This window comes from Danio rerio, chromosome 7 (assembly GCF_049306965.1).
Source record: "Danio rerio strain Tuebingen ecotype United States chromosome 7, GRCz12tu, whole genome shotgun sequence".
Classification (NCBI taxonomy): Eukaryota; Metazoa; Chordata; class Actinopteri; order Cypriniformes; family Danionidae; genus Danio; species Danio rerio.
In genome coordinates this window covers 53595196-53709081 of record NC_133182.1, presented here as the reverse complement: position 1 = coordinate 53709081, position 113886 = coordinate 53595196, and the positions used below count along the sequence as shown (strand labels likewise).

The 113886-nt window shown below is 36.7% G+C and overlaps 5 protein-coding genes and 3 long non-coding RNA genes across 12 annotated transcripts; 4 read left to right on the top strand and 4 right to left on the bottom strand.

Annotated features, from left to right (window-relative positions):
* Positions 1-508: 508 nt before the first annotated feature.
* On the bottom strand, positions 509-34999 carry LOC141375134 (uncharacterized). The gene is made up of 4 exons (XR_012382684.1): positions 34902-34999; positions 11924-12052; positions 4933-7821; positions 509-2683 (listed from the first exon to the last, which is right to left on the bottom strand). It is a non-coding gene; the product is annotated as an uncharacterized lncRNA (long non-coding RNA).
* Positions 25496-32482, top strand: LOC141375133 (uncharacterized). The gene is made up of 2 exons (XR_012382683.1): positions 25496-25585; positions 29973-32482. It is a non-coding gene; the product is annotated as an uncharacterized lncRNA (long non-coding RNA).
* Positions 35000-38929: 3930 nt separating the features above from the next.
* On the bottom strand, positions 38930-47679 carry si:ch211-122f10.4. The gene is made up of 11 exons (NM_001386652.1): positions 47411-47679; positions 46621-46732; positions 46315-46452; positions 46019-46180; positions 45756-45847; positions 44805-44889; positions 44585-44725; positions 41748-41884; positions 41506-41668; positions 41327-41416; positions 38930-39824 (listed from the first exon to the last, which is right to left on the bottom strand). The coding sequence occupies exons 1-11, from the start codon at positions 47578-47580 to the stop codon at positions 39741-39743; spliced, it is 1374 nt and encodes a 457-aa protein (NP_001373581.1). The 5' UTR covers positions 47581-47679; the 3' UTR covers positions 38930-39740.
* A 1549-nt stretch (positions 47680-49228) lies between these two features.
* On the bottom strand, positions 49229-68232 carry slc38a7 (solute carrier family 38 member 7). Of its 4 annotated transcripts, none has more exons than XM_005166513.6 (12): positions 68041-68232; positions 58040-58475; positions 57412-57465; positions 55549-55693; positions 55326-55470; positions 55132-55230; positions 54989-55046; positions 53245-53359; positions 52985-53132; positions 52699-52898; positions 52553-52604; positions 49229-50446 (listed from the first exon to the last, which is right to left on the bottom strand). In XM_005166513.6, exons 2-12 carry the CDS (start codon positions 58301-58303, stop codon positions 50329-50331), a joined length of 1398 nt encoding a protein of 465 aa, XP_005166570.1. In that variant the 5' UTR covers positions 58304-58475; positions 68041-68232; the 3' UTR covers positions 49229-50328.
* On the top strand, positions 60989-66308 carry LOC137496218 (uncharacterized). 2 transcript variants are annotated; one of them, XR_011016403.2, is made up of 6 exons: positions 60989-62796; positions 63103-63158; positions 63649-63708; positions 64521-64635; positions 64900-65011; positions 66079-66308. It is a non-coding gene; the product is annotated as an uncharacterized lncRNA (long non-coding RNA). The 2 variants fall into 2 exon arrangements; XR_011016404.2 differs by lacking the exons at positions 60989-62796; positions 63103-63158; positions 63649-63708 and adding an exon at positions 63807-63894.
* Positions 68233-70118: 1886 nt separating the features above from the next.
* got2b (glutamic-oxaloacetic transaminase 2b, mitochondrial) lies at positions 70119-89436 on the bottom strand. Its single transcript, NM_199989.1, is given in 10 exon segments — positions 70119-70540; positions 70636-70786; positions 70877-71042; positions 75213-75363; positions 75725-75829; positions 77519-77680; positions 78072-78131; positions 84346-84474; positions 86829-86985; positions 89294-89436. Coding segments are annotated over 10 exon segments (1287 nt in total). The 5' UTR covers positions 89377-89436; the 3' UTR covers positions 70119-70417.
* A 1445-nt stretch (positions 89437-90881) lies between these two features.
* bmp15 (bone morphogenetic protein 15) lies at positions 90882-95316 on the top strand. The gene is given in 2 exon segments (NM_001020484.1): positions 90882-91341; positions 94165-95316. Coding segments are annotated over 2 exon segments (1155 nt in total). The 5' UTR covers positions 90882-90995; the 3' UTR covers positions 94974-95316.
* An 11612-nt stretch (positions 95317-106928) lies between these two features.
* Positions 106929-109062, top strand: leap2 (liver-expressed antimicrobial peptide 2). The gene is made up of 3 exons (NM_001128777.1): positions 106929-107025; positions 108541-108710; positions 108961-109062. The coding sequence occupies exons 1-3, from the start codon at positions 106957-106959 to the stop codon at positions 108998-109000; spliced, it is 279 nt and encodes a 92-aa protein (NP_001122249.1). The 5' UTR covers positions 106929-106956; the 3' UTR covers positions 109001-109062.
* The last annotated feature ends 4824 nt before the right edge of the window (positions 109063-113886 follow it).

The following is a 113886-nucleotide window of genomic DNA, read 5'->3' as shown; positions in this document are numbered from 1 at the left end:
AGAGATTAAAACTATACCATGGTATAATAGTCATACTCGTGCGCTCAAAGCAGCAACCCGCGCCCTGGAACGTAAATGGAAAAAAACTAATTTAGAGGTCTTTAGAATTGCGTACAAAGACAGTATGTCCAGCTATAGGAGGGCTCTAAAATCTGCCAGGACCGAGCACCTGCGCAAACTGATAGAAAATAATCATAATAATCCTAGACTTTTATTTAACACCATCTCTAAATTAGAAAATAATCGGTCATCCTTGGAACAAACTATTCCACCGCAATTTAGTAGTGATGACTTCATGAATTTTTTCAGTGATAAAATAGAAGGCTTTAGACAGAAAATAGGAGATGCCAAACTTTCTGCACCGGCTTATACTCCAAATCCTGTAAATATTTCATTGAATCATAATAATAACCTACACTGCTTCAAAATCATAGAACATGAAGAGTTAGTAAAAATTATAAATAGCTCTAAACCAGCTACGTGTATGCTGGACTCAATTCCAACAAAATTACTGAAAGAGCTGCTACCTGCTATAGGAGAACCTCTTCTTAACATTATCAACTCTTCTTTATCTATAGGCCATGTTCCAAACTCTTACAAGCTAGCTGTTATTAAGCCTATTATTAAGAAACCGCAACTGGACCCCAACAACTTAGCTAACTATAGGCCTATTTCAAATCTTCCATTTATGTCTAAAATACTAGAAAAAGTTGTTTCCACTCAATTATGCTCTTTTCTGCAGACGAACAATATTTTTGAAGTGTTTCAGTCAGGTTTCAGGGCTCATCACAGTACAGAAACCGCTTTAGTGAAAATAACCAATGATTTACTCTTAGCTGCTGACTGAGGGTGCGTCTCGCTATTAGTTTTACTCGATCTTAGTGCGGCATTTGACACCATTGACCACAATATCCTCATAAATCGCTTAAAGTCTACAGGTGTCCAGGGACAGGCTCTACAATGGTTTAAGTCATACTTAACTGACCGTTACCAGTTTGTGAATATTAATGGACAGCCTTCACAAGTCAGCCCAGTAAAGTATGGGGTGCCGCAAGGATCAGTTTTAGGCCCTTTACTGTTTACAATTTACATGCTACCTCTGGGAGACATTATTAGAAGACATGGGATCAGCTTTCACTACTATGCCGATGATACTCAATTATATATTTCAACTAAACCTGACGAGACGTCTGAACTGTCTAAACTAACTGAGTGTATCAAAGACATTAAAGACTGGATGACCAACAATTTTCTTCTCTTAAACTCTGACAAAACAGAATTATTACTTATTGGGCCTAAATCTTGCACACAGCAGATCTCGCAACTCAATCTACAAATAGAGGGATACAAAGTTAGCTTTAGCTCTACTATAAAAGATCTGGGTGTCAGATTAGACAGCAATCTAACTTTTGAAAACCATATATCCCATGTCACAAAAACTGCCTTCTTTCATCTGAGAAATATCGCTAAATTACGAAATATGCTATCCATCTCAGATGCAGAAAAGCTAGTCCATGCTTTTATGACTTCGAGGCTGGATTACTGTAATGCTCTATTTGCTGGCAGCCCAGCATCCTCTATTAACAAACTTCAATTAGTACAAAATGCAGCAGCCAGAGTTCTGACCAGGTCTTGAAAATATGATCATATCACCCCAATTTTATCCTCCTTACACTGGCTGCCTGTTAAGTTTCGTATTGAATTTAAAATATTACTTCTCACCTATAAAGCTCTAAATAATCTAGCTCCTGTTTATCTAATCAACCTTCTGTCTCGCTACAATCCAACTCGCTCTTTAAGATCTCAAAACTCAGGGCTTCTGGTAGTACCTAGAATAGCAAAATCAAGTAAAGGAGGTCGAGCCTTCTCTTTCATGGCTCCTACACTCTGGAATAGCCTTCCTGATAACGTCCGAGGCTCAGACACACTCTCCCAGTTCAAAACTAGATTAAAGACCTATCTGTTTAGTAAAGCATACACTCAATGCATCATCTAGCGGGTTCCACACTGGCTTCTGCATCTTGTTTATATACACTATGAACAGCAGCTACGCTAATTATTCTCCTTATTCTTTATTTTCACCTGGGGATACTCATCCCGAGGTCCTCAGATTATGCGGAGTCACTGATTGGATCCAAGACCAGCGACGAGATGATTCCAAGGATTACATATCCGGGACCAGGCCATATCCTGAGCTGCTGCTGCGCTGGTGGTCATGGGGAGTGTAGAACATGAGTCTGATTCCAGCGACGCTCCAGGGACAGACGAGTCTTCGCTGAGGCCATCTTCCAGCCTCCACCACGGCGACTGAAGCTCTGCACAAGACTTTTGGCCAGCGGAGAAATTAAAATGGTCGTGCCCAACTGAGTCTGGTTCTCTCAAGGTTTTTTTTCTTCACTCCCATCAGGTGAAGTTTTTTTTCCCTCTCCGCTGTCACCACTGCCTCGCATGGTTCAGGATTGGTAGAGCTACGCATCGATGATTTTGCTCTTCAGTGTTTGAACTCTTAGTAATGATTAAATCACACTGAACTGAGCTGAACTGAACTGAACTTAAACACTAAAACCTGAACCACACTGTTCCAGTTACTATGACCATTTATGTGAAGCTGCTTTGACACAATCTACATTGTAAAAGCACTATACAAATAAAGCTGAATTGAATTGAATTAACCACTGAGCTACTGGGAGCTGATAAACCTTACGACAAACAATGCACTCCCTACATATGCACACATGATTCATTTCTATACATATACAAACATGATACTATTTATACATATGCACACATGATACACTCTATACAAATGCACACAATGCATTTCTGTACATATACATACAATACTATTTATACATATACTAACATGATACACTCTATACATATGCACACATGATACACTCTATACATATACACACATATGCACACATGATTCATTCTATACATAAACAAACATGATACATTATATACATATACACTCAATACATATGCAAACACATGATGTCAAGGTCTGTGATGGAACCCGGATCTCTGGGTGAAAGGTGAGTCTTTTAACCACTCAGCTACTGGGAGCCGATGAACCCATAAGACAAACAATGCACTCCATACATACGCACATGATACACTCTATACATATGCACACACACACGATACAATACAATCATATACACATGATACACTTTGTACATACATTATGCATTCTTTACATAAGCACACACGATACACTCTATACATATGCATACATGATACATTCCATACATAGGCACACGACACAATCTATACATATACACACATGAAACAATTCATACACACACGATACACTATTTACACGCACAATAAACTCTATACATGTACACATAATACACTCTTGTCAGGGTCTGGGATAGAACCTGGGTCTCTGGCGTAAGAGGTGAGTCACGTAACTACTGAGCTACTTGATAATTATACACACATGATACATCCTATTAGTGATGTGCGGAGCAGCCGGTATTTGTATCTGTATTTGTTGAGGGGGGAAAAGTATTTGTATTTGAGTAAAATTCAAAATGGCATAAAATATAAATATTTTTTTTATTACACGTCTAATTTACGTTATAGTGTAAGTATTGTTTAATTATATCCATTATAATAATTATGGATATGCAATATTGGTTGATGTTTTTGAACATGTAACAAGAAACGTCATTGAAAAGAAAATAACATAACAGCCATTACCTCATCCATGGTTAAACCAATAACTAATAAAATACGATTGTGAATATTATGAACCCTACCACCACCGTTCTTGTTGAAGGACACTGAATAGACAGAATAAAAATATATAATACTTCAAAGAACTGTTCTTCTGGAAGAACTTCTTTCTAATGAGTTCCACAAACTAAAATTAGCTAAATAAAACTAAATAAACTCCTGACTGGGAGATCTGGCAGAACAAAAATTTTATTCTATATAATACTAAAAGATACAGCCCTGTTATTTTCATCTGCCTGTCACAAAACAGACACAAAATTTGTTTGTTTGTTTTTTTTTTTTACATTTTTTGTTTTTTTATGTTTGAAACTGACTTGCAGGGGCAGAATGTGGCTGTGTTGATGGTTTGGTGCTTTTGGAAGATTTAGCAGAACATAGCTGTGCTGATGAGGGGATTGATGCTTGTGGGGGGTTGGTAGACAGTATCAGGAGAGGATGCTTTAAGTGCATGTGATAATACATTACATAGCGGATTGCACGGTGGCACAGTAAGTAACGCTATCGCCTCACAGTAAGAAGGTTGCTGGTTCGAGCCTCAACTGGGTCAGTTGGCATTTCTTTGTGGAGTTTGCATGCTCTCCCCATGTTGGCGTGGGTTTCCTCCAGGTGCTCTGGTTTCCCCCAGTCCAAACACATGCAATATAGGTGAATTGGGTAAGCTAAATTGTCTCTATTGTATGTGTTTGAAAGAGAATGTATGGATGTTTCCCAGTGCTGGGTAGCAGCTGGAAGGGCATCCACTGCGTAAAACATATGCTGGATAAATTGGTGGTTCATTCCACTGTGGCAACCCCAGATTAATAAAGGGTCTAAAAATTAAAATGAATGAATGATTATGCATAGATGTTGACAGATGTTTGATATCTCTGCCTTTGCTGAATTCACTTTTGCACACATTACATACAGTATCGCTTTGTTTTTATCTGCAGCACCACTGACTATAAAATGCTTCCACACATATCTTGGAAAAGTTTTTTGTTTTTTTGGCTGATGGAGGACCAAGAAAGGGCTCAGCAGCAGCCTAACTCTCTGGAACTCAGTTAATGTACAAAAATCTATTTAACAAAAATAGTGATGCAGTGAAGTATTTTTTTGCTCAGCCGAGCCTTCTCTGTTGCTGTGTGGAGTAGCCTGTGCCAATCACCTTTTACCTCCACCCTGCTCCCCAACTCCTGAGCGTCTCACTCACTCACTCACTCACTTACTCACGCGGACATGCACTGTGGTCTCATGAGGAAACGCTGCTTTTTGATACAATGTTTTTCTTGTTCCCGAATACAATGAATTTTTCAAGCATTTGTTCGAAATAAGTATTCGTAAAAACACGCTATTTGTGCCTTTCCGAATAACATATTTGGGTTCGGCTCCACCCATACTATACATATACAAACACTTTATACATATACACACAGGATACATTCCATGAATATACATGATGCGCTCTATACAGATAAAGTATACTCTTGACACACTCTATACATATGCACACATACACTCTTGTTTGGGATAGAACCTGGGTCTCTGGCGTGAGAGGTGATTCACGTAACCACTGAGCTACTGAAACTTGATGAATATACACACGATACATCCTATACATATACATACACCATATACATATACACACACATGATACACTCTATACATTTACACACAGGATATATACCATGCATATACATGATACACTATACATATACAGTTGATACTCTCTAGTCTGGGACTGGGACAGAACATGGGTCTCTGGCATGTTAGGTGAATCACATAACCACTAAGCTATTTGAACTTGATCACTATATCACATGACACATCCTATACATACATACACACAATACACTATATTCATATACTCGCATAAGACACTCTATACATATACACACACATGACACACTCTATACATATATACTCATGATACACTTTATAGATAAAAATACACATGATACACTCCATACATATACACTCTATACTAGGGGTGTAACGATACACTCAGCTCACGATACAATGTGTATCACGATATAATGTTCATGATTCGATATGTATCTCGATATTTGGAATAAAAATTGAAAATTAAACTGAAATGCAAATTTTATTTTAAAAAAAAATTATTACCAAGTAAATTATTTTTTATGTATTTCTTTTGTTTCAACTTGTTAAACTGAACCTTCTTTAAGAAAATAAATTAAACAGGACTGTCACTGGAAAATAAAACAATTTAAAAACTTCTTATAAAATATTATTGAAATTATTCAATTCCATTGAATTTAACAGTAAGAGCTGAAGGCTTTGCTTGGTCACTTTTTTGTGTGTGCAATCTACATTTCCAGGTAATCAGCAGTTCTATAAAATAATCCTGAACTTATGTGTATCTGTCGGAGTGGTTTTTATGGATGGCTGTCTTCATGTTGGGCATGATGAGTGACAGGGTGGCCGTCTGTTCATTACACAGGACAGTCGTGGCTCTTTTCAGCAATTTAGGCAGGTTTACTATTTCTTCGGCGTCGCTGATGTCAGCGCTATCAAATGTATCATGTTGACGTGCATTTTTGTGTACCTCTGTACTTAAAAGAGTTCATGCTCGTCGTAATCATAACTCTAAAATGCGATATTATTTAAATAATGTGCACGCTTTCGGTTTCATTTCCACTGCTGTTCATACTTCCCACGCGGCTCTGAACGATCACTCTGTTCCACAAACTGAATGTTGTTTACTACTTTATTACCTGTTAGTCACAACCTGCAGGTTCTGTTCACTGAAGCAGATGCGCACCCGCGCGTCTATCATAGTCCGCCCTCTGTAGTAACAGCTCACGGTCAGCTCACGTCATGTGTGATTTTGCAGCCGCCAATACATCATTTTATGAAGACAGACTGATATTTTAGGGTGAATTGTACCTTATAAATACAGTATGTGACTCTTTCAACACCATTAGGAGGTTGGCTTTGGCTATGTTTGAGCCAGTATGCGTGTCAAAAAGCAGACGAGTCTAAAACAATGACTGTACACCCGAAATGTTGCCAGACGTCTGATTTTGATAGGATGGGCCATCCTCTATTTCAACTCCACTCATCTTGGTCTGTTAACATTACTGCTGCTGCAATCTGAACTCATGTGCGACAGCAGGTGGAACGTAGCTCACGTGCAAACAGCTCAACTAATAAGAGAAAACGGACGTCATATCGTTATAAATCGTTACACCCCTACTCTATACATATACTGACATGATACACTCTATACATATACAGGATACTCTTTTTCGGAGAGAAAAAAAAGTCTGGCTTTTGGGTGTGTGTTTAAACAGACATACACACATAATTAATTATAATAACATATAAGGATCTCGATCTTGGTGGGGTTTTTTTTCCAAACACAACTAATTTCGTCTTAAATAAGCATAAAATTTAAGGAAAGCAGTCGAATGCTTTCATTATAACGTTAGATGTGTGCATTTTTAAAGTGACACCTGTTATTTAATGTAATAAAAAAATCTTAATACATAAGAGATTCATTCTTTGCTCTTTAATCAGAATGTATATGTTATACATCGGAGAAACGACTAATGACATTTGATAGCTTGATTGTATGTCATTATAATAACTATTAATTTTAATAAGCTGAACTGTTTGCCAATGCTTCTTTTTTTAATAATAATTTTGAAACATATTACTGACTATTTAACAGTTTATTTACAAGGAAACAGCTCCAATTGAACTTATTTAGTAATTTGGGGATTTTTTAGGGGGGGTTGGGGAAATCCCTTATTATGGTGAGCATATCCCTTATTTTCACATCCCAATGTTGACAGGTATGAAACACACACACAATAAACACTATACATATGCATAGATGATACACTCTATACATATGCACACTAGACATATATACTCAAGATACACTCTACAAATGCACACACATGATACACTCCATTTATACGTACATACACACAATCTATACATATACATACAGGATGCATTCCATACATATACACGCAAAACCGTCTTGTCAGGGTCTGGGATAGAACTTGGGGCTCTGGCGCGATAGGTGAGTCACATAACCATTGAGCTACTGGAACTTGATGAATCCTAACAACGAAATAGGAGACAAAGTTAGGCAAGGCAAAAAAAAAACAAAAAAAAACTATACACTCTCTGCATATACACATAAGCATATACATGATACACTCCACACATATGCAGACACAATATATTCAAGATTTACTGCATCCAAATACACACATGATACATTCTATACATACACACGATACAGTCCATGTATAAGCACACATGATACTGTCCATACATATACACTTCATACATTTACACACAGCATATATTCCATACATATACATGATACACTCTATACATATGCACACATGATACAGTATACTCTTCATACACTCTATACATATACTCACATGATATACTCCATACATATGCACACGATACACTCCATACATATACACACAGGATATATTCCATACATATACAGGCTATTGCCATGGTCTGGGATAGAACCTGGGTCTCTGGCATGATAGGTGAGTCACTGAGCTATTTGAACTTGATGAATTTACACAAACAATATGCTACATTCTGTACAGATACACACACGATACACTTTATAAACCATTCGATACACTCTTTACATATATACTTTTGATACACTCTATACATATAAAAACTCATGATACACTCCATACATATACACTCTATACATATTCTCACATGATTCACTCTACTTATACAGTATACTCTTGATACACTTTATACATATACTCACATGATACACTTTATACATAAACACACGACACACTATACAAATACACACATGATACACTATACATATGCACACACTACATCCTATACATTTACACATAATACTTTCTATATACACACACATGACAAACTATATATGAGCACAGATGATACATTCTATGCATACACACACACGATATAAACCTGTCACGATCACACATAAAAGACGTGGAACGCAAAAGCAAGTAAAACAGTCTTTATTGATGATTTCACAAAAACAGGAAAAAAGGTAAAAGCCTGGGAGTGCAGTTAATCCATAAAGTCTATGAAGAGGAGAAGGATGGATCGGCAGCGCTGATTAAATGTCCATGACAGACGTCAACAGAGAGGATCAAACATCTACTTAGATGTAAACAGGAAGCACCGAATGACTGCACAAGGAGAACAACCAGCCCATTCACCACCAGCAGAACCAACGAGGAGAGCTTGACAGGAACACAGAAGACCGTGAACAAACAACGAACTGACCAGGTGAGACAGGAACGCTGAACATTTATAGGCACACAAAATGCGCTACACCTGCAGCGCGCTGATTATCAGTTGAGCGGAGTTACGCAATAGTTCCGGTAACAATGATCATGTGACCGCTCAGCTGATGACATGAAAACAAACACCCACTGACAGGCACTCGACTCCCACACAAACAGAGAGAAGCACACATACTTAGAAACACATACCATAATAATGAACTGTCACACAACGCAGACACTTCAAATAAAGAGCAGATAGATCCACAACGTGACATTACCCTCTCCCCTAGGGACGCCTCCTGGCGCCCCCAGACGAGCCTACCTGGCGATTGTAATCATCGATAAGAGAGTGGTCCAATATGTCCCCTGAACCAAACTTGGGGGGTGTGGGGGGTTTGGACTGGTCTGTGTGGATTAATTGCCATATGATAAACGGGCTTTACTTTGGATACATGGAACACGGGATGAATTCTCCTGTACACCAGAGGTAATTTAAGCCGGATTGCCACAGGACTAATGATTTTAGTGACAATAAAAGGGCCAATAAATTTAGGAGCTAACTTATTACAAACGGTGCGGAGAGGAATATTTTTGGAAGAAAGCCACACTTTTTGACCGACAACGTAAACGGGAGGCTTAGACCAGTGGCGATCGGCTTTAGCCTAGGCACGCATCCCCGCTTGGAGGAGGCTCTGTCTGGCCCTGTTCCAAGTGCGACGGCACCTCTGGACAAAGGCGTGAATGGAGGGTACCGCGACTTCGGATTCCAGACTGGGAAAAACTGGTGGCTAGTAACCTAGACTACACTGAAACGGAGAAAGGCCCCGTAGCCGACACTGGTAACGAATTATGTGCGTACTCCACCCACGAAAGTTGCTGACTCCAAGAGGAAGGATTCTGTGTGACCAAAAATCGCAATGTGCGCTCAAGATCCTGATTGGCTCTCTCGGTCTGGCCGTTACTCTGGGGATGAAAACCCGAAGAAAGACTAACAGTGGCCCCCAATAAACGTCAGAATTCTCTTCAGAATTTAGAGACAAACTGAGGCCCCCTGTCAGAAACCACATCCGTCGGGAGGCCCTGAATGTGAAAGACATGATCAATGACAGCAACCGCTGTCTCTCTGGCTGATGGTAATTTGGGCAGAGATAAAATGAGCAGCTTTCGAGAATCTGTCCACCACGGTCAAAACTACCGTATTACCGTTAGAGGATGGAAGACCCGTAACAAAATCTAGCGAGTTGTGTGACCAGGGTCTCGAAGGCACTGACAGCGGTTGAAGGAGCCCAGCAGGTGGGCGATTGGAAGACTTGGAAACCGCACAGACAGAGCAAGCAATACAAAATCGCGCACATCACGAGCCATAGCTGGCCACCAGAATCGTTGTTTGATAACGAATAATGTGCGACTCATCCCTGGATGACAAGCTACCTTGTAGGAATGACCCCACCGGACAACGTCGGACCGTAATTCCTCCGGCACGAATAACCGACTTGGTGGGCATCCGATCGGGGGTATTACCCCATCCAGGGCTGTGCGAACCCTCGACTCGATCTCCCAGGAAATGTTCGCTACAACAATCCTCTGGGAAAGCACAGGATCAGGTGATGATGTGCGATCCGACGGGTCGAAAAGATGTGATAATGCGTCAGGTTTGATGTTTTTGGAGCCTGGTCTGTAAGAGATCGTAAAATTAAACAGTCCGAAAAATAATGCGCACTGAGCCTGCATGGAGTTTAATCTTTTAGCGGATTTAATATACTCAAGATTCTTATGATCGGTCCAGACGATATAAGGCACCCCCGAGCCCTCTAACCAGTGACGCCACTCCTCCAATGCAAGCTTGACGGCCAACAACTCTCGATTACCAATGGCGTAATTTCTTTCTGCAGAGGATAATAGATGAGAAAAATACGCACAAGGATGGACCTTGCCATCCGAGGCGGATCGCTGGGACAGGATGGCTCTGACCCCAACCTCCAACGCATCGACCTCCACCACAAACTGCCGGGAAGGATCAGGGGCAATGATGATTGGGGCTAAAACACAACAGGCTTTCAGTTTGGAAAAAGCAGCTTCTGCTGCGCTAGACCACCTGAACGGCGTCTTGGAGGAGGTCAAGGAAGTCAGAGGCGCGGAGAGCTGGCTGAAATTGCGAATAAAACGCCGGTAAAAATTGGCAAAGCCCAGAAATCTTTGCAGGGCCTTCCGAGAATCTGGGGTTGGCCAATTTACCACAGCCTGAATCTTCTCTGGATCCATGCGCATCCCCTCGACTGACACGATATGCCCCAGGAACTGAACCGACTGTGCATGAAAAACGCATTTCTCCGCCTTGACATAAAGCCCATTCTCTAACAGCCTCTGCAACAATCGTCTGACGTGTTGAATGTGTTCCTGGAGAGAGTGAGAAAAAATCAGGATGTCATCCAGGTAGACATAGATAAACTGATCTATCATATCTCTCTCAACACGTCATTGATGAGTGCCTGGAAAACAGCTGGAGCGTTGGAAAGGCCGAAGGGCAGAACGCAGTACTCAAAATGCCCTCTAGGGGTGTTAAACGCTGTTTTCCACTCATCCCAGGGTCTTATGTGAACTAAATGATAAGCATTGCGGAGATCTAATTTTGTGAAAAAGTTCACCCCCTGCAGGCGCTCGAAGGCCGAAGACATCAGCGGCAAAGGATACGTATTCTTAACCGTGATGCTGTTCAGCCCTCGATAGTCTATCCACGGACGAAGGGACCCATCCTTCTTTTTCACAAAAAAAAAATCCCGCCCCCGCCAGTGAAGAAGACGGGCGGATGATCTTGGCTGCTAAAGAATCACAAATATATTTCTCCATGGCCTCCCTCTCTGGGACAGACAGCGAATATAACTTGCCCTTAGGCGGAGACGTACCTGGCAATAGATCTATAGCACAGTCATAGGGACGATGAGGAGAGGTAGAGAAGCAGCCCGGGACTTACTGAACACTCTCTTCAGGTCATGGTACTCACAGGGCACATTTGACAGATCCATCGGATCCTCCTGAAACACAGAACAAGGAACAGTGGAACAAGCAGACAATAAACCAACTTATGACAACTCTCACTCCAAGAAAAAACTGCGTTGTGACCCCAATTAATGTGGGGCTTGTGTAACACCAACCACAGATGTTCCAGAATGACAGGATAATTAGCAGTGTTGGTGAGAAAGAAATGGTTTCAGTATGATTACCAGAAGTGATGAGTCTAATGGGAGCAGTGATGTGCGTGACAGGTTGGAGGGAAACTCTGCTAAGTGCATACACAGCAATGGGTTAAGAGAGAGAAGTAAAAGGAATCTTAAGTTCATTAACTAGTTTAGAGTCAATAAAATTCCCTTCAGCTCCTGAATCAATGAGTGCGTGGCAATCATGAAAGTTAGAATTAACACACAACTTAATTGGTAAGGATGTGTTGGTGGAGGAGTCCTTCTCACCCATAATCTCAGCCCCCAATAAACTTCTATTAGTGGATGACTTACTGCTCTTGACTGGACATACGGCCGCAAAATGACCTGCAACACCACAGTACATACATAACCCCCCTGTAAGCCTGCAACGTCTCTCCCCTGATAAGAGGCAAAATCCTCCCACTTGTATTGGCTCAGGATCCGTAGCAGCGGGCGTTACCTCCGCGAAACAGGTCCGTGAGGGAAGGCGTTGAGAGCGACGCTCCTTATGAACCCCTCTGCGCTGCAGTCGACTGTTCACTCTAATAGCCAGACTGATGAGATCCTCCAGTGTTGTGGGAAGCTCCAAGGCGTAAATCTCATCCTTGATGTGGTCCGCTAGTCCGTGAAGAAACATGTCCCATTGTGCCTCGCTGTTCCAACCGCACTCGATCGCCAGAGTACAGAAATCAATGGAGTACTCAGCCACAGTATGATTCTCCTGACGGAGCTCCGTGAGCCTTCTGGAAGCCTCCTTTACCAATGCCGCTAGATCAAAGGCCACCCTGAGTTCCTCTGAAAAGGCTTTAAAAGTCTCACAACAGGGAAGTTTCCTCTCCCAAACCGAGGTCCCCCATAATGCTGCCTTGCCAGACAGTAAATTAATTAAAAATGCCACCTTGCTCTCCTCGGTGGGAAAAGATGAGGGCTGAAGCGATATATAAAGAGAGCATTTGGCTAAAATGGCTTTACATAAATGGGGTTCACCTGCATAACATTGTGGTGGAGGTAGTCGCGGTTCGGAGGTCCGGGGGCTCTCATTAAAAACAGGATGGACAGGTGGATTGACGGAAGGAATAGACAGTGTGGAACCGGTGCTGAGATCCGAGCTGAGTCGCTGGACTTGATTAGCAAGCTCGGAGACCTGGTGGACGAGTGCATGGATGGCCTGGCTGGTTTTCTCCATCTGCTGGTCCTGCTGCTCCATTCTGGCAACACTGCTGAGCAACACTTCCTGGATCTATGCCTTACTTGCTGGGTCCATGTTGGTCTGTGCGTTCTGTCACGGTCACACATAAAAGACGTGGAACCCAAAAGCAAGTAAAACAGTCTTTATTGACGATTTCACAAAAACAGGAAAAAAGGTAAAAGGCTGGGAGTGCAGTTAATCCATAAAGTCTATGAAGAGGAGAAGGAAGGATCGGCAGCGCCGATTAAATGTCCATGACAGACGTCAACAGAGAGGATCAAACATCTACTTAGATGTAAACAGGAAGCACCGAATGACTGCACAAGGAGAACAACCAGCCCACTCACCACCAGCAAAACCAACGAGGAGAGCTTGACAGGAACACAGAAGACCATGAACAAACAACGAACTGACCAGGTGAGACAGGAACGCTGAACATTTATAGGCAAACAAAATGCGCTACACCTGTAGTGCGCTGATTATCAGTTGAGTGGAGTTACGCAATAGTTCCGGTAACAATGATCATGTGATCGCTCAGCTGATGACATGAAAACAAACACCCACTGACAGGCACTCGACTCCCACACAAACAGAGAGAAGCACACATACTTAGAAACACATACCATAATAATGAACTGTCACACAACGCAGACACTTCAAATAAAGAGCAGATAGATCCACAACCATGACAAAACCAATCATATACACATGATACACTCCATACATATAAACTCTATACATACATATGATACACACTATACATATGCACACATGATACATTCTATACAATCCATACATGGTACATTCCATACATATACATATGTTATACTCCATACACATGCACACATACTCACAGGATACACTCTATACAAATAGACAGTATACATTTACACACAGAATATATTCCATACATACACGATAGACTCTACACATATACAATCGATAAACTCCTGTCAGGAGTCTAAGATACACATGATCCAATCTATACATATACAGGTGATACATTCCTGTCAGGGTCTGGCATAGAACCTGAGTTTCTGGCATGAGAGGTGAGTCACTGAGCTACTGGAACTTGATAAATCCGAACAACGAAAGTTAGCAAGGCAAAAAAAAATACACAATACACTCTATACATACAGTATACACACACATGATACACTCCATACATTTACACACTCTATACATATACACACATGATCCATCCTATACATATACACCCAATACACTTTATACATATATTCACATGATACACTCCATAGATGTGCACACGATACATTCTAAACATTTACACAGATGATACAATCCATACATATACACTCTATACATATACACACAATTACACTCTATACTCATAAAACACGATACATTCCATACACACGAAACATTCTATACATACACACACACACACAACCACACAATGCAACCCATATATGACACATGCCATACATATACACTCTATACTGTACATATGCAAACATGATACATTCTATACATATACACACTTAATACAATCCATAAATATACATGATACATTCCATACATACACACATGATAAACTTTATACTCATGATACACACTATATACATATGCACACATGCTGCATATACACACGATACACTCCATACACATGCATACACGATACATTCCATACATATACAGGATACACTCCAAAGAAATACACACATGATACACTCCATACATATACACTCTATACATACACACACACATGATACATTCCATATATATACACGATATACTTTATGCATATGCTCACATGATACACTTTATACATATACACTCTATACAACCACACACACATGATACACTATATACATTTAAACATAATACACTGTATACATAAACACACGATACACTCCATACATTTACACACTATACAGTTCATACATATGCACATATGATACATTCTAAATATATACACACTTGATACAATCCATACAAATACATGATACATTATATACGTATGCACACGATACATTCTATACATATACTATACACTATACTAAAAAGATGCACACTGTATTTTTAATGTCCCATTGCTGCTGGTATATGACCTTTGGTCACTACTGAAAATACGGGACTCTATGGACAACTTACTTGTGTGTGCTGACAGTGGATATTCGTAGCCGCCGCCACCTTTCCTGGCATCGGTGCCTACCTATCTTCGGCACCCTCTCTATGCACTACCTCGCAACAGACATTCGCGCTGGCATGGAAATAGAGGAGGACATCTGGTCAAACTTAGAGTGTCTGTAAGAGTGTCACTGGCAGGGATGAAATGCCTACAACATACTTTGATATACGTTGATCCATGGAGTTGTTATCGCTGGCTACGGCCGACCATTCTGGACACCGGGTGTCCACATCCATCTCGCGGCCTATGAGGATCCATAGTCGAGGCGGCGTGCCTGGGAATCTCCGCCAGCTCAGTCGATCTGCTAAGCAGTCTGTGAACAGTAAGAGGGTACGTGCAAACCTGTTTGACACCAGATTCCTCTCCAATAAGATCTTCGTCTTGAATGATCTGCTTTCCAAACCTGAAAACTTGATAAACAGGTAAATTCAGTGATCAAGGCTAACTTTTTTCAGCGTCACCTTCTTGCCTATATCAAGCCATTTCTGAGCCAGCTTGACCTAGATCAGTTGTCGTATAGACTATTGCAATGCACTCTGTGTGGAATTAAACAAACTCTACACCATCGGTTGCAGTTAGTGCAAAATGCGACTGCTTGCATGCTGATGAAAAGTCACAAACATAAGCACATTACACCCGTTCTTTACTCTCTTCACTGGTTCCTTGTTAAGTTCAGAATTGATTTTAAACAACTTTTGTTTGTTTTTAATGCAGTTAATGGTTTTAACCTTCATATTTATGTGAGATTTTAAATGTTCATTAACCGAACAGAGCCCTACGGTCAGCAGGTCACTTGTTGCTGGAGGTCCCCAGATTCAGGTACAAACAATGGGGTGATACTTTATTTTCAGTGGCAAGTCCAAGACTATGGAATTTGGATTGATTTTCATTAGTACAAAATGCCATTTTATTGTCTTATTGACACTTGTGTTCTTATCATTTTATGTATTTTAATGTTTCATATGTTTTTAAGACTGTAAAGCATTTTGGGCAGACTCCTGGTTGTAATAAAGTTAGACCCCCAAGTTTTTCGCAATTCTGCAATCTCTAAATCCAATGCAAAATCAAGAAAAACTCTTATATTTTTGTGATCCTGAAAAATTCTTAATTAAACACAAAAAAGCGCAAAAAGTTAAATAATCTCATAAAACATCCATTTCCAAACCATATAATTAAATTTATTTTACTTTGCAATTTAGTGTTTTACATGACTTATAGACATTGCATATGCAGTGCATGTGATGTATTTGAGTGCCTCTTGAAAAATGACGTCTCACCTGCGCCCTCACAATCATTACAAAACATGAGAGTGGGAGGAAATGTTTTGCAGTCTGTGCAGTAAGCAGACCCGGATGAAGCGCTAGTGATTTACATGTGAAGGCAGTGCAAAGAGTAAGTATCTAGTGGCGCGAATTGGGCATTTGACGTGCTTCAGACTGCAAAAGAAAGCTTTAACAAACAAATCAGAGCAGTGGAACAGACAGAACAGCAAGCAGCTTACAATGATGGAAATTTGTTCACGGATGACTTTACATGTATGCCTGATATCATGATCTGCATAAAATCGATAAATGTTTTCATTTAAGTCTAATCCTGCAGTTAACAAGAGAAAACGCTTCCCTGAGACGAGTTTTACAGCAATCTCTATTTTAGGTGTATTACGGTAGGGCAAGCCCTAACACATGCACTGAATGAAGTGCACGATGTCAGATTCTCCGATGAGTGAAATCTGAGAGAGGGAAAAAGTAGGTTTGTGCATAGAAATTAGAGTTATAAGGCCTTCCTTTGGCTTAATCCCTAATGTTTTAGCTCTTGTCTCTATACATATACACACATGATACACTATACAAATGCACACAAAATACACACTCTATACACTTACGCACACATAATACACTCCATACATAAGCACACAATACACTTTATACATATATACTCAGGATAAACTTTATACAAATATACTCTCTATACACTACATACACACACACACACACACAATACATATGCACACTTTATACACTTAATGCATATAAACACATAATACACTCCATACATATAACCATACGATACATATGCACACGATACACCCCATACATATAAACACATGATACATTACATACATATAAACACTATACACTGTATACATATACACACATGATACACTCCATACATATACTGTACATTCATTATACATTCTATACATATCCACACATGATACACACTACTGTACACTCTATTTGATACACCCTATACATATGCACACATAATACACTCTATACACACGACACACTCTATGAATATAAAGCAGAGGTGGGCAAACTATGGCCTGCGGGCCATATGCGGTCGGCTGAACACTTTCATCCGGCCCACGAGAGAGTTTTTAAAGTGCTGCTTCTGAGTAACGATTTGGTTCAGAATTAGCAAATTAATGATTAGAACACACTCTCGGAAATTAAAATGTACACGACCGTTAATGACTGAAAATGAGTCAGGCAAAAAAGAAAAAAAAGAAAAACTGACTCTGAATGTCGTGTGTTTAAGGAAGAATGGACAACAAAATACTTCTTTACCAGTATCAGACAGAAAACGGTAGGTCTAATATGCTAAGAAAGTAGGCTATTATTGTTTTTAAAGACTACAACCTTAGGGGCCGATCATACAGAACGTGCTTTATGCGTTAAAAGGCGCCTCTTTTGAATGGTTTACTAATGGCTGTGAGGGTTTATCGCACGTATAAATCCAGCTTTTTGCGTCCTGCGCGCTTCGCGTTTTAACCGCCTGCTACGCCTCAAGTTTTTGCTGTAGCAAACTCCAGACTGACACCCTTGCAAAGAGAGGGGACCAGGCTCATTGTTCACATTAACACACTCAAAATGACATGACTTAGAATAACAAAGACTAAGATTCTCCTTCACTTTTATCTCATAGTTTTATGATTGATATGAGCATATTAATATAATTTGACCCAAATTATATAATAATTGCGGACTAAATGTGTAAATTCTTGTCATAATTAAGAATTTTGCAGGATCGCAAAAATTTTAGACTTTTTTGTGATTTTGCATTGGATTCAGAGATTGCAGAATTGAGAAAAACTAGACTTTATTACAACCAGGAGTCTGCTCAAAATGCTTTAAAGTCTTAAAAACAAATGCGGGAAATGCAAACAGCTGAAGAATGAAAAGTACACACAGATTTGCAAACCCCACCTAAAGTTACAACAAAACAGTGCCGATGACAGCGATCATGACATGGAGAATGTTGATCCGTCAGCCGAGCAGAGATCACTCGAGTGCTTTCGGAGGAGGTGCCCGAATCTCGAGGCGTTGCATTCACTGCGTGTTCAGCGCAAATGTCCGCAAAATATAAAATCTAACACTGTACACATCATCGTTAACAAACATCAGCTAATAACAAAGAGCGGTATTACACCGGTGGTCATAGCGAGAATCCTCATGCCTGCTCATATATTGGGTCGGCTGACTCGGCTGCTTCCCCCAAACACAGAAAAATGAAAATCAGCGCATAACGAGACTGATCATTTAAAATGACACAAACCCAAATGTTCTGCCACCCAATGCTCCTTGCATATGTTAACAGACAGATAACTCCTCTACCAATCACCACGCTAAAGCGGATGCTCTGCTCACTCCGTTTATTTGGTGACAGGAAGTAGAAGTAAAACAACGGCTTCCTCACAGACAGATCTACAGCAGTGAAGAATTGAGCGTGTCTTTCAGTGTGATTAAGGAACAGAGCCATACGTCTGTGAGACTGGCCTCTACTACATTATGGAAAATTCAGAGATTCCAAATCAAAGCAGTCTTGTGACTTTGTCCAAACAGTCAATGTCCTCCAAATGTTCAAAAAGCTCAGCTGCTAATTCTGCTGTCGCTATTGCCCTTGCAGAAGCTGAAGAAGCTAAAGCCAAAGTTAAATTTGCTGAAAAGGAGATGCAGATAAAGATGCAACGGGCACGTTTGGATGCAGAGAGAGCATGTTTAGAGGCACAATTAGCAGTATTGGACGTTGAAAGGGAAGCTGCTGTGGCAGTAGCAAAAGCTGAAGCAGTTATGACAGCACTAAGCTGTGACAAATTATCAAGTCACAAATCCAGCAATCAACTTACCTCAGGCTCTTATACCACTACTCAAAGAACTAACGAGTATGTGCAAGAACAAGCTAGACTGCAAGCTGATAAACAAACAGAATATATACCACCACCCCCATTAATGGAGCCTCTTCATGCAAGTATAGCACAACTGCCCATATATAAATCAGAGGAGCACTATTTAGCTGATGTCGAACATTGCCAGGATGTTTCAGGGATTGTCCCAGACAAAGAAACACACACTTGGTGCAAAGGACCCGAAAAAGCTTGCAAATTTACTCCTTATATTGACGAGTATGATCATAGGGTGTCACAGTATTTAAAACTCTCTCCATCTGTCAAACACAGACAAGATCCTTACTTCACTCATGTGAGACCACCTGATAATCCCAGCCATTTGACAGCTCATCCATGCTCGCATCATACCAGGCAGTCACAGGATAAGAATAGGAATGCCAACAGCTACCCCCAGAACAAATCATATGCTTCAACCCCACCTCATGTTCAATTTCATACAAGCACACCTCATACAAACGCGGGTGCTAATATGTCTGACCTAGTTAGGTTCATGGCAAGAAGAGAAATAATTTCCACAGGCCTATTACAATTTGATGATCTTCCTGAAAGCTATAGATATTGGAAAGCATCATTTTTCACTGCCACCAGGGATCTTAATCTATCAGCTAAGGAGGAGATGGATCTCTTGGTCAAATGGTTAGAAGCAGATTCTAGGGAGCAAGCTAAACGCATCAGAGCGGTGCATGTGAAAAACCCAGACAGAGGTCTCTCAATGATTTGGGAACGTTTAGATGACTGTTTTGATGCACCAGAGGTTGTAGAAAGCTCACTACTCCGAAGACTGGAGAGTTTTCCAAAGATTTCAAACAAAGAATGGAAGAAACTCCGGGAGTTAGGAGACCTCCTAATGGAGCTTCTGGTAGCGAAATCTGAAGGAATGCTTCAGGGTCTTGCATGCTTAGACACAGCTCGTGGCATAGCCAGCATAGTGCAAAAGCTACCTTTTAACCTACAAGATAAATGGATGACTCTGGGCTATACTTTCAAACAACAACACAGAGTACCTTTCCCTCCATTTTCTGTGCTGGTTAACTTTGTTGTAGAGCAAGCCAAAATGCGGAATGATCCTAGCTTTGCTCTTCCCTTTCAGTCTGATCATTCAAGGCCAGAACACTCCAGGGCCACCAACAAAATGTCCATAACAGCTTACAAAACAGACATCTCCGCTCAAAAGACAACGACTGGTGAAACTGAGGTAGACTTAGCAAAGTTTTGTCCTATGCATAAGAAACCACATCCTTTCGACAAATGTCGTGGTTTTAGAGAGAAATCTATCAAAGATCGCAAGGCCTTTTTGAAGCAGAATGCGATTTGTTTCAGATGTGTCTTATCGACAAAACACATTGCAAGGAATTGTGACAAACTTGTCAAATGTACTGAATGTGGCAGTGAAGCGCACCATTCCCTGCTACATCCAAAACCTGTTTATCCACTTGTGAAAACTCAAACACTCACCAAAGATTATGGCGGGGAAAAGTTAGATCATTCTGAAAATGATGTGTCTACCAAATGTACAGAAGTCTGTGGGAGCGGTTTAAGCAGCAAAACATGCTCCAAAATCTGCCTTGTGTCAGTGTTTCCAACAAATCAAATGGAGAAAGCCATCAGGGTTTATGCCATCATCGATGACCAAAGTAATCGATCTTTGGTGAGATCAAAATTCTTTGATGTTTTCAATGTGGATTGTGACAGCTCTTCCTATAATCTTAAAACTTGTGCTGGGGTCTCTCAAAAGACAGGGAGGAGAGCACATGGGTTTCAAGTTGCATCAATTGATGGTGGTGTTATTCACTCTTTACCTACCTTAGTAGAATGTGATGACATCCCAGATGATCGTTCTGAGATACCCACCCCTCAAGTTACTCTTCATCATCCACATTTGAAGGATATTGCTAGGCATATCCCAGAAATCGAGCCAAATGCTCCAATCATGATGTTACTTGGAAGGGATATCATAAAGGTGCATAAAGTGATAAAATACATTAATGGACCCCGTGATGCCCCTTATGCTCTGAAGTTAGACCTTGGCTGGGTCATAATAGGTGACGTTTGTCTAGGAAACGTGCACAAGCCTGATAGAGTCAATGTTCTCTTCACCAACACACTGGATAGTGGTCGCCAATCACTTTTCAAGCCATGCCCCAACATTTATCACATCAAAGAAAATGTTTATGGTCCAACTTTAAGTGTTCAAACTATGGCTATTTCTACAAAACCTGGTTTGGAAGAGGGGCATCACACTGAAGGGGATGTCTTCAGACAAACAAAGGATGATGAGAAGCTAGCTCTGTCTGTCGAAGACCAGACTTTTCTCCATATCATGAAGGAAGGCTTCTACAAAGATGAGAGGAATAGCTGGGTTGCTCCACTTCCATTTAAACCTGAGAGACGACGCCTACCAAACAACAAGGCACAGCTTTAGTTCGTTTCAGATCTCTGGAGTGGTCTTTTTCCAAAAAACCTCTGATGAAAGAACACTTTTTTGCATTCATGGAAAAGATAATGGCGAAAGGGCATGCAGAGATTGCCCCACCACTTAAGCTTCAGGATGAGTGCTGGTACTTGCCTCTTTTTGTTGTTTATCACCCGAAGAAGCCGGATCAGATCAGGGTGGTCTTCTATTCAAGTTGTCAGTTCAACGGTGTGTCACTGAATGACGTACTTTTAAAGGGCCCAGATCTAAATAATGGGCTTCTTGGGGTGCTTTTGCGCTTTAGAAAGGAAGCTGTAGCAATCACTACAGATATTCAACAAATGTTCCATTGCTTCCTTGTCAGGCCAGAGGATAGGAACTTTCTTAGGTTCCTCTGGTATGAAGATAATGACCCAGAGAAGAATGTCATTGAGTACAGGATAAAGGTTCATATCTTTGGGAACAGTCCTTCTCCTGCTGTGGCGATTTACGGCCTTAGACAAACAGCAAAAGAGGCTCAGCAAGAGTTTGGAGCAGACGTTGGAAGGTTTGTAGAAAGGGATTTCAATGTGGATGATGGTTTAAGATCGGTACCATCTGCAGCAGCTGCAATTGATCTCCTCAAGAACACTCAAGCAGCCTTAGCAAGGTCAAATTTGAAACTACATAAAATGGCTTCCAACAGCAAAGAAGTTATGGACCAATTCCCTATGGAAGATCAAGCTAGTACTCTAATGGACATGGACATGGGTAACGGTGCAATGCCAGTACAGCGTACTCTTTGTGTCTGTATGGAGATTCCAACTTACTCCATCACGTTTCAGCTGTCATGTGATACTAAACCATTCGCACATCGTGGTGTCCTCTCCACTGTGAATGGCGTATATGACTCCTTTGGGTTTGCGGCACCAGTTGTCAACCATAGGAAGGCTCTGATAAAAAAAACTCACCACTGATTCATGTGACTGGGATGCTCCATTGCCTGCAGAAAAAAGGAAAACTTGGCAACAATGGAAAAATTATCTTCAAGAACTTCAACACTTGCAAATACCAAGACATTATACAAAAGATTTCTCTTCTGAAGTTTCACACAGAGAGCTTTGCATCTTTTCAGATGCTTCCGTCTCTGCTATAGCCGCAGTAGCTTATCTTAAAAGTTCAAGTCCTGATGGAAACTGCAAAATAAGCTTCATCTTGGGAAAAGCCAAGCTAGCCCCCTGACCAGTGCTAAATATTTCTCGACTGGAGCTTTGCAGTGCGGTGTTTGCTGTGCAGATGTCTGACATCATACTGTCTGAGATGGACAAAGAGTTTGACAGTGTGAAATTCTTTTCTGACAGCAAGGTTGTACTTGGATATATTCATAACGAGAAGCGCAGGTTCCACATTTTTGTGAATAACCGAGTTCTAAGAATCAGGAAAAGCATGCACCCACAGCAATGGCATTTCGTTCCTAGTGAGCATAATCCAGCAGACCATGCAACAAGATCCGTACCTGCAGCCTGTCTGAAGGACACAACATGGCTTACTGGTCCATCATTCTTGTCTAGCTGGAACCGGACATACTCCTCCTCAGGCCCGTTTGATCTTGTTGATCCTGTGACTGATGTCGAAGTCCGAGCAGAAATATTGGCATTTATCACCTTAATGATGGACAGTCAGTTAAGCTCAAATTGCTTTGAGCGCTTCTCCAATTGGAAGGATCTCATTCGTGCTATTGCATGCCTAATACACATTGTACGGACCTATAAAGGAGAGCTGGTCAAAGAAGGGAAGGACTGCAAAGGGTGGCATCATTGTATGGTCAGCGTAGATGAGTTAAGCCAAGCAAAAAATGTCATCATACGTGCGGTGCAACAGGAAGCTTTCACAGAGTAATTCAAATGCATCAAAGATAACAAAAATATCCCGAAAAGCAGTCCCCTCTTCACGCTTAACCACATAATAGATGAGAATGGTCTTATGAGAGTAGGTGGTCGTATGCCTCGAGTGAATACTGGAATTGATGAAAACAATCCCATCATCATTCCACGACTACACCATGGCAATTTTGATAGTGAGACATTACCATGAACAATCACAACACCAAGGGAGGCACTTCACGGAAGGTGCTGTTCGTATGGCAGGCTTTTGGATCTTGGGTGTTAAAAGATGCATATGTTCCCTTATCTTTGGATGTGTGATTTGTCGAAAACTGCGTGGTAAAAGTGAAACACAGATGACGGCCAATCTGCCAATGGACAGAGTCAACACCGAACCTCCATTTACTTACGTAGGAACTGATGTGTTTGGTCCTTGGACCATTTCAGCCCGCCGCACTAGGGGAGGACTCGTCTACAACAAGAGATGGGCAGTGTTGTTCACCTGTTTAACCATCAGAGCTGTCCAAATCGAACTAATGGAATCTATGGACACATCTTGTTTCATAAACCCCTTGAGACGCTTCATTGCAATTCGTGGTCCAGTTAAGCAAATACGGTCGGATCGAGGAACTAATTTTGTAGGAGCGTGCAGAGAACTGGACATTCCTTCCAACTTGGATGAACTTAAGGTCACAAAGTTTCTTGCAGATCAAGGATGTTCATGGATCTTCAACCCTCCCCATGCTTCTCACATGGGAGGAGTGTGGGAGAGAATGATTGGAGTAACTCGGAGGATTTTGGACTCAATGATGCTGCAGATGGGATCATCAAAAAATCTCACACAAGGTTCTTGTTACATTCATGGTGTAGGTGACGACAATAATAAATTCTAGACCCCTGGTACCGGTTTCTATGGACCCAGAAGACTCACTCATACTTACCCCTTCAACATTACTAACCCACAAGTACAGTCCTTGTCCACCAGGAGAGTTCGATCATGCTGACCTTTACAGAAAACAGTGGAAACAGGTTCAAAGTTTGGCATCAACCTTTTGGGACAGGTGGAGAAAGCAATGCCTCTCCACATTGCAACCTAGAAAGAAATGGCAAACGAAAAAACAAGACATCAAGGAGGGCAGTGTGGTTCTTATGAAAGACCAACTGTTTAAACATAATCAGTGGCCTCTGGGGCGCATCGTACGAGTGTTCCCAAGTGAAGATGGAAGGGTACGAAAAGTGGAGATCAAGGTCATGGACAAAGAAGTGTCAAAAATGTTCATTAGACCCATAACTGAAGTGGTGATGCTAATTCCCCCGACTAATACTAGGACTGGTTTATCCTTCTCATAGCTTAGTTGTGTGTTTGGTATCTTGTGATACCAGACGGGGAGTGTCATGTGTGATACTAGTTTAAGGGTGCTGGCTCCTTTAAGAGTCACTTGTTGGTGATGTCATCAGTATGAGACCAGCATCAGTCTGTTGCATGCAGGAAAGCAGCCTGCTATTGTAGATATCTCATTCTCAGCCATCTGCTACATTTCTTGTTTTATGGGAGCATCGTTGGTATGTAATCTTATGTTAAAGTATAATTCACAGTTATTTGATAGTATTTTGTGTTGAGTACAGACTTTTAGATGAATCTTTATTCAGACATGCGTGTTGTGATATGTCAATTGTGTTATGCTCTGGTGAGTGAAATAGGTTGCTGTTACATACAGTTTAGCATTTATTTGATCCAACATGATGCAGTTTAGTCAATATACAGTTTAAAATAAGAGATATTAGGTGTTACATTATTTTTGTTTGCATAAATGTATACACACTGTTATTCATGTGTGCTTATGTTACAATAGGAATGCATATGTGAAATATTTCCTTTCTTTAGTGTATCTAAATTCAATGTTGCTCTTTTTTAGTTTTACACCTACTTCCTGTCACCAAATAAACGGAGTGAGCAGAGTATCCGCTTCAGCGTGGTGGTTGGTAGAGGAGTTATCTGTCTGTTAACATATGCAAGGAGCATTTGGTGGCAGAACAACAAACAAAACAAAACTTTTAGTGATAGAAGTGAGACTTTTATTACTTTCTTTTGTCCATTCTTTCTTGAGATATATATTATTATTTAGTTACTAACTAAAAAACAGTTTTGTTGGCTGCAGCTTTCAGCTTTGAATTTAATTATTTAATATAATATTTTGTTTGTTTTGTAGCAAAAACATTATTGATTAGATTAACATGCATATAAAACAATAGTGCAAAATAAATATTTCTTACTGCAATGCTTCATTTTAGCTTGATGCAAACCATAATTTCTTTTTCATAAAGTAACAGACTTTTTTAGCAGATAACTCACATTCATTTAAACAAAATCTTCAAAAAAAAAAACCTTCCATTCTGGTGTAGTCCTAAAAAAAAAAGTGGTGTACTGCTACCCACCCAATCTAAATTTCAAATGTAGGCAAAGAAACGATTCTTCGATTCATTAGCAATATATATATATATATATATATATATATATATATATATATATATATATATATATATATATATTACAAGTATATAAACATAAGTTTATATACATAATATATACATAAGTTTATAAGAAACGATTGAATTATCATACAAAAAAGCGACCTTCCATATTTATTGACAGCATCTGAGCATCTTAAAACGCCTGCCTGAACATCTTAAAAAAAACATTCACACCTCTACATTTAGTGGCATGTTAATCCAGTTCCAATGAAATTGTTTTGAACCTGTTTTTGTTGTTTTATCATAGTCACAAAATAACCCAAGATCCCTAATACAACCACATTGCTGCATTTTCTACCTCTGTACCTGCACAATGCCTGCCTGCTGCACCTAATAACTGTGAAAGCAATGTCTGTCTTACCCTAGCAGCACCTGTGCCTCTCCTTTTCTCCTCTTCAGACTGCCTAGTCATGACAATGTCATATTCTGTCTTGTGATTTCTATGTAGATGTTTGATTAGGTTTGTAGTATTACTACAGTACCTCACTGTCTTAAAAAACATGTGCCAGGCCAGCGGACTGAGTGGCTAGCTAGCGTGGTCTGCAGTTGTATAGTGCCATATTACACACATGACTTTGCAGGCAGAAGAACAAGTAGTCTGACTAAGTTGGCATTATTCAGGGAAATTAGGGTAAGTGTGGTTACTTTCTGCTGTATTTCTACTTCCAATCAAATACATATTTGCTCCAAATTTTTGAAATATCGATATTTTGATAAGATAATCGATTCTAGAACATACAAAGCTGGTATCGGAGATATTGATATTTTAGTATCAATCCGCACATAACTAATGGAAGTCAATGGTTATGTTGCAGCTTTCTTCAAAATATATTCTTTTGTTTTCAACAACCAAAAAAGACAAACTGGTTTGGAACAAGTAAAGATTGAGTAAATGATGACAATTTTCTTTTTTTTTTTTTTTGGAAGAGCTATCAATTAAAAAGGAAAAATATTTCAACAAGTTTGTTCATTTTAAAAGCAAGATGCTAACAGTCTAATCCTACTTAATGATTTATTCTTAGCTAATAGTGCCCCAGCAGACCTGGAGATTGACAGAGAATATTAAGCTGTGGTAAAACCCAACTGTTTAACTCTACAGGGCCTTGTAAAATAAACCCATTTAAAAAAATAAATAAATAAAAAAATAAAATAAATAAATAAATAAATAAATAAATAAATATATATATATATATATATATATATATATATATATTTTTTTTTTTTTATACTGTACAAAAACATCACATTTCTAGAAAGCTATATCAAGTGTTGTATGTTGATAACAAACTGTACATTTAAAAGATATGTTTTTTTAAGATCAGGAAAACAAAAGCAAAGCACACTTCTTCAAAATAGGCTACTAGCCTATTCTAAAGTACAGTTTTTCCATCTATCAAATAAATAAACAATAACTAAACAACAATAATAAATGCCACTTTTTACATTGGCATACATATAAACATATTTTAAAAAAATACAGGCTAATTTACATATTTCACTACCATAAATAATACCAGTCATTATAGCTTTTAATATGATACAACACTTGATGTTTAAATCTGATGTCGCTTTGATATGCAGTTAAAATGATATGATACATTCATACATTCAGAGTGATTCTGTCACTGTTTAATCCTGTGTATGAATGTATGCTAATGCGACACGCACTGTAATGTGTTCTATCTTTATAGTTAATTTAAAATAAACATAGCAAAATTCTGTTAAGAGTTACATTTTTGCTGGAGGAAACAGCTGTGCTGATGAGGGGAGCGCAGAGGAAACCCGATTGATCCTCCATGACCCATTGGGGTACATGTGATACAAGTGTTTCTATAGCAAAGAACTGCAAATTTGCAGATATTAAAACAATCTATCGAACACACACCTTCTGCTCTCGCTTTGCACTACTGTGGTTTGCTGATTAAATGAAAAACGAGTTGAAAATGGAGGAGCGGGAGTCTGCCACCGTTTTCATATCAAAACTAAAGGGGACTGAGGCGATCATTTAATAGTGTACGGTTCATGAGCAAATCGCAAAAGATTTAAGAGGTCTGAATAGAAATGTTACGCAATTATTGATCCTCAGAACTCATAATACCCAAACAGCTTATGGAAAAAAGTAGGAGTATATGGAGTATACGTGTGTGTATAGCCACAACCACTCCACTGATCGTTAATGTACAGAAATAAAAATAGACCCTTTAATTTCAAATGATATATTATGACTCAAAGTTATCAATTTGTGAAATTCAGGGCATCAACAGACTCCTCTGGCCAAAGTGATTTTATCACATTAAAAGAGTTGGGCAATAGCATCGCTACTTTATAAACTAAAAAGCTTTTCAGTAGCGAAGCTATTTTAGTAGTCAAGTAGCACAGTAGCTTTCACACAAACTACATTTACAGATCGCGGATCAACAGTGTTGGGGAGTAACTCGCTACATGTAACGTTGTTACGTAATTTAATTACAAAATAAAAATAACAGTAATTCATTACAGTTACTGAGAAAAAAAATAGTAATTAAATTACAGTTACTTATGTAAATGTTAAAGATAACATTTGGGGTTACATCTGAAAAAAAATATTTAAAAAATCTGGGATATGTTGAATAATATTAATTTGTTGCTTTCCTGTTTTTGGTATGCATGATGCCTTCTGTTAAGGCCATTTATTAAAGCGGTGCTATTTTGATGCTTTTGATTGGTTTTCTGGTTTGAATTTGCGGCGCACCACATCAACCAATTACGTTAATCCTCTTTGCTGCTGAAACCATAACCAGTCTGAGAGCTGGCACCATGGCAACTGATAAAAATGCATTTAATTGCTGGAAATTTAAAAATAATTTCACCCTGAAATCCGAGAAGGGCACATACATAACAGTTCCATGCAAAATTTGTTTGCCAGCTGTTAAAATACTTTACACATCAAAAGCTTCAATGTCGAACCTGAGGAAGCATCTGCAGGTATGAAAGCTAGCTTTCCTTTATTTTTATAAAAGCAAATGGTTTTTGTAATTTTTGTACAGAAATAAAAACAGTCCTTTTATTTTAAATGATATATTATGACTTACAAACTTATCGCTTTGTGAAATTCAGGGCACCAACAGCCTGGCCAAAGCAATTTTTTCACATTAACAGTGTTGGACAGTGCTATTAGCTTAACTACATTTCTCAGCAGTGTGGCGGTAGCGTTGCTACTTTCTAAATCAAATAGCTTTTTAATAGCAAAGCTAATTTATTGGTCAAGTAGCACAGTAGCGTCCACACAAGCTACGGTTACTGATCGTGGATTAACAAATGACGGCACCCACAATTTTGACTATTTTTTAAAACATGTTTTTACTACAGTAGTATAATCTAGAATTGTGTTTTCTCCTAAATAGAACTAAAATAATTGTCTGTTGTTGTTTTTCTTTAGAGGAAACATTCAAGAACTGTATTGATGTAAGACACAAGTCAGTCTGATGTGATGGAAGATGCAACAGCAAGCTCCTCTACCCATGTGGTTAAACAACCCCTTTTAAAGCAAGCAAGGACGGATTCAGGGCTTAGTGTGAACATGTGAACAAACCGGTGTTCAACTTTCTGGTTGATCATGTACAGAACTTTTCATTAGTAGAGCAGCCATCCTTCCAAAAATTGATTGAGGGAATCAGTGGCGGGAAGAAAGTGATGTGCCAAAAAACTCGGATGCAGTGCATTGACCGATTATTACATTATTACATTACAGTTTGCTGTAATGAAGGAATCAGTCATCTCCAAGCTTAGTAATGTGGACACTGTCTGCACGACAACAGACATTTGGTCAGCACAATACCGCAGTTTCTTCGGAGTCGCATGTCATAGGATTGACATAGAAACTCTGGAGAGACATTCTGCAGCACTGGCATGTACACATCTTAAAGGTCGACACACTTATGATCCAGTTGCAGCAAAACTAAACTAAATTCATGCAGAATACAGGATTCAAACCAAAGTCAAATCGACTGTGACTGACAATGGAAGTAATTTTGTAAAAGCATTCTGTGAGTTGGGTGTAAGAGAGATTTGTGGATGTCTGTGGTCTTCTTCAGGAAGACGGAGAGGGAGAGCAGTTTTCTTCCACTGCATCAGTATTGTGCTGCTCATATATTAAATCTAATTGCCACCAATGAGATTCACAAAGCAGCATCAAATGGGCCATCAAGTAAGCTATACAGAAGTGCCATGGCTAAATGCTCATCTATTTGGTATAAAGCACATAGGTCTTCATTGGCCACAGAAGTTGTTCAGGAGATCTGCATTTGACTGTCCCAAGAGTCTGTATTCCTGAAAGAGTAAACTGAGGTTCTAAAGCCTCTAGCTGCTGCCATTGATATTCTCCAAGATAAAAGCAAATGTTACCTAGGATTTTTAATCTTTACTTTGCTCAGCTTCAAGACAAAGCTATTTGAAATGATGCCTCATTTGCTTTATAATTCACACATCATTATCATGATCTGTGAGGCTATAGAAGAACGCTTTGGGTCAGTGTTAGCCAGCCATGAAGCAAAGATGATGACTGCAATCCTGCCAAAGTTCAGCTTAAACTGGCATAGCCCTGAGGAGACGACATGAGGAGAACCTTACCGCAGGTAGCCATTGCTCAGGAACCACTGTACAGTCCAGCTACAGTGAGAGATGACAACTCTATGAACTCTGATCAGAGTCAGAGGAAAACATTTTTTGTCTTTCATAATGCCAACTCACCATCTGACAGCACAACTCATGAAGTCAGAAAGTATTTAGAAGATTCACATAACAACCTGACACCTCTTAAGGCATGCCCACTGTGCCACCATGTCTGAAACATTAATTTAAAAGAATTCAAAAATGTAGCAAATTCAAAGGAAAATAGTATTTAAACTGCAAATATTGTGCCTTCATGGGAAAAATGACTGCAGTCTATAAGTGGAAGAGAGAATCCAGAAGGATGTTTAGGAGTATGCCACTAAAACGTTTCGGAACCACTGATATACAATCTAGATCAGTGTTTCTCAACTGGTGGGTCGCCACCCAGAAGTGGGTCACGGGAACATTTTCAGTGGGTCGCGGAGTGTGGTCAAAAAAACCAACAAAAGTTTCATTTTTAACTTATTTGGCTTATACCGGACTTTTATTTTGAAATTCATGCGCGACAACCATGACGTTTGACATCTGAAATTTTATTTAATTACAGCAACAAATATGTAGTAGCGCAAGTACGACTCCGAATATGTAAAGTATGGATTTACATATATTGACGACAAAAAAGGCTTAAAGCCTAAGTGTCATATGTAGTGAGGTGCTCTCACAAGAGAGCATGAAACCTTCTAAATTAAAACAACATTTAGAAACCAGAAAACATGTTTTATTAACAGTTCAGTTTAGTTCATAGTAACTGAACATTTCCTAAACACCGTTTACAGTATTTGTCCTTTTTTACTTTGTAATATTTTTATAATTTGATGCATTTTGTTAAATGACAGCAGTAAAATATTGTTTATTTGTAAGTCTCTGTGAATGTCTTATGATTTTTCTGTCACTACTTGTGTATGTTAACAAATAAATTATAATTCCTTAACTTATATTATAGTTCCTAAAAATTTGGGTCGCGGCTTGATGACCATGTAAAAATGTGGGTCCCATGGCCAAACCAGTTGAGAACCCCTGGTCTAGATAACCATAGTCATACCTATGATACTGATCAATATTGCAGCCATATTGATCATGTGTAAGTTACTGCTTTTTGCCTTGGCATGACTTCTTACTTTTTGCATACAATACAAAGGTAAAGGCAGAGTAACTTCATAATAGGGGTCAAGAGACAAGTTTGAGCTCAAGGTTTTTTTTTTTTTTTTGTAGATTAATGTCATTCCTAAAACATGTAATCGCCAATTTTTCTAATAAAAGCTATATTTTCCTACATAAGCTATGGTACGGCAGCTTCTTCAATATTATGCCAGAATGAGAGTATAGTTCCTAGCAATATTGGTCTAGTAAACAGTTTATTTTTTATTTTCCATCAGTCTTACACAATTTAACTACAGAAGCCTCTGGCTTTTAATAGGACATATCTTGTGAACATGAAATGCTACTGGTCAAATGTGATTCAATTGAAGTCTCTGTATGGCATAGGTTTCAAACTCAATTCCTGGAGGGCTTCAGCTCTGCAGTTTTGCTTTAACCGCGATTAAACAAAGCTGATCTAGTAGTGTCTAGTAAGCTGCGGTCACACTGCTTTTTTCTCACCATAGACTTCCATCCATACGCACGCGAATGTGTCAGACCAGAAACGCAAGCTAGTGCGACAAGTTTTGTAGTTCGCTGTGTTGCAAAGTTCAAGCTTGGTGAACTCTGACCTGCAAAATCGCATCACATGATTGCATGAGACCAATCGAAGATCAAAACATCTCTGGACAGAAATTTCAAACATGGACCAATCACTCACTTTTTTTAATGTCTAATCATTGTTTAGTCCTGCCCCTTTTTGCAGCATCTACAACAGAACTCCGTACACACGAAGGCTGCGTCCGAAACCGCCTACTACTCAGTAGGTACTGTATTTGAATTTAAACGTACTACTCTGCTGTTAGAAAAGTACGTTCTATACAGTATGAATGTGAAAGTATGAATGGAATTCGGACATACTACATCCGCCATTTTGTCATGGTCACGCGACCTACCTGCGTAATTTGCGTCGTTTCACTCCCATTCATGAATTCGCTCGCGGGGCATCATGGGATAGCGCAGCTTGCATGAGATGCGCACTCCATAATTTCGCCGGAAGTAGTAAGTCATCCGGGTACTTTCCGTATACTGATTTTCGAATTCTATGTATTTGGACATACTACTCGGCTCGCATACTGATTTTGGTGTACTATATAGTATGGAAGTATGCGGTTTCCGACGCAGCCGAACTCTTGTGTGACCGCAGCAGGCATCTTGAACACCTTAAATAGTTGGATCAGCTGCGTTTGATTAGAGTTAGAGCAAAACTGTGCAGAGCTGCGGCACTCCAGGAATACAGTTTGAGACCTATGCTTTAAGGCAAATCCTTTCAATCGGTGGCCATCTTTGAATTGCCTCTCGGGCATTCTGTTTGAATGAAGAAACATCAAATTCTCCAAAACTGTTCACCAAACCTACAACTACATTTCATGTTAGGAACCACCTATAAAAATGAACAGCGACTATCTCATAAGTTTTCATTTGTAAACATTCAAATTACACAAAATCTTCAGTCTACAGCGATTGCTAAATGGCTGTTGTACTAGAAGGCGTGGCTTCATTTGCCATATTGACCATTACACTTTTCCTCCATTCAAAACTATATGAGTGACACGTCTTGTTTATTCTAGAGCAGGCGTTTCCAAACTCGGTCCTAAAGGGCCTTCGATCCTGCAGATTTTAGCTCCTACTTGCTTCAACACACCTGCACAGAAAGTTTCTGGAAAAACTAAAAAGAGCTTGATTAGCTAGCCCAGGTGTGTCTAATTGCGGTTGGAACTAAACTTTGCAGGACACCAGCCCTCCAGGACTGAGTTTGGGCACCCCAGTTCTAGAATCTTTGATTTATGCTAAGCTAATCTAATAGTCAGCCAGAACAGAAATTTGTCTGATTAGATGTCAACTGTTTAGCTTGAAAATAAAAAATAAGGTGAAGTGTTCCTTTAAGACCTTTGTAAGATGCACTAATAAAATTAAATGGTAACTATAAAGCAAGACGACAAAACCATATTGCAGTTATGAAATGAAAGCACAAATGAAAGATGTTTCATAAACATATAGTAAATGTCCTACAGTAAATATATCGAAACTCAATTTTCGATTGAAACTCAATTTTTCGCTAAGCACTTTAGACAATTTTAAATGTAATTAAATGTGTTTAAATTTTGTTGGTGGAACCCTAAGACAAATATTACCCTATCCTAAAAAAACACATCAATGTAAAGTATATTTATTTGGCTTTCGGGTGCACGCATCATCTAAATGGACTATGAGGTCCAGGGACACGAATAATCAGCCACATTGTAATCTTTAAATCATAAGTGTATCAAAGTTTAGCATTAAGAAAAGGATACCTTGATGTCATGGGTTCCATTTCAAAAGTAAAAAGTGACTAATTTCTGGAAAAATGTCCTACTGGTATCAGACAGAAACAGGCAGAAAAGCTGCAGACTAGAAGGATGGGGAATTCAGATCATTTGAAGATAATTAATAACATGCTTACATGCAAATTCCCTAAGACATTATTCAAAGCACAAAAAAAGCTGGCATTTCAAACAAGACAAAACAATAACGGATATATGAAACTGTAAAAGAGAGCATGAATTAATAGTTTGCTTACCTGGTTTATAGGATCAAATTCCCAGCTAAAGAATCGGGTACCAAAAGATAATGAGCGAAATGAAAACGTGTTTAGACCAATTCTGTTGCTCTGCTCATATTTGAATGTTTTGCGTGCTCATGGTATTTTCCTCTTCACTCTTGCTCCCACATTCTGCGCTTATGTTTTTAAAAGATGCCATGCCAGTTTCATTTAAATCACAGGTGGTCCACTTAACGAGATTCACAGTTGCTCCTCTTGCCAATCAGGTGAAGAGGGAGTGGACGTCACTCCAATGCATTAACATTATCTTAACAAAATTGTATACAGTTTAAGTCAGAATTATTAGCCTATTATTAAATATTATATATATATATATATATATATATATATATATATATATATATATATATATATATATATATATATATATATATATATACATATACCAAATGATGTTTAACTGAGCAAGGAAATTTTTCACAGTATGTCTGATAATATTTTTTCTTCTGGAGAAAGTCTTATTTGTTTTATTTCAGCTAAAATAATTTTTATTTATTTTTTTACATTTTTTTAAACACTATTTTAAGGTAAAAAATAGTAACCCCTTTAAGCAAAATGTTTTTTCAATATCTACAGAACAAACTATCATTATACAAGAACTTGCCTAATTATCCTAACCTGCCTAGTTAACCTAATTAACCTAGTTAAGCCTTTAAATATCACTTTATGCTGTATAAAAGTGTCTTGCAAATTTTCTAGTCAAATATTATTTACTGTCATCATGGCAAAGATGAAATAAATCAGTTATTAGAAATATGCTGAAAAAAACCTGTTAAACAGAAATTGAGGGACTAATAATTCAAGAGGGCTAATAATTCTGACTTCGACTGTACATAAATGTAAATTTTCAAACCAAAAACCGGTTTTTCAGTTTGCTTACTAAAATGCAGTATTACTTTAAAACTATTTTTAACTTTTTTACAAAAAAGGCTTTAAAAACAACTGAAATTGGTTAATTATATAATATTTTTGTTTAATGTGTGATTAATCCCTTCTTTTTAATTTTAAAATGTTTTTTTTTAACTTTCCTTATGTACTGTGATTGTTTATTCTCACTTTTTGCATAAAAAATAATCCGTGTGGCAGGTGGGATTTGTTCGTTTCCATTAGTTTCTGATAATATAAATATAAAGATAGTCCAAGACTGATAAAATGTTAAAAAGATAAAATTAAATTCAGTTCACAACTACTTTTTATATTGAAAATACGTGTTTTTTAAGGCAAATCAGTGACATAATCTATTAATTTGTGAATTAAAGAGTTCATGTCATTTTCTAAGCTATTTAATTGTTTTGCTCAGGACTGAGGTTGATTATCAGATTTATGAAAAAACAATCTTGAAAAAATTATTAATCTGATGCATTTTTACAGCAGTTTCATTCAGTGAATGTTTTCATGCCGAACATAACAAAAAGCTAGTAAATTTGAACAGTGCACAAGGGTTATTTAATTAATATATATTATTAAGGTCTTTGACAGGAAGCTTGTTATTTGGATGTTTATGAACATTCTCAACTGTGTTTGTCAAGGTTGTAGACTCAAATGAATAATGCTGTAAATACCAGTTGTTTCACGTAAGACTACATGTAGTGAGAGCCACAGGTATTATTTTTGTTTTGCCTGTTTAGACATTTTTGACTCATCAATATGCACGTAACCATTGCTTTTTTACAAACAATGTACTAAAAAGTTCTAGTAAAGAAAAAAAAAAACATTAAGAGTATTTAAATTAAGAGCATTTATTTTTGGTATTCATTTAAATGTGTTAATAGCTTTATTTCCTTCATTAATAATGCTTTATAAAAACTGCACATGATGAATAATTAGGCATTAGCTAATGGATAGCTTACAAGAATTAACACACACCACTACAGTAAGTGTTGCGTTATTTACAAAACGGTTACTTAAGAATAATCGGTGGTTTTAAGATCATTCCGAATGGACAAAACAATTAATAAACTATTTGAACGAAGATTTATTCTTATTTTTCAGGCATATAGAACCTAATAGTTCATTTGTATGGTAATATGCTTTATTAACACAAGTTTTGTGAGCTCATGCGGTGAGGACTCTTTATGATTTGCAAACTTGTTATAAATTACAATTGTATAAGTTATATTCAAAGCAGAAAATGCAAATTAACCAAAAACAATATTAATTTTAACCTACAAATATGAAACTGCATCAAATGAAACGTAGTCTAAAATATAAAATTACTGTTTAGTTAATCTGCTTTAAATCATGGACCTGTTGTATCATCTTAAATTATACTGCTTTTAATCAAATTGTGTTGTATTTTGACACTTGTGCTATTCAGCAGTTTAAACTGAACAGCAATTTTACTTCTAGATTAGATTGCAGATTTGATAAGACATATTTACTGATGCATTTTGTTCCGAGTCACACTGTTGTCCTTATTTTACTTAATGTTTAGAATATAAACAAAGCAATTATTATCATACAAAGTAACTATTACTATAAACCTTAAAAAGATTTATGTTGATTTTATACAATTATTAATCATTATCTTATTCAGAATTATCTTAAAACCAAATACTCTTAAATAACTGGTTTGAAAATAATGCAGTAATTGATTTATTAATGAATGAATCATTTACACAGCATGTAGACACCATCAAGCACATTGTTTGTACTCATAAATCAAGAACAGGTTCTGTTGATGTAGAGTTAATGCTTCATTTATAAATTATTTATAGTCTTAATAAATGGTTGGTGTGCAGTCATTATAAACTGACACCCATTCAGCATTTATCAATTACGAACTGTTATACTGTGTGTGCAATCATAAGACTCCGAGTGCATTTTCGCCATTTTATTTTTTTCACAGCATTGAAACCACAGTTATGAAATTGTATACTAGACAGATCATAATTTATTGTTTGACTACAAAGTTAAGTGAATGTTTTAACTTATCCCTATGAATAAACAAACACAACATACAGCAAAAAAGCAGCAAGTTAATGTAGCTTAAGGTTCCTCTTCTTCTGGTGTGATCTTCCAGCCGCTGTTAAACACATGAAGAAACATCGCATTAGTTTGATATTTGGCCAACAAAGAAGCTTATATTTCCAGATCATATTCACAACATTGTATATAGTGTTTCTCTCTTCAGAAGGGCTCAACTAGCAGTAAGATAAAGCCCAAAATGATAAAGAGATATACTGTTGCACCGTAGCGTAGCTCCCAGTCACACAGACACGGAACTTAAACACGATGCAGTTTGACACGAGAGTTAAAATTCCTTACATTAGTATCGTACAGTATATAGCTTAGTAAAACAACATGCTCTGAGTCTATTCCTTGACTAAACGAACAAAAATGATTTACCTCATTTCAGCACATCCGCGTTTTGAAGATGGATCGACTGAGGCCCGCCCGCGTGAGAGACCACACTTTTATGCCTGTTCTCCTTCGTTTGTCTTTGTGGATACTGAAGCGACCAGAGACCGCCACCTACTGTACATTTTAAACATTACTTTCGTTTCAGTCCATTGGTTTCATTTTCAACACCACTTTGATAACTGAAATTGCATGTATTTTCCTTTATATACATGTTATCTCCATTTCTTGATTTTAGTCTTTCAACAGAGAATTGTCCTTATTCGGTTTATTTTCCCTCATGCCACTTCTCTAAAGTATAATGTAATTATATCTTTTTACTTATTGCCATGTCAGCAACAGAGGCTGTTCAATTCATTGTTTTAAACAAAATTCAATAAAAAAGACAAAACAAACAAATAAACAAGATAATTAAAATGAGATTTTTTTTCAATGTTAATACATGATTAAAAAAAAACATTTATTTTCCTGTTAAAACGTTGCTTCTTTAAGGACATTTGCCATGTTGTATATATTGCAAATACACAAGACTGTTCCTTGAACGGTCAACTAGGCGATCTTTGCCTGACATTTTTGGTTTCAATGCTGTATTTCTTAAGGACAGACTCAGAACGAAGACTAAAATATTCATTTCTCCTCAGTACTTTATTTCACAACATACAAAAGAGCATTATTAATTTAACAGATCTCAAAGCATTGTCCAGTGATTTAAAGACATTTGTGAGGGAAATAAAGAACGAATGATCCACATCAAAACTGCCTCATAATGATCTATGATTTGCATTATTTGACTCTTTAAACTGCATGTCTGAAACATTTTAGGGCAGCACGTTGGCTCAGTCGTTAAGCACTGACACCTCACAGCAAGAAAGTTGCTGGTTCCAGCCTCGGCAGGGTCAGTTGGCATTTCTGTGTGGAGTTTGCATGTTCTCTACGTGTTGGCATGGGATTCCTCCGGGTGCTCCAGTTTCCCCCACATTCCAAAGACATGAACTATAGGTGAACTGATGAACTAAATTGTCCGTAGTGTATGTGCATGAATGTGAGTGAATGGATGTTTACCAGTACTGGGTTGCAGCTGGAAGGGCATAAGCTGTGTAAAATATATGCTGGAAAAGTTGGCGGTTCATTCCTCTGTCGCGACCCCTGATGAATAAAGGGACTAAGCCGAAGGAAAATGAATGAAACATTTTAAGAACAAAATGTGCTTAGATCAACATGAATATGAAAGCCATCCCTATTGTCCAAATAAAATGCAGTAAAAAAAACAAAAAAAAACAATTAACCAAAAAATAATGTAAACAAATTTACACCCAACAGTCCCTGAGTAATGTGTCGTAAAGATTCATTCATGTCAAAGTTTTTCTTAACAAACTTCAAATCTATGTTGCATTACTTCTTAAAATCAGGTGCAACAGGAAATGATCTGCAGGAAGTTCAGTAAGGCTTGTTAGACAGGAATCTCTGGAGCATCTGGAGAGATGGACCCGGAGCCCATTGAGGAACCATGTGACCTGCGCCCTGTTACAACAAAAGATTTAGTAAATATCACTGTAGATATATTATGTTTTACATATGTTTTTTAAAGAACACCTGCAAAGCTAGCAATAAACAGTAATATTGTGACATAAGAATCCAATTTTAAAACGTGATTGTACTTTAACATTTTAAAATATGTATTATCGCTGTGATGGACAATCTAAAATTTTAGCAAGTTTACTCAGAAATCACAGGATCCTAGTTCATTAAGATATCACTATGATATCACTATTTTTGTGGAAACTGTGATACATTTTTAATGATTTTTCTAATGAAGTTTAAATGAACAGTGTTTGTAAAGGTTTTGAAGTTTTGTGCTTGATTTACTTGTTGAAATTGTGTTAGGAAAAAAAATAAAACAAATATTTTGACCTCAACCATCTGAACTTAATGGTCATGAGAATTCAGCAACCTTTTAGGTATATAATGACAATAACAGTTGGGTGCTTTCGCTGTTTAGCCTAATTGTCCAACTGATCCAAATAAATAATAACAATATCTAATAATAATAATAATAATAATATTAAGAACAACCTTACTTCTTTAGTGCCTATACATTTTATTCATTGATTCATTTTCTTTTCAGCGTAGTCCCTTTATTAATCTGGGGTCACCACAGCAGAATGAACCACCAACTTATCCAACACATGTTTTACGCAGTGGATGCCCTTCCAGCTGCAACCCATCACTGTGAAACATCCATACACACTCATACACTTCAGACAATTTAGCATATTCAATTCACCTATAGCCCATGTCTTTGGAATGTGGGGGAAACCGGAGCACACCAGTGACATTCTTGCTATAAGGCAATCGTGCTACCCACTGTGCAACTGTGACACCCCCCTCTAAATTTTAAATGAAACAAAATAAGTGCTTAAATTTACTTATTAAGTATTATAATTACAAATTAAGTACTTAAAATTACAAATAATATAAAATTACTGTTAGAGCCATAAAGAGCACTCAGAAACGTGTAATATTTTTCTATATTATTCTATTATTTGTATTTAGAAATTTAGTTATTTGATACAGCACGTATTTAGCATATTTTGTGTTATTATATTACGTACATGACATTACATATGTTAACTAATGTCATACATCATATATATGTGTAAGCAACCGGGAAAAAAGATAAAGTAGGAAGGGGCTTGATGGTAGACAGTCTTTTGACCACTATTCGACACCATATTTAAATTAAAGCTTGAAAAAAGTGTAAATAGTTCTCAAGTTTGTTTTTTGATTTTTGTTGTTTCCCGACAAAGGAATAGTAATCTGCTACATTGCAAGTTTGTGGATTTACACATCAAATCCTTTGTGCTGAGTCTCTATAGAAATGGCGGAGAACTTGAAAGAATAGATCACCATTACAATTGCAACCGGAAAACAAAAAGACAAAACTGAAGAAACATCTTGAAAAATTAAATATTTAAATAAATAAATCTGACCACGTGTTCTCCATCAGCATTTCTGAAACCTACCTTGACTGTGAGAAAAGTGATGTTCCCAAACTGCTGGTAGAACCCAGCAATCTGCTTATCATAAATCCAGGGCTGGTATTGTGTGCTTGCCTTAAAGAGGAAAGAAAAACCCAACATTAAACTTAGAAAGTGTAATAAACTCTCCAGAGCATCGCATCTCAGATAACAACTGAGATCACCTTCTGTCCAAGCTGCTCCACGAACCACTGATCTCCAAGAAAGTTACAAGCCATATCTGTGTCTCCATTATAGACCAAAGCTCTCAGACCGACAGCCAGCAGCTTCACATAAATGTCCTTCATGGTTTCGTAAATGGTGTGATACTGGTTTCCCACAACATCACTGAATAAAAAAAAGAGAGAGAACACTCCATGTAGACATTCAGACGCACACACTGAAATTAAGTGAGGTTTTGGTTTACCTGCAGATGTCCCATGCCGGAAGTACATCAGGAATGTGCAGCGCTTTCCTCACATCTCCTCGGTTAAGCCAGTTCAGCTGAGCGGTACTGTTGATGCACGGAGGCACTCCTTGAACACTTGGGGTACTGTCTACTATCTGAGCAAACAAAAAAGCACATGTCACCGGTTGCTTTCATTTGGTTTATGTTGGAAAGCCGCAGAGGCATATACAGTGTGGAAAATAAGTATTGAACATGTCATGTTTTTTCCAGGGAATAATATTTTCTAAAGGAGCTGTTAATATGGAATTGAACAATATATTGATAAAATAAACAAACAATACAAACATAAAAATAAGACAAACAGAGAAACTGAATATTGAGTTCTGTGTAATAACAATGAAATGACACAAGGAGGAAGCACTGAACTATTGAAATGTATTTAATACTTTATATAAAAGGCTTTTTTGGTGATGGCAGCTTGAAGACACCTCTCGTGTGGGGTATGTAATTACAGGCATTGCTCAGGTGTGTTTTTTTCCACAGACTTCAATGGACTGAAAAATCTTGAGGGTTCTGTGGGTCTCGTCTCTCAAATCTGATCTTTATTCTGTATTTTCTATTGGATTCAAGTCAGGTGAATGCCTGAGCCATTCTACAGCTTGATTTTCTTTCTCTGAAAGCATCTGAGAGTTTCCTTGGCTGTATTTTGGATCATTGTCTTGCTGAAATGTCCACCCTGGTTTCATCTTCACCCTCCTGCTAATGTAGATGTTGGACTGAAGCAGCTGATATTCATTTACATTGAGGAAGCACAAAGGGTTGCTGAAGAACTACTGAGAGATTTCAGCTGCTGTCTGGTCTTTCTACACCTCTCTTTCTTCATGTGCTCAATACTTTTTCCCTGCATCATTTCATTTTATTGCACATGACTTCATTTGTAAACTAATTAGATTTGTTTTCTTAGCATATATGGTTTTCTTTGGTTTTTACCAACATCCGGTGAAAATTTCAAGTTAATAGGACCTTTAGAAATATGTTTTCTGAGAAAAATGGTGAAGTGTTCAATACTTGTCGTGTTTCACCAAGCAGGATAACAATAAATAGACATATAAAGAAATATATTTGTGTCCACAGTGATAATGATCCGTTTTTTTTAGATTCTGCTTTTAATTGTGCATTATCCCTTGTGATCAGCAGATGTCCTCAGTGTGCTGCTACTGCTTCTGAACAAACTAATGAGCTTGTTACATGTAATCAATTTAATCAGTCGGTTCCGCAGCATTTTTAAAGAAGGCAACACAAAGACACTGACACTAGCACTTCATGCAGTACTTTATACTTTAATTTGCCAGCATGAATTTCATAACTTTCACGTATTTTTTTATCATTATTTCCCATGGTATAAAAAATCTTTTAAAAGAGGAGTTAACATCAAGCAATGTGCTTCTTGACAGCATTTTCTGTATCTTAAAACTGCACAAGCCCTTTAATTTTCAATGGATTCTGAATGTTTGTCACTGTTTTATCATTCATCAGGTAGGAAAAATTGTGACAAAAAAGTAATCACAACAGCATCGTTCCTCTTTATCTGTATCGCTGTAGTTGTGGTGTGAACTATGCTATTCTTTAACACTGTGAAAGATTTTTAGAACTCATCTTTATCCTTATCTTTATAGTTATTGTGCTTGGTGTAAACAGGCCTTTAGAATTAAGAAAAAACGAGATATTGAATTGTAGCAAACTGGAGAGAGTGTTTTATATCCTTAATGGCAAGCAGAAGGACTTTGACCACCTTTTGAAACCATATATAAACATGTAAAACAAAAATATTGACTGTACCTAATAGATATTTTTTTCCAACACATTTCTAAACATAATAGTTTTAATAACTCATTTCTAATAACTGATTTATTTTATCTTAGCCATGATAACAGTAAGGGATATTTGACACTATATTTTTCAGGATACTTCTTTACAGCTTTACAGACATTTAAAGGCTTAACTAGGCAGGTTAGGGTAATTAGGCAAGTTATTGTATAATGATGGTTTGTTAAAAAAAAAATTGAGCTTAAAGGGGGTAATAATTTTGACCTTGAATTTTTTTTTTTTTTATTAAAAACTGCTTTTATTCTAGTTGAAATAAAACAAATAAGACTCTCTCCAGAAGAAAAAAATATTAATCAGACATACTGTGAAAATTTCCTTGCTCTGTTAAACATCATTTGGGAAATATTAAAAAAAGGGAACAAAATTTAAAAGGGAGCTGATAATTCTGACTTAGACTACACACACACACACACACACACAGTAATAATAACAATAATAATTATAATAATTATTTTTTTTATTAGTCGATTCATTTACACTTGCATTTACTCATTTAGCAGGCAGTTTTTCCAAATCAACTTACAAGTGAGAAAAAAAGATGTCCTTCATATCATCTGAGAGTAGCAGTATATAAATGCTATGATAAGGCTCTGATAAGTGATAAGTTCTACAAGAACATGGAGAAGAAAAAGTGTGTTCTACAGGTGGTTTGTCAGGCTCACTGCGGAGCACACACTAAGAATTGAAGGATGCTTTCAGAAACATGAAGTGTTAATAAAGTGTATAGTGCATAGTGTATGTGGAGATGAGAGCATCCTACAGGTGGTTTGTCAAGCCTACTCACTCACCTGAGTGAAGCACACTAAGAAAGTATTTTTTTATATTCAATATGAATATGTATAAGAATGGGGTGGATTTTGCAGTTCTGTAAGCTGCATTGTTAGTTGACTGAAAAAAGGAAACAAATTCAATGAACATATGGGGGGGGGGGAATGTTCGAGGGCTGCATGAGTATGAACAGGCCTCACCTGATTGGTTTCCCAATGCTTCCTGAAGTTTCTGAAAAGGTGCGTCATTGCTCTCTGAGATTGGACTCCACCAGCACAGTCAAGGTACAGCGCATACACATTCAGCCCAGAGTTATAGATTATATTAAAGGCATGCAATACCTGAAAAATACAAGTGACTTTAAACAACTGTTTGTACAGTTGCACAGCAATAAGGAGCATACGGATGTGTTCAGCTTACCACATCAGCGCAGGACTTTTTGGAATTGTTGTAGAAGTTGCAGACTCCATTTTCACAGCAGTTGTCATTTAGATCCTTCCAGAGCCTGAAGAAAAAATAACATATTTATTAAATATTTATAAGTATATTCAATGTTGGCGTTACTATATAGGGTCATACACATTTTAGTGTTTGCATTAAATACAATTCTCTCAAGTTTTATTTAATCCAATAGCATATCATATTCAAGTAAAGTATCTGCATTAATGTTTCTAATTATTTCTGTAAAAACAAATTGCAAAAATATTGTTCCATGCTGTAGTGTTCCAAAATATTGGTGTTGTTCAATATTTATTCAATGTTTATAAAAAATTAAATAATTTTTACTAAAAATTTTTTTTTACTTAAATCATTTTTACTAAAATTAAGTTATTTTAAAATCACTTTTTTCATAGCCTAAAACCCCTTTTCATCTTAGACTCATATACAGTTGAAGATAAATTATTAGCTTGTAATTTTTTTTTTCTTTTTAAAATATTTCTCAAATGATGTATAACAGTGGAAGGAATTTTTACAGTATGTATGATAATATTTTTTTCTTCTGGAGAAAGTTTATTTGTTTTATTTCAGCTAGAATAAAAGCTGATCGTTTTTGATCGTCTAGAGAACAAATCATCATGCAATGATTTGCCTAAATAGCCTATTCACCCAATTAAGCCTTTAAATGTCACTTTAAGCTGTATAGAAGTGTCTTGAAAAAATATCTAGTCAAATATTATGTACTATCATCATGGCAAAGATAAAATAAACCAATTATTTTAAATGAGTTATTAAAACTATTATGTTTAAAAATGTGTTGAAAAAACTTATTTTCCTTAAAAAGAAATTGGGGAAAAATATTCAGGAGTGCTAATAATTCTGACTTTAACTGTACATGAGTGGGCACAAATATCAATAACTGATATAGCTTACTGTTCTCCAAACAGGCCATGGTAGTTACCAAAGTAGATCAGTGACTGGTCATTTAGTGCAAAGCTACTAATGCCATTTCCCACAGCAAAGCCCTGAAAAGAAATAATGACAGCAATAAAAGAATAAACAGACATAATTACATTCAATCTTTTTTTGAACCTTTCCTTCAAAATAAGTATCTAATGAAAGTAAAAGTCAACATTGTATGCATCATTTTATTAACCAATGAAATGTTAAAATTAAACATGCACATGTGAGCGTACCTTAAAGTTGACTTTGAGCTGACCTCCAGTGGCCACTCTCAGACTGAGCGTGGGTGCATAGATGCCTCCATAACTCTCACCAAAAATGAAGAACTCATTATGGGTGAAATTTGGGAACTTGGCAAAAAAGCTTTGTAAAGCCAAGTAATTGTTATCTGCTACCTACAGGAAAAGATTTATTACGGCATGTCTAAAACAGGACTTTGTTTATAGACTATGGGACATTTTATCGTGGGATTAAGTGAAGAAGACTGTGTTCATGGTGTGTGAATGTCTGTAGATGTTTATACACTTACCTCATTATCATTGGTTTGATATTTTTGGTCATCGGAGTAGGAATAACCCACTCCAGCAGGTGACTCAATATACAAAACATTGGCAATTTTATTCCAGCTGAACTCATTCTCGTAAAGAGTGGCTCCATTATCTCTGACCTAAGGACCACAAAGTGATGTACAAAAAAAAAATCATCACAACATTTATGGCTTTGTGCTATTGAAGATAATGACTTCAGGACTTCTTATTTTTGAGATTAAAGCAGTTGCAGAGAAATGCATTGTAATTTTTTTATGACAAACTCCTGTTCATAGGTATAAACCTACATGAAAAGGGCCATTTTCTGACAGAAACCCATCCAAAGAGCTGCAGCCTGGCCCTCCGTTCAGCCACAACACCACTGGATCCTTTACTGGGTCTCTCTGAGACGTCACAAACCTGTAATAAACACATACTCTTTCATTTAAACTCATTTGATTACCAAAGACACTCAAACAAGACAACAATTCTCTAAAGATTTTTACAATTGTACATGCACTCTAATCTCACCTTACCATCTGACACCATGGCTTATGAAATATTAATAGTATGCACTACCACTAACATAATTAATATAAAAAAATAAAAAGTACTTAGGTCATTTACATAGGGCAAATAAATGGTTACTATTTATTTAACAGCCAAAAATATATGGAAGCAAAACAAAAATAAACTCAAGGCTCATTAATTTAGTTTTGCCTACATATTAATATAATAATTATACTTTATTCTCAAAGAGCTGCTATAGTTGTTGTTGACTTGTATTTTACAGAATACAAAGAACCACAGAGGACAATCTTCATGTTTTACTGACAAAATAAAAAAAAACAAACACGGCAAATTTATGGATGAACTGCTCTTTTATAACAACATGAAATCTTATAAACAGTTTTTATTGATGAATGAAAAAAAATACTTCTTACGAATTGAAATATTAAAGTGGCTTAAATTGTTTTTAATGGTTGTTTTTGACTCGGAGTGAATGCGGAAACGCCATCATCTAGACTGAATTAAACACATTCTCATAAGCAAAACCTAGGGCTGACAACACACACATAAAAGACACAAGAAACTCACCAGTAATGCAAAAACTTTCCAGAACTGGCCTTCAGATATCCAGACCACTGACGGTAACTGGGTTTAAAAGACATGCCCGGCAGATCCAGCACCTCATCTGGATCATACATGCCACTCACAGCATGCAGAGACAAGAACACAAAACTGCAGAAGACACGGAGAGAAAACATTTTCACAGTCTGCTAGACATGAACATAGATACAGGAGTCTGGAGACCCTGATGTGGAGTTTGAGTTTCTCTTCCTTGATGGTCATATGACTTTTACTGTAGTCAGATGATGCTGCCAAGCCAAACATTAACCGGAGTCCGATCTCCGAGTCAGCACTTCCGCCATCTCTCGCGCGCGATTTCTCCTTGTAAATAATTGTTTATGTTCGATATTATTAATCATCGGATTATAGCCTCAACAATCGCATAGTAAACTTATTCAGTAATTGGAACTGCTGGGTGTTTTGCTATACTAGTTAGCCATTTTATGCTAAAATATCTTTTAAAAGTAATTTATATTTTTATGGGATCTAACGTTAAAAGCCTAATTTCAAAATTACTTTATATTCAGTTATTCATTTTCCTTTAGCTTAGTCCTTTTATTCATCAGGGGTCGCCACAGCGGAATGAACCACCAACTTATCCAGCATGTTTTACGCAGTGTTTGCCCTTCCATCTGCAGCACTGGAAAACATACATTCACACACATACACTACAGCTGTTTACTCAATCCACCCAGAGGAAACCCACACGAACGAACACGGGGAGAACATGCTAACTTTAGACAGAAATGCCAACTGCCTTGCTGTGACTCAAACCAGCGATCTGCTGTGAGGTACAGTGCCAACTCAATTACTTCATATAGTTAACATAATTCCTCTCAGGCTCAAATTAAGTTTTAGAAACAGGAAAAATCTGATATTTGGGGAAAATTATCAAATGGGGTATACAATAGAATCCTGACTTTTTTAGAGAGACCTTCACATGCAAGGCGTTCTGTGATGTTGCAGATTTGCAACATTGGCTCAGTGTGGTAATTAGACACTGACGTCTGAATATGATATGAACAATAACTTTTTATATAAATCTTTTCAAACAATGTAACAAATTTCTTTTTTTTTTGTGGCAGAACAACAACAAAAACAATATGGGATCCAAATCCAATATCTCAAATCCTCATTGAGTAGGTCATGTTTCCAATTCACTTTGTGGTACTCCAAGAAACAGTTTTTGTCTTTTGTGTCATCTGGTGAGCAAGCCGGGAAACTGCTTGTTGCTAATGGACAACCAAGTCCTGCAGTGCTACTTCTGAGCAAAAAAAAACTCATAAAATATATATCTATATATATCTGAGTATATCTCCCTTAACCCTGTTCTGAATATAAAAATTTTATTATTATCTATACCCATTATTTAAAAAAGCAGATATAAAATAATAATTTTAAACATATGTCATATTGGAAAAACTTGCACAATAATTTTTTTGGACAAAAGTTTGGACAATAATGGAATGTCCAATTAACATGTTACTAAATATTTGCATTAATTAGTTCCAATTTAGTTAAAATTTAAGTCCCTTTCAAAATTATAAAACATTTTCAGATTAATTATTCATCATGTAGCAAGCTATGTTGTAAATACTATACAATATTTACAAAAATCCAAAATACATGTTAGATCATTGATTAATGACGTTGTTTAGGCACATATCTTTACCTGGAGGAGTTTATTAAGAAGAGTTAACAGTTGTTTGACAATAAATGTGTAATCATTCAGTCTCTAAAAAATAGCAGAGAAATCATGAATTAATATGGGGCCAATTATTAACATTTTTTATGCACTTAAATATTTTTTATTGAATGCTTAACAGTTTAACTTGATCTTGCAGTTGATCAAAAAAGGATCACAATGAGCACAAAAACATTTTAATTGACATAATATGGAACATTCGATTGCACTGAAACATACAATAATACATGATTGTGGAAACATGCATCTAGTGTTGATTTTTAAATCCATGAGATGGGATATGAGAACAGTCCCTTATTAAACGAACATTCAAGAACAGAAAAACATGAGGTCACTACCGCACACCAACGTGACATACACCTAAGCTGTTTGGAGTATGGTTCAAAGAAATATTCTAGAGATGCTCATTTTCACCCAAGTAATGTACATGTACCTACATTCCCTTATAAATGAAATTGAATTAAACCTGAAGTTTTCAAGTCAATCGTCTAGTGTTCATTGCGTGTCAGTGAACTTTTAAAACTAGAGACTGTGCACCCAGGGTGTAAACAAATTTCACACAATGCTCGTTTAGAAAATGTGCTAAACAGAAACAACATTCATGCATCAAACTAAAATAAAACCATTCTTCAAAAATATCCTGAAGTACAGATTTAACTTCTGGTCTACAGTGGCTTATATGTACACACAAACACTGTAGAATTACATGTTTGGCAGTGCAAGTCCATAAAGAAATTAATATTTCATTGGTAAACATTATGAATACTGACCACGTTTACAACATCAAGTATATAAGGTTCTCATAAAAATCACAAATCAGTTTATTAAAAATATATAAAAAGAAAACAGGCAAATTGCAAAAAAAAAAGTATATTTGGAAGATCTAATATTGTAGGATTTAACACAATGTCCACAATTCAGTCAGGTCATTAATATTTCCTTCACAGGATCAATAGTTCCAGAGCAGAGAGATGATGCTGCATGCTGGTGGATGATCCACTACATCAGGAGGAACAGACTTCAGAGGAACAGCTGCGCATTACAATGTGAAGAATTTAAAACAGCCTCCTGAACATGTAATAGAGGTCAGCGGTCTGATTTTGACTGTCTTCTTTCCCCTATATTCACTTTGCCTCTGTTTGTTCAAGCTCTACTATTCATGCAGTCACAGCAAACCCTCCTACGGGCTGTTGGGATTGTTGATGATGTCTTTGTAGATGGCATTTGTGGTAGTTTGGCCAAAGATGAAAGCGCCAATCGTAACCATGATGACCCCGTAGGCCACCATTGCATTCCAGCTATAAGGAAATAATTAGATTATTGGTTTTATCCTGCAATACTCAACTATTTGGACATGCTAATGTTATTTACAATATTAGTTCTCCCCCAAAAAAATGCATTACACCTTATCGATACACAATAAAAATAAAGATTTCTCTTTTTCCACTATTTCACCAAATCTTACATAAACTAATTTACAAAGACTAGAAATCTATGTGAGTGGTTTAATCCAAGATTTCATAAAAGACACATTCGGTTTATATTGCAAGATAAACAAATTTAACATAGGCTCCCATTCACATATAGACATTGATTAAAGCACAGTACTGTGTATAAGTCATAGTCATCCACCAAATTTGGTGATCTAATGTTAAGAATGTTACATAACACTGTATAGATTTGGCCTAAGTGGTTGTATATACATATATTGGTTCTAATCCGTTAAGGTCAGACTGTCCTGAGCTTTTCTGAAATAAAGTTAATAAAGTTTAGCTTTAGGCTGTTTATTCTTACTTTCTGTTTCTAAGTGATCCCACACTGCGTCTATTATTTTGAGGTCTGAATTCTGTGGAAGCCATTTCATGACTACTATTTTCTCAGCTGTTTCACTGCATTAGCACAGTCACTCCAGTTACTCACTGAAGCTAAGCCGGGCTAAACCTGGTCAATACCTGGATTGGAGACCACATGCTAAAACTAGGTTGCTGTTGGAAGTGGTGTTTGTGATGCCAGCAGGGGGTGATCAATCTGCAGTTTGTGAGTCTTAAAGCCCCAGTAAAGTGAAGGGGACACTATACTGTCAGTGGGCTTTCGGATCAGACGCTAAACCGAGGTCCTGACTCTCTGTGGTCATTAAAAATCCCATGGCACTTCTCATATAGAGTAGGGGTGTCACCCCGGTGTCCCGGCCAAATTCCTTTAAACTGCCCTTACCCATCCAGCGAATTGGCTTTATCACTGGCTCTATCACTGTCTCATCCAAGTGGATGCTGCACACTGATGGTAAAATGGAGAGTGTGTGTGTGTGTGTGTGTGTGTGTGTGTGTGTATCATTTAAAGTAATCATGTTTCTTCAGAAGACTTGAGTGAAACCACTTGATTCATACATATTCAATTCAGAATATCTGAATATTTGATTTAGGGCAAAACAATACATCATTTCAGCATCGATATTGTAATGTGTGTATCTGGAATAGTCACATCACAGGACAGTCAATGCTAAATTGGGATTATTCTCAATCAGCACAACAATTGAGAATACATGAGATTTCTCAAGTCATTGCAGAGTACTGTATAACCATAACAGACTGAAACTTTATCATTAGCATATGTTTTAAAGGCATTTCAAGAAAGTTTAAAGCAGGGGTGTCCAAACTCAGTCCTGAATCGCCTGCATAGTTTTGTTCAAACCTCAATCAGACACCTGGGCTAGCTAATCAAACTCTTACTTGGTATCTAGAAACATCCTGACCAGTGTATTAAGGCAAGTTGGAGCCAAAATCTGCAGGACAGCAGCCCTAAGGGACTGAGTTTGGACACTCCTGGTTTAAAGCATTCGGGCACAAAAATGAGCAACATTTGTAACTCTAATGAAGTGTAATTTTACTGAATTATTAACACAGTGAAGACTGTACAGTGTTATTTTAGACTCATTATTCAATTTCTGTACCTGAATACTAGTCGAATGTTTATTTGACTTTTTTCTTTGCTCTATTGTAATTATTCTTGCTTACAATTTGTTTATTATTTTTTAGACATGATTTACACCCTTACAAAAATCACCCCAATCTCTCTCTCTCTCTCTCTCTCTCTCTCTCTCTCTCTCTCTCTCTCTCTCTCTCTCTCTCTCTCTCTATATATATATATATATATATATATATATATATATTAAGGATTTCTTTCTGAATAGAACTATTCAAGTAATCTGGTGAAATTGTATTCATATCGCAATATATCTCAAAGAAAAAAATATCACAATGTCCGATGTTTATTATCGTGCAGCCCACTTATGGACTTTCAATAAAGGGGAAGAAATTTTAAGTTTTTTTTTTTTTTTTTTTTTTTTTAGAGAATGAACTAAATTTAGGAAAATGGATACTTCAAAAAGTTATAGATGGGTTTACCTGTTAGATCTGACATCATGTTCTGAAAGCTTTGCCTGAATCAAGCACAATCCTACAGACAAACACCAACAAATGAACATGGTCACTGTTTGGTTACTATACTGAAAAAAGCAGACAAAAGTCTGAGGTAATTTGAAATGAAATACCTGGAAAGACAAAAATGAAGCACGCAGCCAAACCACCAATGAGTGAAATGACTCTTCCGATATCAGGAATGAAGAGAGCCAGAATGAGCGTTAGACAAAACCAGACGAGGGTCTGCAGTATCCTGCGTCTCCGTTCCTTTGCCACATCCGTCTCCACCTCCTCTCCTTTAAATCGCAGCCACAAACCTTCCAGCACTGCCCTGAAGCACAAACAAACATGCATATTCCCTTTCAGACCTGACCGTATGTTTACTTCACATATTATAGACCACAATAAGCATGTTACCTCCCACAGAAGTGCAGAATTGGATACGAGGTAACAACACAAATGATGATGAAGGCTCGAGCAATGGCCACTGCTACATCATCAGATGGATATGACATCAACACATCCTGACTTACACTTGAGCCGAATGATAGGAAGCCACAGACACCTGTGGGGGGAGAAAAAAAAAAACAAGTCAACATTTTAAGTAAATTATAGCATGATTTCCTCATATGCCTGTTTATTCATTTGTAAGTTTCAGCAAATTCAAGCACACAAACCTGTGCCTGTATACACAAAGAGACAGATGATCATGCTGATTGTGACAACTCCCCACCACGGCCGGATTTCTGGCTTCTTCATGCTGTTGAAAACAGGAACGCTGCTGACGTGACACTGAAATGAAGAAAACAAGGACAATGAGAAGCTGCTAGATTATAAGAAATAGTGAATTGAGTGCCTAAACTTCATTCGGTATTAAATACAAGGTTGTCCTTTGAACTTTTATTGAAAAATCTTTTTAATTATTAAGAATTATTTCTCCTCTCTGAAGTTTTAATTCTTCTTCAAATCTCTCCCATGTGCCGTCTAAATGAGAGAACAACTAAGAGACAACAAAGATAGTGGGGCCATTCTTCATCAATGGAAACCTCAAGGCCACTGTATATTTGAAATTGCTCCATGATGATGTGTTTCCCTCTTTATGCACTGAAGCTGGCACGTTCCCTGAGTTTTTCCAGCGAGATGGTGCACCACCACATTATGGATGTCAGGTCCAAGCATTCCAAGATGAACAGTTTCCTGAAAAGTGGATTGGTCGTCATGGGCCAGTTGAAGGGTCTCCCGATCTGACGCTCTTAGACTTTTATTTTTGGGGTCATCTGAACGCAATTGTCTATGGTGTGAAGATATAAGATGTGCAGCACCTGAAACTACCGATATTGGCAGCCTGTGTTGGCATTTGTTCTGCGGTGTTACTATCAGTGTGTAAAGATTGGGAGAAGAGGGTTCTTCCTATTAAAAAATCAAAAGTTGGATCCAACATGGCCGACTTCAAAATGGCCACCATGGTCACCACCCATCTTGAAAAGTTTGCCCCTCTCACACATACTACTGTGCCACAAACAGGACGTTAATATCACCAACCATTCCTATTTTCTTAAGGTGTATCCATATAAATGGCCCACCCTATAGATTTGTTGTAAATAAATTGCATGGTAAAATATATTATTTAGGTGGAACCTTGATCTTTTAATGTAAAATTAAATAAAATAAATTCACAAATAAAAAAACAAGTTCACAAACTAACTATGCACAGTTAATTATCCATAATTGTGATTACATTTTAATATTTGCATGTGCAGTACAGACGTAACGTTCCACAATTTGTGGGGGCCCCTGGTTTTGAAAAGAAGTAATGACATTAAGTTTTATTTATAAACAAATTTCGAGAGGATCACGTGCTTATGATTGCTCACAGCTGTTCCAACTTTAGCTCATGACTAATTATCCTATCAGACTATCCTTACCTCACTATAAATAACCAGACTTTTCTCATCTCAATATCGTCGTCTCGAAGACCCCCCCACCTAACCCTACTTTCCCTCCTTTCAAACGGACAACACGGTGGCCAGTGATTAGCGCTGTTGCCTAGTCGAGATCTACCTGAACTCAAACTCCCCTCTCGCCCTGCAACAGGAGGGAGCCCAGGGCTCGAGGATCTTATAAGCACAGGGCTCTCTCCCGGGACAGCATGCCAAACAAGCTTTATTTTCAATCATCAGCTAAGCGTGAACTCTTGAAAATCTTAACAGCTATAGACAGATTTTACAACAAGAAATTTTATAAATGAGCTATACGATTAATATAGGCTTTCTTGGCATTGGTCGTGACCCCCTAATTCCCAGGGGCCCTAAGTGGCTGCTTACCTCGCTTATTTGTTAAGTCCACTCTTGCTAACATTAGTAACTTAAACATTTTTTTTACAATCATACACATTTGAATAGTCAAGATGAGTTTACACACCTGGAACCCAAAGCAGATTGTGGGCATAGCATTGAACACATCTGTCCAGGATGCAGGTCTGAAAAACAATCAACCATCCAATGTTATAATAGGGCATTACAATCTCTTCCATTTTATTTAGTTCTAGCAGCTATTCTTCTGACCTGACAGGGATGATTCCTGGAGAAACATCTTTGCTGGGCCAGATGTATTTGACTATGACTATGATTGTCACATACCAGGTGCCGATAACACTCAGGGTGCTACAGAAAAATCAGTACAAATATGCATGTATCATTTCACCACCAACTATTCCACTGCTCCACCACCCAAAGAATAAAACTGAAGATAATGTTACCTGGCATACTTCTGGAAGCCAATCTCTTTGGGTATAGACAGAGGCAGAATGATCAGCACTGAGGTCAAAGTGATGGTGAACTTACGATCGGTGTACCAGTGCAAACTTATCTCCTTCTCTGACTCATTGTTTATTGCGCCGATCACTGTTGTAGGAAAGACACAAGTCAGCTTACTCTACTCAGACTACTTTGATGCGCCTGTGTTTATGGGAACACACTTACGCTTGTCCAGCTGATCACCAATAATGATGAGGAAGGCTATACAGGTGCCAAAGGTGTAAACAGCAATCGCCAGCTCACATATGACACCAAGAGCCTTCCCACACACAGCACGGACCACCTCCTGATAGGTTGATTCATTGCTCACCTACAAAAAAATGGGGGTTTAGGGAAATGGAGATCAAGCCTTTCTAATTCTTTTAATTCCTGATGGTCCAAATCAATATTCAAGATCTCATTTTAGAGCTGTTGATACAGAAAAAAGTGTAACTAATATCTAATGGCAATTTATCGCAACATTTATTTTACATAATGACTCTGCGAAATGTTTTGATCAAAAATGCATGTAAAACAATAATATTATTACAACCATTTTTTGATTCAGTAATCAAGCTAATGTGCCAAGCATGAAACATTTTGTTCTTTATTATAAATGTTAAATATTTCATCAATATCGTATAGATTTAATTCTTTTCAGGACTCTCTGATCAACAAAACATTCTAATGAAACAGAAATCTTTTGTGACTGTCCTAAATACTATCCTGTGCTGTTTTAAGAAAACAACCATTCATTAGTGTTTATTTTCATTTGTTTATATTCATTTATTCTTCATTTAATTATTTTATTTAATCATATGAGCCTTAGACATTTATATAATAATCATTATATCACATTATTGATTATCACCTAATGATTTAATTATTATTTGTCATTTTATTATGTTTTTATGGTCTGTTATTACTATATTGCTTTAGAAAGATTTCCTTTTATCATATTGTTATAATCTTGTCTTGTGCGACATTTGTTTTCATGAGTAAGAGATAAGAGAATGTCTCATAGGTCTATATTGTCACTGGACAATGTTGTGAAAAAGTAATTTTCCATTACTGTTGCTTGAGAAATAATAACACTTGTTGGATTTATCCTGGTCAGACGAAGTCGGAGCATTGAATCATACGCAACTAAGATTATCCAATTAACTCTGCTCTTTCATTATGATGATTACTTTGTCTTCTGCTCCTCTCTGGCTTTCTCAGTCAACTCCTATATTGATAGGAGATTGTTAATTCAGTTGAACACTGGTTAACAGGTTTGGATATTGAGCGGCTCTGCTGGCTTGTTGCCTAAATACCCAGAGAAACATACATTTTCTGACAGGATCTGGCATCTGGGGCTTGATCTTATTTATCTTGGCATGGAGAGTGTGATCTAACAACATCAATACATTTATTTATTTATTTATTTATTTATTTATTTATTTATTTATAAGTACTGGTCAACATAAGTGGTGTCTTCTTTTCCTAAATATACTAGACAATAGTTATTTTTAGATTTAAAATTGCTTTTACATCCAATGTTGTGTTCATATTTATAATTATGTTTATTCATCTCCTGTGAAATGCAACATTTCGCTAAAATGCACGTCCACACAAGTAGCAAAATGACAATAAAGCTCAACTTGACTTCATATATTTATTGCTTAATATACACCTTAACATAATACATTTCCACTGATATATTGATATATTTTTTTCCAAGACTAAAAAGGGCATGTGCACTGCACAGGTTGAGCCCTGTGTGCACGTGTCTGATTTCTATCATGTAGTTACAGTTTTATTTAAAGTTCTTTATTTTTGTTATTATCCCTAGACAATTGATTGTTGTTTTGAATGATTACTGTTTTATTAGTTTTATTTAAAGTAAATAATTTGCATTAATACTATTTTGCTGGTTTAACTTTCTTTTATAAGTTACAGTATATAAAATTACCTTTGTTAATTCAATTTGATGTGTACTCCAAAAGAGCTCTTTCTGACTGAATAATACACGTGTTTTCAGTGTGTCTGACATAAATATTTACTTACCTGAGAGCAATAAGCCAAAATCACCAGCCCAGTGATAATAAAGGCCATCATGCACTGCAAAATATTAAGATAAAAGAACACAAGCTTTAATTTCACAATATTCATCTTCAAACAGACACCTCGTCCTCTTATATACAATAAACTATACTGCAAAGATATCATACTTTTTTTGGCTTGTTTCTTGTCCAAATATCAAAAAAAAAATTATCAAAAAGTATTTTCTTGACAAGCAAAAAAATGCCTCATTTTAAGAAATATTATGCCAAAATTAAAATATATTTTTCCTTAAAACAAACAAAATCTGTCTATGCGGTATGGTTGTCAGGATACTGGAATTCAATACCGATTGATACTGAAATTTTAAAAACGTCCATTTCCCGCTAACATTTGATCATGTTCTTATACACCTCTGATTTGCCATTGTGTTCAAGTGCTCAACAGAAATTACTGTGATTGGCCCTGAAAGTCATCAGTTCACCGAACTCACCACTGTTTACCAAGTGTAACCACAGATACAGGGACAATAGAGTCATTATGCTTTGATTGTCTAGAAAATACTTTGTGATTTAAGAATTTTTAAAAATTTTGAATAGAAACAAGACAAAAAAACTATGCAAGTTCTTCTTACCATCTGAAGTGTCACTCCGGCTGTGACGCCTCCAGCCATGTTAAAAGCAGCAGGGAAATTGAGAAGTCCAGCACCCAGAGCAGCATTCACCACAATAAAAACAGCCCCGAGTGATGAAGTCCCTCCCCTACTGTCATCTGATTGGCTGGGAGGCTGGACGGAGTCCACACTGGGGCTCTGCAGCAGCCAAGCTCTTTCCCCAGCATCTTCACTGTAACCCCAGTCTCCTGCTTCACTGTTGATCGCTCTGTCCGGCCTCGACATGACGCTTGCCTTCTCATACACTCGCAGATAAACTCACAAGAACATCATAGGGCATAAACTGAGGTAAACACTTGAGCTGTCAGTCAGAGTCACCACCATCAAGGGGGTAGAGGTGTAAACAGACACGTGGATTAACAAATCTCCTCAGCAGCAAGAGATGCGATAAGGTCACCTGTGAACAAACAGAAGAAAAAAATATCAGTAAATTACTAAACTATTTACCAGCATTGTAAAATAACTGGGTTTTTTGGACTCTTTTGATACGATCAAAGTGTAAAATGTAGAATTTTTTTTATAATTTAAATGATCTGTTTTGATGGAAAGGTGGCTCAGCGGTTAGCACTGTTGCCTTACAGCAAGAAGGATACTGGTTTGAGTCCCGGCTGGGTCAGTTGGCATTTCTGTGTGGAGTTTGCATGTTCTTATCGTGTTGGTGTTGGATTCAGTGCTCCAATTTCCTCCACAGTCCAAACACATGCACTATAAGGGAATTGGGTAAACTAAATTGGCCGTAGTGTGCGAGTGTGAATAAGTGTGTATGGGTGTTTCCCAGTACAGTTGCAGTTGGAAGGGCATCTGCTGTGTAAAACATATGATGTATAAGTTGGCGGTTCATTCCACTGTGGCGAACCCTGACGAATAAAGGGACTAAGCCGAAGAAAAATGAATGAATGATATGTTTTCTGTTTCAATTTGTTAAAATGCAATGTATTTGTGTGATCACATGATCCTTCAGAATTGTTTTACTAATAAGCCGTCACCCTCTACTGTTCACAAGAAATTAGTTTCATGAAAGTGATTTTAAATGTGCGAAATAACATTACAAATCACAAAATTGTCATTTAGCGCAATGTTCCAGACTTTGATTACTGATTATCTGTTATTAAAACAGATTTCATTCAAAACATAAAAGAAGATGGTAAACATATCTGATTTATATCAATTTTCTTGCAAGGATAAAATAAGCGAGGGTAGTGTTACTTTAAATGTACTTGAAATCAATTAAATCAAAATTGAAATAATGTTTGTAGGCCCTGTTCTCAACTGGTATGAAGTAAGTATGGGACAATAATCGTTTTCATGATAAAGTGCTGTATCGTTCCAATGGTAAACGTAAGATATTTTATTTACATTTCTTTTTAGTTTTTTATTACACCAGTATCTCCAGCAGAAAAAAAAAATATCCAAAGATGTTGTTTTCAATTGTAAAGAAATCATTGGTTTTGAAACTAATGAAGACAGTAGAAGTCAATAACTCATTTGAGTTACTTAGCCTGACATGTTTACTGCTCCAAAATATTATAAATGTTTCTCAAAATATTTGTTTTTGTTTTCTACTCAGACATTTAAATAGAATATATTTTAGAGCAGTGAGCACACTATCATGATACTATGAAACCATGATATTTTTATCCAACACTGTAAACGATTTCTGTTGTTTTCACGGTATTATACTGCATTTCTCAACAGTTGTTTACTGTATAAGCTGTGCACAGTGTGTTACTGTATATATTGCTGTTTTCACAGCATGATAATGTATTCTCAACATTTCCATACTGTGAACATGATTAACAGTATGCTACTGCAGATTTTACAATGAATTTTGGGAAAAAATCAGTTACTGTGCATCTAAATACAGTACTGCAAATGACCATGAAAAACTCTACACACACTTTATATTTTTATTATGTTTATTTATTTTTTGACAAAGTATTTTGTGAAGAAAAATAAAATAACCTATTTCTTCAGACTGTTCAGTGCATAAAGCTGTCCCCTGGTTTTCCATATTTGGGTGTACTGCACCTTAATTTTATAAGGTTAACATGAAAATATTAAATCATTTTTAATCAACATAACTTTGTGCTTAACCAAAACGTAAACTGGAACAGAAGTAATTGATTCATGAAACCAAAGTTAGCTTAAATGTCATAATGACCAGCCTGCTTTAGACGGATCCATGAGGTTAGGGCACCCGTCATCACCATGGAGGTCACATATCTCCGCATTTTCAAAACAATATTTTAAAATACCCACCATCTCTATAAATAAACCACAGACTTGAGTTTAAAACAACTACATTCCCGCATGAAAAACGGTTAAAACTAAATTTCATAACACATTCATTATAGAGCCATCTAAGACCGGGGCAAGTCTCACATGTCTAGCCGATTATAACCTCGTTTCGCCGGATACATGAGTGATGATGGACACCCTGGAGGTCAGAATCTCCGCTATCGGCAAAGCACGCTTACAATTTACACATGATATCTATAAATAAACCACAGATTTAAGTTTGTAAGAACTACATTCTCGCATGAAACACTGTTAAAATTTCATTTCGTGACATATTAAAGAGCCCATATTATACATGAAATAGGGTCATATCCTGGTTGTAAGGGTCTCCAACAACAGTCTAATATGCATGCAAGGTTAAAAAACACTTTCATGGTCTTATAATCTGCATTTATTTTTACCTAATTATCCCAGCGACTCCTGTATGAATCGTCCAGTGATTCATTTGTTCCCAAACCCCTCCTTAGCGCGAAGCTAATCTGCGCTGATTGGACCGATGACAGTCTGTCGCGATTGGTCGACTGCCTTCAGTCAGAGAGGGAAATGGCCAATAGCTAATCAACAATTTAAAAAGTAATCACAGTTCATACACGCTCGATAGTGTAGACGTGGATTTTAGCTGCCACACTATGGCGAGTGGATAGTGCCACGGATAACCGAACGAAGGAGACAGTCGTGTACTCGCCATACCACACACACACAAAAACACACACACACCTCCGGATGACAACGCTCCCGCTTCCGCCCGCACCCGCCAGGTTTTAGCCTAAGAACCCGCTCCGTTTTCTGCCCGCCGCGCCCGGTCCCGCTAGAGCGGAGAACACAACCAAAAATCACTGTCTGTATAAACACACACACACACACACAGCACAAAGCTCGCTCGTTCGTTCGCTCTCTCTCTTCTCTCTCTCTCTCTCTCTCTCATACGCGCGCGTGCGCACTAACACACACACAAGCACCACGCAGACTCTCTCTTTCTAATTCGCATAGCAATATCCGTGATATTGCTAGACAGCCCGCTCCCGTCCCAAATTAAACCCGTTACCGACCGCTCCCGCGGTTTATTCGGAAATTTATTCCCGCGGCTGTCCCCGCGCCAGATTTCTGCGGCGCGGGAATAAATTTCCGAATAAATCGCGGGAGCAGAACTCTAGCACGGAGCTCCATAAACAAACAGCACGCGTCGCGTTTTTAACGTGACTTTGCACGCGATAAGATAAAATATCCAGTTAACCTGATACAGTACACGCGGTTACAAGTAACAAATCATAACTAAATACATTTGCAAGCTAGAGTCAACGAGGCAACAACTTTAACCGCACGTACTTACACTTGAGAAATGGAAGAAACCCATCCTGACGTCCATCAGTTACTCTTTACTGATCCTTCCTTTAACAAACTCAGATGAAGTATTCTTTGTAGCATGTAGCTTCCAGAAGTTTCCAACTGCTTGGTTATAATGCTGAGGTTTCATCTTTGGGTAGAGACTCAATATATCCATCTGCAGTGTGACTTCAATCGACCGGCATGTTTGTGTGCGTGTGTTTGTGGGTGTGCGTGTGTTTGTTTGTGTGTGTGTGTGTGCGTGTGTGTGTCTGGGTTTCTGCGTCAGAGGGCGGGGCCTCAGGTTTGAAATCTCCCGGGTTTGCGCGTGCACGTGAATAACTTGGTTTCGTTCGTACGTCATGGCGAAACACCTAATGAGTCGGTATCAAGGCGACTCGTTTGAAGCACTATGAGTCGACTCTTTTATAGATGAATCAACCGTTTTAAACACTGTATTCTTACAGATTTAAGCCTTAGCTGGATACTTCACTTCACTTAGAGCTGTGTTACACACTACATGGAGGGGAATTTTCAAAAACCCATAATATGGGCTCTTTAAACGCAATATTTATGATATTAGCTGGGCTTTCTCATCCGCCAATACCATTTGCTTGTTGATGTGAAATGAATTCTGGGAGAAAAAAATATAAATTCTCAAAACACTTCAAACGAACTTTATTCGTATTGTCAAGGTCAGATATATGTAATAATTTCGCTGGTAAAGTGAATAAAAAACAATGTTACTATATTGCAATCAATATCACGTTTGCACTGGTTCGGTTCAGCACTCGAGCGACTCTGAATCGTATTGAACCGTTTGCTCGGGAATTATTTGATCACACGTGTTCACAAGCACATTCAGCAATATGCAATTAGTGTATAATTAGTGTATACAGTAAATGCTTGTGCCAAGCAGTATAACGAAATAGTAATGAATCATATACAAAAAGGAATCTGTTTTAGGCGGATTCGATTCTTTACTGTTCACTAAGGAGCCGATTCATAGAACCGAACGGACACGACTCGACATAGAGCCAACGGCTCTCCTAATTTGAAATTCACCTGTCGTCTTTCATCCAGCGAATTCATCCTCGGTAAGTGTTTTAAAGTCAAATTCTGTCCGTTAAAGGATTGTTTTATAAGTATTTTTGTGTATTGTGTGTGTAATTTAAAAGAATTAACCAAGTGACATTAGTTGTAGGTTCTTATGTTATGTCACGCTATCCGTTAACAAACGGTATTTTAAACAAGAAATAACAGACGCCAAGCGGTCATTGTAGTGTTTGCGAGGTATTAGATACAGTGAGTTTATCTTGAGTGAGTTTTTGACCATACGTTAAGTTACCTGAAAAACATAACTTCAACTTATTGTAACTGCATTAATGAATTCTCTATTTCAGCACAACACTGAGACGAAGGCGAAGTCACCATGAAAAGTTAAACGTTTACCGTTAAGGTAAGCTCTGGTCTTCACATAACGTTTAGTCATTATGACTAAGCTATCATTATGGTAAAATTTTTCAACTGTAAGTTAGTTATTTAAACTAAACTCATAATGAAATGAGTCTTAACTGTTTTATTAAATGGAGCTGAAAATTAAATGCAGTTGAATTATTTTAAGCTAACGTTAATATTAACAAAATAACTTACATATTAATTGTCTATTTCTCAATAATGTTAATGAGCTTGATGTACAGTATAGTGTGTCATTAATTGTACATTTAATTTTTGGTGTTCAGGTGTACCTGAGGTGAGTGTACGTTCTGAGTACACAGATATAAGCCAAAGTCATATCCATCCTAATCTAAGATAAATTGATGGGGTCAGGGAATGATTTGTGTACAAATGTATTTTAACCCCATACAGATTGGTATGGTTGTACCATAGATTTAGATTAATTAATGTTAAGTCTTATTTTACTCTTATTATATTTATCTGTTTTTCAGCTACAGTAATTGATGTTGAAAAACTGATGCAACCAATCACTCCTCACTTGATTATTCAAGGTAATGTCGATGTCTTCCTCATTTTGATTAGATTTTTAAATGTCAAGTTGATTACAGATTTGTTGTGAGGAGTTTCATGTACAACCTCTTTTTCTTCTTCCAGCAGTTCCTAAGAAAACTTTAAGTAAAAAAAAACATCTGGTGTTAAAACAGCCACGGCTATGCTATTTGCCTACCAAGTGCTGAGTAAATATTAGATAAACATTTTTTTCTATAACTGTTGTCTTTGTGTTTATTAGCAATTTTACTGGGCGTATGTGTTTTTTTTTTTCAAACAGCCTGAAAACTGTAAGTTTAGTTCAATATGTTATTTTATGCTATTCATTTTTGTCTTAACATGGATTGCATGTTGAAGCTATCGTTTTATAGTGGTAAAATGTAAAAGAGAATCACTGAATACAATGGCATAATGATTCTGCTTGTTCAAAGAAGGTACTTGATTTAGTTTTCCTCAAGCGACACATCAGTTTTTATGACTATTGCTTGACACTTGAATTGAAGGGACAGTTCACCCCAAAATGAAAATAATAGCATCTTTGGCATCCTCCACTTGTTTCAAAATAGTTATATATTTAATTTGTTCCGTTGAACACAAACTCGTATTTTTTTAAAGAAATTTGGTTCAAATATGGATGTCAATAGTTACTGGTTACTAACATTCTTAAAAAATATCTGCTTCAGTGTTTAACAGAAATTCAAACTAGTTTAAAACACGTGGAGTAAATAGTGGCAAAATAGTAAACTATCCTTTAAATATTTTATTCTGAGACTTATTTATATGTGTCTTGTCTTTTGTCATATTGTCCTTCTAGCCCAGATTGTGATGGACCTGGAATGCGACACCAGTTACTCTTAAGACAAGAACCGAATAAAGCACAGATGTGGAGGGATTTGCAGCCAAACTAACTGGAGGGAAGGAACCTTTAGGTAAAAGCACCTGCTTTATTTAGATCTGAAGTATTTTATTTGACATAGAGATTTATTGTTTTAATTCTAATTTAAAGCAAACAAGGTTGAGCACCCCTGGTCTAAAAGCTCAAAAATGCTGTTTCCGTGATAAGGTTAAATGTAGTTTAGAAATAGATTCATTAGGATCAATGCTTAAAGTAAACATTTTCTTCTCTCTGTAGACCAAACATGTTTACTATCCCTCACATTTTAATAAATTGTTTCTGTTTTTGTTTCTTACAGTGTGGGTGAACATACTACCTGGATGTCCAACAAAGGCTGCACAAGAGCTCATTTGATAGCACACATTCTGTCCTGTCTACATCTCTGATGACCTGGAAGTGCTTCGACATCAGTGAGTAATACACATTTATATTGTCATGCATACAGGATTTCTGTAAGCTTAGCTTTAATGTTAGTTTCTAATCAGTAGTGACTGTTTTAAAAAATTAAGTATTTAAATTATTCTCAACGTTTTACTGATGCTGTGCACAGTAACGTTATGATGATTTAGTTTGAGGAAATGTCACTAGAGGGTTTGTATAAAAAATAAATAAATAAATGAATTGTATGAAATGACTCGATAAAATGTTTATTTGTCTCGCTGACATGCCATCACTGCTGCATATTAAAATACAGTAATACGAATTGACCGCAGAATATTACCACAAACATTTCATGAAGTAGGCTAGACTGCTCTTTAGTTCTCTACTCAACTTTAACACATTTCCTCGTGTCGCTAAGCCTCTCTGCAGATTTTGCCAAAAATAAATGCTTAGTGATTACTTTGTTTTATGCAAACCAAATATCAGTAACTCATCATTAGCATTATTTTAAAAAATCACCCACGGCTTTCATGTTCTCTAACGCAATCTTATCTGTAAGTTAGAAGTGGATTTATACGTGTTAAAAGCCTAAAAGTATTTAATTAACATTAGTCACGTTAAATTAGATTATTTTTATTTATTTAATTTTAAATATGTAGCCTCTTAAAGTGAGAATAAACTGTGTTCACCCCTCTTAAATTCGTGGAAGCACTAGTAGTGTGATCATGGAATCAGATATTCGAGCTATACAGAGTCGGACATTAAGTTAAGATGAGACTTTATTTTTTACACACCTGTGTGGACACCTGAATAGCAATCTTTAAGAACAATGCCCGCTGATCTTTTCCCCATTAACGTTAGTGTAATTGTGAATTGACAAAAAACTGTATTTCACCAACAAAAACAATAAAAAAAACTGTTATATATATTTATAACTGTTATATATATTTATATATATATATATATATATATATATATATATATATATATATATATATAAAACAACAGTGCAGTGTTTCGTTTCTGAATGAATTAAATGGTTTGAGGGATGATTAGTTTTTACTTCAGTGATTGATTTTGCCTGTCATTTTTGCAGGATCATCAGAAGTGCTGCTGCCCTTTTTCACTGTCCCTTTCCACATCATTTGGCCTTCATCATTTCCTGTCTTGTAGCAGTATTTTCACCTGTTTTTAAAATTGTAATAATTTTTGATGCATTAATTGTTGACTGGTTTTAATGATCAATTGTTTATTAGTGTTCTGTTGCTTTGTTATATTGAATTATTGCTACTGTTTTAGCATGGTTTACACAATAAACCTTTATTGTGAAGTTAAAGTTTCAGTTTCTTTATTTTTCTTGTATTTCTTGAACAGTTAAAATAACACTTGTGCAATTTTTAAACATTTTTACCCATTATAAAGTAGCACTATTAAAAAAAATAAAATAACATTTAATAACTAAAATACTATACAGTAATAATGAAAGTAACGTTAAAATACCGTAGTTCTTCATGGTAAAAATGTACAATAAAATACTGTTTTCAGTTTTGCAGTATGTGTATCACTACTGTAATTGGTGTTACAGTAAAAATCAACAACAGTAAAATGATGTATTACATTTTACAGTAAATGTAATACTAATGTAATTAGTATTACAGTAATGTTACCGTTTTATGAAATACAGCAGCTACTGGATAATTGTTGCCAGTAACTTACTGTTGATTTAACAAGAAATCGTTTACAGTGAAGGTTATCATACCATCAGAATGTTATATTGGCCCATGCCTAATATGAAGATGTGTTTTTGTCAATCTAATCACAAGTGGACAAAGGAGAGACATTACTGTTCACACCTGGGGTTTAATTGGTTTATTTTGTCCACATCTGACCACTTCTCTTATGAAAGAGCATCTGTGGACTGGGGATTGGCTTTCTCTGATCTTTCAATCCAATGTTAGTACAGCAAAAGCTGGCACAAATTTACATAATTGAAAACAAAGACTAATGAATAATTTATGCATTGACTAATACAATTATAGGTAATTGCTTTGCTTTCATTCTGATCAACTCACTTTAATCAGTTTAACAGTTTTAACATGTATGCTTTTGTTTTTATTAAATCTGTGTGACAAATATTCTAGAACATTGAAAGTCATTAAAGTGAGGTGTTCTGATCCTTGAATTGCCACCTAAAAAGTTCCTGTTTTACCGGACCAATTCAGCAACACTTAGTAACATTGTGATATCTTGTTTTGTCCTTTGTTCATCCTCCATAGACAGCAATGTTCGTGAGACATCATCTGTGTTCCGAAGATAAAAGGAAGTCTCAAGGGACTGGAACAACTTGAGTAATTAATAACAGAGAAACTAATAACAGATTTTCATCTTTGGGTGAACCAAACCTTTAAGGTCATTATAAGATATTTAGTGTATTCTTTAATGAATGAATGATGAATGATAAAATGACAAACATCATAACCAAAGATAATCACGGTTTCACCCAGTACACCAAATCATAGTGTCATCAAAGCATATCAAAAGTCTTCTGGACATTAGTGAAAAATCACCAGGGCACATAACAGCTTTCACGAATTGACAAAAACAGGTGATCAGCAACCTCGACTGACAGTGTGGTTTGGACTTTAGGACAAGTCTGAGAGTCACGGGACATCATTGTATTTCTCAGCTGATCATCAGTAAGCAGAAATCTCAAGCATGCGATGAGGAAACGAAACGTGCAGTCAGCAAGAAAAAGATTACAGCACTGTCTGAGTCTGACCAAAAGATAATTAGCAGCCTATTCATTATCAGTTACTTCATGACATCTCTTAAGTAAAGAGAATAGCAGTTATGCTGTCTGACATAAGAGAAAGACTACACTAATACAGATTATGACAATGCTCACGCTGAGTTAATCAAGACATCAGGCCAACCCAATTAGGTCATTAGTCACGACTTATTTCACTTAAAAGTAATTTGCATCAAGCTCTACGTTCAGTGCTTTAAGCAAAAATAAAACAAATCAGAAAGGAATAAGTTATAAGATAAAACAACTCACGTGACTCGCATAACAACAGCGGTTTTGTTTAGCTAACAAACTCTCCAGGTACAAGCGAGGTGTGGTAAAGCAGCAGATGGTGTAAACCACCTCATGCGTTCATGCTTGGCTGATTCCGTACCGTGATGAAGAGCATAGGTCTACATAAGATTGCGTTTGAGCGAAGAACAGAGATGCAGATGTGACAGCGATGCTGTTGCTTCTTGTTCGGCGTTTCTATATTAGCTGCTGACACTGCGTACCTGGACGTCACGTGACATTGTCACATGACAGATTTAGAGCTTATGGGTAATGTAGTAGATTCTAAATAGTAACGTTATTCATTTTACCAAAAGATTATATATTAAACTGCATTCTTTCTAAAACTCTTTGGCAATCAACATTTTAGTGCGTTAGATGGAAATATTGATGTTGGAAAACATTGTATAAAAAGTAAATATTAATCCATGTCTTCTTATGGAGGACCAAAACTGCAAACACTAAATTTGTCCTTTTATTGTAAAACTGCATTTATGGCTGACTGTTTTGGATTGAAATGGATATCTTTCTGTAAAATAAAAATTTACAATAAATAAAACCAATAAATCTTTATCCAATCATACAGTAGGCACAGATCACCTTCAGACACAGGAATGGGCAAAAACTAGGGAAAATAAACATTTGTTGTTTAAGGGGGGAAAGTATAGTAAGTGCATCAGAGTTGTGTGTGAAACGTTTAATCTGGTTTAATTATTAAATTTAATTATTAAATATGGTTTAATTACAAATTGTCACACCTACCCATTTTTCAATGTGCATGCATTTACCTATTTTGGTTACTATTTGTAAACTGAAAGAAAGAAAGAAAGAAAGAAAGAAAGAAAGAAAGAAAGAAAGAAAGAAAGAAAGAAAGAAAGAAAGAAGATTAAGTAAGTTCAGATATTAAAACTGTTTATGAAAATGTTATAATAAAGGTATACATATTGCATCCTCTGTACTGCTGAGGATAATTTTCCAGCTTTGTGGAGTGAGTTACTGTAAACTAATTTCTTTATACAGTAAGTGCATCTTAAATGTAAATAGTTTTCCTGATATAATTTTTAAAGAAAAAATGTCTTATAAATAATATTTGGACAGAAAACCTACATTTAAATAAAATTATCTAGTTTCTGGACACCATTTTGTACACAATGTGTTTTTGATTCTTATAATGCATACAATAATGATCATGTGTTGGTTTGAAAAAGGGGTTTTACTATATTTATGGACTTGTTGTTGTTTCTAAAATAATACAAATACATCTTAAATTTAAATTCTTTTCAATAGACATAGTTTCTTAAAAGCTTTTTTCAATTATCTAAGAGATAACATCAACATGTTATACTTTGATACTGGTCTGATTTACAGTCGAAGGCAGAATTATTTATTAGTTATATTTTATGGGGCAGTACATAATTGTAAATAGATATATTTATCAAGATACTATTATTCAGTTAAAGTGCTTTTTCAGCTTAAATTAAGCTTAAAATGGTTCAAATAAAAAAATAAAAATAAAATAAAAATTAAAAACTGCTTTTATTCTAGCTGAAAAAAAACAGACTTTCTCCAGAAGAAAAAAATATTATAGGAAATTCTGAATCTGTTAAAACATCATTTGGGAAATATTTTGGGGAAAAAAATTCACAGGAAAGGAAGGCTAATAATTTTGATTTCAATTGTACAGTAAATAAAGAGGGCGACAAGTCACTGTTTTCGTGTTCGTGTGGGTTTCCTCTGGGTGCTCCAGTTTCCCCCAGTCCAAACACATGTGCTATAGGTCAGTTGGGTAAGCTAAATTGTCTGTAGTGCGTGTGTGAATGTTAGCTTATGGGTGTTTCCCAGTGTTGGGTGGAAGGGCATCAACAGTGTAAAACATATGCTGGATAAGTTGGCTTTTCATTCTGCTGTGGCGTCCCCAGATTGATAAAGGGACTGAGCCAAAGAAAAATTAGTGGATGTAAATAAAGACTATTAATAGGTGAGGTAATAAGGTATTTGTGGTATACAAAGTGTGCACTTTATTCTGTAACCAACAATGAAAAATCACAGACAACATCACGAAATGGACACAATACTGTTTATTACTGTTGCTCATTTTACTTCACTCACACAATAAATAAAGTTCATACAGAGTTTAACAGGATGAAAAATGTTCTGAAGTGTGCTTATTAGTCACTGAACCACAGGATAGCCTGCGAGACGACTCCCGTTAGACACCCTGAAAGCATCCATGTTAGGGATCCACGTTGACCTAGTGAAACAGCCAAATGAAGTGAAGCCGAGATCTGAGTCCAAAGAGGAATATTGGGGTGGACTAAGCAGGTCTAGAAGTTAAATCTTCCATCATAGCAAATTTGGTCTACTTGGTGACCTGGTGAATGGCATGTGCGAGGTATTCAACATTTCCAGAGGTCACGCCGGCAACGCTGATACGGCCATCTTTAGTCATGTAAACAGAGAAGTCCTTTGTCAGACGCTCCACCTGAAAAACAATATCATCATATTAAAGCTTGCGTCAAATAAATTAAACACTATAATAAATACTTCAGTTTTCCTTGAGTACGTCAAGACTTGTACCTGCTCAGGTTTGAGTCCAGTAAAGCAGAACATGCCGATTTGGTCAGTCACGTGTTGCCAGTTGTGAGTGGAGCCCTCCTTCTTCAGATTAGTCACCAGCATTTCTCTCATTCTAATGATACGGTCTGCCATTCCCTTCACCTCCTCCAGCCTACACACAATAATTTTAGTATATTTATACACGTTATATGGATGTCATAAAGAAAATGGTAAAAGCAGCATTCAAGCATGTTCATCGCACCATGTAGAACGCAGCTCTGGTGTAGTGAGGATCGTGGAGGCGATGCGGGCACCATTCATGGGAGGGTTGGAGTAAATGGGGCAAATCAGAATCTTAAGCTGAGACTCGACTCTTTTAGCCTCTTCAGCATCTCCACACACCACTGTGAATCCTCCAACACGCTCACCTGCAACAAACACAGCTCCATCAGGTACGATCAGGATCTTCCAGCACTTCTGGTCCAGGCTTTGTTATTTGATTTCTACAGTATTGCAATGTTCTTCTGGCTTCTGGATCATCAATCACAAATCAATTAAATCAACTCTTTAATAATCCTAAAGGCACACAGTGAGGGTTTTTACAGACATTTATTGCCTCATGACTAATCAAAGGGTGCTAATGTGATCGTGCCCACCAAATCGCAAAATGCCAGGCGTAAGAGTAATATCTGAGGCCCCATTTACACTGATGCGTTTTGGTTTTGCAAAGGCATTTTAGAACAAAAAAAGTTCCATTGGAGTTTCGTCTTGCGTTTCTGAAAAGCTCTCAATCCACACTATACTGCTGAAAATGTTGGACTTAATGAAAAAAAAAAAAAAACAATTCACATGATGACCCTACACTCATTCTGGCATGTGGCGAAGTTGCTTCAGTGTAATCAGTCATCTGAGCTCCAGGCTATCAGCAGCCTGGATCTGCACACATCTGCCCAGCTGAGAGCAGCGCTACGTCAGACAGTCCATCAAGAAGTTGCTAAATCTCATCTAATCTCATCTCATCTCATCAAGTTGTTAAATGTGATTTGCAATTCATCTTGTGTATGTTTAACCACTCTTTGGTCTTTTGAATCTGTTACTTGTTCTTAAGTAATATGTTTCGGCTGAGTGCAAAGATAAGTTATTATATTCATTTATGTAACCACCACATACACTGAATTTCAGTGTTGGGGTAACGCATTACATGCATCGCGAGTTACACAATAATTTTACTTTTCTAAGCAACAAGTAATGCATTACTTTAAAAAAAATTGTAGTAATATTTGAGCTACTTTTTAAACATTGTAATGTGAGTTACTTTTTAGTTTAATTAATGAGCTTTAAAAAAAAGTGCTGAATTAAAAATTTATCTCGCACTCAGTGAGAGATTGTGCTATCCACAGGAACAGACAGAAATAAAGAAGGCAGAGCCTAACATTTCTGCAGTGGAAATATTTTCATTATTCTGAATTCATCAAGGAAAAGAAAAAGGGGATTGTCTCAATGGACAGTCATCTTATGTAACTAGTAAGACAAAAAGTACAAGAGTAGCAAACACATTGCTTTAAACTTTCATTAAACTGGATCAATGGCACGTGGAACTCTGGGTAACATTATTCTATTCATTTTTTTATGTTTTTTTTTTTTTTTTTTTTAAGTAAACAAAGGTTTTACATTATACTATTAAATGCAGAGCTCCTGAAAGATCAAGCCGGGTATGAAAAAGTAACTCAAAAGTAATGTAACATTAGTTACCATAAAAAGTAACCAAGTAAAGCAACTAGTTACTTTTTAAGTGAATAACTCAATACTGTAATACATTACTTTCTAAGGTAACTTTCCCCAACACTGCTGAATTTGCACTTTTGACTAATTGCTTGCATTTATTCTAATACTGTGTAAGCATAATCCACCATGCATTTCCTCTGATAATCTTTATTGTATGCATATACGCTAACAGTCAATGATTTGGAGTCTTTTTTTATGTTTCTTTTTTTTTACAGAAAATTATTCTATTTATCATTTATTACACGTAAAAAAGGTTAAATAGTTAAATATTTATTAATCAAATATATTTATTTTTATTGTATGTAGTTTCAAATGAAATTATTACTCCAGTCATTATTACTTTTATTAATAATAATAACAATCATAATTAATATTAGAGTGATTTCTGAAGGATCATGCGACTCTGACGACCAGAGTAATGAAGCTGAAAATCCATCTTTTAAATCACTGGAATAAATGAATAAACTAAATGATCAACTACTGTTATTTTATACTGCAATAACATTTCACAATTTTACAATTTGAACTTTATATTTGATTAAATAAATGCAGCTTTAGTGAGAAGGAGAAGCTTATTTTAAAACATTTAATAATCATCCTGACCCCAAACTTTGGACCAGTAGTGTACATTAAAGCACATGTTGGCAAAACCACACAGTAAGCCATATTTTATATTGTTCAACAAAACAGAAAGAGGCAGTTTTGTTAATATCAACATTTAAAAAAGCTTTTTATCATATTTTTATTTTAATGTTAATATATAGAAACAATGTAGCCAGGGTAGGGCTGGGCAATTTAGCAAAAAAAATAAATAAATCTAGGTTTTTTATAAAGTTTTTTTTTTTTTTATTGTGTTACAAGTCTTTTCAAAACATTACAACAACATGACTGAAGTAACATTCTGTTTAAAAGTAACTTAAACCATCTGGTTAAGAAACATTGTATTTTTAAATGGCCATGTCATACAAAAATCGGACAAGGTGTAAATAAATGTAAAACAAATTCACAAGTTAAATAGCGTTGCTGAAGATTTGAATAAGAAATATGTGTAAATATTGCACTTGCAAGAATACAGAGGGATTTTTGCAAGTTTTGCTGAGCCTAGAAAAGTTTGGCTGTCAGCTCGGCTTTGACTTTGTCTTCCGATTGAATGACAGGTTGTAAAGCTGCTGCCTTTTTCTTAAAAAGATACAGTGGAAGAAAAAGGACTGAACATGGAAACTGTAAAGCCTAATTGAACCCAATGTGTGAAGTTGTGCACGTATAGCAGGAGCAAATACAAGCACCAGATGTTTGTCTAATATAAAATAATATATTTAATCTATTTTTCTTTTCCCCCCTTTTAAATACCAATCATTTCATGCGCTTTGCTCCACTCTCTGTATTATGCCGCCTGATCTGTCTGGTTTTTAACTAGGTCCGCTAAATGACGTCATGGAGGCGGGTACTTTCATTTTCACTGCTACAGACCCTCACCTCTGCTCGTGTTCAAACCAAAAGATCGGCGCGTTTTTTCACATGGCAGGCTTTTACGTCCTTCATACATGTTGAGATCGAGTTTATCGACTTGATGAGGAAATGTATTGACAATCCACACAGAAGTGCAACAAGTAAAATCCTACATGACTTCACGCTTTAACAGGCAGTTAAACTATCACACACCAAACGCGCACATTCGCATGATATTTAACATAAAACTAATCAGATGGTGCTCTGTGTGCCGGCTGAAATATGAACTGCTTTGTGAATCGTGGCTGGGCGGCGCCAGTGTGTGTATAGAAACCTGTTTAGAATTCTAAAATCCATGGCGTGGTGCTGTGTGGCACGTCGCCGAGAGGCGCTTCTGATGTGCTTCCTGCTTCAAACAGAGAGTGAACCAAAATGCATTGGTGCCATTATAATGTATTAAATATATTTTTTTTCAAAATCGCGATTTCTCGATTTGATTCAAAATTAAATCTTCTTAAAACGTAAATTCGAATTAATCGGAAAAAATCGCCCAGCCCTAAGCCAGGGTGATGTGAATGGTAAAGAACACAGTTCCATTTGGAGACTTTCATTCTCCCCATTTTATCTATAGTTTGACTTTGAACATAATTTGTTGAAATATCAATCAGAGGTAACTAACTGCAAGTCAGAATCCAACCGTTATCAATAAAAACACAAAATAAGTGTGACTGATACTTGCGACCCCCAAATTCCTCGGAGGTGGTTTTAAGTATACAACTGTTGCGCACACAACAATAGGCCAATATAAACACGAGCATATTGACGAGACAAAAGTGCAAGTCAAACAACCATAACAATTTTATGGTCATTTATTAACGTTTAATTTATTATTAACCTCAGCTAAAGAGACTGGTGGACACAATGTTTTCAGCACAAGTCTATTCTCGCCACTCCGAGATCATCCTCAATGTTTAGATGTGGCCTGTATTTGTTTTTAATGTATCTGATAGCCATAAAGGTGTCAGAAAGTTTAACATTGGTGCTACATCTTTAATCTGCTGCAGCTGACGCAATTGCTGTGTTGTTAATCTAACATAAACAGGATCCTATGAAAAACATTATTGAAAGGCTGATGGCTTTCCATTTGCATGTCGTTGCTTTTTACTATTAAAACTACTATTTTTTAATAGCGAACCCCTGTATTTGTCCCGTGACCCCCACTTTGGGAACCACTGGTCTAGTGTGTATAATGTGGAAAAATGTATTCATAACTGCAATGCATTCATCAGATTCCAATATTTGCTGGATATTAATGGTAAAGAACAAGTGTAAATGCAGCCTCTGATAAAAAACAGCATACTCACCATAGAGACCCATGTTCTTGGCAAAAGACTGTGACAGGAGAATGTTGTGGCCCTGCTCGATGAAGTATCTCACAGCCCAGGCATCCCGATCAATGTCTCCACTAGCAAAGCCCTGGTAGGCCATGTCAAAGAACGGCAGAAGTTTCCTCTCCTGCAGAAACAGTGGAGAACAAGACAGTGACGCAAAGCCAGGCCAGTGTCATACTCATGCAGAATTTAAACAAATATAATAACTTTTTGCCATACTTTATAAAAAGTTCCTCTCTAAAGTAAAAAGTGATAAGAAGGATGGTTGACCATGTTTTCACTGTGTTAAAGAATGACTGTTTTAAACATTGGTGTACACACACAGCATTGTTGGTTTACAAAATACAAAAAAAATATAAATAATAAAAAACAAACATAATTCTGTTGCACATCTACACTTAATTTTTTTTTTACAATAAAACAAAAATCAAGTAAATGTGTTAAATAAGAATCTAAAATATACTTTAAACAATACCTGCACATACCTTAATGACGGCTGACAGCTCCTTCCACTGCTCTGGTCGTGGGTCAACACCAGTGGGGTTATGAGCACAAGCATGGAGCAGGATTACACTATTCTGTGGAATTTTCTGAATGTAAAAAAAAAAAAAACATTAAACATTGACATAATTATAACATTCTTAATAAACAATTATTACATCAGATTCATAGTAGACTAATTATGTCAGATGAGAATTAAGCAAAAGGTGAAAAATAGATCAAAAGTCAGGACCTGAAGTCAGCAAGCATTTGTGTTTTTATTTACAAAATCTGTGTTTATTTGTTAAAACATACAAAAAAAAAAGAAAAGAAAAATTAAAGTAAATAACCCTCTCATTATTTGAGAATTTAGTGAAAACCATGACAGGCTTTTACAGAATAAAAAGAAACCAGAAACAGTATTTCTTTAAAGTAAAAATAATTTGCAGCAGGAAATGATCTTTTTATTGTATCTATATTGAACAAAAGTACAAAAAAGACTCCACAATTATCCAAAAGTTACAAGTAGGGCTGCACAATATATCATTTCAGCATTAATATCGCAATGTGTGCATTAGCAAGTCACATCACAGCATCTGTAATGTGGAGTTGGAATTATTATTGTTGATCAGCAATGAAGAATGTACAGTGTTTACATTTTACATTACATTTGATTATTCAATAATAGGGCCAATTAAAAAAATAGCGATATGCCTGAGGTTGGCACTTCTCATAATGGTGGATCGAATACATGTCAATGTTGCAACTCTAAAAAATACATGTGCTGTTAATAAGAGAAATGCATCTTATAACTTTGATGCGTTTTTCCCCTATTCATTTACAAATATCATGATTTATTGTGGATGGTTTTCTTGTGATATAATCGCTGATATCGTGATCTATCAATATCGGGAGCAAAATATCATGATAATATCGTATCGTATTACTGTACCTGAATATCTGACTTCTCATCCGGGATGCAAAATATATCGGCAGCCATAATGTTATAAACCAATAAATGGTATTATTAATGTTATCGGTCCAATATCAAAGTAGGCCGATATCGTTAAGCCGATAGATTACATAATTGTAAAGATCTGCCCGCCTTGTGCATGCATGGGCAGAACTTGTTTAGACTTGTCCAGTGCACTGTAATGGAGTTTACTTCAGTTTTACTGGTTTGTCAAATCCAATTTTGTTATTTAACCTATTCCTTATTATGCAACGGTCAAGTTGAATCTTAATTTGCTGTGCAAGGAAAAGAAAATCATTTATTTTTGGCATGCTGTTTATGTTAAATCGTAAACATAGGTCAATATAATCACCTAGGAATTTTGAAATGATTGATTTTTGCTCTGCGTAGACTATTCAGTTCAAACGATCAGATCAAACTTTTATGAAGAAATGAAATCAGTTGTTTACTGTATAATAATATAACATGTTAAAATATTTATTTCTATTTTATATTTATTTATCGGCTACAGTATATCGGTTACTGGCTACCAAATCTTAATAGTTACTGGTTATAGATATCAGCCCAAAAATCTATATCGGTGCACCCCAACTTCTTGTTTCACTTTTATCTTTGCTCTATCTTATTTTTTTATTTATTTGATTCACTGCTCTACAAGATAATACCAATCAAAGATAAATAGAGCTATTCAAGTCGTCTGCCGAAATTGTATTCATATCGCAATTTAAATCTTAGCAAAATAAAATATTGCAATGCCAGATTTTTCCAATATCATGCAGCCCTAGTTGATAGAATGAAACAGGGATATTGAGTGGTGCGGACTCACAGAGATGTCATCAAGCGCTCCAGTGAAGTCAAAGCCACAAGTAGCAGGATCATAGTAGCGGTACGCTTTCAGTTGCATACCAGCATCACGGAAAATAGGTGTGTGATTTCCCCAGGATGGCTTCGGCAAGTACACATCCCTCGCAACTGTGTGGAAGCGTGACTAAATGGATAAAAAGCAAGAAGAAGCTGTAATACCACAAACAAACATTCACACAACATACAAGTGCTACGTTTTTGTTTTGTCTTGGGGCTAATTCACAGTGCGCTGACAGATGCCATCAAACACGTTGTTGGTTTTGTCAAATAAGTGTTGCTGTCTGCAGGAACTTGTTATTACTGATTGGACATGTTGAATCTGTGCTCGTCTGGGCATGGAATGTCTGAGAAATAACATACTGTAATCTGGCGATAACTTGCGTTTGTCAGTTCAGTGTGAATGTGTCATTGTAAGAGGAGCGTGATAATTTGTTCCTTCACCTCTTGAATATGGAGATTAGTAACACAAATGTTTCTACAAATCACATTATGGACAGAGGGAATGAAATACACACCAGGAAATTGGCTCCAACCCTCAAAGAACCAGTGCCTGAGATTGTCTGGACAGTAATGCTCTAAGAAACAGACAAAAGAAAACTGACTTTAAACAGGCAAATTAAAACACAACAAATTACATTTATTGTATTAGTTACTATTATTGTTCTTATTAAAACCAAGATATAATACAAATACTATAGCAAATCGAGTATAACTATACAAATGCTATAATGAATTTAATGAATAAAATTAATTTTAAAAATATTATACATGCATATATACAGCAGTCAACATTTAGGGTTGATCAGAGAATTTTCAAACTTGTCCAAAGAGAAGAACGGGTGTTTTTGAACAGTTTGAGGACATCATAATCTGAAATCCTTTACATTTTTTTAATATTTAGATTTTTTTTTAAAAATCGTATGCACATGTAAATGCATTCATGTATGTATTATATCAGGGGTGGCCAACCCTGTTCCTGGAGAGCCACCTTCCTGCAGATTTCAGTTGCAATCCATATCAAACACACCTGCCTGTAATTATCACGTGGTGTTCAGGTCCTAATTAATTGGTTCAGGTGTGTTTGATATGGGTAGCAACTGAAATCTGCAGGAAGGTGGCTCTCCAGGAACAGGGTTGGCCACCCCTGTATTATATCATCTTTGTGTCACATTACAAAAAATGAATTACCGCTTATGTGAGGTGTTTCTAATGCATCATCTATAGGGCTGAGAGGATATTTGACGTTATTCTCCCCTCTAGCTGACGTTTTCAGTCTCACGCTATTTTTTTTCCTTTTTCTGAAAGTCTTGATAACACCATTGTGGAGTTTTTCTTTTATTATAAGGATTGTAAAAATAGTTGTTTGTTTTACTCTCCCATTCACTGCCCTTTAAGTTTACCCAACTATGATGACTTCCGCTACTGAGAGAAAGCTGGAAATGTGAAAAGGGTCTATTACGCTTAATTACAATCACTTTTACAGGCATTGTTACATATTATATAAAAAGACCAACAGCTGAGTAACACTGTTTCATATACTAGCCAACAGTAAGTTTACTTTCATTTGGTGCTTGTTGTGTATTCATTTTAGGCCCTGGATATAAGAGTTACACTAAATAGACATTATAAACAACATAAAATTGTAAAGTAGGGCTGCTCAAGTTTGGAAAACCATGCAATATACAATACTGTTTCTGAGTATTGCGATAACGACAGTTCTTACAATATAACATTTCCCTAGAAAGAGCCATCTTTATTAGCCATGTTTATACATCATTTATTTATTTATTTATTTATTTATTCATTTTCTTTTCGGCTTAGTCCCTTATTAATCTGGGGTCACCACAGCGGAATGAGCCCTTCCAGCTGCAACCCATCACTGGAAAACACCCATACACACAATGGACAATTATACCGCATGTCTTTGGACTTGTGGGGAAAACCGGCGCACGCGGAAGAAACCCACACGAATATGGGGAGAACATGCAAACTCCAAACAGAAACGCCAACTGACCCAGCCGAGGCTCAAACTAGCAATCTTCTTGCTGTGAGGTGATTGTGCTACCCACTGCGCCACCGTGACATCCCATTTATCTATTTAATAATATTAAAATAAACAGAACAGGTCAAATATATTTTTCAGATCTAATTCAGACTAAAAAACTGTGTCAAAGTGCAAACAAGTTAGGGCCGGGTCACTGTGTGATTTTTTCATAATCCTGAACAATTGTAACATGTCAGACTGCACGAATATGGCTCCCATGTCACGCTACAAGATCTCAGCTGTCAAAATGTCAGACTAAACGACAATGAAGACACACCAAACACGGAAGAAAACGCCCCCCGAAATTTGATGTCATCCACCTGTGGCACTTCCACTATCCCGTGTTGATTCCTCACAGCAAACGTAAACAAACTGTAGTGGCAATTTTGCACACAGCGCGTCTCTATTATAAAACCAGCTATAAGTGGCTGTCTGTAAATGTCAAACCAATGATCAAAGATCACAGATATTAGCCTAGGATTCCAGGAATCTTTTAGGATTTCCCAAATTTGTCCCAGATGACAAAATATTGGCTGAAATCTCAGTGTGAGCAGAGGCCTGTTTCAGTAAGGAGGTTCAACCAACTCGGAGTTTTAATTTGAACTCTAAGTTGACTTACCGAGAGATTAAAAACTCAGAGTTTTCAGTTTCAGGATAGCGGATCTGAGTTAGGTCAATCAACTTTGAGTAGACCAACTCAAGAGTTAAGCGCGCACACTTTGACTATAAAAAGGCATTATCAATGGAGCGAAGTTATTACGAGTCACCATTTCTTTCTCCAGCTGAACTTGATGTGCTCATGCAAAGTGATAACAAATATGACCAAATATTTCAAAAAGCAACATCACTGCATCAGTGAAACAGAGACTGTTAGCGTTGGAAAACAGCTCAAGTCAATGCGTAATTTTACTTTTAAAGTATGTAAATATAATGTTTTGTGTGACGTTTATAAAATTTTACAAACGTTCTTACTTTTATACAAGTTGATCAGTTTTAATAGATTTAAAAGTGCACTTGTGTGTCTACCTTTTTTATTGATTCAGTGATAGAGGTTGATATTTAGAAATGTAAGCAGTACTAAAAAATTGTTTTTAGAAAGAATAAAAATCCCATTACTCTAGTTACAGTACATGTCCCTGTTGAAGGTCAGTGAATTTAAGCCAATTATTTATTAAAAAAGGACAAGCCATTCTCATACGTGACTTTGTTCTTTGTGGGACTGACATGTAGGCATTAGCTATGTTTTCATCCAAATATGTTAATTAAATTTATGAGCAAAACTAGAATATTGCATAAAAGATGTGCGAATAAAGCAGCATTTCCATCCAACGAGTCAAAGAGAACAAAATCGTCACTTCCTGATTAAACGGGCGCAAAAAATCAACAGTAAAAACAGAATTTACTGCGGTAGAAGAAGCTGCATGAATCTTTTCTTTACTTAATAAATGACTTGCGCCTTAGAAGACTATGCTGACACACAATGAACGCGAGGGGGCGTTTGAAGGCATGTGACGCGGAGGACAGATGCTCTTAACATGCTCAAGATGCTTTAGAGGTCATTAATAATGTAATAACATTAATACTGAAACAGTTAAGACGTTTTAGAATGAATGATTAAAACAACATTTAAGATGTGTTACAGTGTGCTTTGCCTGCTGGTTTGTCCATTCACACACATTTTCATCATCATATGATCTATTATAACAAACATTTTTTTAATGCACATACTGAAATTTGTTCAGTAAAAGAGTTTCCATCGTAGTTTAGGCGCATCTATTCTATCAAATAAAAGTTTATGTACTCAGTTATACATGTGTTTTTATGCGTATTTTCAAAAGTTATGTGCATCATGACGTTTCGTTTTTATGTGCATCTCCAAAATGAGCATAAGAATAAGTGGGTGGAAATGTTAGGCTAAGGCGAGAAGTTTCATCTTTAAAAAAAGGCGAGGAGACCGACAGAAACTCAGAGTTTAGAGAATACAACCTACTCCTGACCAGGTTAGGTTCACAGAATAAGTTACCACAGTAACTGACTCTGAGTTAAAGTTACCTCTCTTTCAGAAACAGGCTCGACTTACCCTGCTTTCCCAAGTTTAACAAACCTGCCATTTTAAAACGGAAAACCCAGAGTTTCTCTCAATTCAGGGTTAAAATACTGTGAGTTTTCACTTAACCTCCTTTCTGAAACGGGCCCCAGGGCTTTAGTCTTTAAAACACAAATGAATGAGTGAAAACCTCAGCAGATATTCTCATTTCTGATTGGCTGCTGTCATTTTCCTCTCCTCTCTCAACTCCCTGATTAGTATTTATATTTTAGCTCTGGGTACACCTTTTGAACACAACTACTGAGGAAGTGGGGATAAAGATAGTAAGGTCCCATCTGATTGGTCAAATTTGGATAAACAAACGATGTATAAAATAAAATGCACAATATATAATTTCAGCATCAATATCGCAATGTGCACATCTGCAATAGTCACATCGCAAGATATGTAATGTTGAGTCTAAAAATCTAATTGATCAAGGCAAGGCAAGTTTATTTATATAGCACATTTCATACACAGTGGCAATTCAAAGTGCTTTACATAAACAGGAATAAAAAAGACAAGTTTAGGAACAATGCAGACAATAAAAATTATTTAAAACAGATAAAAACACATTAAAATGAGTTAAAATAGGCTATAAAAGAATGAAAAAGAAAATAAAAAAACATAATAGTGCGATCTGTCGGACGCAGCACAGTGCTCATACAGTAAAGGCACAGCTAAACAGATGTGTTTTCAGTCTTGATTTGAATGTGCCTAATGTTGGAGCACATCTGATCATTTCTAGAAGCTGATTCCAGCAGTGAGGGGCATAGTGGCTGAAGGCAGATTCACCCTGCTTTGACTGAACCCTTGGAATTTCTAGTTTATATGATCCTACAGATCTGAGTGATCTGTTGGGTTTGTATTTAGTGAGCATATCTGTAATGTATTGAGGTCTTAGGCCATTTAGTGATTTATAGACTAGTAATAATACTTTAAAATCTATTCTGAACGTAACTGGCAGCCAGTGTAGAGACCTGAGGACAGGTGTGATATGCTCTGATTTCCTGCTTCTGGTCAGAATTCTGGCCGCAGCGTTCTGGATGAGCTGTAACTGTCTGACTGTCTTTTTGGGAAGGCCAGTGAGGAGTCCATTACAGTAATCCACCCTGCTGCTGATAAAAGCATGAACAAGTTTCTCTAAGTCTTCACTGGAAACAAAGCATCTAATTCTTGCAATATTTTTGAGATGATAGTATGCTGATTTACTGACTGCTTTGACATGACTATTGAAACTCAGATCTGTCTCCAGAGTCACACCAAGATTCTTGACCTTATTTTTTGTTGTTTGACCTTTAGAGCCAAGGTACGCATTAACCTTGAGAACCTCGTCTCTTTTCCCAAATGCAATGACTTAAGTTTTCTCTTTGTTTAACTGAAGAAAATTTTGGCACATCCAATTGTTAATTTCATCAATGCACTGGTAGAGGGTGTCAATGGGGCTGTAGTCATTAGGCAGTAAGGCTAGGTAGATCTGAGTGTCATTAGCATAGCTGTGGTAGGAGATTTGGTTCTTTCTCATTATTTGGCTCAGAGGGAGCATGTAAAGGTTAAACAGGAGACGTGCCAGAATCGAGCCTTGTGGGACTTTACACGTCATGGGTGTCCACCTCGACTTATGATCACCTATACTGACATAGTAACCTCTCCCTTCAAGGTAAGATCTGAACCATTTGAGGACCGTGCCAGACAGCCCAACCCAGTTTTCCAGCCTATCCAGAAGTATGCTGTGATCGACAGTGTCAAATGCAGCACTGAGATCGAGCAATATCAGCACTGTTATTTTACCTGAATCTGTATTTAGGCGTATATCATTGATTATCTTTATAAGAGCGCTCTCTGTACTGTGATGTGCTCTGAAACCAGATTGAAAATTGTCTAAACACCCCCTGAAGTTTAAGAACTTGTTGATCAGAAGCTAAAGAATACATGCGATTTGTCAAGTCACTGCTAACCCTAACCATAATGTAGTATAGGTTCATAATTTGCATGTGTTTTAAGGCCCATGACTGAGCATTTCAAGAGTTTTGAACATTTGGGCACAAAAAAGTATGATGTTTGGCAGTGTCACAAAAATTAAATGTATTTAATTATTTCTACATGATTAATGCAAACATTTTTTGCTTTGTTTCTAGCCCAAATATTTTTCAAACTGAAAATAAGATTTAATTACTCCATTGTCAGATAATTTAGCATGTTTTAAGGAAAATATCCTAATTTTGACATTTCTTCAAAAGGTAAAACCAAAGCAATATTTTTACTCGATTGGGAAATTTTGATATTTCGACTAGAAATAAGGGAAGAGAGCAAAATAAGGTAAGAATTTTGTTTTGCATTGTGATTATTCAATTTCTGTATCTGAATACTATTTTACTTCGCAAAATAGTCAGAAAAACAGTGCTATTTAAACTGTCTTGTAAAACTATATTCATATCGCAAAATTTAAATGGCAGAAAAAAAAAATTTAAAAACAGATTTTTCCAATATCATGCAGCCCTAAAATAAATAATTGCATACTGTCATGTCCGTGATGCGTATATTGTATATACTATTATCACAATAACAATAACTTTGCAGCCTTATTGTGAAGTTAAATGCAAGAACAGCACACACTGGAGAGAGGAGACAGAAAGAGTTGATGAACTGAAATACTCACCCTCTTGCTTTTGAGAACATCACTGTCCTGCCCCAGTGCAAGCTCAGCACAAGCCTTATTGAAATCCCCCAGACCCACAATGCCTAGATACTCTTTATCCAGCGCCTTAGAGGCAATCAGAGACTCAGCCTAAACAAAAAAAAAAGTCATACATTAATGTTTCACTTAATTTGTTCAGGAATAAAACATTTTTGAAACGTTTCCACAATGTGATTGGTGGACACTGCATTAAGGGTGTCAGCCCCTCAAATCACTGAACTCACTGTGACTTTGCAGAAATGGAGAAAACCAAAAGCACATGTCAACACACACACGCTCGGGCACACACACAGCAAAAAACATATGTGCATACAAACATATGTTTATTAATAGGGATGTCCCGATACAACATTTTAACTTCCGATACGATACCGATATTGCAGCCATCAGTCCAATACCGATACCGATATAAATCCGATATCAGCACAAATTATGAATACTATACTTTTACCTATTTTGTTGAGTCGAATGTATGAACGGCTAGATCAAACTGAGAACAAGTCAGCAACAGTAAGCATGGAAAAAACAACCAGTTTATTAATTATTGGTTGCATAAATGTGAACTTTTACATAAGAATATATAAAAAGAATTAAAGAATAAAAATTAAGTCCCTGAAAAATATCTTAATTGAATAAACAAAAATACATTTTTAAAGGGCAAAATGCGAATTAAAGGTCACTTCAGTTATTCATTTTTTTTACCATGAGCAAAGAGTAGAAACTGCTGAGAGCAGGAACATCAGAAAAAAATATGGTTAATTGAACAACAGCTAAAGGTTCAGTGTCCAAAATTTCAATTTCACACAGCTTTTTGATGATTTTTTGATCCAGTTGAGCTGAAAAATAGCTTTCACACTGGGCAGCAGAAATAAGTTATTGTTAATAAAATTGTGCAGTATGGTTAATACAAACATTTACATGATCAGAGCTATTTCATCTGTGTTTGTATCATAAGAAGATTATGGCTGTATCAATGTTCCCAAACATTATTAATTTTATAATATATATTGCACATATTATATTTCACATAAAAATACTTGCAGAGGCTGGATTGAAACACACCTTTTCTCCACAGCACTTGAAATAATGTGACTTTTAAGAATAATTTTATTTATCAAAATTCATTATATTTGCATAGATTCCACCCTACTGCCCACATGTGAAAATTAGACAATGTAAAGACAGACAACTGCTTGATGTGCAAAGCTGACACTGTTTATCAGAGCACTTTATCTTTCTGGGCTTTTAAAAGAAGAGTTAAACATGGGAATGTCTCTAATAAAATTTTCCTTCTGCCCCAAAAGTAATACCATTCTTTCTTTTAAACTGTTATGGCCCTCAGCAACAGAATGATTTCTTATTCTTATTTAACAGACAATGAAAACAACAAAAATGTTTAGCATTTTACATGACACTGTTCCTTTCAGAGTGTTCAAGTAAAAAAATTTAATAAAGAATAATAAATCCACCATTTCAATCCTATTATCCATGTGCACGACTGACAGGTCAAATCTGCTCCCTCTCTAGTCTTGGTGCTGCTGAAAGATTGAGATTGAAAGTTTGCGTATAAAATATTGAAGAAATGCAGCTAAAGAAAGCAGAATCCGGGACATGTTCGGCGATTTAGAAATCTTGGCTGAATGCAATTTGAGTCCCAAATAAAGGACATGTCCAGGAAAAAGATAATGTATCGTAGGTTTTTTTTCCGCGTGTCCTCGCGCTGTTCTCAAAGCTAAAGTCGGAGCAGGTGTCCAGCGCGTCTCTGTGGGTCTGCTGCAGCAGCAGAGCCCGCGAGTCTGTGGCAGAGACTTTTCTCATGCACACAGAACCGGGCCGCTGAGATAAAGTCTTATGTGTGGGAAGCGCTGGTGATGAATTAGGTATCACACTGGATGAACCACGATATGCCATGACCGAATTGAGGCTCGCACGATGTGGGCTACGTCGCCATTATGTGCCTTATGTTGCTTAGCAGCCTTATGCAAAACAATGTAAAGATCGCTTGACGTGAAGTAAATAAACCAGTAACGTTAGAGAAGTACCGTTGTTGACAGCGTCAGCGTGTGCTACCGTCACAATAGATTTCTATCGTAATACAACATAACTTAGTGTGAAGAGCACGTTAAATCTTAGAGACTTTGCTAGCAAGCAGTGTTGTGATCACGTGGGCTTTGCACGTTGGCTCTAGACGCTGCTGGATGGAATAGCTGTAACGGAGTTTAGAGAGTATCAGACTGCTTATATGGGAGGTTTTTAACGCAGTCGATATAGTTTTTTGGACTGATATCGGACGAATTTACGATATCAATATCCGATCGGGACATCCCTATTTATTAACCATCTTTTTTTCACATATTTTTCAGGGTAAAAAGCAGATAACACTGTGCTAAAACTTGGACGCCCTCTCAAATGCTCAGCTGTGTGGTGGCACAGAAGACACATACCTTGCGGACACAGTTGAGAACGTATGGCTTGCCATTGTCATCCCTGTATGCCCCCACACCAAGGTTCATTTTCTTTGAGTTTGTGTCCCGTTTGAAGGCCTCAGTCACCCCCAGGATGGGATCAGGGGGTCCCATCTGCACCTCAGTCCACCATGAGCTTTATATAATAGAGAGGGGAAAAAACATAGTACAGCATAAGAGGACAGATATTAATTCTATTTTCAACAAAAAATAATGCTGCTAAAAATAAGTTTGGACACCTCTGGTCTATGATAAACAATTTCAACATTTTTGATTGAAAGAGTGGATTATTTTTAAATTATCCATAATTAATTTTCCATAATTATATAATAACAAATTTAACTCACAACAGGGTGTGAGAAATATTATATTTCTACAAAATAATATCGACAACATAAGGTCATTTTCAGCACATTAGACTAGGTATGGGATGATAACTGCTATCAAGGTATACCGCGGTTTATAAATCAAGGTATTAAAACCGCCAAAATTTTAGTCCATACTGTTCCTAAGGTATTTGTAAGATGTTTTAAAATGTTTTAAGACAACAGCACATCCAGCAGAAAACATATCTAAAGATGCCGTTTTGAATTGTCAAGAATCTGTGCTTTAAAAACTAATAAAGACAACACTATTCAATTATTGATTTGAATTATTTAGTCTGACATGTTTACTGCTCCAAAATATTATAAAGGTTTCTTAAAAATAAAATATATTGTGTTCAAAAGGGAAAAAAGGTTTAGTTTTTTACCCAGACATTTATAAAGAATATAGTTTACAGCAGTAATCATAATACTGTAAAACTGTGATCATTTTACCCAAGGTTCTCATACCATCAGAATCTTAAACCGGCTCATGCCTATATCAGACATACAATTAATAGTCAATGAGTAAAAAATACAATTACTTCTAATGAATTTGTTGTTTTTAAATGAATGTTCATACTTCATAGAAATCCACTTATATTGCTTATTTAAATAAAATAAAAAAAACTTTCCCATCTCCACATGCTCACTAAAAACAGATTATTTTCATCCGCTCAAGACACTTTAGCCTTGCTGAGCAGTAAAGTTTCCCTGTAAAAGTCTACTTTTTTATGAAATCTAAAGTAATGAAATTGAAATAAACGACAGTATTAAAGCAGATTTTAATACTCCAGACAAACAAACAAACAAAACACAATCACTACATTGGTGCCAAGAAACAAATAGCACTAATGCCCTGTGTGGTGCCATCAGTGTGTTAGTTCTGCTGTGTGTCAGCCAGTAAAGTGTTCATCTGAAAGCAAGAACAGTCCAGTGGAGTCAAAGGTCATTCCTGGAGTCAAGTTGCAAAACCTCCTGCAAAGGTCGTGAGTTTGTGTGTGTGTTTATTATATGGCTGTTATTTAGAAATGACATTTTAGAAGCTCGTTAGTTGCATACATTACAAACCCTAAAATGTCGTGAAAAAGCAACAAGCTGTACAAATGCTGAGTTTATATGAGTAAGTAGCAGGAATTGAATCACCATTTAAAAGTGTAAATGAAGGGCCTTGTGCCTCTATAGCCCCTTAAAACTTAGAACGTGGACGTTTGGCATGTGGTGTGACATAAGTGGCCGTTTCTCATCCAGAAAAACTTAAAAGTGAACTAAAACTAATATATTAATTTTCTTTTCATCATAAGCTCTGGTTTGCCCTCCAAACGCGGTACAAAAGGACACACACTGCCATGATTTCTTCGCGGAAATTCCCGGAAGCAACGGGCCCAATCAGAAAGCACAACCTGCTTGTTTTACCCAATGAGCGCACTCGAAACCTGCATGTACGGTGAGTCAGTGAGTTCAAAAAGGGTTAAGCACGCTAACGCGCTCATAGGAATAAGGATAATTCATGCTTTGCAAACATGATTGAACAGAAAATATTACCAATAATCAAATACTCTTCAAAGACAAGCATAAATTTACAAACAACTCTATATACGATCTATATACGATCACTGCAAATTATTTGAATATTATTATTTGAATATATGAATTCGTTGCGTTTTGAAGATGAAGGTCAGGGGGATGCTGAATATTAACTAATGGTGGAAAAACGCAGTATTTTATTCAGTCTGATTTATTAACTGGAAGAATAATAAGACGTTAAGTTGATAGTAACGTTACAAGCACCAACAACAGCTACATGCCCTAATGTAGTGTATCATTTCACAGACTGCACTCCATGTGAACGGATGTGACTGTGTGCGCGCGTGACCGTGAGCTCAAATCTGATGGCGTGGGTTTCTTCAAATAACGTTACTCGTTGTTTTACTCAGGTAGAAGAAAATGCGTCAACAATGTATTTACATTTAGCATGTGTAAAAGTTAATGTTTACTTCAAGTAGTCCAGCGTACATCGTTCTTTTACTAAATAAAATGTTACAGAAGGCTAAATAACTGATCATTTTAAGGTTCCCATACCTGGCTCTAATAGGTAGGCTAGCCAACGAAGGAGTCAAACTCCCAACAGAAGAGATGAACTTGGTGGTTTTGAGGAGAGCCATCGCTGCTGCTTGCTGCTGCTGCTGTCGGCTGAAGCACAGACTGGGAGCGAGCACGAGTCTGTCAGCGCGCAAGAGTGCGCGTTCATGAAGAGAAAAGCCAGGAGACAGCTCTATCTAGCGGCAGATGATGAGCACAGAATGATTGATTAAAATTACCCTTACAATATTTTACCAAAACATATCTCCCATTTACACGTGCGATTTTGAATATTTTCTTTATTCCAAAAAGATACATAATAGAGACGTATTTATTTTAGTTATACGGCACGTTACTTGTTTGTGTGGCATGTAAGTCACAATGGAAAAAGTAAGTTTCGTTTCAACAACAAAAATATATATTTTTAGATTATTTAACACACTATATTAATTGTTTTAATTAAGAGCATGCAGGAAACAGGATAAAGGACTTGTAACCTTTTTTATGGACCGACATATACAAAACAATGGCAGAGGAGTACATAAAAAACGAAAAACATTTTTATAGAAAAATATTTTTTTAGAGTTATATAAAAGTACAAAACTCCATAGATAATTATAAAATAATAATTAATTAACTAAAAAAAATATTACGAATAATACATATTAAAAGTATAATACATATTACTTAATGATACTTATAAATCTCTAATTCAATAAGTACCACTAAGAAAAGAGGTTTCTGACTGCTAAATTTACAACGATGGATATGAAACTTGGTAAGTATAATGTAAAGATTAATAGCATCAGCCTCATTTTCCAACTTCTTATCATAGTTCAAAAAAGCAACAATGACATATAAGAAAATGTAACAGCACTTAATCATTTATAAATTTAGATACCTTCCACCACAAACCTTTTGTATACAAATAACAGAAAATATAAGGTACTGTTTCTGGGTATAATAAACAGAATGAACAATTGGCATCCATGTCTTCAATAAATCTGGTTTAAAAGGCTTTATAGGGTAATATGTGTGTAGTATTTTCTTAGATTTTATTTGTAATTAGATTTTTATTAGGTAATACCCAAACTTTCCTCCAATCAATATTTTGAATGAACTTAGACCTAATAGCATACGGTTTAAATGAATTGTAAAATGACGTTTGATATGTAATTGATTGTGACATTACGTCACATAAAACTACATTTTAAATAGTAAACATGTTAGGAATAAAAAATGACAAACAAATGGAGAAATAATACATGTGTCATGTATAAATTATTTAGTTCAGACCATTCAGACAAGGCAGCAAGCACAGCAGATTCATATCTAGATGCCCACTGAATATGCCATAATTAACTACCAAACTATGGATTAAAATTGTATTAATATACTTGATTGGCCAGTTGGTTTTAATGAAAATAAGAGTGCAATGTACATCTGACTTATGAAAAATAATACAATAAACTGAATGTGGGTTCTGGAAATAAACTCCTGTGCACTTAATTTCCATACCGGATATAAACCACACGAATGCGGCCTTTGACGTTTGACGGATAATTGGACATGACGTCACACGATTAGAGGCGCACCAGAAAGTTTGTGGCCGTCAGCTGATGTTCAGGTTGAATTCCGCCCGCTGATTGTCTTAGACGATGGTAGCCTTTCAGGTGGCACTCGTGCGTACGAGGGGCTGAACATGAAGGCTACCAGCGGCCCCAACGGTCTGAGACTCTGCGTACTGTCCTGTTTGTTTGTGCTGCACATATTCACGCGCGTGGCCGGAAACATGGCCTCCCCGTCACATTTTGGCGTCGCCAGTACAGAAGTTCACCAAAATCGACACCCAAAAAGGAGAAACCCTCATTTTAGACCTCCCGTAGAAAGCCGAACTGACGATGATGGCATGCGACTGATGTTGAGTCTATACAGGATAGCGGCGGATGCAGATGGACGACCAAAGCAGCACAAGATTTTTGGGTCCAACACCATAAGACTGCTTCAAGCATCAACCACTGAAAAACACTTTCTCCCAACATCAAGTGGTAAAGCACTCTATCATTTCTCATTTACATCCTTTAATCCATATGTTATGCATCATATGATTATTTCTAGTTCTCTTCTAGACTCCTAAAATGTTTATTGCAATTGTTAGCATCCTATTGAATATAATGCGGGGAATATATCTTTATAGATTCTTTACTGTTGTTAATGAAATCTGCACTCTTAAAAACAGAGGTTGCCTCCCATAAACAGTGATTAAGCCTTAAACCATGTTGGTCCCCAGAAAAGCTTTTCAGTGATTAGTTATTGGTGTCAAGAACATTTTACATCACTAAGCAACCTTCTTCCACCATTCAGAAACTTTTGAGCCTCAAAAAGGCCCCATAGATGTTAAACATTATTGACATTAGAATTGACAGTTCTACGAAGAACCTTCTGCATTCATTTGACCTTTCGATTGCTGAGATCTTTATGTTGGAAAAGTGTTTTACTGATATGACAATATTGTTAAAGTAAAAAAAAATGCTCTGCTCTTGTACTGATGTCATAGATGCAGTGGTGGAAAGAGTACTGAAAAAATCATACTCAAGTAAAAGTACCATTGCTTGGCCAAAAAGTGTAGAGTGAAGGTATCTTTTGTAAATATTACTCAGAGTTAAAAGTAGCTTTTTTAAAAAAGTACTCAAGAGTAGTGAGTATTACACTGTGAACGGCTCATGCATTTACATGCAATATGTTTGTTAGGGTGTGTAAACGTAACATTCTGTAGTGCATTTAGTGATTATTTCAGTCTTCATACAGTGAGCATTTGCCATCTTCTCATTAGTGATAAGCAGTCTGAATAGTCTCTTGGTCATTGCGTGTAAAGATTTTGACTTTTAATCCTCTTGGACACTTTAAATGCTTTCAAACAGTTTGCAGCATTTATGAAGGTAGTTCAGTATGATGCAATTTACTTTCCATGTGATTTGATTGGACAAGATTCACAGGACTGATGCCAAGTACTAAGCCAATCCTCATACACAAGAAAAAATAAAGTACTGACTGCAATTTGAAGGAAAGTGGTGGAGTAAAAGTACCGATACCACACTACAAATGTACTCAAGGGAAAGTAAAAGTACACACTTTTTTTTATTTTTTATTTTTTACTAAATTGCAATTCCTGATTAAAAACTGCCCGACAACAGTAATTTGAGTATTTGTAATTGTTTCTTTACACCACTGCATATATAAGCCATTTTATGGAGCACCTTTCAGAGAGCCGTTCTTATAACAACAGACTTCACTATTGTAAAGAACATCTAAGAGGTTTCGTTTGCAATGGAAGATGATGCCATAGGGAACCTTTTAAGACTTATAGTTTGAAAGATTATTTTGCAAAAAAAAAAAAAATTAACAGCTACCCCTTATTTAGCACTAGGGCTGGACGAGTAATCGAAAAGTAATGAAAATCAATATACATTAACTATGATTATAAGCTGCGCCAAGGATGCCTTTAGACGGCATATTTTCTATTGCATTAAAATTATTATTTAAGGTGAAACATTTGTTTACAGAAGATTCGAGAAGTGCACAGTTTAAAATGTTATTCAGAGCACAGATGCCCAAACCTTTGATTTGGACCACAGTCCTATCTGAGAAGAGGGGGAGAATAATTGGGATGCTTTAAAGACTGTCGTTTCTAATTTAATATAACTTTTTGTTTGTTTTATTGCTGAGCTGCAAAAAGCTAATGCAAGTTTAACGTTTCAATTAAATGATTCAGATTTTTTTTTAAATGTACATACCCGATAGAGGACAATCCTGAGATATCAGTGAGCAAATGAAGGCAAAGGTAGATTCTGCTTGAGTAATGTATTCAGCATTGAACTCCACTGTGCTATAAATGTGATTTGTTTATGTTTTTATTGTAACAATTATAATAAAAAAACATATAATGCATTAGTTAATACGATTTAAAGCAATGTTTTTAGTTTTTTTTTAAATAATGTAAAATAAGATAGGAAATTACCCATGGCAACTATAATGTAAAATAGTATATGCCTTAAAAATATGGTGTATTTACCATCGGCCCATGGCTATCAATGATGTTTAGTTTTTGGCCTGTCATCAAGTTTGGGCACCCCTGATTTAGAGCATATACAGTAGTTATTTTATTTAGAAGATATGTTGCTTTTTTACTTTTAATATGAAAAACTTTGAACAAAATTTGTTTCCAAAAGTGCAAATTATTTATTTTTTTACATTTTTTAATGAGGAAATGTCAGTTGTTCCACGTTGATGTTCAATAAATAATCTTGGAGAGTTTGTTTTCTTCTATTATTTTAAAATCAAATAATGATCCCTTCATTCAGAAATCTCTCACTTGGTATTTTTACTGTAAAAAACTTTGTCAATGAATTTTTAGGGCATAAAAATAAAACAAATGAATGAAATAATTGTTCATTAATCGTAAGAGAGTTTAAATGTTTAATTAACCGAGATTTTATTCACCCAGCCTTACACCTAAAAAAAAATTATTCAGAGATGATTTCTTGGATTTACTAAATTTTTTATGTTAAGTGGTTGTAAACAATTTGTGTGTTGAATTTATTTGTGTTGAATTTATATCAACAAATTAAGTTGAACATTATTAAACTTAATTTGTTTGTTTAAATTCAACACAAATAAATTGTTTGCAACAGTTCTGCCTGCTACACTTTTTTCAGTGTATTTAGAACCTTTATTTTTAAGAGTGTACTGTTCTATATAGTCATTGAAAGAAATTCTAGATGCATGTTTCTGAAATCTAGGCTCATAGTAAGTTTTTTTTTTTTTTTTCCTTTTCATTATCTCTCTCCAATCTGTAAATCACGACGGACTAGATCTTCAGTACACCTACACAGTGAAATATGAACTGAATGACCTCTTGTTGGACAAACTGGTGAAGGCGTCTTTCATGCACCTGAGGTCTCCCATGTCATCACGTCTTCCTTACATCTGTGAGGCGAGTGTCACGTCTCTTCAAAATCCTCTTGAGGGTGACCGGATCACTATGGGCCCCCGAAGCCGGTGGACAGAGACCGACGTCACAGACCATGTGTCCGAGTCAAAAGATGGCCACGTATCTTTCTTTGCTCGTTATTGGTGCACAAAGCCGGAGCACAAAAGATCTGTTGCACATCGGAAGCGCTTCCCACCTCAACACCATCTTCGTGCTCCTCTTCTGCTGCTCTTCTTGGAGGAGAACAAGCACCCGGTGGAGTGGGGGAAGAGCTTCCCGCCACTCTCCCGTCCCAGGACCCGTCGGTCTAAAAAGTCTGGCAGCATCGTCTCTGATATCCCAAACTTCAAGCAGGGGCTGAACCGAGTGACCAAAAACAACTGCAAGCTGTACTCCTCCAGCGTGGACTTCAAAGATTTGGGGTGGGACCACTGGGTCATTGCACCCCACAAGTACAATCCTGGATACTGCATGGGAGATTGTCCTCGCATCCTGCATTACGGCTACAATTCGCCCAACCACGCCATCATGCAGACGTTCATCAGCGAGCTGGGTGTAGCGGATATCCCGTTGCCCTCCTGCGTTCCTTATAAATACAAACGTATGAGCATGCTAGTGATGGGGAGTAATGGACAAATAGATTATAAAGAATACGAGGACATGATTGCAGACTCCTGCACCTGCAGATGACTTTGGGCTTGTGGTAAGAATGGAAAAGACCTGATTGGTGCTTAAGGGCAGTCTTGCCGACACAATTGAGGAACTAAACCAAAAGAAATGGGCATGCCAGGTTGGATTTGCCTGTTGCTCCACTTCTTGTGCATAACTAACACCATCTCTTGCATACAGACTTTCTGGGGATGTAGGTATGAATAAGGTGAATGAGCTATTCTGTATATGTACATGTTTTTCTTTTCTGTTTACTCGTTGTATGTGTATGTTATTTGATCTAGTGTGTGTGTGTCCTGCATTTAGTGTGTATTAATGTGACATCTTTCATAATGTATTTATGGAGAGGGAGCAAAGTTGGAGAATTTTGGCACTTTATTAACACTGGACTGGAAAAAAAAAAAAGAAAATGGAGGAGAAAAAAAATGATGAAGCACAAAAGGGCCCTGTCTGTTGACTTTTGGCCATTATAGCTCGTGTCTGCTGGATTTCTGAAAGCACAGACCGAAAGCAATGAGAGAAAAGGAGCAGATGCTGTTTTTGCATTACCTCAATGAAAACCATGCAGTAAGTGTATGAAAGAGACTGTCGTAGATGTGTTTCTCAGTAGTGAGGAATGCAAGTCCATGCACCCGAATTGATGTTTTAATGTCACGATGAAAGACAATGAAATAAAATATGTATTTTGTAAAAAAAAAAATGAAAGCAAACTTAGACGTGCTTGTTGTGTGGTCATTTGCTGTTTGGAATTGGTCAGTAGAGGACACTCTCGCCCGGCTGTGCTTTAGCTCTGGTAAATATCAGCAGTCTGCAGGAAAGCTGCTCTGAACTGGCTGCTTTGATGTTATAGAACTGCTGTAAATGTGGGTGAAAGTTCATTTAGTAGCCTAAGATATGTGCTCAGTCTTTATCTACATGCAGAAAAAAATTGTGACACGCTTGGAGAATGTTTTGAAAATACTTGTCATTTTTTGAAGAATTTTATCATGCTCAGAATATGATGTATTCCAAAATAAAGTGTAAAGCTTTATTCGTTAACTCGGGGAAAAAATAATTAGGTTATAGCAAAACATTTGCAGTTTGAGTCTTTATGGACATAGACAATGCACCATAAAAAGAAAATGGTGCTAGATGGCATAAAAACTGGATTTTGGTCTTGTATTCAATAGGCATGGGACGAGAACGGTTGTCAAGGTTTACTGCGGTTTGGAAAAGTCAAGGTTTTAAAACTGCCAAAGTGTTCTGCTGCACCAATTCTATGGTGTATGTAGGCATGGGGCAATAACAGTGTTTAAGGTATATCGCGGTTTGGAAAAGTCAAGGCTTTAAAATTTTCTGCTATACTGTTTTTAATGCATAAGATCTTTTTATTTACTTTTTTTTTTTTTTTTAGTTTTTAGGACAACAGTATATCCAGCAGTAAAGATCTTCAAAGTTGCCATTTTAAATTGTAAAGAAATCTGTGTTTTTGAAACTAATGAAGACCGTAGAAGTCCATAATTCATTTGAATTCTTTAGGCTGACATGTTTACTGCTCCAAAATGTTAAATGTTTCTCAAATTAAACTATATTGTGTTTAAAGTGGAAGAAGTTTTTGTTTTTTATCCAGACATTTAAAAAGAATATATTTTAGAGCAGTAACCTCCTTACCATGATACCATGAAACAGTGATGTTTATTTCCAAGGTTATCATACCGTCAGAATCTTATAATGGCATGCCTAGGGATATGTACGATTTTATTATTACATTTTTTGTTTTCTAGGACAACAGTATCTCCAGCAGAAATGAGACCCAAATATACTGTTTTAAATTGGCAAGAAATCTGTGTTTTAGAAACTAACGAAGATAACCAGAGGTCAATGATTCATTTAAATTATTTAGCTTGAGATGTTTACTGCTCCAAAATGTTGTAAATGTTTCTTGAAATAAAACATATTGTATTCAAAGGGGAAAAATAATTTTTTTTTTTCCCAGATATATAAGAAGAGCAGATTTTAGAGCAGTAATCACAATACTGTGCAACCGTGATATTTTTAACCAAGGTTGTCATACTGTCACAATCTTTTAATGGTCCATGCAATGGAACTCAGTTTATTGCAGCTATCAAGAACCTTTTAGGCCTAGCAATGGCTCTTTTTTTTTTTTTTTCTTTTTGGAAATTATTGGAGAATTTGCCATTAGTATTTATTTTCCTGTATGCAGTACATGTGTTATGAACACAATTCAACCAGATGGCCGAAATAACTGTTTGGAAATAATTCATTAATTTGGACTGATAAGGATGATATTGTACCGGACTGAATTATGCGTAAAAAATAACAAACAAATCAAAAGCATAGAGAAATACAAAATAGTGTAGATACAAGTGCAATAAACAGAGGCTTTCTGGGGAGTCTAACAGGTACAGAAAGAGTATAATCAATAGCTAAATTATACTGGAAAACCTTCAACGTATAAATAATTCAATTAAATATTAAGTTACAAATGCTACCTGCTTTCCCGTTCATAGGCTTTTAAAACAAATGCAATTGATAAACTTTCCTTCTGTTATGGTTAAACTGCAGTGATTTTGCAAATGGTCACTTATAATCTTAAATCAACATTGCATATCCTGCTATGTGACTTTTGTGGATTTGCACATAGCGATATCGATGGTAAAGCAATATGTTGTGCAGCCTATATCGTACTATCTTTAAAGGTAACATGCTGTGTGTGTGTGTGTGTGTGTGTGTGTGTGTGTGTGTGTGTGTGTGTGTGTGTGTGTGTGTGTGTGTGTGTGTGTGTGTGTGTGTGTGTGTGTGTGTGTGTGTGTGTGTGTGTGTGTGTGTGTGTGTGTGTGTGTGTGTGTGTGTGTGTGTGTGTGAGTGAGAGAGAGAGAGATTACCCAAGAACTATTTTGAATCTTACTTTGCTCCATTAGTCTAACTTTTAATTGTTGTGGATAATAGATGTACCACAATTTTAGAAACTTTGTGGGTTGGAATGGATTAAGAGGGTTTGTGGACTTTTCAAAGATTGTGAAACTTATTCTGGATAAAAGGCTCTATCTCTGTATAGGATCTGGTATCCATTCATAAAATGACAGTGGCTGTTCAAACTACTTATTTAAAATGAGCTGAAACAACACAAGTCTTGATGTTTTTTGTGACAACTTAATTGTTTTATCTTCAATCCACTTAAATTTGTAAAAACTAAGATGTTAACTTAATTGCTTCATGTTGTCCCAACACATCAATTGTGTGCATCCCAGCATCAGTGAAGGTTATCAGGGGCTCAGAGGCTGATAAGTGGCATCCGTTGACAGAAGAAGCATAACTAAAGAATGTTGGACACTGCTGTAGTCCATTTGAAAATTTGGAGGAAAGGAAATAGCTCACCACAGATCATCAGTCAAAAATTGGTTGAAGAATTTGAGACAGATCTCATGTTACCTGAGGACAAAGGAGCTAAATATCACAGCGTCGGAGCACATAAGATTTTTAATGGTCATAAAGGACCAGTTACAAAAGCCGTGTCAAATGATCTCCAATGAGAGGTCATTGGACCAGGATCTCAAATTATGGATCTGGCAAAACATCGCATGCAGTTCCACACATAGACGATAAAAAATACAAATAAAAAAGGCAACACCGCTGCAAAAGCATAGTCTCTATGGTGTTCTGTTTCTCCCAGAAAAAGGTTTTGTATAATATATTACTGACTGTGTTTGTTTTGGCTTTGTTTTATTTGGGTCATCCTCTATGTTTGTGTTGTCCACAGCTATCCTCTCTGTTGTATATTCAGCTCGACAAGGTAACAAATCAGCAGCGTATACATTTTCGGACACAGCCATAGATAAATGTATTGTACAAAACTAAGCATAAGCAACAAATGTACATTTTAAAAATGTGTGCCTGTTTCAAACCAAATTAGGTTCAAATATGAAAAAATATTAATTTCATTTTTAATTTATTCATTAAATATTATTAAAATAATTAAAAATTAAAACTACATTTCATCACCTTGGTATTATAAGGTTCTGTCTGCATTCTGAATTATATTGAGATATTGGGCTTTAAAGTTTTTGGACTTCATAGCAAACAGTATGTATGTAACATTTGTTTTTAAATAAAAAGTCCTAAAATGTAACAACTTATAAAAAAACAAACATCTTAGAAGTTGTCAATTTAAAAAGAAAATGTCAATAACTCAATTTTGACAAAAATGTCAGATAGAACCTTACAATTCTAAGGTGACGATTTTATCCCAAAGGTTGGGTTTGTTGGAATTTGCTTAAAGCAACCCAACACATGTCCAGTGTAGAGTACTTCAACTACAAGTTGAATGAGTTGTCTGACCCAAGAGATATCTGCTCCTAAAACATGCAGAAACAGCAAACTATAGGTTATTTAACTTGTTTATCAGGAAACTTGTTTCTAAAAGTGTACAGTTCTTGGACAGAATGAGCAGGGGAAAAATCAATGTCTGGCTTACCTATTTAAAAACTGATTTTTTTAATCAATTATCAATCAACATATTAACAGGCATCTGATTTGAAGACGTGGCTGACTAGCAATTGTATGACATCATTTTACTGTCACTGAGGAGCAGAGAAGCTATAAATAAACTTCATGAGTCACAATCAAAGTGACTATTCAGATCTGCAGATATTTTGCTGAGTTCAGGTATAGGCTATGATTTTTTCGCGAACTGGATGGAATGAAACTGGATGAATCTGCAGAGGCTCTTTTGTCCTGTTTGGCAAATAATAATTCTTTCATTTCCCAGCGGGACTATGTACTTTGTCTGCAATCCGTCGGCTGAGGGCCAAAACTGACAAACGCCAAATGGGGACAGCGATTACTGCCCTTGACCTCGGAGCGAAAGGAAACGCCCTGATCATCTGTCATCATTTGATTCATGTAAAATGGAGGTTAAGGGAAAGCATATATAAAGTAGTCTTTTCCTTGAATCTCCACTCGCAAGAGTTTAGTTCCTTATCTTTTTCAGATGATAGAATGTTCCAGTATTGCTCCATAATCTGTTGTCTGTTGTTCGGTACAAAGAATTATCTCCAAAAACCAAATCTGTGAAGCGATTTAACTTGCTCTTCAAACTGCCAGTACTTGTAAATCCATCCAAAAGTCTTTTGATGCGTGAGTGATTCTGACAGTGACCTTCAGAGGGTCATATCTGTGTGGATGGAGCTGGATACAGATTTCAGAATTACACAGAAAAGCCCCCTGACCATTGGAAGAACTTGATTGATGGTTCTGTTCACCCCATTTAGTGCTGGTTACCCAACCCTGATAAATGTCTCAAAGGCCGTTTTTGTCAAACTAGATTTACATTTTTTTAAATGCAGTGTACATGTTTTCTGTGGCCTGATGCCCACATTGTTCCTATAGTTTGACTATACAAGTAATGTTTTAACGACTACAGCATCTCAGCCTAGAGTATGTGAATAAAATGAATCATTCAGATCGATTAAATCTTTTTAGCACTTCATTAAATATACATCATTGTTCAAAGTTTTGGGTTGGTGCCATTTTTGGATGAAGTAAAGTCTGCATTTAGTCACTAAAATTGTGCACATTGTTAACAAATTTTGTAAATTACACAGTATTATGAACTGTATTTTACTGTTGGACAGTTAGATTTTAGAATGAATGTCTTTATTGTCCCCGAAGGGCAATTAGGTTTACAGCAATAGCCAACAGTTGACAGCAACTAGTCACACTCAACAACATCAAAATAACAGTAAACAACAACAACAAAAAATAATCATGGAAAGAGAGAGAAAAAAACTTAAAGCTTGTTTAATAACACAACTGCAGTTGAATTAAAGGAATACAAATATCTGTTGGACCTTGCCCGTCTAGAATAAGTATACCTTCTGCCTGATGGGTGGGTGGCTCTCATCTGCTCAAATGGACATAGTGTTCTTTATGACTCTCACCTCATACACTTGCCAAATACTATTAAGATTTATGCCCAAGATCTTTTGAGATTGATGAACAATTATTGAAAGTGTTTTTACTTGTAACACTCAAATTACCACACCAGCATATTACCACAAAAGTTGAAGGAGACTCAATAAAAGAAGATTAAAATGTCCTAAGAAAAGGCCTATCCACATTAAATCCCTTCAACTTCCTCAAGTAGAACAGTCTATGATTTGCCTTTTTAGATAAAATTAGTGTTGGCCTCAAAGTTAAGTTTATCATCCAAAATGGTGACCAGGTATTTATACTCACTCACCAACAGTTCCGTTTATAGTAGTAGTAGAAGCATTAGAAATAGAGTTGCGGTAAAAATTAACACGCATTTCTTTAGTTTTTTGTTAACTTTGGTTCTCTGAGGACTCACTGTTAAAAAAAGAACTAGCCAGCATACCGTGCCCAGGTTAATGCTTGGAAATTTAAAAAGCATATTATGAAGCTGCATACAGTTAAAAGCAGAAGAAAAGAGTTGCATTGAGAAAATTACTTTATTTTATTGTAATATTTTACAGTAGACATATAAATACAATTCTGTAAATACATATACAGCAAGATAAACAGTACTGTAAATTTAAATAACTGCCTGTATGTTACTGTTGATTTTACATGAAAATTTTAACAGTGTAATATCAGTAATATTGTTGAATGGTATTAGAGAACAATATGAGTTTTCTGTTTTAATATATTGTAAAATGCTATTTATTCCTACCAAAACCTTTCAATCAATCTGCTGCTCAATAGAAATGCCTGATAAACCCTTATGTTTCGCATGATTACAGCTAAAAAGATGATTGTACTTAATTGGAAATCTCCAAAGGCTTCCTGTTATCAGAGATGGTTGAACAAGTTGATTTATCTCATTCAAATGGAACAACTATGTATTGAAACGTCACAGAAAAAGGCTGAAACCACATGGGGACCTATCTTAAGACCCTTAAGAATTTAGCATATTAAGTTTGTAAATTTTTATTTTATTTTTATTTCTAAACTATATATTTATGATGCTAGCTATTGTCAATTATTCTGTTCTATTTTTTCCTCTTTTTATTGGTATTTATCTGTTTTGTAAAATATATTATAAATTTTAAATAAAACAAAATATTATAAACAAAAATGCCTGCTGCATTTCAGAGATTTTCATGTTTTATATTTATATATTTCACCATTTTCAGAATAACATTGCACTTTTCTGTTTTTTTTTCTTCAAAATTATTTGTTTTCCACAACCTCTTCAAAATCAAAATTATAAATGCAAATAAAAGGCTTTTTTGTAAAGCACACATATTGTGTAACATTATAAATATCTGTACTTTCCATCATTTTAATGCATTGTTCATTTCTTTTTTTATTTTAAATCCATGTAACTCCAAACATAGGTATTGCTTTTTGAACAGTAATGACAACAAGCTTAAAGAGTAAAGGCCAATCTTCAGTGTATAGTTATATAGTCAGATGACGTTATGTTGACCCGAATAAACACTTGTCCTGTATAGATTGAATGCAACATTGATCTGAACAAATCATGTTTGTCTCTCACTCAAGAAGACATTTTTTTGCAGAATCTTGATAAGTTTAACCTTGAGCTCAATCTCAATACTGTGACCAATACAACGAGCATGTTAGAAATGCTTAAAACAAGGGCATCGGCTTATGAAATGGCTATTATTTATGAGCGTTGACAATCCCAAGATGATAAGCATCATATCCAGTAAACACCATAAGTCAGTGTGAAACCTTTGTGATGAGCTGGATCAGTGGCGCGACTCATGTCTGAACTGTTCTGAGCTACTTTTTTTTTGTGTGGTTTGAGTGATTTTTTTGTTATTCTGCATTAAAACACAACAAACACTAGTCTTTAATCAGTTATTGTTCTTTTTCAAGGCCCCTGTCTGTGTATGTGCTTCTGATAACAAGGAGACAGAAGAACTGTGTCAAAGGAACCTGATGGCAAGCTTTGATTTTGATTCAGATTCCTTTCCAGCAATAGATGTCTAAACACAGAAGTCTTGGCTAAAACTCGTCGACTTTACTTAAAATAACTGAGTAAACCTGTTGCTTTTTAAATGATTAGTTGACATTACTTAAAACAATTTAGCAAACATATTGCCTTTAAATTGATTAGTTGACTTTACTTAACATAATTGAGTAAATCTATTGCTTTTTAAATGATTAGTTGACTTTGCTTAAAATAACTGAGTAAACCTGTTGCTTTTTAAATGATTAGTTGACTTCACTTAAAATAATTGAGCAAACCTATTTCTTTTTAAATGATTAGTTGACTTCACTTGAAATAATTGAGTAAACCTTTTGCTTTTAAAACTATTAGTTGACTTTACTTAAAATAATTGAATAAACATGTTGCTTTTAAATCTATCAGTTAACATTACTTAAAATAATTGAGTAAACATATTTCTTTTTAAACGATTAGTTGACTTCACTTAAAATATTTCAGTAAACCTGTTGCTTTTTAAATTATTAGTTGACTTGACTTAAAATAACTGAGTAAACCTGTTGCCTTTAAAATGATTAGTTGACTTCATCTAAAATAATTGAGTAAACCTGTTGCTTTTAAAACTGTTAGTTGACTTCACTTAAAATAATTGAGTAAATCTATTGCTTTTTAAATGATTTGTTGACTTTGCTTAAAATAATTGAGTAAACCTGTTGCTTTTAAAACAATTAGTTGATATTACTTAAAATAATTGAGTAAAACTGTTGCTTTTAAAACTATTAGTTGACTTCACTTAAAATAGAGTAAACATGTTGCTTTTTAAATGATTAGTTGACTTCACCTAAAATAATTGAGTAAACATGTTGCTTTTTAAATGATTAAACACATGCCCCACATGCCACTGCACAATCCTCACTGGACGCTAGCACAATACATCGATCTAGCCCTTCAAATGAGTGGATCTTCCTTCACCATAGGAGAAGTGGAGGAAAATGGAAAATGGGGGCTATAGAGAGCAAGACCCGCTGGCAACGGGGCTTGCGGCCCATTTTCCACAGCCAGCTCACAAGAAGGCCGCTCCCAGTCAGCCAGCTAACAAGATGGCTTCCAGTCCCAAGTCTGTTCCTGCCCTTGAAAAGCCATCTCCAGAGCTCCCAGACCCTCCAGTGTTGCCAGATTCTCCAGTGTTGCCAGATCCTCCAGTGCCGCCAGACCCTCCAATGTTGCTAGATCCTCTAGAGCTCTAGTGCTGCCAGACCCTCCAGTGTTGCCAGATCCTCCAGTGCTGCCAGACCCTCCAGTGTTGCCAGATCCTCCAGTGCTGCCAGACCCTCCAGTGTTGCTAGATCCTCCAGAGCTGCCAGACACTCCAGTGCTGCCAGATCCTCCAGGGCTGCCAGAGACTCTAGTACTGCCAGATCCTCCACTGCTGCCAGATCCTCTAGAGCTGCCAGAATCACTGCCACTGCCAGAGTCACTGCCACCGCCAGAGCTGCCAGTGCCGCTGCAAGAGTCGACGCCGCAGCCAGAGTCAACGCCGCAGCCACCGCCGCAGCCAGAGCCGACGCCGCAGCCAATCGCCTTAGCCAGAGCCGACGCCGCAGCCAGCGCCGATGCCGCAGCCAGCGCCGATGCCGCAGCCAGCGCCTCAGCCAGAGTCGACGCTGCCTGAGCTTCCCAAAGGGCCGCCACCTCCTAAGCTTCTCGAACGGCCAAAACTCCTTGCCCGCCGGGCCCCAGCCTGGCTCCTCGCCTTGCCGATCCCAGCCCGGCTCCTCACCCTGCCGGCACCATCCAGACTCCTTGCCCTGCCGGCTCCACCCAGACGGCTCACCCTGCCGTCCTGCCGTTACTCCTCGCAGTACTCCAGGCCCTCTTCAGCCTCATGACCTAAGTCCACTACAGCTCCACGCTCCAGGTCCTCCGTTGTCTCACGATCCAGGTCTTCCGCAGCTCCACGCTCCAGGTCCTCCGCTGTCACACGATCCAGGTCCACAGCTGCTCCACGCTCCAGGTCCTCCGCTGTCACACGATCCAGGACCACTGCAGGTCCACGCTCTGGGTCCACTACAGCCCCACGCTCTAGGCCCTCGCTGTCACACGATCCAGGTCTACTGCAGCTCCACGCTCTAGGTCCTCCGCTGTCACACGATCCAGGGCCACTGCAGCTCCACTCTCCGGGTCTTCCGCAGCTTCACGCTCCAGGCCCTCTGCAGCTCCACTCTCCGGGTCCTCCGCAGCTCCACTCTCCAGGCCTTCCACAGCTCCATGCCCCAGGTACGCCCCAGCTGCATGGTCCTGGCCCTCCATCCCTCCCCCTGTTCCACCTCCACTCAGCCTCCCGCCTGAACAGAAGTGGAGTGTCTGGAATCCACTCTAGAGGGGGGGCTATGTCACATAATCAGCTATCGTTCGCCAGAGATCGCTGGTTCTCCCACTATAACCATGGACTACACTTCCGCCTTTCCCAGGACTACATATTCATACATGCACTTCGCCCAGACACCCATGCTCATTCATCTAGCTTGATTACACTCACCAGCTGAACCTTGTCAGAGACTGATAACACACCATACATAAGCCACTCATCAACCCATCCTGTTTGCCGAGTCTGTACCAGTAGCATTACAAAGCGTTTTCCCTGTCTTGTTTTCCTGTGTTTAGACCTTAGCCTTGTTCATCCGTATTCTCCTGTTTAGCCGCCTGCCTTTCAACCTATTGCCTGTTTGTATGACTACGATTCTGGATTTGCCTACACATACCCGTTTGTACCTGTTGACCACTGCTTGCCTGACGCTGAATAAACCTGCATATTGGATCTTACCTCCTGTTGTCTCTGTCACTCCACCCCGTCGTTACAGATTAGTTGACTTTACTTAAAATATTTGAATAAACCTGTTGCTTTTAAAACTTAGTTGACTTCACTTAAAATAGTTTAGTAAATCTAATGCTTTTTAAATGATTAGTTGACTTTGCTTGAAATAACTGAGTAAACTTGTTGCTTTTTAAATGATTAGTTGACTTTACTTAAAATAATTAAGTAAACTTGTTGCTTTTAAAATGATTAGTTTACTTTACTTAAATCAATTTAACAAACGTATTGGCTTTAAAATGATTAGTTGACTTTACTTAACATAATTGAGTAAAATTGTTGCTTTTAAAATTATTAGTTGACTTTACTTAAAATAATCAAGTAAACGTGTTACTTTTAAAAACAATTAGTTGACTTTACTTAAAATAATTAAGTAAACCTATTGCTTTTAAAATGATTGACTTTACTTAAAAAGTAAGTAAATCCATTGCCTTATAATTTGTAAGAGAATGAACTGTGCATGAATCTAAATTCTAATCTAAGTTAAATCCACTTAACAGGTCCAGGTTACAATGGATTTACTTTTCTTTTATGTCATTTAAGTAATGTCAACATGTCGCTTTTAAAGCAATGGGTTTACTTACTTTTTACATGTGTGTACATGTGTGTAGTCATTCATTTCTGCCTGTTTGAAGTCTGTTTCTAGTTTTGGGCTAGACTTCTATTAGATTTCCATTGACAGCCGAAATTAAGCCTTGTTTTATTTAATCCGTCTATGTTTAGACATCTATTAGACAGACTACTTTAACTTTAAAGACACAAACACAAAAATGCTTGCTTAGATATTTACCTACAAGTTGAATTTGGGTTTAACTTTCAAGAAAGCTGCAGATTCTCAAAATTGCTGACATGTATGTGTCTGAAATATGATAGATTTTTATTCCTGAGCCTCATTCCTCTCGTTCTTTCTGATCCCTTGTTTCTGTCAACTCTGACTGCGTTTTCTCTCTCTCTCTCACCCAGAGCCCCAGAGGACAGCTTATGCCAGTCACAAACATTAGGCAAACATGTGTTACATCTGGTATTGAAAAGAGAGTGTGAGTGAGAGTGAGAGAAAGAGAAAGAGAGAGAGAGAGACAGAGGGATGAGGGAGAGGCATACAGTCTCTCTTATGCTGACTGGAGGGTATATAAGACTGTCCATCCACTGTCTCTATCATGAGTATCACTGTGAGCTCAACTCAAATTCACTCACTCAGCATGAAGGATCTCAGTCACAGAGGGGCTCTTCTAGCCTGCTGCCTGCTGTTTCTGCTGATTGTCCAACAGGTACTTATGATCATTATTCATTTGTAGTATTGAAAGTGTAACTTATTAAAAACAATTATTTCTTTATCAGCATCTGCGTCCATTAAGGACCTCTAACACCAATGGAATCTTTCATGAACACATACAGTGCTTTTTATATAGAAAAAAGTTATTTATTATAAAAATTTATTTATTCAAAATTTATTATTTTCTCTTACTCTTAAAAAAAGGTCATTTATTGATATCTGTGGTTCCATTGGGAGACTTTAACATCCATGGAATCTTTTCAATGCACAAATGTTTAGAAAGAAATAGAAGAAAACATTTATTACTGAACATTGAAACATGATTGAACTGCTTATTTGAGGTGTTGTTTACATTACATTATGTGAAACATTATTGAATGTTCTTTAATGATCTCTGGAGAATCAAATGTGGTTATTCTCCACCATTATTGCTGAAAAACTTTTTTTTAATGTAATATAACTGTTAAAGTGTTCAGTTTTCAGTTGTTTCAGCTTAATTTGAATAGTTTTAGTCTTACAGTAAATAAAATGTAATTATGGACAAAGCATTTCAATCATTTATATAAATATAGGTTCATATTTGTTATTCCAATGTTTGACATATATTTAAATGTCTATTTTTGCAAAATGTTTAAATATATGTTGCACATATGACATATATTTTAGATTTGTGAAATCCAAACATTTATATTAATAAAATAATTTGAGCCACAGTGCTGGGAAATATCACCTAAATGTTTTGCTTCAGTTTCACGTGTTTTGGATTAGTTTAGATTTTGTTGAAATATTAAAACAACATTGAACAAGGTAAGAATACATTAATATACTTTTAAAAATCAAAACAAAAATCCCTTCTGCAGAGATTTAGTTATAGATTTTATGTCAGAAGTTTTTGGAGCAGATATCGTTTACTCACCCTTTTTTGTGTTAAACACAAATGAAGATATTTTGAAGAAATATTGGGAACACAACTATTGCTTGTTTATGAAAAAAATGATTCAAAGATGATTCCTTGGATTTTCTAAATCTTAGTTAAGTGGTTGTAAACAATGTATTGACAATGAATTAAAACAGACAAATTAAGTTGATCATTACTAAACTTAATTTGTTTGTTTAAATTCAACACATGTAAATTGTTTGCAACAATTTTGCAGAATCATTTTTCAGTGCAGAAGCCAATGGTTACAGGTTTTCAGCATTCTTCAAAATATCTTCTTTTGTGTTCAACAGACTAAAAAAATTCAAACCCCTTTTAAACCACTTTAGGATGAGTAAATAGTAATGAATGTTAGTTTTGGGGTGAACTATCCCCTTAACACTGCAATTTCCTTAGCATAATGCAATGTATAATTAAACAGAAGTACACCTGTGAACCACAAATTCTATTTAAATATTTTTACAGTGTAAATAAACTACGCAGATAGAGCTGTGTGCTTTATCTGCTTCTTTAAATGGATTTGAAGCTATTAGGTTTTATTATTGTGGAGCTCACTGACACTCTGTGTTTCAGGTGACCTGCAGTCCTGTGCTTCAGCCAGACACACCCTCAACCTCTGTGCAGAAAGTCCAAAGGTCACTGAAGAGAACAGCTCGAATGACCCCATTATGGAGGACTGTGGGTACTAAACCACACGGTGCCTACTGCCAGAACAACTATGAGTGCTCCACAGGAATATGCAGGTGAGTGCAGTGCTTCATTTTTCCTTTTTCCTTCAGCTTAGTCTCTTTATTCATCAGCAGTCACCACAGTGGAATAAACCACCAACTTATCCAACATGTTTTACACAGCGGATGCCCTTCCAGCTGCAACCCAGTACTAGGAAACACCCATACACACTCGCATGCAGTGTTTCATACTTTTTTGCTGCTGCTGTATTCTGCTGCTGTATCTGTCAAAACTGATTCTCAAAATATATGTGTTGTTCCTTAGGATGGGCCACTGTTCCTACAGCCAACCGGTTAACTCCTAAAATGAGGTTTCTACACCATCGTGCATGACAAGAGCTTGATTCAGAGAGCAGCAGCAAGCGAATGAAAGTGCAACGCAGTTAATCATCAGTTAGAAACATAGTCAAGGCTATAGTGCTAAGCCACAAAGGAGGCAAGAGGTAATGTTCTGAAGATTGTGCTTATCATAGGTACATAAAATGTGGACTCTTTTCAAAGAAAAATCAACATTAACCTCATAACCTACGTGCAATTAATGGGAAACATTATTGGTGGGATTGGCATGACAGTTTTGATTTCAGGTGGTGCCCGGAAGGTGTATGGAGAGTTCAGATGAAAAAGCTTTTAAAGTGCTATCTGAAATTGTCTTCTAAAATTAGCTTTTTTACTCTCTCTCTCAGGCTCCTGTGTGTAGGTTCAGCAATTTCACTTTAATGACGATAAATAGGTTCATGCAACACCAAAAGCTCCAAAAGTATAAATTTTCTTTACCTAACAAAGGCTACCTCAGCGTGTAACGTTTCATGCACACCGGCCTTCCTCAGACTGTGCTCGAAATGTTGCATGCTGTGAAATGTATACAGTATACCTGTGAATCCCACGGTGTATATTACTGTAATACTTTCGGAACCTTTGGTGTTGTATGTATATTTTTGCTTATATGGCTGAGCACCCAGCTGAGATTGATGTGCATGGATTTTGAAACACACACACACACACACACACACACACATATATATATATATATATTTTTTTTTTTTTTTTCAAATCCATATATATATATATAAATACATAGGTTCTTCCAATTTCATATAAAGTCTGCGTGAAATATGCATGAAAAACTGTGCGTTTTGGTAATCTGCAATGAAAGTCTGACCATTTGCTTCCACGTTTGGAGTTGCAGATCATCTGTTGACGTCGACCTAAGGGCTTCCATAGTAACTGCATATGAATACACTCTCTTACCGTTAGTTTGCTATTAGGGAATGATGTGCACAGGAAAGCCCCGCCCCCTACTCAATTTTCTGTTTTAGCTGGAAGTACATCAACATACTGATATAAAAGTCTCAGAGACTAGGTTCACACAGACTTCAAAGAGAAATAACTGAACATACACAAAGTAGCCTGAAAAAAAAGGCTAATTTCATTCATTCATTTTCTTTTCAGCTTAGTGCTTTTTTTCATCAGAAGTCACCACAGCGGAATGAACCGCCAACTTATCCAGCATATGTTTTACACAGTGGATGCCCTTCCAGCCACAAACCAGTGCTGGGAAACACCTATACACAGTTACACATACACTACTGACAATTTAGTTTAGGGGTTACCAATCTCGGTCCTGGAGGTCCGTGTCCCTGGGTTTAGCACCAACTTGCCTCAACACACCTGCCTGGGTGTTTCAAGTATACCCAGTAAGAACTTGATTAGCTTGTTCAGGTGTGTTTGATTAGGGTTAGAGCTAAAATCTGCAGGACACCAGGAACAAGTTTGGTGACCCCTGATTTAGTTCATCCAATTCGCCTATACAGCATGTATTTGGACTGTGGGGGAAACTGGAGCACTCGGAGAAAACCCACGCCAACACGGGGAGAAAGTGCAAACTCCACACAGAAATGCCAACTGATCCAGCTGAGACTCGAACCAGCGACCTTTTTGCTGTGAGCTGACATTGCTAACCACTGCGCCACCGTGTCGCCCAAAATGCTAATTTTAGAAAATAAATTCAGATGGCACTTAGAAGCTTCTGATTCCGAACTCTTCTTATGTGATTTTGGGCCAGTTTCCCTCCACCAGATTAAGTCCAGTCTGTGTCCTGGATGTACACGGAGTAAAGTACGGCTCTCGCAACTCACTGCCCATCTCAGGACTAAGCTTGATCCAAACATGGAAACTGGAATGTAGTATTAGATCATGTTACGTTGAAGCTATAAATGCAAGTGTAAGCAAGCGTAAAAACTGTGCAGTGCTTCAGCTCAACCCAAATGTCGTTGAACCAAAGAGAGAAAGGGGACAGAGAAAGTGCAAAGGTTACCATTATTGATTGCACCTAGATATTATTAACCATTTGCCTCCACCCTTTGGCTGTGTGCTCACGTTTGTAGAGTTTAATTTAAGACTCATTTACCTGTCACTATTTATGTTGTTATACACCAATGTCTACACCTATGGCTCAAGATCGTTTCAATACTGGATTACTTATTTATTGTATCTCTGTTTTTGTATGACTCAGCAGTTTATCTAAAGTCTTTTATATGTATCAGACTCTGTATCAGTCACTATATGATTTATATATTTACGGTACTGTAACTATAAATGTGACCATGAACCATGAACACCAGCAGTCATAAGTGTCAGTTTCTGGAAATCGAGATTCATAGATCATCTGAAAGCTGAATAGATTAGCCTTACATCGAGGTATGAAAATCTGCAATCTGAGGGTCCAAAAAAAAAGCCTAAATATTGACAAAATGGCCTTTAAAGTGCAAATTTGTTTGAGTTTCGATAGATTTACAATAAAACATATTCTTTGTTTAAGAAACATGATCTTGTTAAGATGATCTTTACTTAATATTGTAAAGACGTGTAGCATAATTGTTAATTTTTCATGTATTTCTGGCTATTCCCATATATATATATATATATATATATATATATATATATATATATATATATATATATATATATATATATATATATATATATATTGCTGCAACAGAAGACTGGTTTGTGGTCACAAATGTGCATGTTTCATATGAGTGAACATTTGGGTTCTGAAATAAAAATTTGTACTGAGAAAATTGCCTCCTTTGTCATAAACTTTACATTTGTGCAAGTAACTGCAGTTTGCTAGCATATTTCTCAGCAGTGGTTCCAGTAAAAGTTCAATCTGGTGCATTTGAAAATACATTTGTGGATTTGGCCTGAAAAGCTGGACCTTTGTCGTTGTCAGAGATTTGTCACGCAAGCCTCAGGGTTTATGAACTGAGACCAGAGATCCGCACACGGCACACAGCGGCCATTTGACTGATATGGCAGACCCAGACTTCAGTGAGGTTAGCCAAGCATGTGCAGTGCAGATTGGACACTCAGAGAAACAAATAAATCAGTGTTGTTCAACAAATAACAGAACAAAACCTTTCAAAAGAGTATTTTTTGTGAGCATTTTAAGTTGACCTGACATATAAGAGAACATGCCTATATGAAGTCTTGTGGTGACGTTTAGCTGTGATGATTATGGGCAACAGTTTGGCTCTTGACATGTTCATGCACGGTCTGAGTGACTCTGGATTCCACAGAGCCAGGGTTCAGTGCACAACTGCTGGCCAGAAAGCAGGAGTATAACCCACACCGCACTCATGACTATTTTCTTCCAAATTTAACATAAAGTCATATTTTTGTTAAACAAGAAAATATTAGGCCTATTCCTAAAAAATCATCATATGTGTGATAAGCAGGGAGAATTTACAAAAAAAAAAAAAAACTCTAAAATGAGGATAAAAAAATCTGATTATTATAACAAATTCAGAGGAGACAAAAGGATTATTCTTTTAATTAATTTTTAATATTTTAAAGATCAGTCCCATGATGTTACTATGCTGCCACTTAGTGGACATGAGTGCATCAATTCTCAAATAAATCATTCATTCATTCGTTTTCCTTTGGCTGAGTCCCTTTATTAATCAGGGGTTGCCACAGCGGAATGAACCGCCAACTTATCCAGCAGAAGTTTTTCGCAGGGGATGACCATTCAGCTGCAACCCATTACAGGGAAACACCCATACACACTCTTTCTCTCTCTCTCACACACACAAACACACACACACACACACACACACACTATGGCCAATTTAGTTTATTCATTTCACCTATACCACATGTCTTTGGACTGTGCGGTAAACCGGAGCACCAAGAGGAAAGCCACGCCAACATGGGGAGAACATGCAAACTTCACACAGAAACGCCTACTGACCCTGCCAGGACTCGAATCAGTAAACTTCTTGCTGTGAGGCGACAGTGGTAACCACTGAGCCACCATGTCGACCTCGATTAAATTATGCTACTTTTAAAAAAGAAATGCATCTTGTACTTTTGGTCAATTTATGTAAGGGATGCTCAAACTAGAGCCCGTGGCCCAAAGTTGATCCATTGTAGCCTTTGATTTAGCCCGCCATCCCATCTGAGAAGAGAGGAAGAATTTTGGGAAGAGTTGGGGTTTATGTTTTTATTACACATTGTCATTTCTAATTTAACATAAGATTTCATTTGTTTGTTTTATTTTTAAACCTACAAAACGGCTAACTTGAATTAAATGTTTCAGTTGAATGTTTTAAATTAATCCTTTTTTTAAATGAACATGCTGTTGCTCAGCAGATAGAGCACAATTCTGAAGCCCTCACTGAGTAAATCAAGGCACTAGCAAGGCACTAGCTTGACTAGTGTATTCAGCATTACACACTCCATTGTGTTATAAAGAAATTCTCATGTAATCCTTACAATAGGTTCATTATAAAATGTAAAAATATGTAATGGATTAGTTTATATGAATAAAGTAATGTTTCCTATTTATTTTTAAATAAACAAGCAAAAAAAAACATTCAAGGAAACTTTGTAATACAGCTTGATATATTGGGCACACTGCCCTCTATCAAGTTTGGTTTTTAATAAGCAACAAAATATATTCAAATTTTATATTATTTAATAGGCCAATGTGTCTTGTTTTAAATCAAAGCCTTTTGTAAATTTACTACAAATAATAATGCTGTGGAATTTAGTTGTTAATTGTTTTATCGTTTTTAAAGGTTTTACATTATAACTTAAAGGTTATAAATTATTGCACACTAGTTAGGCTATTAAAATAATAATAATAATAATAAAAACATACAAACTCTCATTTTTATATTTAAAAATA

What these genes read in the sequence shown, in the direction of transcription:
- si:ch211-122f10.4 (NM_001386652.1), bottom strand. Translation starts at nt 47,580, where the DNA reads ATGTTTTCTCTCCGTGTCTTCTGCAGTTTTGTGTTCTTGTCTCTGCAT. An exon ending in CATGGCCTGTTTGGAGAACA is followed by an intron (nt 44,890 to 45,755) that starts GTAAGCTATATC and finishes TTTTTTCTTCAG; the next exon opens with GCTCTGGAAGGATCTAAATG. An exon ending in CCGGCATGGGACATCTGCAG is followed by an intron (nt 41,669 to 41,747) that starts GTAAACCAAAAC and finishes TTTTTTATTCAG; the next exon opens with TGATGTTGTGGGAAACCAGT.
- slc38a7 (XM_005166513.6), bottom strand. Translation starts at nt 58,303, where the DNA reads ATGTCGAGGCCGGACAGAGCGATCAACAGTGAAGCAGGAGACTGGGGT. An exon ending in TGGTGATCAGCTGGACAAGC is followed by an intron (nt 55,471 to 55,548) that starts GTAAGTGTGTTC and finishes TTCCTACAACAG; the next exon opens with TGATCGGCGCAATAAACAAT. An exon ending in GGCTTCCAGAAGTATGCCAG is followed by an intron (nt 55,231 to 55,325) that starts GTAACATTATCT and finishes ATTTTTCTGTAG; the next exon opens with CACCCTGAGTGTTATCGGCA.
- leap2 (NM_001128777.1), top strand. Translation starts at nt 106,957, where the DNA reads ATGAAGGATCTCAGTCACAGAGGGGCTCTTCTAGCCTGCTGCCTGCTG. An exon ending in TTCTGCTGATTGTCCAACAG is followed by an intron (nt 107,026 to 108,540) that starts GTACTTATGATC and finishes TCTGTGTTTCAG; the next exon opens with GTGACCTGCAGTCCTGTGCT. An exon ending in TGCTCCACAGGAATATGCAG is followed by an intron (nt 108,711 to 108,960) that starts GTGAGTGCAGTG and finishes GTTGTTCCTTAG; the next exon opens with GATGGGCCACTGTTCCTACA.